Source organism: Euprymna scolopes, chromosome 7, assembly GCF_053919585.1.
Source record: "Euprymna scolopes isolate OS-2025 chromosome 7, ASM5391958v1, whole genome shotgun sequence".
NCBI classification, from domain to species: domain Eukaryota; kingdom Metazoa; phylum Mollusca; class Cephalopoda; order Sepiida; family Sepiolidae; genus Euprymna; species Euprymna scolopes.
In genome coordinates this window covers 24,112,977-24,257,155 of record NC_136488.1, presented here as the reverse complement: position 1 = coordinate 24,257,155, position 144,179 = coordinate 24,112,977, and the positions used below count along the sequence as shown (strand labels likewise).

Sequence of the window (144,179 nt, the reverse complement as noted above, 5' to 3'; positions counted from 1 at the left end):
TCAAACTGAAACATAATTATCAAAGTATACTTACGCAGATAGATATGAAAAGTTTTTATTAAAGTTTGTGTCTATTTCCATTCTATGGAGGCAAAGTATACTTAAGCAGATTAATATGAAAAGTCTTCATTACATTTTGTGGCTATTTCCACTCTATGGAGGCCAGGCGCGAACGCACACCCCACACTTTTATTATACCATCCCTATTTAAGTTAAAACATACTTATCAAAGTATCCTTATGTACATCTATATAATAACACTTGTAAACGTTTTTTGTTTTGTTTTTTAATTTTTAAATTTTTTATTTCCATACTTTGTGGACCAGGCGCGAACGCAGACCGCACAATTTTAATGAACCCCCCGTTCTGCCAGATCAAACCACCCATTCCTGTGTTTCGATACATCTTCTATCATTATATGTAATCAGTTTTTTAAAATAGTCAACCATATAGGAGCCTATTCGTGACCAGACACACACATACACACAGAGACATTCAGCTTTATATTATATATATATATATATATATATATATATATATATACTTTTCGCCAAAATATTTGAGTCCTTAGTTAATCAAGCCCTAGTCCAACACCTAACAGCTGCTAAACTCCTGACCGACAAAGAATATGCATTCAGGCAAGCCCGTTCAACAGCAGATATCTTAAACGTAGTCTCTGAACGTATATACCGTTCACTGGACAAAACAGGTGAGGGTAGCCCTTGATATATCTAAGGCTTTTGAAATGGTATGGCATGATGGTCTTCTAAGGAAAATTAGATCATATGGTATCACTGGAAGAATGCACAATGTACGTTTGTACATCTAAATAATATTATATAAATGCAGGAGTACCTCAGGGGTCTATCCTTGGACCTTTATTATTCCTGATATTCATAAATGACCTCCCTGATAAAATTGTTTCGGAGATGGGTATATTTTCCATTGATACCACCCTCTATAACAGGCATGAGGGGAAAACAAATTAACACATGCCTAAGGAAATGGCAGAATCACTAGAGAATGACATCCAATCTGTGTGGAATGGGGACAAAAATGGATGGTCACATTCAATGTTGCAAAGACTAAACTTGTTTCCTTCAATAATTACAAGAAACCTTTTCTGCCATCAATAGCAATGGCTAAGATTACACTGCCTGAAAGTACTTCTTTTAAACTCCTCGGCCTAACGTTTACAGGGAACATGAACTGGAATATATACATTGAGAGCATTGCCAAGGCTGCTGCAAAGAAGGTGGCCTCTCTCTACTGTGCCAGAAAATTACTTACGCCTGAAAGTATCCTGTAACTCTATAAGGCCACCATTCGCCCATGTATGGAGTACTTTTGTCACATTTGGGCTGGTGCATCTGCTGCTTGTCTCTCACTCCTGGACAGGGTTCAAAAGAGAGTCTTCAACTTGATAGGTCCTGAACTGTCATCTAAGCTTCAGCCTCTGTCCCATCGACGAAATGTTGCATCCCTCTGTCTGTTCTACAAATACTTTAATGGTGGCTACTCTGACGAACTGCAAACACCTGTACCTCCTCGACGTGACTAACCCCGAAAACCCCAACAAGCAACTAAGTTCCACCCCTTTATAGTAGAGATCCCTAGGTGCAATAAGGCCTTTTACTCCAATAGTTTCTTCCCCCAGAACTGCAAGTATTTGGAACTCCCTTCCGGGATATTGCTTTCTCAGATGTACTGATATGCAGAAGTTCAAGTGTAATGTGAATAAGCATCTTGCTACTCATCTCCCTTCATAGTTGCCCCCACAAATTGTCCCCGATAGTAGCTCCCTACTTCAAAGTGGCACTTGTTTGGGGTGAAGATTGAAATATATATATATATATATATATATATATATATATATATATATATATATATGTGTGTGTGTGTGTGTGTGTGTGTGTGTGTGTGTGTGTTTATTTTTTATTACCGTATTTTTCTGTTTAGTTATATTATTGTTTCAGCTACACGACTGTTTTTTGGCCGTCAGCTAGCTTCCTCAGACCTATATATATATATATATATATATATATATATATATATATATATATATATATATATATATATACTAGAAATGAGACTCGACGTTGCACGAGCTTGAATGAGGATCAATGAATATCTCACACTTCCAATACTTTTATCGTCATCAAAATTAGTGAAATCGATCATTCGTCAATAAAATCAGTCGATTGCTTGTTCAATTCAAAAACTCATCATGATACATCGAAAGGAAGCTCACATGCCTTCAAGCAGTGATTTAGTCCACAATACATTGTTATTTACGTTGCACTGTTGGTTTTATATAATTATTCTTATATAATGACTTGAATTAAAATTTTAAATGCAAATGTAAAATAGTTCGAGATATATATATATATATATATATATATATATATATATATATATATTTACGCATAAATCTATACTTTCGTATATTAGATTTATGTGAGTAAATGAAGTAGTTATATATATATATATATATATATATATATATATATATATATATATACTAGAATTTCAATCGGACTTTGCTTGAACCCTATGTACTTTTCATAACTTTATGTGCATATGTATATATTAAAAAGCGTGCATATGTACGGTAATGCTTTTCTATATAATAGACTTCCTTAATTACTATAGAGAAAGGCTGGTAGAGACCGCAGAGATCAAGTAAACATTTATTGTTTTGGGCTCAAATCATATTAAAAAGTTTGACTCATGTCTAATTAACCTACATCTTAAATTGCAAGTATTCAGGCCCAAAATTGGCGGAGGAGTTTGGTAAAGCTTTCAAAGGTCAACTCTTTTATCTTTGACCTTTTAGCAGTCAAATTTTCGCCCCTAAACTGGTTTAAAAGCTTGCTGCAAGTCTGAATACCCTTTATGTCAATTTTCAAATGTTTAGATAAAAAAATTGGTTGAATAGTTTGCTAAAATCCGCAAAGGTTAAATATTTGGAACTTTTACCCTTTGGCAGCAAAACCGATTAAAAAGCTTGCCCTATGTCTGAATACACTTTATTAAAATGTCAAATGTTTAGACCAAAAATGGGTTGAGTAATTTGATAGAGACCGCAAAGGTCATTTTTTTTTTAACTTTGACCCCAATTTTGACCCCTTAACATTCATTGTTTTGGACTCAAATCAAATTAAAAAGGTTGACTATGTCCAAGTAACATACATTTAAAATTTCAAGTGTTTAGACCCAATATTGCGAAGGAGTTTGGCAGAGTTTTCAAAGGTCAAATCGTTGAACTTTGACCCCTTAACAGCCAAATTTATGACCAAAAACCGATTAAAAAGATTTTACCAAATCTCAATACCCCTTATATCAAGTCTTGAGTATGTAGACAGAAAATTGACAGAGTAGCTTGGTAGGGAAATGTATGCACACACATACACACAGACAATTTCACTTTTATAGATATATAGATATAGATTATTATTTCTTTTAATATTGCGACTTTCTTGAATCTACTTTATATCTTTTTGTATTTACATCTATTGTATAAGCAGCTTTTTACACAATAATTTAACATTACTCTTCTTTGTACTATTGTCGGAATTATAATTTATGATTTTATTATATTTTATTTAATTTAAATATTCTGAATAGTTAATTTTAATCTTATTTTAAATTTTACCTCTGCGTCTATTTCTACTTTTAATTCCTTTTCAATAGTGTAGATATACCTATGAATGACCGATTTATCGAGGATCTATATATATATATATATATATATATATATATATATATATATATATACATATATATACGTGTGTATGTATGTATGTATGTATGTATTTACATAGATGCTTATATGGGCATATACTTATTCTTTTATTTGTGCATATGTTCTTCGTGTGTGCTGTACGCGTGTATATGTGTACGTTTTCTGGCTTAAGAGCATGTGAATTCTCTTTTATTTGTAAGATAAGGTTTTCTTCTTTCGCTCTCCTTCCCACGTACCAGTCTAGCTTTTAATTTTTTTTTTTTTTCAGTATGATTTTCTTTTCCATGTCTGGATCACATTGACCTCCATTGCTTAGTGACAGTTTTTAATATTTCCTAACAATAGTACATTTGCTAACCTGTATAATATAACTTCTTTTGTGTTTTAACCTTAATCATTTTTTGTCATCAGATGAAAACTTACGGATATCTCGTTGTTGCCAATATTAATTAATTTCATTTTTTTTTTTATTTTATTTTTAGTAAATCATCTCTTACGATAATATATGAAACTTTAATTTCAAACTGTATTTTGCATTACATTAATTTGGATTTCAATCTTTTTTTAATTCTAACATATGCTTCTACGTATTTGGCCATCAAACTTTTTCTCTGGATTATTCATCGAGTTTGGATCCTCTTTTGGAATATCGAGATATATGATTATTCATCACGCCTGGACTCTTTTTTGGAATATCCAGATATATGATTATTCATTGAGCCTGGACCCTATTTTGGAATATCCAGATATATGATTATTCATTGAGCCTGGACCCTATTTTGGAATATCCGGATATATGATTTCTCTCAAAATCTTAGGATTCAATTTATGTGCCACCTATCAGAAATTATAAACTTCATATGAATATCATTTTGTTAAATGCGTTTCCTCTGAGGATATGAATCATTCATTGAAACTCCATGGAATAAGGAAAAATCTTCAATTTCTCCTTAAATAAACTTTTGTAAACTTCAATTTACAAAATTTAAATCCAATTGTTTTTATACTATTGTTCTCTCTTGAATATTGAGTCTTTTATCTGGTTGAGATTTAATATAAATATTAATACTAATATTTATATTTGGTTTAATTTACAAATTCATTCAATTTGTAAATTGAAATTATATTTTTCTTTTGAATATATATATATATATATATATAAAATATATATATATATATATATATATATATATATATATATATATATATATAGCTTTGTGCCATCAGCTAAGAATCGAAACCAAACTTTTAGCACTTCAGCCACGTTCCCTAACGCTTGAGCTACCGATAGATAAGAAATGTTTAAAATTAAATCACTTCAAGCTATGAATGAATTTACGCATGCACAAAAGTAACAGAAATATGTGAGCAAGTTAAAATGAACATTTTACATTTCAACTTGCCGATTTATTTCTGTACGCGTTTTTCATCCAAATAAAGATTTTAATTGTTATAAAGCTTTATTGGTGTATAACTATTTCCTAATAATTTCAGTGTTATGGGATCAGTAGTTAAAGAAATAATTGTTATAAATTGGTTAAATATTTTTACACAGACGTGTACATACATTTAGTGTAATTGTATATAGAATAGTTAGCAGTGTAAAAGAGAGAGATAAAAGTTGTCGGTATTATTTTTCTCTCATATGACTTATAAATTGTGTATGAAATAAATGTATTATATTGCGATTATATGCATTATATAGACTGGTCGCTAAAATAGAGAGAAATTCAAGGTTTTAAATTTTATATTATTTAAATTTTATATTGTTTAAATTTTATACTGTTTAAATTTTATATTGTTTAAAATTTATATTGTTTAAATTTTATACTGTTTAAATTTTATATTGTTTAATTTTTATATTCTTTAAATTTTATTGCGTTTGGTTTATTCATTTCTTCGATTTGTATTTACGTTATCTGTGAATGGATTATAATATTAGTCTTTGGAACATTTTAGTAAAGTTAATCTTGTAAAAAAAAATTACAATTACTGAAAAATTTCCCGTTTTTTTAACTGTGGTCTAATGTTAAGGGCATCGCGGCGGGGGTGGGGGCTTCCCACATTTGGAAGCCTTATACCCGACTTTCTACGTACTCGAATGGAGACATGTATAGTTTAATATGTGCTATTAGAAACATACCTCGATTCAGATTAACAGATGTTTATAAAGTTCCAGCTCTGCCAAAGCAATCAAAGTAGAAGTCGCAAAAGGCCAAACCTGCTTGATTAACACCATGTTTTCAGTCTTTTTCTTTTCTTTTTACTTATAAGAAGTGAACTGGTTAGAAAAAAAAATGACACGCGCATGCGCATGTCCCAGTTTATGTTTTTTCACGTCATTTTTTTTTTTTTTTTTTAAGAATATACCGTTATATTTAATGCCGAGCAAATCTGGGTACATTTTCTATAAAAGGAAGAATGTGTGTGTAAGAGGACACTTGTCAACCTTTATACTCAGCGAATATTTGATCTGCAGACTTGAAATTTTGTATATAGGATATTCATACACGTTGAAAACTTTTAAATTGGTTTTCATCCGCAAAAAAGGGCTTCTAAGCGGTTAAAATTGGAAAATTGGTACTAGGTGGCCATCAGATTTTTATCAATTTGTCAACTATTTCACGAGGTTTGAAAACACTTTTTTTTAGATCGTATCAAGCTGGTCTAATAGTTATCGTAGTTGACTCACTGTCTTTAGGTTTTGGTTTCGATCCCAGCTTAAGTATTTTCTTTACTTACAAAAAGTGAACTGTTAAAAAAACCCATAATACTCGCATGCACATGTCTCAGTTCCTTTCCAGATTTTTTTTTTTTTTTTAATAAATTTAACGTTACGTTTAATACCGGGCAACCCTGCGTACATCTTCTAGCAAATAAATATAACGTTGTTTCGTGAATTTTAAAGAGTACAATGCATTTATTTTGACTGTGAATTATCTTTGAAGACTCTATTAATATAAAAACATGCAAACTGAAGCAATGGCGATTATGATTTTTAAAGTTGTAATATCAACCTATTTGTTTTATAGAAAATATTGTTTGATATAATGTTTTCAATACCGTGATTATGAATTTAGGAAGCGTAAAACAATAAGTAAATAAATAAACAAATTCAAAACGAACAATAGATAAATATAAAAACAAACGTTTATTTTGAAGCGGTTAACTCCCCAAATTGCTGGCAAATTTTGTCCACTAGCTTTTTTTCTTATTTACCAAGCGATCACAGAATAAATTAATCCACTGTATAAATTTGCTCTCTGACTTTACGTATCTTTTTTTTCTCTTTAAGATTAATTTGTTTTCTAGTTTTACAGACTAAATCGTATTTTTAAAGACGATTTTTTTCGGCAGTATTCTGTATTGGATATGTCATTATTATAATGCGTAATTTGAAATGGTAAACATTGTTTTATTTTATTATTTGTTTCTTACAAAAGCATACACCCTTTTACCATTCCAATCACCTTAAATCAGAGTGGCAACCGTTTTAATAGAGTTTCATTTTATGATTTGTTAATCATTATTTACCAAATAAAAATTAAAGCAAAATTTAAATCTACGGAAGAAAAATTAATTAAAACAATTGATAAATTTGCCCTGTTATTGCTTGATAAATCAGGTAAAAGTAGTCCATACAATTTGGCAGCTATTTGGAGAGCTAACGTTATCAATATACCAGTTGAAATGAAAATAAACGATAAATAATAATAATAATAATTGTATAAATAAAAGTAAATAAGATTTTAAGAATAAAAATAGCAATTAGTTAAATAAAAATAATTAATTTATTAAAAATAATTAGTTAATTAAAAATAAAGGCAAAAGATAAATAAAGTAATTTTATTTATTGTGAACTCTTATCCTCATATTTTCTTAGTTGTTTCACGACGTTTCGGTCAACCATTCCTCCGGCTTTCGTCAGGTGGTAACCGTGACGGGATAAGAACTTTGAATCTCCTGACTGGACGCACTACAATTACTTCCTTCCGTAGTTGATGTTGTCTCACAACGTTTTGGCCAAGAAAGCCTCTGGCCGGCTTTGGGTAGGACTGAAACCGCTATCTTCAGACAATTTTCACCTGGAACCGTAGCGATTCAACGCCTCTATCAACTGCGCCACGGACCACGAAGGGCGGTCAAGGTTGATTTTTTTTGGGGGGGGGTCTTATAAATTCATGTTTTTTTTGTTGTTGTTTATTATTATTATTATTATTATTATTATTATTATTATTATTATTATCATCATCATCATCATCATGATCTGATCTGATCTGATCTGATCTTCCATGGTTGGGAAGATAGCAGTTTCAATCCTGCCCAAAGCCGGCTAGAGGCTTACTTGGCCAAAATGTGGTAAAACTACAACAACTACGGAAGGCAGTAAAATAGCAGTCGGTTCCTCCAAAAGCAACAATCAAATTTATAAATAATAATATAATCAGAAACGTCGCTTATGGAATGTGAAGACTAGTGGACAAAATAGGAGGAACGACGATTATTAGGCTGCAGAAAATAAAACCATGGTCAATTTTCTAATCTTCTAACTCTATGAAGAGAGGTGCCCATCGTAAAGTGGATATCAACACGGGTTGCATAACATCATTTTCGCTATGGATGCTTACAATCTTCACGTTCTCCCTCAACTAATACCAGATTCTGGAAAGAACTTGAGAAACTTACGCAAATCCCCCGACGGTTACTGACGTCCCAATTCCGAATTTGTGTTCGTGTGTCGTTATTGATTAACTGTTTCATTTCTCACCGATAGAAATGATTGCACATTAAAAACAATTCATGTTTTTTTAATCAAGTTTCTCCAAACAAAGTCCTATGAATCTGTTTGAATAAACATATTTTTACTATAAAAATCAAATAAAGACTATATATTTTTTATTATTTTTCTTTAATTTCAATAAATTGTTTCTTAGTCTGATAGGTCCGCAGCAACTAACAGGGAACTTTGCTTGAAGAAAGCTTGATTTTTTTTTTGTTTTAATATAATTATTTTTAGTGTGCAATCATTTATATCGGCGAGAAACAGTCCGCTGAAGCAAGCAATCAAAATACACCATTTTTCTCGATATTTTTTATTTCGGCCGATCGTTGTGGAGTCGCGTGAACTTCCTTAACCGCTTTTGTCTATTAATAACGCACAGAATCATTGTGAATTGATTTGCCTTAACGAGGGCCTCTCGATCGCCACTGTTTGAGAAAAGACCTGTTCTCGGCCTGTCTAATTAGCAGGATATCCGTTGAAACTTCCTGATATTATTTGCATATTGGTTTAGGAAAAGGATATTTGAGTTTAACTATTAGTTACTATTTATTGAATAAACTCATTTGTTCACTTTCTTAATAATAACCACGAAAGATATTTCTTTTAAATCAACAACAATATTTACGCGTTAGAAAACAACGATGTTCACGGAAAAAGTAACATTCACATTCAGTAGAACTAGCAATTGTACGAGGAAGAGAAGTATAAAATGTATTTTAAAACTGAAAAATATTTGTACTTGGACATGTAGCAGCGTCAGCTGAGCAATCAAAATATGCCGGTCTCTTAGACCAGTGGAGACGAGTGGAGCAAGAGGCCCTACCAAGCACGACTTCTTCCAAGCACTCAGTCTGTTATTAACGCGCAACATCAGGAATTATTGTAACCTGATTTGGCTTTACTGGCACATTTCATTACTACTATACGTGAAAACGCCTTAAGCTTGATCTCAGTCTGCTAATCTAGCAGGATATCTATTGGAACTTCCTGATATTTGCATATTGGTTTTGGAAAAGGACATTTTATTAATTAGTTATTATTTGTTGTTATATAACTTTTAATCATATTTACAAATAATAAACAATCGCTCAAATGAACCATATTATGAATCAAACAATCGCTCAAATGAACAAACAATGAACCATATTATGAATCGATTAAATCGATCAGTAAAAAAAAAAGAAGAATGTCTTACCTTCGTTTTGTGCGAAGTTGGATCCGAAACCGCCACCACATCGTTCACTTTTTTCTTCTTCTTCGAAAAATCGTTTTAGACCCATGTTTTCGGTGGCTTCCCTTTTTATCGTTCTTCAGCGGGTTTTCGTTTTGTTTATAAATGAATGATTTCTTATTTGTTCTTTCGCTAGGCTTCACGAAGTTTCTGTCAAAAAGTTCAAAGTCGATAAACATAGATTGATCAAGCTGTTCATTGAGGAATTTCTTTTTCTAGTTTTCGCTCGGTTCTGCGTCTCGACTGACGTTCTTCTCATCAAGGATATTGGAATTAAAAGCTTCAAAGATATCTTTGCAGACAGAAGGATAATATCTAATAAGTATTAACGAATGAGTTTAAACTTATAGAAAGAAAAAGAGGTGGAAATGTTTGTGTTTTCGTTAAAATAGCAACAAATATGGTACTCTTGTGTTTAAATCTGTATTCTTGTTAGAATAACAGAAAAGAACGATACCGAATTTCGAAGAGGGGTTTTCGAGTCAGTATTCTCGTTAGAATAACAGAGAAAAAACTGTATTCAAATTTCAAACGATCAAAATTAAACTCGTTTGTTTATTTCTAAGGTGATATTCTGTGTGGTGTTGTGTTGTTTTTAAGTACTATTTTTGCTTTGAGATTAGAAGAAAAGCGTTCAAATTATTAAATCAATAATGTAAGGCAACCCTCAAGTTGTGATCTGCCCGAGGTTGATTCCGTAGCGGAAATGATATGTGCAGTGTTCGGATACGTGTATTTATAAACGGTCGGTGACAGTCACACGCACACAGAAACAAGTGATTTGGACATGCAGCCGAATGAAGTCCTTAAGACATGCATAAAAATAGAATCTTAATAAAGAAGCACGGTGTAATGACTGCAGGGGAAAGTGAAGAGTCTCATTACCTCTTGACATATGATGACAAATAATTCTTTCCTTATCCTTATCTCTCTCTTCTTTCTCTTCCTCTTTCTCACACACAAACTCTCTCTCTCTCTCTCTTTCTTTCCCCCCCCTCTCTCTCTCTCTCTCTCTCTCTCTCTCTCTCTCTCTCTCTTGAAATAATTATATATATATATATATATATATATATATATATATATATATATATATAGTCTTGGAAGTTTTTTTACCTTTAAAACTATATAAAATAAAACTTATTTAATTTTTATATTTTTTATCATTCGTTGGAAAACTATTTAGTCATTTAATGTACTTATACATATATATATATATATATATATATATATATATATATATATAGTCATCCACATACAGTACTGTTTCACTGTAATACAGTTCATCAGTGCGGCTAGACAGGAAACTACCTCAAGCCAGGATCGAACCCCAATCGCCCGTACGACAGTCAAGGCTTCGAACCATTACGCTATTCAGTAGATGCTTTGCGGGTAGGAAATTAACGATGTTTTGACATCGTCCGAATACCTAAGCTCTATTTGTTTACACAAAGAGCACCGCTTAATACGTGTATCACTTCCCAATATGCTCAACTCAACATAAGGAGCATTATAGTCATCCACATACAGTACTATTTCGCTATGTCACAGCTCATCAGGGCGGCTAGACAGGCTACTACCTCAAGCCAGGATCGAAACCCAACTGTCCGTAAGACAGTCAAGGCTTCGAACCATTACGCTATTCAGGAGCGATATATATATATATATATATATATATATATATATATATATATATATATATATATATATGTCATTTAATCACTAAATATATATATATATGTCATTTAATCACTAAATATATATATATATATATATATATATATATAACATACACACACATATTGATTAATATTTTTATTTTATAAACATATAAAATACTAACAGGGAGACCCGATGTTGTCCGGAATTAAATGAGGATCAACAATAATTCCTCCCATACTTATTGAAATTGGGGAAATGGCTCATTTTTTTAATCAAGTTAATTGATTGCCTGCTCTGATTGAGTCCCTCTACCCTGCGATGTACTGAGAGTAAGCTTCACATTCCTCCTCACTGTGATTAAGTTCACAATACATTGTAGTTCACATTGCACTGTAGAGAACCTTCTGTTGATTTTTATAAAATTATTTTTACATATAATGGCTCGAATTAAAGTTTAAAATGCAAAAGCTAAGTATCATGGTTCAGTTGTGCCTTAAACAGAAACATTCATTTCGAATGCACTTATCAAAGCGCCAACTGTTGATTTTATTAAATTATTTTTACATAATCACTTGAATTAAAGTTAAACATACAAAAGTCAAGTATTATTGTTCAACTGTGCTCTAAAAAGAAACATTAATTTTGAAGGTGCCCTTGTTTAAAAGAATCTACAGTTGATTTTATAGGTTGCGCCTTTTTTTTTGCTTGTGCGGTGATAAAACTTCTCAAATGCACTTGTGATGTTGGGGTTATAAAAGTGTTAATTTTGGTCAAAATAGGACTTTCTTTCTTTAATCGGATTGTTTCGATTATCGATTTTAGACAATTATCGGAAGCATTCTGATACAAAATCTACGCAATGAACACTCCCAGATTCATGAAGTGCATCTGCTTGAAATTTCAAAAATTGTCTAATATCAAATTATATATTCATCATCATATCGTAGATTCTATTGTTGGCATTGGTTTTCTGATATTTTTCTCGTTAGAATTATTTCTAGAAAAGCATAGGGCACTTATGGGAGGGACCACGCGTAGGTTGTCAAAATCCTAAGTGACAGTGATATTTGTGAAATTAACTGCACTGGAATTTGGAGGACCCAAGTCGTCAGTCCGCGTCGTTAACCACTTATATATATTTATAAATATATATATCATATATTATGTGTTAGACTGGTGAGTTCAATGAATTTAGCGTACAGATCAAATGGGATATTTGCTCAGAAACCTCTAACACACACACACACATACATATATATATATATATATATATATATATATATATATATATATATATATATATATATATATATATACACTCGTGAGCAAAAAAAAATGAGCCAAACAAATTTTATACATTTTATCGCACTAAATGCTCTATTGAACAAAGAACAATTGAACAAGGAAACTTAAACGAGATTAATAACACGGAAGACGGCATTTACTTTAATAAATGCTTAGTATGGAATAGCATTCCCTTTTTGATTTCTTTAAAAGATCAATCCTTTTAGACATGCTCTCAACCAAAGTGGAACACTGTGAAGAGGAGATTCTATTCCATTCGCTTTGCACAGCTTCCCACAGTTTTTCATTGGTTGGAAAAGTTCTTCCATCCAATGCACGAGATATTATGGTCCAAATATTCTCGATTGGGTTTAAATCGGGGGTTTGACCTCGCCAAAATATCACATTAAATGAATTATCAGAAAAACATTTTTGTGAATTTAGCAGTGTGTGCAGGGAAATTACCATGTTGAAAAATAATGTTCTGAGATATTCCCAGCTTCTGGATACTTGGTAACAGTCCTGTTTCTAATATTCGAATGCATTCCTTTGCATTGATTGACTTCTCACATCTAATAAGTTCCCCAACTCCTGTTGCAGTAAAAGTTCCCCATATCATTATCCCTCCATTCCCGTGTTTAAATGTCGTTTTTATGCAACTTGGCGAAAATCTTTCTCCAGTTCTTCGATTGCACTGTTCGGGAGCATCGGGAGCATCAACAACAAGACAAAATCTTGATTAATCTACACAGAAAACATTCCTGAACCAGTCTGTATCTTTCTTGCCATAACATGAGAAAAATCTATTTCTATCATTGATGTTCTTAGATAAAAATGGCTTATTGGCACACCTTTTAGAAGAAAATCCCATTTTCTTCATTCGTCTAGATATTGTATATCTAGAAAGAGAAGTTCTAGACCCTGTTTTGAATTCTTTGCTATGGTCAACATAAGTTTTCTTTCAATCCTTCAAAACAGTTGATTTAATCCTGTTGTCGTCTTTCAAAGTGAATGCTCTAGGGCGACCAGATCCAGATTTCCCTTTTACCAAGCATTCGACTTCGAACCTTTGTACCAATTCGCTTCACTACAGAAAGAGATGTTTTCACTTTTTCTTTTCTTAAAATATCAAAAATCTGCTTGTAACTCATTTTGGACTGCCTTAATCCTGCAATTCGTTTTTTATATCCTCACTAAGATGCGGTCTTACCATTTTAAGGATTAATTTTTCCACTTATTATTATATGCTATAATAATAATGATCTGCAAAATAGAAATTTTCAGTTAAAATAAACAAAAATTAATGGAAAAATATTGAAAAATCGATTTCTTCCTTCTTTTACTCTTGACCCATTTTTTTTTTTTTTTTTTTTGCTCATGAATGTATACAGAGTGATTTGCTGCATCACATCTGATCAGTTATGTTAGACTAACACTAATCCTAACCAGAGATTGGACCTATAACTATCTAGTTGATTGTCGGTAGTTCTAACCTTCGGCCCATTAGAGCGGTTCCCGTAAACGACCTCATCAAATACTCATTTATATAAACACTTGCCAACCTCATCAAATACTAATTTATATAAACACTTGCCAACCTCTTTTACCGTGCTCGACCTGTTTATTTATTTACAAAAAAAAAACACACAGACACAGACAGCTTCGCATAACACTAATTGGGCAGCGAGTGAAATCATTTTACGACAGTGCTCTACCCAAGAGGTCCCCTAAAATATATACGTGCATATGTATGTATGTATGTATGTATGTATGTATCTGTATATACAGGAAACTGACATTTATGAACTTGTATATTAGTTGGTATTCCTCTGCCCTATGAGTGGAAAGATCAGTTTGATGTTCATCGCGTTCTTATGACTTGCACTGTAAGATTACCAAAATTCTTACTAATAATGGTTTTCCCGAGGGCATAATTTACCAAAAACTTACGAAATTTAATACCAACACATTCTTTGGTTTATACATTTGATAATACAAATATCAACCTATATAAAGATGATGAAAAGATTAGGCCGAAACATAGTCGTGCGCATAACATAAAAATAATTATAGATGCCACTCTAAACATAAATGAAAATACTTACAAGACATATTGTGGTTTTAAATACAGTAATTTGCATATGAATTAGCTACGTTAAAAAGAACCGAGAAAAGAGGAGAAGAGGAAGTGTTTGGTACCGATGAGAACACGTCGGAATTTAAGAAGTCGTACGAATGCTATTAATCCTTTTTTCTTCTTATTTGATCTACTAGATGTTATGAAAAGTTTTAAATACGCATTCGAGAGTAGGACTTTGTGAAAATTATCGTCGTGCTATAGAGAATTTTAAGTAAATATTCGAGAGTCGGATTTTAAAGAAATTGTTATCGCGAAATAGAGATTAAATTACGATTCAAGTCAGACTTTTAAAAATTGGTATTGTTGTGTAAGAAATTCTAGTGATGTAAAGTGACTTTTGGGCACGGGTTCGTATGTGAGATTATATTTAAGAATCAAAGGTCGTGTGGTTCAAAGAGTATTAATTTGTATATGAATGAATTGGCTACGTTAAAAAAACGAACTCGGGAGAAGAGATCGTCGAGTGTTTGGTAACGAAAAGAACACGTCGTAATTGAAGAAGTCATGCGAAAACTATCAATCTTTTTATTATTAGATTACGATTAGATAACCTAAAATCCAATCATCAATCATCAATCATAAATAAATCCCTAATTTAATAGAACGTCAACTTAGCAATAACTCTATCGGCTAAAATGTGCTGAAGAAATCAAACATCAGTTATATTGTAGCTCTGAAAATAGTCGGGATCATAATATCCGAAATTAAATATAAAGGACAGGACACCAATAGTTATAATAAGATTAAAAATAGAAGCCAAAGAAATATAATTTGGTATACACCGCCCTATAATCAGATGCTAAAAACTAAAATTTCTTCATCACTTCCCGTAATCAACTCTTTGCACAAAATTTTCTATAGAAATAATCTAAAACTGTTCTACAGTCGTTGTGAAAACTTAGAAATGATAATTAAAGCACATAATAGCAAACTAGTGAATGGGAGCAGTGGAGAAAAATAACAAAATACGTAATAAAGTTGTCAATATAGCAATAATAAAAATAACAGTAAGAATGACAAAAAATGTAACCATTAAACATAGTAATAATCTAAACCCTAATAATAGCAATCACCCTAATCTGAAATAAGGGGAAACTTTATTCCAAATATTTTTCATATGTTATATCTCCCCTTTTTGGTTTTTATACATAAAGTAAATTACACAGTGTATAAGGATTATTTGATACTGGAGATATTTATAATCATACTCTATTTCCAAAAGAGAGGAGATATAACTTATGAGAAATATTTGAAATCAAATATTCCCTTGTTGTTATTTCAGATCATTTGAAACCATAGCAGCAAGTTTTAGTCTTCCTCCATCGAAGTCAGAAGTTTGGGGGGAATATCAGATATTTCGTAATTCATATGCAAAACTAGGATAACAAATGACTATGCTTGGAACATTCGTAAAGATGCAGTATCTTCCTCCCTCAGATTAAAAATCAACACTATTAAAGATTTTTTAGGGTACTAAAAGCGAAAATAACGTTTCAAATGACAGGAAACGAGTAGTTTCCAATATATATATATATATATATATATATATATATATATATATATACTAGCGGCCAAAAATCTGGGTCAGTTTAGTTTTTTTTATTATTTCTCCAGAACATTCGAGGGGATTACAACTAAACTTACACACATTTAACATATCTGTTATGTTGATACACTGTATTGATTACACTTCATTATAAAGAATAGAAAAACGTTATGAGCATTTCAATTTTTTTTTTAAATTAAAGTGGCCAAAACCGAGGGACAAAGAAAATAAATTAAAAAACAATAACATTGAAACATCAAAATACTACAATTGGTGGATATACAGTTAATATCGAGTGGACAAGCCTTTATTTTCTATAACTGCAGCATATCTTCTACTGCAAGATTGAATGAGATGGCGATATTCATCACGTGAAACTTTTGCCCATTCTTCTTTAAGATTTAGCCACAAATCTTCACTATTAATAATGTTTCTTGCACTGACACGGTTCCCAAAAGTAAACCATAAGTTTTCAATGGGGTTTAGGTCCGGGCTTTGAGGAGGCCAATCCCAAACATTCACATTTTGTTCGTTCAAAATTCCATTACATACTTAGCCTTGTGGCAGGGATGGGGGCGTTATCCTGCATGAAAATTGGTTTTTCACATTCAGAATTTCGAAGTATTGGGATGACATGATCTCTCAAAAAAGTTCCTGTATATTGTTCCATTAACTCTGGTGTTTAAACGAACCAGGTCAGTCGTTCCTTCCCAAGAAATCATTCCAAACGCCGTTACGCTACCTCCATCAAACTTAACCGTTTTCTTCGATCATTTTTTATTAAATCTTTCGCCAGCAACCCTCCTTATAAATTTCTTCCAGTCAGATCCATGTACATGAAACTTACTTTCATCAGAAAAAAGTACATTTCGCCACTGATCATCTGTCCACAACGCATGCTCTTGAGCAAAGCTTAATCTGAGTTTCTTGTTTTTCTTGTTGATCAACGGTTTCTTAGCTGGTGATCTCGCAAACAGACCAATTTCATTCAGCCGTCTTGATACTGTTTTACGAGACACTTTGATGTCATGATAGGCTTATAGTTTACGAGAAATGCTGGCAGCTGTCTGAAACCTATCGTTCAGTGCCATCTTCTTAATCAAGCGATCTTGTCTAGGAGACGTTATTCGAGGTCTGCCATTTTTCTTCGGTGGTAGAATTTTCCTAGTATTCTTGAAATCTTTTATAACTCTCCCAACGGTACTTTTCGACAGCTTCAAATCATCAGCTATCTTCCGTATTGAATGGTTTTCCCCATGAAGTTTAATAATTGATTTTTTGACGAAAGCATCAATTTTATGTGTCATAATAATGGTGGAACTGGATGCAATGACTACAAAGTGACGTAATCGACTTATTCGTCATTTTCGTACTTAGAAAAGTGGAAAAATTGACTACACAGTCCACAATAAATCATTTTCTTTGCTTTGTCCCACGGTTTTGGCCACTTTAATTTTTAAAAAATTTGAAGTGCTCATAACTTTTTTCTATCCTTTATAATGAAGTGTAATTAATACAGTGTATCAACATAAGAGATATGTTAAATGTGTGTAAGTTTAGTTGTAAGCCCCCCCCCCTACCCCGAATACTGAACTTTTAATTATTTATTGAAAAATAAAATTAAAATTCTTTTTTCCATGATAGGTATTGCACTTGAAATTATTTATTCACAAACACATTTTATTTAAAAATATTTTTTAATGATTTCTTGAAAATTTCAAAGGCAAAGAAATGGAATTTCTTTACGTTTCGAGGATATTTTTATAGTTTGATTGATCGAATTAAAATTTATTTTTTAAGTAAAAATAATTAAGAAATACAAAAAATAATTTTTTGGTTATAGTCCTTTCATCACATCTCGCTTGACTCAAAATCGTTTTTAATAGATGTGTGTGCATTTTTGTTTTTTTTTATTATAAATATCTTTTATAGAACCACTCACGTTAGAATTATGTTTTTATGATAAACACCCCCATTTAACGTTAAAGCAGCCATCGAGAAAAGTTCATCAACTGCATTTCGAGTAGTTATTAATGCAGATAAAAACATCCAATGAGCATGTTAGGCGATTCAATTTACCAACAGGAAACGAAGTGGCACCTTTTATGGCTGATGAAAGTTTTGGTAATAGAGCTATGTTAGAGAATGGATAGAGAGAGAGAGAGAGAGAGAGAGAGAGGGGGGAGATGTGTTAGTTGTATTAAGACACGTTGACCGGAAGTCAAGATCAGCTGATTGGATTGCGTGTGAGTCATGTGATCAGGTTATCTGAATCGAGGAGATTTGCTTGGAACTTGGAAGTTATCTCCTCCCCTTCGCTGGGGGGGGGGCGAACGCTGACATGGTAGAAATAAGACCTGGAAGAAGAAAACACAGGCCAAATTCACTTTCCAATCTTCTGTGAACAAACGGGAAGGTGAATAAAAAAAAACTATAGAACCAATTTCTTGTCTTGGAGTGAAATAAATCTTCGTCCCCAAAAACAAGTATCAAGTCTCCCTCCCAGACGAGAATTTCCAGATGGACCGACAAAATGACAGAAGATATGTCTAAAAATACATGACATGTCACACACATATTCACACTTTACAGCATATGAACATATGTAATAGAAAGACCACCAGACGATCACACACACAACGACATTAACTCTGATAAGATAATCAACCACACAAGCATTTATAAATAGACACGTTTTAATATATCATCTCCATTCCAATTTCAACCAATATACAACAAACGCTCATTTTATGATACGACAACGTAACAGCCATAACTCTTCATTCAAGAGATAAAACGTGTATGTGAAACTATCAAATCTTATGACAACTTTCAATATCCCCTACTATTTGTATATGGAGAAAAAGGATATCATTTCGGGGTTCCACAGTTTGGAAATACCACAAAACGTTTAATTTATGGATTTTTTTTTGCGTACCATTTTATGATCAGAGATATTTCCTTCAATCATCTTCACAGAAGTCAAAATCTCTTCCATCAGTTTGCAGTTGATATGTTTACAAAAGTTGAAGCAGAAAGACTTTTATATATCAAAATTCAGAAAAACAAGCTAAGAGTAGATCCCTACATCCATCTCAAAGATCATATAAATAATGATGGGCAAGAAAGAGATATAGGGCAGATATGCATTTTACCCTCTAGCTTTACATGTAGTCCACAATATATGCATGACATGACAGAAATTATACAAAACCAGACCTTTTTATTGCATTCACTTCAAAGCCAAAGTGGAAGAAAATTCAAACGAACTTCTTCCTAGATAAGCATATACCAATCAACAACATCTATTGCAAGTTCTGAAATTGCTGCAATTTTACTCCCTGGAGATCGAACAGTTCACACATCATTCAAACTTCCTTTAGACCTGAGTACAACTGATTGTATATGTTTGTAATATAAGTAAAAATTCTGGTATTGCTGAACTTCTCCTACGATGATCTTTGATAATGTGAGACGAAGTTACAATGTTTCATAAAAAACACTAGAAGCTTTTAATAGAACATTGCAAGATTTGCGTAATTCAACCTGTTTGATAGGAAGTGTGAATGTAGTGCTTCCAAGTGATTTTAGGCAAACTTTTTCAGTTATTCTCTCTCTTCCCTGCAACCTCTTTCCCACAGAAGAGACGTAGCGAGCCTGTCTTTGTTCTATCGTTATTTCCATGGCAAGTGCTCGTCTGAGCTTCATTCTCTGGTCCCCCCCTCGCCAATCTTTTTCAAAAAACACCCGACTAGCTGAAACCACTATCAATAATTTTCCCCACTCCTTATCTGTGCCTAAATCAAAACGTAGATTCCACGAACAAAGCTTCTTTCTTAGAACGCTTGCCTGTTTCCCTCCCGACTTCAACCTGGATGTCTTCAAGTCCAACACAAACAAATTCCTGATGAACCGCCCCCCTAAGTAATGACACCTTATCAATTCTCCAATACTATTGCTACACTATCCCATTGAGTACTGTACACACAATAACCCTTATCCCCGAGTGGCCATTGGGCCTTGATAAGTGGTGAACTCCATGTAAAAAAAATATATTCCCATGGGAACTAAGGTAGATGTTTTGAAAACATGTTTGAAATCCTCTATACTGTGGAAACATGTCAAGCGTTTAAAACTTTCTACTAATATGAGGACACATTTACATGGAGATTTTCTGTCGGGGAAATTACCTGATATTCTTTTGAAACTTTTAGAGAGAACACTGAAATATCCAACTTGAGTAACTCAGTTGAAGAACTAATCGAAAAGGTTTTTTCATCATTCATTTCAAATTTTACAAATCATGATTTATGTCAAACCGAAACATGTTGCAGTGAATAGTTTGAGCGATAAACTTGTGAAAATGTTGCCAGGAACTGAGCATAATTATAAATCCATAGACTCTATCACAGAAGATTCTGAAATAGTCAATTATCCAGTTAAATTTTTTAATTCCCTATCAGAAATGTTTTAGAGGCAACACTAATTTCTGGCTATGGAAAAAGTGAAGATATTTGTATCCCTCAAATTCCTTTAATACTTTCCAACATGCCTTTTGAATTCAAACGTTCAGTTTCCCATACTTTTTTCTTTTGCAATGTCTATCCATAAGTCACCAGGTTAGACACTACAATGTTTGCATTTAGAAGAGGGTAGTTTTTCACACGGACAGCCATTATACATCGGTGCTTCTAGAGTAGGGAGTAAGAAAAATCTTTTCATATTCACTCATAATGGTAGAACTAGAAATATTATCTTTAAGGAAGTTTTTTTCTGGGAAATTAATAAACTAATTAGTGAACATCGTTTACAAGTCGTTTATAAACCAGCTCTTGAATCAAGGAAAACGATTTTAGAAATTGGATACTCAAAAGTGTAACAGAATTTCGAGACGAAATAAAAGCCAAGTACGTCCAAGGATGGAATACTGTTGCCATATCTGGGCAGGAGCTGCAAAAAAAAAGCCTATCTTGCCTTGACAGAGTACAAAATAGACTTCATGGCTTAGTGGGGGATGCCCTTTTCTCTACCATGCAACCTCTCTCCCACAGAAGAGACGTTGCGAGCCTATCCTTGTTTTATCGTTATTTCCATGGCAGGTGCTCGTCTGAACTCCAATCTCTGGTCCCACCTCGTCAATCTTTCACGAAAAACACCCGTTTAGCCGAATCCACTGTGAAAAATTTCCCCCACTCTATATCTGTGCCTAAATCAAAACGTGGATTCCATGAACAAAGCTTCTTTCTTAGAACTGCACGCCTGTGGAACTCTGTTCCGTCTGCGTGCTTCCCACCGGACTACAACTTGGATGTCTTCAAGTCCAATGTTAACAAATTCCTAATGAACCGCCCTCTTAAGTAAACACTTCATCAAATCTCCACACTAACGTAATGTACTTGCAATAACCCTTATCCCTGAGTGGCTTCCGGGCCTTGATAAGTGGTGATCACTGTGTAAAGAAATAAAAAGAGACTATCTTCTGTATGTTTGTAGAAAACTTTTCAAATTGATTTAATGAGCGACGGTAAATGCTTTTTTATATTTTTTGAACAATACAAAGGCTGGGTATAATTTTTTGAACAATACAAAGGCTGGGTATAATTTTTTGAACAATACAAAGGCTGGGTATAATTTTTTGAACAATACAAAGGCTGAGTATAATTTTTTGAACAATGCAAAGGCTGGGTATAATTTTTTGAACAATACAAAAGCTGTGTACAATTTTTTGAACAATACAAAATGTGGGTATAATTTTTCTCGTCGTAATAAAATAAATATATATGTGAGTCCTATATATGCCAGTCATTATTTATATTTTTGGTGAATTTTATTTATTCTTTTGTTTTGGTGATTGCGTGACAATCTTCTATGCCATTCTATAGTTCTATATTTTACAGCTTGATAACCTCTAATTTAAAGCATTTACTTTTGACTTCTTAATTTTGGTTATTGATACGTATTGCTTAAATTGAGATTGTGCTTAGAATTCTCCATACGTGGGAGCAATTTCCCAAAGTGAAAGGAACTCTCGTTTCACATAATTTTAATACCTTCGTTCATTTTACATTTCCTTTGCAATTGAGAAATCGAAATGGATCAATGGGTGCGAATAATCGAATCTCCGTTTTTCCTGGTTTTCTAAAAACATGATTTATATATATATATTCCGCAAGATTTTACTTTTCTTGTAATCATATTTTGCTTAGCTTTCAATGTCTCAAAATTTGAAACCCTCTTTAAACCCCCATTTACATAACCTTTTATATTATTATAAATCAGAGTCCATTTTAAGGCTCTTTTTAATATATATATATATATATATATATATATATATATATATATATATATATATATATACTAGCAAAAGTACCCGTCGTTGACTGGGTTCAAGAACAGCCTACAGAAAATGGACTCTGATTTATGAAAGTATGATAGGTTATGAAAAGGAAGGGTTGTAATGAGATAGCTTCGAATTTGGGGGTATCAAAACCAAAGCAAAATATGATGAAAGTAAAAATAAAATAGATAAACCGCATAATTCATTATACCATACCTGTTCACACTGAAACACTTATCACAATATTCTGTGGATCTATATTAAGAAACCTTGTTAAACTTTGTGACATATTTCCATTCTATGGAGGTCAGGCGCGAACGAACACCCCATAATTTTATTATACCATATTTCTTAAAACTGAAACATAATTATCAAAATACTTACGCAGATAGATATGAAAAGTCTTTATCAAAGTTTGTGCCTATTTCCATTCTATGGAGGCCAGGCGCGAACGTAGACCCCACAATTTTATTATACCATCCCTATTTAAGTTAAAACATACTTATCAAAGAATTATTATGTACATCTATATCAAAAACACCTGTAAACGTTTTTTTTTTTTGAATTTTTAAATATTTTATTTCCATACTTTGTGGACGAGGCGCGTATGCAAACCCCACAATTTTAATGAATCATCATTATGCCAGATCAAGCATACCCATTTCTGTGTCTCGATACATTTTCTATCATTATATGTGATCAGTTTTCTATGATAGTCAACCATATAGGAGCCTATTCGTGACCAGACACACACACAGACGTTCAGCTTTATATTATAGATATATACCTCCCCCCCCCCCAAAAAAAAATAAAAAATTGATAAACACCGGATAAGGATTTATCCAAACATGGCGTGGCGAGTCCCACTGATTTGTACTTTTAATAACAGGATGAAAATCTGTTCATATATATATATATATATATATATATATATATATATATATATATATATGTTAGCAGGGAGACTCGACGTTGCCCGGGATTCTCTCTCTTTTTCAATCTCTCTCACTCACTCTCTCTCTCTCTCTCTCTCTCTCTCTCTCTCTCTATATATATATATATATATATATATATATATATATATATATATATATATATTGAATTGATACGTCGTGCACGAGTTGTTGCGTGTCTGTACACGTGCTGGCAAGAGAACGACGGGAAGGGCACATGTTGTGTACGTTCCCAAAGAAACGACTCTCTCTCTCTCTCTCTCTCTCTCTCTCTCTCTCTCTCTCTCTCTCTCTCTCTCTCTCTCTCGTATCCGTTTCAGATTACGGCCAAAACGTAACTGAAGATATCTTCAATTTTCGATTTGTTATTGGAACATTGGTCGAGCTTCACAATTAAAGTTAAAATAAGACGCCGAAGAGAACCTGCGTCTCTTTTCAAAATCTAAAAAGAGAAATTGAATTGATATGGGGAAACCAAACGGTCTTAAATGTCACCATGTTTGACTCTAATAACTTAAGATATAAAAACAAAATCACACGAGAAAATCGTTTGCCTTAAATTAGTTATAATCAACAGAATTTAACGCAATACTCAATTCTGTACGTTTACTGTATGTCTGTCTGTGTATCCGACGATTTTAGTTGAAAACAAACCTCGGGATGAAGCATGAATTCTTTCGAGTGCTTTTTAAATGGATCTAATGATTCTATGAATTTTGTATTAAAATATTTTACAATAATATCGTGCGGTTTCTGTTCGCGCCAGGCATCCATAAAATTCAAAGAAAACATTATATTTTATTTATAATTTTAAAGTCGAAATTTATATAAACTAGAGGGACTCGTAGACTCACCGGTGTTCTCTACAATAATAATTTACCGTCCTCATTGCTATATTAAACCAATGTTCTGCCATGTCGATCCAACGTGGGTGGAAAGCAAATTATAATTACAGTATAATTTGCATAAGGTATGAGTCACTCGCAGAGGATGCCAAATATAAAAATGTACATGTTAACTATCCTTCTAGAGTTCTATAAATTGAAATGTCTACTCAAAATGTGCTATGTTTTATTATGACCGATGTGTGAACAACTATTTCACATCCTACGAGGGGCGTTCAATAAGTAATGCCCCTGACCTATTCAAGTTATCTGATCTATCTAAAATTTTGCATGTACTATGATTTTTATCTTTATGGATTGTGTGGCAAATGACGGCTCTGAACTAATTGTGATTTCTTATTTACAGGTGTTTGAATCGAGTCATGTGTGAAATTGAGCCTGTTTAGTGTCGTGCAGTGATCCGGTTTTTGTATTTGAAAGGCCGCACGTCACAGACTTTTATTAAAGGGAATAAACTTATGGCAATGATGTCTCATAATTTGATCATGAAAAACGCTGGCGCCGTGAATTCAAACATGACCGAAAACCGTTAGACACAGCTCTTAGACCGGGTCGCCCCTACCCCTTCTACTATTGATGAGGCATATATGTCGAGTTGAGACTGTCATTTTGTAAGATCGACGCCCGACTATTTGCTAAAAACTCTAAAAAGTCCAGATCAATCCAGGATGTGTGAAAACTATCGAGTAAAATATATCTGAAGAAGAAAAAAAGGAAAATCGAAAGTTTTTTTTATGTTCATGGACATTTTGTCTTTATTCAAAGACTTCCTCAAGATGGCTTGGAATAAAGATGAAACGTTGTTGAAGCTATAAACAACTTTCGGTTTGATTATTTATTGCATAAGTATCGTTTGAGTAAGAATAATGTGTTTATCAGATGGATTTCCAGATTGCTGACATCTTTCCAGAAGTGAGAACACATCGAGTGCTAAAAGATGAATTCGGAGACATACGAAAGATGTGTCAAAACTTTTCAAAAGACTAAGTACACAGGATGAAGACAAGTCAATGCGGTAGAAACACTTATACTTATCACCTCCAAAGAAAGCAAGGGTGCAACCCTCCGCTGACAAGATTATGTTCACAGTTTTATTTGTACAGGACGGAATAGCGGTGAAAGATTTGCTAGCAAAATCTACCACAATTTCATGAGCCAATGATGTTTCACTTTTGTACAAATATTTATATGTCGGCATTTAGCAACGAATCTTTGTTTGTTTTTGCTTTTGTTTTTTTTTTGTTTTGTTTTTGTTTTTGTTTTTTTTTGTTTTTTGTTTTTTTGTTCAACAATTTGGATTTGGAAGTTTATAATTTAATAGTTTCCTTCTCAACATAATCTACACTTTTTATCATGACATAGGAAGGTGTTAATTTTAAAATTTCCCAATTTATATTGCGATTCCTTCTTTAATTATTGTTCCTACTTAAGTCGAACTTCTCAGAAATTAAGGGGGTCCATACATGGGGTTAACACTCTATGATATACATATATAACCAATATTCCATTAAAGTTCTCTCTTCGCAAACACTGAGTTAGTAAAGAAGTTGAAACCATAATTTTCCTCTCCTCAATTGACCATTTAAAGTATATCTTTCTTGGAGTCTTTTCGTCTTACCAGATTCCAAGACAAAAATTAATTTAGTCTGATGGAGTATTCAGTTTTGTTCTGTTACTTGAAGTATCATCACCGTTCCTCATAAAGCCTGCGTGGGATAGCTATACGGAGGAAGTAAGTACTATGTTATTTTGAATATTTGGTCAGGGATTACTTTCGGGAAAAGTATCCTCATGTCAGGTTAACTGATAAAACCATGTACAGAGAAACCTTAAACACTCGGAGATAATGTCTAGTACGCATTTAATTTCTCTCCAGTCAGCATTTAATTCGTTCTCCAGTAGGTATTTAATTTCTCTCCAGTGGGTATTTAATTTCTCTCCAGTAGACATTCAATTTCTCTCCAGTAGGTATTTTATTTCTCTTCAGTAGACATTCAATTTGTTCTTTAGTAGGAATTTATATTCTCTCCAGTGGGCAGTTAACTCTATATGCTTTCGCTTAAATGTGTTTACTGTAGCGACTATGTATACTTTTTTCTCGTTATTAATCGTTTTTTTATTTATAGTTGCTTTGTCTATTACATTTGAGGTTGTATAGTACATGAAAGTTTTCTACAATAACAGAAATTTATAATAGTATCATTGTGGAAATAGATCCTTCCTCACTCGTTCCAATGTACTGAGTAACCGTCTTGTAACGTCACCTGTTTACTGCCTGTACAGCGAAACTCCTCCACTTTTTCTGGTTTCTCTTTTTCCTGTCCAACATGCATGACAGGCAGACACGTGGGCGCTTCAAAGGTAATTCGTTTGTATTTTCGTTTCTATTATCCCCCCCGATCTCATGATCACAGATATGGCAAGGAGGTGGCGCTCTCTTCAGTCGGGTGCTTCTTCGAAGGGGGACTGTGCAGGCCTCTTGTTCACTTGCACTCTCATCCACAGTCTGGGGTCTAAGAACACTGTCTCCCCTGAGAGGCTACTAATATCGGATTTACTGTTTGACTTCTTTGTTGGGGTAGTTTCCCTTTTCTCGGACTCGATATTTGTACATTGCGTTTGCAGATGCTGTTCCTTCGGCGTGATGTTGTGTCAATATATGGCTTCTGAGATGGTGCACTGCTTCCTGGCCGCAATTCTTTTGACGATGCGATGGCTCCTCTCAGAAATACCGTTGCCAGATTGCACATAAGAACATTGCAGTTGCAGCCACACTCCCCACTCCTTCAGGTACTGTCTGACCTGCCGGCTCCAGAAGGCTGGGTCATTGTCCGTTAGCATCTCTTCGGGCCTCTTTCAAAGAACACAGATGACAGCTGGCGAATATAGTAGGAGTCCTGGCGCACAAGTGGTCTCCACGAAGCATGTAGGTCCACTATCGATGAGGGTGAGGAAGTGATTGCCACCGTACTGTGTGATATCCATGCGCACCCTCTGCCATGTGCTTCTCGCTCCCTATTGCCCTTTTTCCAATGTATCAGAGCCGGTTCGATTGATTGATATGCTTCGCAACTTTCCACTGCTCTCTTGACATCTGCCTTTCTTACTTCTGGGTCAACCATCTTGGCAAAATATAGTGTCCTTTTAACCCCTAGGTATCCACACTGCCGATGAATCTCACTTATACGATCCGCATCCATATTACACGCGACAGCTGCACATGGCCGTTGCAGCATCTCAGAACTTTTCCAGGAATCAGCCAGCAGCCATCGTTGTAGTACTCGTGTCAGCGTATCGGCTCTGTTGCTTTCAGACTTGTTCAACGTTATGTCTACAGTCAGGTTGTACTCTTTGATCGTATCGACCAGAGTGGTGAGTTGCCTTCGTATCAACATCTCACTCGCTGCCCGTGTGGTTAACCATGCTCTTCCAGTCAATGCATCGGTTATCCACCGATGAGTGCATGCAGTCCATGATAATATGTAGTACCCTGGCTTACCACTGAAGCGCCAGAGTAACTACCTTCAATGTGGCATCAAGTTCGGCCAGGTTTATGTGCCTAGAATCATTCTCTGGGCGAAGCCAACAGGCCTCTTCGATAATGTCATCATCAACCGCAAGGACAACTCCAAGGGCTAATGAACTAGCGTCCATCGAGACCTTGAACTCGTTCCCATTAACACACCAATTCCCTCACACAGGATCGCCACGAGTCACCCTGGCCACAGTTTCCGCCAGCATGCTCAGGAGCGTGGCATCATGTACTGTTGCCGGATCGTGTGTATAATTGCCGTCATTATGCCTGTTGCCACATTGAGACTGAACCCTAGCCTGGTCAGACAATAGCGAGTTCCTTTAATTTCCACAGTCTAAAATGGCCACAGTGCTTTTTCAATGCGTATCTGCAGGTAGGCCCTGCGCAGGTTCAGAATTGCCACGTCCAACCCTTGCTGCCGCCACTCCCTTAATTTGAGCGCACAAACATCCGCCGCTGCCATGTACGGGTCGAAATGTTCATAAAGCTCACGTTAGTCCATGAGGGGTCGGACCTTCTGTTTGCTATCTTGTAAGACGGCCATCAGAGGAATTAGTCCTCGGAGGTGGGGGGGCGAGCTCATCCTCCGAGGTGTTATTTGTGTGCCATAAACTCTTTCCATGCAGCAACCGGATCTAGTGCAAACGCTGTGTAGAGGGCGTTTTTGATGCAGGTGAAATCTGCCTTCTTTTCGTCCGTTAGTTGCTGGTATATAGCGTACGCGTCCCCAGCAAGGCGCATTGGGGCCACGCATTCCAGACGCTTCACACCATTGAGCTGGCATATCAATTCTTCCTGTTCCACCCATTCCTGTACTAACTGCTCAGCGCTGTTGCCATCAAACAGTGGAATTAGCTTGTGATCAAATCCTGACGTCATGCTGAAAATAGCTTGTTTTTCATTTTCTATTGTTCGCTTCTAGATAACCTTATTTTAAACCATTTTTCATAACAGAATTGAATCATCAAATTCCTTTTTCACAATAACATTTCTACACTATCGAATTCCTTTTCAAACAAACATATCTGCTATTTATTTTAAAACTAACAATTGGAATCCTCCTGAATCCTAATTCCAAACCTAGCTTTCCAGGTTCGAATTCTCGGTCTATCCTATTTCATTTTTACTTACAAGAACAGAAGACTTGTTCTTGTAACAATGGAACTTTCCTCGCTCGTTCCAATGTACTGAGTAACCGTCTTGTAACGTCACCTGTTTAGCGTCCGTACAGTGAAACTCCTCCCCTCCTCCAAGCGACATGTTTTATATTACATTCAGCCACGTGATTCTCATGTGACCTCACGAGATCACATGAGACCGTTTCCGTTAAATATCGCAGATGCTTGTCTTGGTTTCTCTTTTTCCTGTCGAACGCGCATGACAGGCAGATACGTGGGCGCTTCACAGGTAGGTCGTTTGTATTTTCGTTTCTATTTTCCCCACAATCATCGATTTCTACAATAACAAAAATTTATATTAGTTTCAATATTACTATTGCTACTACTGTTACTATAACTCCTAGAAACCACTGAAAGTAGATCGAAATGTCAAAACAAAAGAAAAACAAACAACACGAGTGTTTTTTGTTTTTTTTTTGATTACCTTACGGAATCACTTATGTAAGATTGTAAATATTTTTTTTAATTATCAATACTTCATACATGATGTGGTTGGGAACCTATCCTCTATCTATTTTAACTGTAGAAAAAAGCACTTCATTTATGTAGATACTTAATACTTATATTTTATATCTATATTTATATCTATATTCAGTAGATACTTAATATCTATAGTTTATATCTTTATTTTATATTACATATGTATTGAGTAGACACTTATTATCTATATCTTATATCTATATTTTAAAATTATGTACATATTAAGTTGATACTTTTTATTTATATTTCTTTGGTGGTGGAGTAGAAATACCTGGTTTAGAATCTGGTGCGATGACCCGCAGACATAGTCAAGTCATTTATCTAGGAGAAGTAAAACTTTGATAACCTGTCATTCTGACCACACTAGTCATTGTACCAAACTACTGGGTGTTGGAGATTTCCTTAGTCCTGGTCGGCAATATTCTTAGAGTTGATGACTCCAACTTATTCATTGATTTGCAAACTTTAATTTTATTATTCACATGCAAAGGTACAATCCAGGTTCTCATCAGACACTTAGTGTTTGGATTTGATTCTTGATTAGGACAACGAATACAGTCACACAACCCATTCTTCCTCTGATTGCTTTTCTTTCTCATCTCACTTAAACCAACAACTCTGTGACGCTTGCTTGCCACTCATAACCATACAACTAAATGTTTTTTGTTTTTCTTTTCTTTATTCCGCAAATATTTGTTTAATTTATACTGTATTTTATTGATATCATGTTCAAAGCTAATTTGTTTCTCTCATCCATGTAGGCTAAAGTATGCTAAAATATTCTAAAAACTCGAGTTTATTGATAAAATAAACTAAAAATGAACAAATTAATTCTTATAGTAAAAGAAGAAAAAAGTATAGCCTTCCCGCCTGAATACAAATTGTAGTTCGTTTTCAATTTTGGAAATAAATTTGATAATACTCGAAAACACTAGTTAAGCAAGGTACCGAAGAAATTGTCATAGCTAAGTGTTGTTTTCTTTTTTCCTTTTTAACTTAACAAATATTTGTTTATTTTCTACTGTATTTTATTGATATTCTATTCAAACCCAATGTGTTTTTAGGGTAAATAATTGTTTTACCTTCCTAATAAATTATAGCAAAGAACAAGACACAAAAGAAACACAAACTTTCTTTTAAACAATAACAATGAAGAGTATTTTATTTGTAGCAGGAACTGACAGGTCAGGCTGTTAAAAAGGAAGAATCAAAAGAAAGTTCTTTTAATGTCATCAAAGGTCAATCAGTACCGTGTCGTTCCTGGCTGGATAGCAGTTGTCTCAAATCGAGACCGTCAATGCTATAGCGAGATGTCCGGTGGACACGAGACGAAAGAGGATAGATGTTGCTAAGCTGGTGGTCGGATCTGACTGTCTGACGTTCCTTTCAGATTTTAGGGAGCAGGTGAATTAATGCGCTCTGTTAGCTTATTGGTCAGCCTGTTGCTGGAGAACTCAGAGGGGAGGGGCATTAATTCACCAGAGAAAATAGTTCTCTGTGACTGCTACAGTTTCTTTTCCCTATTTGAGCTAAATTATGCAGTGACGTTGTCTGTTTCTATATGAAAACTAAGATTTTAACTTCTAACGTCATTCTGAATCATACTTTAACTCTTTACTTTCTTATTCTTATTTTACTAATTTATTTATTAACAATCTTTTAACCATATTTTATTCCTCTTTTAAATCGAATTAATAGATACTAACTTGATGTTTATATCCCATGCTTTATACTTTCTTCCATCTTTTCCACTTTTGTTGCGTTGTTATATCAAATAAGGTTACCAAAATTGTATTTTTGTATCATCTATCATAAAGGGGATTGTGTGTGATCGTCTAGTCAGAGTTAATGTCATGTGATCGTCTAGTGGGTCTGTCTATTTGTTCATATGCCGTTGTGTGTGTGTGTGGTACATGTATTTTCAACATACCTTCTGCGTCTTGGATGTTGGTCCATCTGGAAATCGCTCGTCTTGGAGGGGAGACTTGGTACCTGTTTTGAATGAAGGTTCATTCACTCCAACACGATGAATTTGTTTTATAGTTTTTATTTCACTTTCCAGATGTCTCGCAGAAGATGGAAAGTGAATCTCTGGCTTGCGTGGTACTCTTGGTCTCGTTTCTACACACGTCAGCGCCCCCCCCCCCGCAGTGAAGGGGAGGAGACGTCTGTGATAGCCGTCCGTCGCCTTCTACGCCCAAACCAAATCTCTCCGATACAGCTAACCTGCTCACGTGACTCACACGCAATTGGATCAGCTGATCCTGACTTCCGGTTAACGTGCCTCATATAATTTACACACCTCCCTCTCTCTCTCTCTCTCTCTCTCTCTCTCTCTCTCCTCTCTCTCTCTCTCTCTCTCTCTCTGGATCTATTCTCTAACACTTTTAACGAAAGGAGAACGTATTTTCAATTTTAATTTAATTTTTTGGAAGAAGTGTAACTTTATAAGTAGCTATTCACAATCGTAAGTAATCAATTAATCCTAATTACCCATGTGGTGGCGCCGAAAAACCTGGTTTGGAACCCAGGTGCGGGGCTACACCTGATAGACCGTAGATTTCGTCAAGTTATCCATCTAGTAGAAGGAAAATTCTCATGTTTAGCCTGTGCTATTGACTTCACACGCCATGGCGCCGAATAAAAGGGGGAAGGAGGCCTCATTTATCCTGATCGTCAAGCTTCCTAGAGCTAGTGACTCAGACAAATTACCGGTTTGAAAACCTAAAATGCTTAAAGAGAATATAGGCTCTGCTTATCGCCCAGCTTTCATACTGCTTCTTTGCCTATTAACTAGATGCAACGGAGCGATAACGGGGATTCAGCAGAGACACCCAGTACTTGACCTTGTTTCCTGACTTGGGCAATAAACGCCATTCCCCACTCCGTCTCACTATTTTCCCCTAAAGTTGTGTATCTTGTGGGTCCTTGATTACCATATATGTCCACGCAATCAGACTGGACCATTCTTGTCTGACAGGTTTGATGGTGCCAGTCTGGCAGTTTGTCTGGCTGCTGTATTCCGATTGACAGTACAAGGGCACTAACACTTTTGGTAGATTTAGTGCAGCTGCTCTATCATCAGTTGTATAATATTAGGATGGTTGTAGTGCTATGTCGCCCATAGAAAGGGACCCACACCTATCGCTGTTGAACTTTCCTGGGGCCACATTCCTGTGGATGAAGAGTCGAATGATGTTCTAGTTGTGTGTTTCTAGTTGTGTTTTTATAGTTGGTTTCATGCACACCTACTTTGTCCAACCTAAAACTGAAACTATAAAATAAAATGACACAGAAGAATATGATATAAATGCGGGTGTACCTGATATTCATAAATTATCTTCCTGAAAAAATTGTCTCAAAGATGCGTATATTTGCTGACGACACCACGCTTAATAACAGACACGAGGGGAAAATGAATGGACACATATCTAAAACAATGGCTGAAACTTTAGAGAAAGACATCCAGTCTGGATACATTTAAAAGGGTCCGAGACTAGATGGTATTGCATTTGTGATCCCACAGTTACGGATTGCATTTAACTCGTAAGTCTCGGTGACTGTGAGAGCGGTTGACATTTATCCACTGAACCATCTCAAAATCTATCAATTTCGTACTATTGTATCTTATCTATCCGTTTGTTTGGACATTTGCATTATATTATTTACGTTTATTCTTTACCATATTTATTTCCTGCCATGACTTTAATAGTCACGCGGCTAAGATGCAGGGTGAAAACACGTGGGTGCTTTGATACCGATCCCTTGTCTCCAATAATAAGCATTTATTTTGACCTTATTCAAGGGAATGATATATGACCTTTCTAAGCATCCTTCTCCGTATTAACTGCACAGGCGATCATAGGTTTTCGTTTATAGCTGTGCCCAAGTATTCATTCACATTCATATATATATATATATATATATATATATATATATATATATATAAAATATATATGGCGATTAAGCTACACTGAATATTCGGCGTTTCATCCACTATAGGATTCGTCAGGCTTATGAATCCTATAGTGGATGAAACGCCAAATATTCAGTGTAGCTTAATCGCCATGTATATTTTATAAATTACTAACTAGCTCTACCTACGTATTGAGCACTTTTGAAGTAAATACTTAAAGTTTACGCATAAATCTATACTTTCGTATATTAATTTTATGTGAGTAAATGAAGTAGTTATATATATATATATATATATATATATATATATATATATATATATATATATATATATTAGAGAGTGAGAGACGCAGCTCACAAAAGCCATAACTATTATTTGTTTCTATGATTTTTGTGGGCTGTGACGTTGCTTGGCTGTATACATATATATATATATATATATATATATATATATATATATATATATATATATATATATATATATATATATATATATAAATGTTATTTATTTTTTTTGTTCGCGATAATTTTTGAATTAATTCAATTATTTATACGCCAGTGCATTTGTGGTGTCGTATTTCTGATATTTTTATTAAATATAAACTAAAAATAAAAATGTATCTATATATAAATGATAATAAACTTTAAAGAATAAAAATATATTAAAAAATAAAATAATTTCTGATTGGTCTAAAACTTTTGGTTATTGTAAGCCGCCATAAAAAAACAAGAAATAAAAAAACTGCCATCCTGTTAGCATAGCTGGAAAGCAATCGTTCGTTTTGGAAATTAGAAGAGCATCGTTACCTCCCCACCCCACCCTCGGGCAGCTATACTCTGGTAAGTTGGCCCGTTATATCCTACATTTGTTTTTTGGATTTAATTTTTCAAGTTGGATCCAATTTTTGCGGTTCGTTAGTTTATTAACGATGAAGATACAGAACAGTGAATAATGGATTTTTACATAACACCGTTTTTCCAGCGACCTAAATGCGAGTTGGAAATAATTTTTCCTTTTAACAATTTCGTATCCCCAAACGGGAAGCGGCATATGTATTGTTTTTAAAATTTTAAATCCACTGACATGCGTTTCGTCGTCCACAACTTAAAAGAGTGGCAGCAGATTTGATGTACGTGTTCCATTTTAGATCATGAGTCTTGCATCAATTAAAATGAATGGCTCTCGTCTTCAGGATGCCTCAAGTTTTGACAGGCTTCTTGGCTTGACCTTTACTCCTGATCTTAAATGGAATACGTACATCAAATCTAATAATACTAAATGGCAATACTGCAGCCCCAGTACTTTGCACCTGCTGATAGGACAGCCTCCTTAATTGTTAATCCAAGGTTCGAGTCCCTAACTATCAGGCGGTTTACCTCAAGCACCCTTATTAGTGACATGGCTACAAGGATAGACATAGAAACAGAAAATTTCCGACATCTCTGGCAACTTTTCGTGCAAAATACTGCCAACCTAGGATTCACCTTTTTCTTCTTTTTGTCAGAAAAATCACTCATTACAAATGAGGATTGAGAGACATTAAAAAAGTACTATTTGCGCCTATAAGGAAAAGTATGGTGATAGATTTCCCTTTCACTAACTGAAAATAAATACAATTGCCTAATCTACTTATGCAATCAACTTAGTAGATATAATAAACAACGTTTATGGACGAGAAAAGCTATTATTAAATTAAACAATCAAAAAATAAAAATATAAATTAAATACTGAAATAAAATGTAGTTATTAACATTTGAATCTAAAAAGATAAAAATCAAAATTAATATAGCAACGGCTTATCTTGAAAAGAGTTCCATCTCCAAAATGCAAATTGTTGAAGGGAAATTAGCTTTAAAAACATCAGCGTTCCAAAGACATTTTTTTTATTAACCGTTAAAAAAACGTGATCGTATTCTGAACTTCGGCTAGTGACGTTTTAAGGAATTGCGAGATAAAAAGAAAGTGGGGGGTCTGTAAAGAGAATATAATTGTTGAGTCTATGCTATCTTTTTAAGATCAACTTGGTAGATATAATAAACAACATTTATGTACGAGAAAAGCTATTATTAAATAAAAACAATCAAAAAATAAAAATATAAATTAAGTACTGAAATAAAATGTAGTTATTAATATTTGAATCTAAAAAGATAAAAATTAAAATTAATATAGCAACGACTTATCTCGAAAGATTTCCATCTCCAAAATGCAAACTGTTGAAGAAGATAATAAATAACTAATGTTATGGATTAAATATATGTATCCATCTATGAATTCTGACGATGCTAGCTGGATATTTCCTCTCTTTGAGGATCTTCCTCTAGTTGAAACAATACATAAGCTCATTCTGGACTCACAGTAATAAATTTCTTATATACTGCTCTGGCTACACATTGAGCACTCTAGTCCGGTTTTTTCACCACTGGTAAATATATATATATATGTATATATATATATATATATATATATATATATATATATATATATATATAAGAAGAAATAATAAGAACAAAACATTATGACACATCTGCCAACAATGACTACGTCCGACCCAGATCTGAGTGAAGCCATAGCGCTTTTCAAACAAAAAAAATCATTCTTTCCATTACACAGTACTCTGGACAGGCTTTTCAGAGCTTCATCAATTCCTGAGTTATCAGGCATGTCACCAGCTAATCTCACAGCACCAGAAGCAATGACTTTATAGAGAAATATGTGAGATATATTAAATCAACAATGAAAAAATGCAAAAAAAAAAGAAAAAAGAATTAACATCCAGCTTGCTCTGTTACAGATAAGAGCAACACCAACAGACAGAAAACTATCATCACTAGCTTTTTGGAAGATATACCAACCACCTTACCAAGTGATCAGAACCAGGACAGGAGAACATCATGAACAATTACATGAGGGATTAGCAAGCATGAAAACACATCATGATCATTATAGTGGAACAAGAAAATTACCACCATTATTATTCCCAGGTCAGTGTGAACAGGTACTAAATACACTCGACAACACATGGCACCATGGAACCATTGTCAAGCATAACGAAGGAGGTAAAAGCTACATAGTAGAGACGCCCAATGGAACTAGACTGTCACAATCGCGCCCATGTGTGCGCCATACCAATTCCAGTGACAACAAAAGGTCCACTTTGATATCTCTAATCTTGACATCATACAGGACACGACAAAACCAAAAGAGATTGATGTTGGAGACAAAATCACAAAACCCAACATCATTAGAACTACACTAGACAAAAACAAAATTGGCACACTTTAAACTAAATCGGACAGAACTAAAAAAAAAAAAAAAACATCCTCTTAGTACAAAGACTGGTCTAATTCCATAAATCACAACACCATCACACACTATAAATCAAAGACAAAGCAGACAAAAAATATACATGTACAATTAAGCATGGAATGTTATAGTATAGCAGACACTATTTACCCTGGATTACCTGTGACCGGATGTAACCCTTATCGGCCTAGCGTGCTCTCCTGAATAAAGTTACTATCATGCTTGCTCTATGTCATGAGAGGACAATTTTCCTCTTTAAAATGTGAGGAAATTACCATTTCTTACATAAATAATAATATAAATATAATATTAATATAAATATATATATAATATAAATAATGATATAAATTAATATTATAATATATCATAATATAAAATATATCAACAATTCCCCCACTACAATCAACAATTCCCCCTCTATCCAACAGCCATGAAGTTGTTTGCTCAGCAACCGAGAAGGCTAACATGCTTGTCAGTCGGTTTGTCTCCAACTCCACACTAGACCCTGCTAACCACCCTCTCCCAGACTTTCCTTTGCGGACAGACGCCACACTTGACGATCTGAAAATGACCCCTTCTCAGGTGCATGCCATTATAAAAAATCTTGACACTGCAAAAGCATGTGGACCTGATCTGTTCGGGCTGTGCTATTAAAAAAGTGCTCAGCCGAAGTAGCTCCAATCCTCTCCAAACTTTACAACAAACGCCTTAATGAATCTTGCTTTCCCACCTGCTGAAAAACTGCTTCCTGGTACCAGTTTTCAAGCATTCTGGCGAAAGAACTGACCCAGCAAATTACCGCCCCATTAGCCTCCTCCAACTTTTTGCCAAAATATTTGAGTCCATAATTAACCAAGCTCTAGTCCATCACCTTACAGATGCTAAACTTCTTACCGACCAACAATATGAATTTAGGCAAGGCCGTTCCACAGCAGACATTCTAACTGTAATCTCCGAGCGTATATACCATTCACTTGACAAAGCAGGGGAGGGTAGAGCGGTAGCTCTAGATATATCTAAGGCTTTTGAAAGGGTATGGGACGAAGGTCTTCTCAGGAAAATCAGATCATACGGTATCGCTGGAAGAATACTTAACATAATTAAATCCTTCTTAGATAAGAGAAAAATCCAGGTTGTCCTCGATGGCCGTACATCTAAACAATATGATATAAATGAGGGAGTGCCTCAAGGGTCTATCCTTGGACCTCTATTATTCTAAATATTCATAAATGACTTCCCTGATAAAATTGTCTCTGAGATGGGTATATATGCTGATGACACCACGCTCTATAACAGACACGACAGGAAAACAAATGAACACATATCTAAAGAAATGGCAAAACACTAGAGGATGACCTCCAATCTGTAGTGGAATGGGGACAAAAATGGATGGTCACATTCAATGCTGCCAAGACTAAACTTGCTTCCTTCAATAACTACAAGAAACCTTCTCTACCACCAATAGCAATGGTCAATGACTCTTTATCTGAAAGCACATCTTTTAAACTCCTCGGCCTAACGTTTACAGGAAACATGAGTTGGAACAATTACATTGAGAGCATTGCCAGGACCACTGCGAAAAAGGTAGGTTCTCTCTACCGTGCTAGAAAGCTACTGACCCCTGAAAGTATCCTGTACCTCTATAAGGCCACCATTCGCCCATGCATGGAGTATTGTTGTCATATTTGGGCCGATGCATCTGCTACTAGTCTCCCACTTCTTGACAAGGTTCAAAATAGGGTCGCCAACCTAATAGGTCCTGAATTATCATCCAAGCTTCAGCCTCTGTCCCATCGACGCAATGTAGCATCCCTCTGCCTGTTCTACAAGTACTTTAACGGTGCATGTTCCGACCAGCCGCAAGCTCTTGTACCCCTCTCCGTAAATACCCCCGACAAACCCGACAAGCACTACAATCCCACCCCTTCACATTAGAGATCCCTAAATGTAAGAGAACCTTCTACTCCAGTAGTTTCTTCCCCAGAACCGCTAGACTTTGGAACTCCCTGCCAGGTTTCTGCTTCCCCAACTGTACTGACATGCAGAAGTTCAAGTGTTACGTGAACCAACATCTTGCTGCCCAACTCCCCACCTAGTACCCCTGTAGCCTGTGTCACTAATATTAGCCCCCTAAATCAAAGTGGTAATGTGCCTTGTTTGGGGTGAAAATGTAATAAAAAAAACTATATATATAAAATTAAATATATTATTGTTGTAGACCCGTGCTAGATGTTACAAATGAAAGAAACCACAAGTAGTGTAAAGTGTATAAAATATATATCATAAAGAATACAGGAGCCACTAAAGTCGTATGAGAGGAACGTGTTCGTAGCATGCGGTTAAACATGGTATGAATGTCTCCATTTAGTCTCTGAAACCAGTGGTATTGATAGGACTGGTTGATTCCACTTAGTTCTCAAATAGCGGTAATTTGTACCCCACAACAATTATATAATATATAATAATAATATAAAACTTTAACTGTTAAAATACATTACATTACAATTAGAAAATAAAAATATTCTTTTTAAACATTTCTGAAGAGATTTAACAAAAAAACAGAAAAGTGTTCTTTTTCGATGGCTCTAGAAGAGGTGTTCCATTTTTAGAAAATCTAGAAGCTTCGAATTAACATGAATATAAATAGACGCTGATATCGTCATAATCAGGTTTGAGAAGGAACGCTAAGTTGGGGCGACTTTTCAACTATTTATGATTCCGGCAAATTTCCTGAGATAAAATCCGATCCTAGGAAATTTCTTTAAATAGCCCTATTGCAAACTCCCTCACAAATAAGCCGGCACTGGGTAAATATTGATTTTTTGATCTTATATTCTGAACAAAGTAAAATATATTTTCTCAAACTCTGTTATTACTCCGTGACAAAAGCTAGTAATAAAAAACCTAAGTTATCTCCCTTACAACCTTTTTTGTAACTATTTTTCCAGTCGTACTAACAATTTAATTAATTTATGAATCTTCTCCCAAAACTTTCTATCTAATAATAATAATAATAATAATAATAATAATAATAATAATAATAATAATAATAATAATAATAATAATAAAAAATCAATTTATAAATTCTAAGTTATGTATACTTTTGAAAATAATATCAACAAAATATAAATTATAAATTAATATACATGTCCGTATATACGAACCTAAACTAAGCTACAAAAAAAGGAAAATCAACTATTCGTACTAACAATCTCAATCAACCTATGAATCTACTACCAAAATGCTCTATTTAATAATTTGTAAATTTATTTATTCTAAGTTATGCATACATACTTATGAAAATAATATCAACAAAATTATAAACTATCATGCATGTTTATATATACTAAACTAAACTAAGCTTCAAAAAAATGATTGATCATTTTAATCAGTTCTCATAACTAAACAATTTATCCGAAATGAAAACTATACATAATTCAAATCTATTAGCTATTACCATCATACACATTAATACATACAATTATAATTTTTAATATCATACAATTCAAAAACTATACTTACGTTTTGTTAAGTTTAGAATAATCTGAAAATTCTTTTATATCGTAAATTGTCCATAATTGAATTAACTTAATACAGTGCAGGCAGAGTTATCTCCCTTGGAACAAATCTTCTGAAATAAACATTACTTATCTGTATTAATTTTTCACAACGCATAGACATCCATATTCAACTAATAATTAATGTTTTATTTTAATATAGTTTTAATCTCTTTCATTCAATATTATTTTTTTAATTAAATCGACTTATATTTTAAATTAATTTACTAATTTTTCCAATACAAAATGTGAGTATTACAGATTATTTCAATCGATAATCATAAGTTCTTAAGTTATACTTCACGTACACTAATGTTGAATTGTAAATTAATTAGTTACTTCCATTTACTTTCATTTTTTATTAATTTATTTATATATTTATTCATATTATTATCTATATCAGCACCATCAATTATTTATATTTAAAGTAATGTTTTTAACTTTTACATTTCACAAACTTAACTCAATTCTACATACGACAATCTATTTTTTATAAAATTTTACGAACTTGTTCCTTATTTAAGCACAATTTTTGTTATATTCGTATATATCCTTATTCTCTAATAAGTATGATTCAGAGTTTCTTTTAGAGATGAGTATTGGCTGAAGAGAGCTTGATATGGATATCTAAAACGGTTCTAATTATCGGGCTTGAAACCGACGGTACCAATGACTTATCTCATCTAACAACTTTCTGTACACAAAATACAAAATATAAATACGCTCTTATTTTTTTGGAATTTTCCTTTTAATTGAGCACTCTGCTGGATTTCTTTTTCCAAAAAAAAACTAATTATATATATATATATATATATATATATATATATATATATATATATATATATATATATATATATATATATATATATATATATATATATATATGAATACAATTGAAGACTGTAAATTATAATTTACAAGAATTTATTTCTGACAGGATACGCAAAAAGAAATATTAAGATTTCCTTAATCCGCAGAGTTTCAATGAATGCGTTCTTTTCATCAGCGGAAAGATTTTAGCAAATAATTATTATAGCGAAGCTATGAATTTGCTGGTATCGGTATAAATTGAAACTGCATTATATTAAAATTAATCATTAAAAAAATGAAAAATCCAACTGGAAAGATATGCAGTTGTTAGGTTGCTCCAAAAGGCGAATTGGTCATAAGATTCAATGTTCTCATAAGAAGTAGTCCGAGTTGTAATCGGCAATACTAATAAAGCGATCTAAATTAAAAATCCAAAATAAATGTAATCCAATTATTCTATAGGAAAAAAAAACAGTTTTCGCTGGCCATGGATTTTTTTTATACCAGTTACTCCGTCTCTAATTGAAAATAACTTTAACGCTTTTTTCTTCCTCGATCGCTTACAAATTGTTTTTTTTTTTCTACACAGCCAAATCGCAGTATGTTAAATACTGATTATATATATATATATATATATATATATATATATATATATATATATATAATGTGAACAGACGTCTTGCTGCTTAACTCCCTACATTGTATCCCAGTAGATTTGATCCCAAATAGTAGCCTTTTACGTCTAAGTAACACTGTGCCTCCAATCTAATCTTCACAGTCTTCAGGCCAGGATCACAGTGTAGTATCTATTGTGATGCTACAATTCACCTTTTCTGTTCTCGGTTAGTGAAGAATTTCTCCTTCATGACTGAGACAAGTTTTATTTTTGTTCCTCTCCAGAATGCCCCTTCGTAGGTATCTGGATTTTTCGTTAAAAACTGACCTAGTGTCTAACTCTGCTCTCGTAGGGAGGCAAGTAGATGCGTTGTTTGGGATGAAATAACAGGAAAAAAAAACATAGAAATGTAATTTCTATCTTATTCAAATACATTTACATATGTTTTATGATTTTACTTCATTGAATTCTCAGAAATGAATGGGTCCCTTTTCTGGGGCTAACACTTGATTTCTGTATGAGATTTGTTCGAACATGTTTTTCCTCACATATACATACCCACGTGTACGCACGCACATACGCACACACATCCTCATACACACACACACACACACACATGTACGCACAAGTACGCACACATGCGAAATGTCACTTCCCCTGAAAGGAATTCTAGACATGCGCAGTCAGAACACTCACCCCGATATAAAAGTCCACAACACAATTCAACTTCCTCTTTCTTCCCTTTTTCCTGGTTTCATCAACCAGGCAAGTTCGACGTCCATAGCTCTTCGTTTGAAGACTTTTCCACGTGGACGACTGCTATTATGAATGCACGGTTTTGCTGAGGCAAGCACTCCCTTTCTATTTTCCTTTCTACATGCGGGACGGCCATTTCTCGTCCTCGACTTCAGCCCTTTCTTTTCCACGCATGTAGTTGTCAACGCCTGAATGAACACGTGTTACACCTAAACCATTTTATTTTTGACAGAAAATAAACGACATGTTAATTTTATTCAGCAATTGAGTTTTGTTTCCTTCATTCCATTCGTTTCATTATTTTCTTTTGTAGCGAGTTAGGGTATTTATATCCTAGCCCGCAACAGATTCGTTTTCAATCAGGATGCTCCTCTTCCTCTCAAACGTTAAGATAGTAAAGAAGATTATTATTCCTCTCCTCAATGTACCAGTTAAGTATCTTATAGTAAAACTATTTTGTCTCTTGGTCTTACCCGATTCACAGACAAGAATTCACCTTGTTTAGTGGTGGATTCAGCAAAGTGATGTTACTTGAAGTAATATCGCGTGACTAACGTTATATGAGTCAGTGTATAGCTGTGTCAATGCGATCTTACTTGGGTTTCGAATCATATGTTATTTTGGTTATTTGATCAAGGTTTACTTATATAGTGGCGAATCTCATGCCAGGTTGTCCTGACAAACCTTTGTACAGAGAAACCGAAGCCACTCGAGGATAGAGTGTCTGAAATAGCGAGTCAATGTCTGTCATCCAGTAGGATGCTCCATCTCCAGAATAAAGATGACAAGCAAAGATTTTGAATTACCTACTAAACCAATAAGTAACATTTACTCGCTATTTCAGACACTTTACCTCTTTTTAGATTCTAACCTCTCCTTTAAGTGAAATTGTTTGGTGACATTGTATAAGAAATCAAACTACTAGCAGCGAGCTGACGATCAACCTCTAAGACACTCCGAAAAGCGAAAATACTGTTTTAATATCTCTAAAACCCCGTTGAAGTGTAAATTGTGTTGGCACAAGGACTTAGGGTCTGCACGTTTTTGTGCAGGTCGGAACTAAATCTGATGATATACGTATGGTTCCAGCATCCAATGAATGCCTGAATACATTTAAAGGGTCCAAAACTAGATGATGTTACATTTGTGATCCCGCAGTTGGGGATTGTACGAGGGGTGTACAATAAGTAATGCCCCTGACCCACTTCCAGTTGTCTGATCTAGCTGAAATTTTTCATGTTCAATGATTTATATCTCTACGGGTTATGTGGCAAATTACAGCTCTGAACTAATTGTGGTTTCTGTTTTACAGGTGTTTGAACTGAATAAGGTGTGAAATGGCGTCTGTTGAATGTCGAGCAGTGATCCGGTTTTTGTATTTGAAAGAACGCACACCACAGGAGACTTTTTTGATGAAATGAAAGAAACTTATGGTGATAATGCCCCATCATATGATCTTATAAAACGCTTGCATCGTGAATTCAAACATGGCCGGAAGTCTGTGGAAACAACTCCCAGACCTGGTTGCCCCCTTCTGCCATTGATGAGGCATCTGTCCGTCAAGTTGACGCTGCCATTTTGGAAGATCGGCGCATTACTATTCGCAAAATAGCTCAAGATGTCAAGATTAGTACAGGGTCTGTGGAAATTATTATTCATAATGATTTGCATATGCATAAGGTGTCTGCCAGATGGATTCCCAGGTTACTCACACCATTCCAGAAGCGAGAACGCGTCGAGTGCTCGAGGATGAATTTGAAGATGTGCCATGATGATGAGTCAAAGCTTTTCAAAAGACTGATTACACAGTATAAAACCTAGGTCCATCACTATGATTCAGAGATCAAATCCCAGTCAATGCAGTGGAAGTACTTGAACTCACCACCTCCAAAGAAGGCAAGGGTGCAGCCCTCCGCTGGCAAGGTCATGTTCACAGTCTTCTGGGACCAGGACGGAAACCATGACAGATTTCCTGGCAAAGGGTACCACAATTACAGGAGCCTATTATGCTTCACTTTTGAGGAAATTAAGGGAAGCTATCAAAATTAAGAGGCGGGGCAAGATCAGCAAAGGGACCGTCCTCCTGTAGGACAACGCTCCGGTCCACAACTCGCATGTCGCCAGAAACACGGATGTGTGGTAATGAAATTCTTCCCCATGATCCCTACTCTCCTGACCTTGCACCCTCTGACTTTCACCTCTTCCCAGCCATGAAGTTGTTTTTGAAAAGAAAGCGTTTCCCAGATGATGCCGCCTTGATTTCTGAAGTCACGTCGTGGTTGGGGGACTAACCTGGGTGTTCTACAAAAACGGTCTCCAGAGCTGCATCAAACGATGGGAGAAATTCATGGTGGTTCCTATGTAGAGAAAGACTAATAACTGTGCCAAGTTTGGTTGCTTTGCTGCTATGGGAAGTGGATCAAGGGCATTACTTATTGCACGCCCCTCGTATTTAAGTTGTAATCTACGACTGTGGACAATAGTCTGTGAGGGCGGTATCGGCTTACATTTATCCACTGAGCCATTTCAAAATCTATTTATTTTCGTACTGTTCTATCTATCTATCTATCTATCTATCTATCTGTTTGTTTAGGCATTCGTATTTATTATATTATTTACGTTATTCTTTGCCATATTTATTTCCTGCCATGACTTTAATGATCACGTGTGTAAGATACAGGATGAAAACACGTGGATTGCTTTGTTACCGATCCTTCGTCTCCGATAATAAGCATTTATATTGACCTCTATTCAAGGGGATGATATATGACCTTTCTAGGCATCTTTCTGCGTATTAACTGCACAATTGACTGTAAGTTTTCATCTAAAGTTGTGCCTACGTATATTTATTCATATCTATATATCTACATCTCTCTCTCTCTCTCTCTCTATATATATATATATATACATATATATATATATATATATATATATATATATATATGTGTGTGTGTGTGTGTGTGTGTGTGTGTATGTATAAAAAATAAAAATAAAAATACCAGCGGTGGTTTACGTTATGTTTTGAGAAAAAATAGAAAAACCGAATGAAATTATTAAAATAATAAACGTTTCCTCCTTATTTCAGAGGACATCTTCAGGATATTGCATTTTTACTTCAATATCCTGAAGATGTCCTCTGAAATAAGGACGAAACGTTGATTATTTTAATAATTTCATTCGGTTTTTCTATTTTTTTCTCAAAACATATATATATATATATATATATATATATATATATGCGCTTCTGTTCAGTCTCGAAAGACAATAGCTAAAACATGTAAGGGTAGTTGCGCGTGTAAGTGTGAGGCCAGGATTGCACCATTCCTAATCACAACTTTCCTAAATCGGCACTGTTTATGTCCAGTAGCAAGTCTTAACGTTGCTTAACTTTGGTGATCTGACGGTAATTTTTAAATGTTAGACCCACGCCTAACGAAAACACTACGACGTCGTAAAGTTTGATAGTTAAACAAACAAATGTTTTTTTTTTTCTTTTTAAAAAAATCTGCCTTGAATTGGTTTACTAAACTTAAATTTTGAATTGACAATTTAACAACGCTTTTATCATGGAGAAAAAAAAAACTTCATATTAAATTCCACGCGCGACCTCGCGTATCTCTTGACTAGGACATTAAAAAATCACCGTTGAATAACACCACACCTATTTTTTTTATTAGTGGCTTCATGCCACGTGGGAAGAAAGAAGAAAAAGACTGTCTACATTCACGAAGACGCTATGATGTCGAAAACTTTGATTTATAAACAAATAGTTGTTTAGATTTTTGTTCCTTAGAAGCGCTGGTTGAGTTCAAATAAAATAATATACGTATTAAATAGGTTTGGAGCCAAAACAACGCGTTATTATAAAATAAACAGACATTTATTTTGTTTTAAATTTATATTGAAATTCATAAATATATTTCGAAGGAAACCTTCATCTTTAGTATGTCTTTTTTTGCCATGTTGTTGCTGGGGTAGAGAATCAACAAGTATAAGTCCGTTTGTTGTTTTGACGTTAGTTTTTTAAATCTCGGAACGGTGCGTTTGGTTACCCGGGATTCACGTTAAGATTTTTGTTCCTTAGAAGCGCTGGTTGAGTTTGAATAAAATAAAATACGTATTATATACGTGTGAAGCCAAAACAAGGCATTATTACAAAAATGTTTTTGATGAATAGTGAGGGTATGACTAGAAGAACTGGGACGATTTTATTTATAACTACGCGTAAGGACAATCAACCAATGAGACGCCTATGACCTCATTATAAAAATATCGAATTTTGGATTCAAGTCAGTTTGCTATCAGTCTCCGTTTTGACACGACTAAACAAACCATTGCTAATTTGAACTACATTGATTGTTAGCCGATCTAATGTCGTCATCTTTGTTCTAGAGAATTATTCAACATTCGAGATCGTGATTACATTGATTATTCGCCGATTTGATTTACTGCCGCCATCTTTGTTCAACATAATGGCTTAACATTTTTCAACCTTTCAAACTATATAAAAGATTTTCAGTCCTTTGTTGGAAAATTAGTTTGCTAGTAAGTTAATTAATCTCTTGCAATTACTGTATTAATTTGCTTTCACGAATTTACACTAGTGCTTGTTATAATACTGCAGATCTTTTTTTTCTCTCGAATTGCCTAAAATAAGATGTAATTTTTACCAGTCTATTTTATAAATTATTTTAGCAATAAAATTGTTAACATTTTATAATATAAAAAAATTCTTCAAGTCATTTATTAGAACATAACATCTAATGCTACAGCTGCAGGAATTTTAGATTGAATTCCAGCTATGAAACAATTGCATACTTCTGGTGTAACCCTTCTCAATCTTTCCTCAGTTAATGAAGTCAAAGCTCTTGCCCTTTGTTCAGTAATTGACAAGACATCTCTTCTCTCCATTGCAAGAATACTCACAATTTTAGCAGCCAATTCTTGCTTGATATAAGCTTTGATTAAATACCATACTTGTTCAATTGGATTAAACATTGGACTGTATGATCCTAACCTAAACACTTCACATCCTAGAAATTCTTATCCACTAAAAACTTCTTCAATGTTTGGTTAACATGGAGTATTGTCAACAACCATCACAACTGGACCCCTATAGTGTCTCTTTGTAGCTCTCAAAAATTCTCGCATCCAAGACTGTGCGCTTTCTTTGCGAAAAGATCCTCTTTGAATTTCATGGTACACGAGGCCATAGGGACCAATGCATCCAATAACGTGAATATTAGCACCCTGAGTACCGGCTGAAACTACATTACATCGCCTACCCTTTAGAAAACGCACATCTCTCGTGTAAATATGAACATTAAAGTTCGTTACATCCATGAATAAAATGGGTTTTCCAGTTGATTGGTAATTCAATAATTTTTAACAAAATAAACTGCGTTTATTTTTATTCTCAATTGAAGTTGCCCTCTCGGGCACAAATCTTACAGCTTTAAGCGTATAAGTCATCATATCTAGATGCTTCGCTACTGTAGATTTGGACAATTTAACAAAAAACTGGGCTTCAATCCTTTCACAGACCACATTTAATGTGATCCTAGGATTTTCGTCCACCAGTGCTTGAATAAAATCCAAATGAACCTCTTTGATTTTAAAATTTCTAGACCCTCCTCTTGTATCAGTGATAGAGAGTCGTTTTCGGAACAGAAAGATTTTCCGCTAGGGCTTTCCAATTTCCATCCATCTCATATACCTCCAAGATACGTGCTTTGCGCTTTTCATGTTATCGCGGTTTTCAGTTGACCTAACCATTAGGCTGAAAAAAATTAACAACGCAATACGTTGTTGTGGCACCAAAGATATTTATAAATTAAAAATTTTTATTTTAAATTTCTTATTTTGAACTGAACTATTCCCATTTTGAACTGGAAAAGGTATAGACCTAATGTTATTTCAAGAACTCATCAGTTGTTTATCATGAAACATTGTTTCATAGATTCAAAAACAGTATATTAAATCATGGCTCCCCAGAAGTATTGATCAAACATGACCTCCCTTAAAATACAAGAATGAAAACAATATATATATATATATATATATATATATATATATATATACATAATTATTTTTTACTATAATAATTAAATACCTACAGACACTAGTGTTTCATCCTTTCGGGATTCTTCAGTGCAGGGTGTCACGATTAACACCAGCCGAACGATTCGAACCCCGCAACATCTCTAGCTCGATTAGCGGCGACCGTATCCATTCGGCTACCATTAACCGCGTGAAATAACGTTGAATTTAAACATTTTTAATTTTAAATGTTCATTACGTCAGTCAGAGAGTGATCTAATCGTTATACGATGATCTATGCATAAGAGCTAAATTGACCGACTTTAATTCAACTGAAAGTGCTCAACGATAAAAAATGAATTTCTTAAAGGGGCTGTCATAATTATTTTTTTACTATAATAATTAAATATAAATATATAACCCAGCAATTGAAAAAATTAATAATACCTTTAAAAATATTAAAGATAATCCGAACTTGATGATTCCAGCAGACAAAACCATGATTATATACAACATGGATTTTGAAACCTACAACAAACTAATTATGAAGGAACTCAATAAAAAACTATAGAGTAGCAATTAATGAAGAACTCAATAGTATAATCGTAATCACCTAACATCATTTAAAAATGAAACTGAGAAAGAAAATAACACCACAAATAACGAAAACAACAACAATGTAGATAAAAATGAAAACAATAGTAACAATTACAATTACTATAACAAAAATAGAAACAGAACCAATAGAAACAACGAAAACAACCGGAAAAAAACAAGAAAAACTCAACCACTAACAGTATGAATTAAGGTATTAAAGAAAAATAAAACTGAATATAAATTAAGATAGTCAATAATTGATAAAGGAGAAAAATATAAACCGAGCAAATCGAAAAGATGCAACACGTATATTAGAAGCATACCATATACTGATATCAAAAGAAAAATTATTAAACAAACGACTAGATGTAATACACGGATGTTTGCACAGAAATAAATACTTTATTTCACGCACTAGAGTAGATTAGGATAAAAAAAGTAGCAAAAACTAAACGTATAATATAAAGAAAGATAAAAGGTGCAAGGGACGTAATCCTTGGTATAAAATCTGATACCATGAGAGTGACCTCCCCTTTAAACAGAGGCACCAGAAGCAAAAAAAAAAAGGAATATTAAAATAAAAACACGTAAATGTATAAATAAAATTATAAGATAATTGGAAAAAAAACAAATAGGGAAGAAAAAAAGGGGAGTTAAAAACAAAAATAAATAATAAGTGAATAAAAAAATAAATAAAAAATAGAAATACGAAACTACGGATTAAAACGGAAAACTATCTTCACATAACACAAAAGGATGGCGGAAGTGAGGAAGCATATCTTTGGAAGTCTTTTTACCCGAATATGATGTTCAGCATGTTAAAAATATATCTTTTGTTGAAAAACTCTAATGGAAAAACATCTGAAGAAGTTGTTGGGGACAGGATATTTTTATGGACACATAAATCGTAAAATTGACTGTAATGGAAAAAAATCTAGGAAATAAACGAAGGTTATAAAAAAAGAAAACGTGAGTCTTTGAATTTTCAACAAAATTTTGCACTTTATATATATATATATATATATATATATATATATATATATATATATATATATATATATATATATATATATATATACAGAGAAAGAGGGAGGGACAGAAAAGAGAATTTCAAATAATAAAGTTACATAGGAACTTTATTATATTAAGAAGTCAATAAGGGTTACAGAGAGAGAAATGAGGAAGGAGTATTTTTGGCCATGGGATTTCGAAGCTGAATGCTTCTCGTCAGAAGGAAAAAAATCCGTCATTATTTAAATGAAAAAGTGTAAAGACAACACCAACTTTGAAAACATTCAGATTAGAAATGAAACATGTTTGGAGATTAGGATTAGAAAAGCTTTTTAAAGGGGTGGAAGTTATATGATGCGGATAACTGTTAGAAGAGACAGCAAAAAATAAAAGCCAATATATATAAACAATTTTTTATTTATTTCAAAAACTGTTTTAAATTTTTCAAAAGTTCAAAAAGATTAAAAATAAAGTTCTGTTAAAAAAAGTTAAAAATATAAAATATAAATAAAGCGGGACAAATTAAGTATGCAAGACGTAAGAGAAGGATAAGAAAAAGGAATAAGAAAAAATAAGAAAGTTAAAATGTAAAGAAACTTCAATTCTTAAAGTCATTATTCACTGATGATTTTATAAAATCAACAGCAGATTATCTACAGTGCAATGTAGACTGCAATGTATCGTGGACTAAGTCACTGCGACGAGGTATGTTTTGGGTTTTTTTTACATAGGCATCACCACTATAAAGTCCAAGAGGCCACTCGAGGATAAGGGTTAAAGAGTGTACAGTAGAAATTGGACAATATAGTAATCGTTAGTAATGGAAATTCGGTAAATTTGTTACCTTATATGGAACGGCTCATCAAAAACTTGTTTACGTTAGACTTGAAGATAACCATATTGTAGTCAGCTGGAAAGCAGGAAAACGGAAGACAATTCCATATGCATGCAGTTCTAATAAAGAAGCTTTGCTCATAGAATCTACGTTTAGGTTTAGGCACAGATAAAGAGTGGGGGAAATTGTTGATAGTGTTTTCTGCTAGACGGGCGTTTCTTGTGAAAGTTTGGCGAGGAGGACCATAGATTGCCATGAAAATAACGATAAAGTAGAGACAAACTCGCAACATCTCTTCTGTGAGAATGAGGTTGCAGGGAAGAGAAAAGGACATCCCCTACGAGGATACGAAGTCTATTTTGAACTCTATCAAGACAGCCCCTGCTCAAATGTGGCAACAGTACTCCATCCTTGGACGTACCTGGCTGTTATATAGATAGAGAATTACATCAGCATTGAGATATCTACTGGATCGATAGAAGGATCCCACCACTTTTCCAGCGAATTTAATGAATGTGTTCCATTTAAGATCAGGAGTAAAGGTCAAGCCTAGAAGCTTGTCAAAACATGAGGCCTCCCCAATACGAGAGCCATTCATTTCAATTGATGCCAGATGGGGATCAGAGCGTTGATGATATAAAGATAAAAGCTTGGTTTTAGATGCATTAAAAGTAACAAGCCACCTTTTCCCCATTGTACCAGCTGCTCAACATCAGAGGAGAGAGAATCAGAGAGAACTTAGTCGTTTACCGTTATAGATGTGCTACCATAGATAGTAGTGCCATAAGAATAAATGTCTACGAATGATGTAAGGATGTGATTTGGAAGATCATTAATGTAGATCAAGAAGAGAGTTGGTCCCAGGATGGACCCCTGAGGAACTCCAGCATTAATATTGAGAGCCTCTGATTTCTGCCCATCAACCACTACTCTTATGAACCTATCAGAGAGAAATTATTTAATAATTGAGAAGACATTTCCAGCTATACGGTAGCTGGAGATCGTGTTAAGTAAACCTTAATGCCATGTGAAATTAACTTAAAGTCTTGTAAGATAATCCATCAGTAATTACGTATACTCGAGGATAAAATGAAACGAAAGTTTACATCCAGTACACTCGCATACAGAATAATCTAGACGAAATATATCAATGTCTGTAATGAGTCTGAAAACTCACTGATGAAGCAAATCGAAGAAGTAATCCAAATCCGGGTTCTTGAATAAGGAAATTCTAACGGAATTCTAACGCTCCTTGTACATAAAATGTATTTTTATGCATGCCAAAGGGATTTAAAAGTATTTCAATGCGGTGCAGCATTACTCCAAAAAAAAGTTTCATGTACAATAGAGATATAAGAGTATCAAGTTCAATACAAAGGAGCAGTAAAAGCCAAGTGAAACCCGTTATATAATTTCAAATATTTTTTGTATAAATTAATGTATGTATACTCCATATTAATTCTTATATCTTCATAATTCTCATAATTTTTATGTATTTATTTTATATTAATAGATATCTTAGCTATCTTTTGAGGCTATTATTTATTTTATCCTTGCATTTTTTATTTAAATATTGACAATTAGTAATATGTGACACTATAAATTTTACAATTTTGCAACCACTGTAATAATAGGATGTATATAAACATAAGTTCTCTACCTTTAATTCCATTAATAAATAACGTGTATACATTGTATAATTTTTAATAAATTACGATTTAAAAAATAAATTAAAAATCGATTAGATTTTACGTGATATTAGCTAGATAAATTTCATTCATTTTTATTTTATTTTTGTTCTTTTATATATTTTATGTTTTGAAATAAAATTCTCCTCGACTCACGATGTGAAAAGAAATAACTAGTCAAATATCGTCCTACATTTGGTTTATAATGCTTCATCATTAATTTGATCATTTCCGCCTTTGGGAGCTAAATTAACCGCGAATCGCTTTTCAGGATCTTAAGTCTTAATTGTTACTGTGAAGCAAGAGATTTTTTAAATTTCAAGTGATCGAAAACTTTGTTTTTAACGTAGTCGTTACATTGTAACACGTTGTGGATGAAAGTTTACAAAGAAACAAAGGAAAGAAATTTGACAGGTTTTTTTTACAGTTGAAAGACTTTTATTATTAGTCGTTTCCACACACAGCCGTCTTACACGTATTTTCTAAGCCAGTGGCAATATAGTTAATTATTTGCTTTGTCTGCAGGTATAACTACTGTGACCCAACTAGTCACGATGGTAAGAGATTATCTCAGAGGGGGTGGTTACGAAGAGCTAAGTTAGAGCTATGGTTTAAAATTTCTCCAAAAGGGGCCCAATGAGAGATGAATTAGAGCCTTTTTTATTTAAACAACAATTCTCGTAAGATAGCAGATAACCCTGCCAGTTAGAAAGAGAGATGGCGTGGTCGCTGATGTGAAATACATTTTCTTTATAACGGCAAAAAAACAAAGTCGAAAATATGAAACAATATTGCTGTAAAGGTGATTATTTGGAGATATCTAGCCGATTGTTTGAGCTAAAGGGTTGTCTTGAGGTCAACCGAAGCCGCCAGTGACATGAGAAAATTGTTGATGCGAACCTTGTTCTGTAGAAAGTTACCTGATTGAAATGTATGAGGGAGATGGCTGATTATCAAATCAGGCCGAACCACAGTGTGATGCAACGAGCGATGGTTGGTTAGATGGAAACTTCATGTCGCTCACCAACGACGCACAACAATCCTTCATATATTAGGGGGTGCAAAGCAGAGAAAATCAGTTTTGAGCTCACGTTTCAGAGTGTGTGGGAGACTCTTCACCATCTCACACTTCCCCACGAAAGCACCCGTCCGATAAGCGAGGAATCAGTTATAAAAATAGAAAAAAGGAGTCCGTTTGGATACTATCGAACTACCAGAAAAATGAATTATAATCGATGTCTTTATTTTTTTAATTTTGTTTCTCCTGTGAAAAACTGGGCATGTTTTGTAGTACAGTGTAACCCGGATATAAAAAAACCTCTCCCGTCCCTACATCCGGGTCATGCTTATATACGGGATTCTTATATCCGGGTTACACACTTGTAACTTGAAAACACAGGTTCTAATTTAGGATAAGAGAAAATTTCTCTTATATCAGTTTTTATTATAGTCGAGTATCTTATATCCGAGTTACACTGTATATTGTATTAGTCATCACCGTTGAGTCTAAATTTGTTATAATTAAATATATTTTTTTAAACTTTAGCATTTTTTGATAACATTTTTTCCAAGAACATATTTACTTGAAAATAAATAACGTCATAAATGATTGTAATTTTCGACAACATTTGGACAAATAATCTCGTTTTGTGACGTCATCCATTTTATGTAAATGTGTATTAATCATACGATTTCTCACCGGCTTTTTCTTTCAACATATTCGTTTTGCCGGAATATGCGTCCGTAGTTGGACAGAAACTTTCGACTGGAGCTCTCCAGATTCTGTCGGATTTTTTACTAGGCGTTGACGTATTTACATTTTATATTTTCATATTCCTTTTATTATTATTATTTTTTTTATTTTTGCCTTCTTTGCTGATATGTCCAGTGAACAACCTTATCATAATACACATTATAGTCAATCAGATATATTTTCGCTTTTGCATCCATGTAAGCTTACGTTGTTATATCGATTAAAATAGATAGATAGATAGATAGATAGATAGATTGCTATCGTAACTAATTTTCATCATTATCTTATCGTATGAATTTAAAGATTCTATTGTTGACATTGGTTTCCTCGATAACTTTTTAATCAGAATTCTTTTTTTTAAATACATCTGATATTTAAGGTAAGTATCACGAGAAAGTCGCAAACATCCTGAGAGTGATTTTTGTAGAATGAACTGAGTGTTTCTATCATAGTCATTTGTTTTTCTAGTTTTGCATATGAATTACAAAATATCTGATATTTTCCCAATGCCTCTGGCCTTGATGGAGGAGAGACTAAAACTTGCTGCTATGATTTCAAATGATCTGAAATAACAGTAAGGGGGAAACTTAATTTCAAATATTTCTCATATGTTATATCTCCCTTCTTTTGGAAATAAGGTACGATTATGAATATCTCCAGTATCAAATAGTCCTAATACGCCGTGAAATTTACTTTATATACGATAACCAAAAGGTTATATTTAATTCTTTTTCATTACAAACTTTATAAAACACATGGAATACGAATATCTATACAATATCTTCTTATAATAGCAATGAATCATTTGTTTGTTGCATTAACTTAATATGTAGTTTACCGTTTTTCATGCATCCACATAAAATGTTCTAAGGAGATAATCCCATTACTAGCCGTCTAACATCCGTAATTACCCAAATATGACTAAAAATAAATCACATTCCAGAAAGCAATATAGATTACTGAAAGCTTTATATATATATATATATATATATATATATATATATATATATATATATATATATATATATATTATTTTATGGATCTACATAAACTTTTTTGTAAATATTTTCAGTATTTACTTCGACAGTACTCGATACGTATATATATATATATATATATATATATATATATATATATATATATATATATATATATATATATATATTAGCAAAAGTATCCGTCGTTGACTGAGTTCAAAAACAGCCTACAGAAAATGGACTCTGATTTATGAAAGTATGATAGGTTATGAAAAGGAAGGGTTGTAAAGAGATAGCTTAAAATTTGGGGATATCAAAGCCAAAGCAAAATATGATGAAAGTAAAAATAATATAGATAAATTCCATAATTTATTATATCATACCTGTTCACACTGAAACATTTATCACAATATTCTGTGGATCTATATTAAAAAAAATTGTTCAACTTTTTGACATATTTACATTCTATGGAGGTCAGGCGCGAACGAACACCCCATAATTTTATTATACCATATTTCTTCAAACTGAAACATAATTATCAAAATACTTACGCAGATAGATATGAAAAGTCTTTATTGAAGTTTGTGTCTATTTTCATTCTATGGAGGCCAGGCGCGAACGCAGACCCGACAATTTTATTATACCATCCCTATTTAAGTTAAAACATACTTATCAAAGTATTATTATGTACATCTATATAAAAAACACTTGTAAACGTTTTATTTTTTTATTTTTAAATTATTTATTTCCATACTTTGTGGACCAGGCGCGTACGATGACCCCACAATTTTAATAAATCATCATTATGCCAGATCAAACATACCCATTCCTGTGTCACGATACATCTTCTATCATTATATGTAATCAGTTTTCTATAATAGTCAACCATATAGGAGCCTATTCGTGACCAGACACACACACAGACGTTCAGCTTTAGCAGTATCAGAATTTTGGGGGAATTTTTGACACCCCCAACAGAAAACTGCGAATAAAATATAGAAAACTCGTAATTTCTCTTTCTAAAGTGGGTTATTTATTTTCTTTATAGAATATGCTTCCAAAATAAACTATTTAAGTTGTTTAAAAAATAATAGAAATATTATTTTTCATTGTTTAAAAAACATTGTTTACAAAGTGCGTGCGTGCGCTCTGGGGAGCCATTTTGTTACGTAGTGAAATCAATTGATTTTTATGAGATGAATATTTTTCAATTTTTAAACTTTAAAAATCTATCAAAATTTTCCTATTCGTTCAATTGTTACGTTTTTTTTTTCAGGGTGAATGTAAAATTTTATGCTCTTTCCGATAAACTGAATATAATATTTTAGACAAACGTTGTTTTATAAATTCACCCCCCCCCCATTTTGAAATGTCTATGAGAATTTTAATAATTAATTTTGGTCGGCACGTTTTATATATCACAAATTGAAGATAAAACATGAATAAATAAAATACTCAAATTTAAAACAACAAAAAAATATCACTTATCTGTAAATTTACGGGTAAAGTCCAAAATGTAAATCCTTCTTTTTTCGATAACCACGTGTTTTTTTTTTGTTTTTTTTTTTACGTGGAAGCTTAACTTTTGTTTAGATTTTTCCAGTCATTAATGGTCGGTCAGTGTATATTTTTATATTTAATTCCTGGTTTCCTTTTTTTCGATATAAAAAAAAGACGAAACCCGATAATGCAGATTTATAGTATAATAAATAAAAAAATTCAGGTATTTCTTTAAGATATTAAAAAAAAATAACATTGCATATCTTCGTCATTTCGTAATCCGTGTAAATACAAAAATGAAAAATCCCAGTTTTCATGTACGATAGCGTAAAGGCGCAAAAATAAAAAAAGGACAAGTTATTAAGGTTTCTGAATTAGTGTTTTTTTTTTACACTTATAGGCTTCCGTACATAAGTAACTGATAATTTTCACTTCCGGTGTCTTTAAAACTTTCTTGAAAGACACGCGTTGTCGCTATGTGTGTTGGAAAAATCCTTCCATTTAAAAAATACATGGATTATAATACATAAATATGAATAAATTCTCATACAGGAAGATTAAAAGAAAGCATATCTTACTCATTAACCAGGTAAGTTCTTTATTTTGCAGTTAAAATAATTATCGTAAGATTCAAGTAATATGTTAATCGACAATCCGTGTAATGTTAAGTGAAGAAATCGAAGGAAAAATAAATAAAATTGTTTATTTCTCTATTAAAGCTTTTATGATATTAAAATTTGGTCTTTGCTCGTTTTATTGAAATAAAATTTACGGGTTTAAATTACGTTTTCATATTATTAAAATCTGATAGAAATATAGGTGTATATTCAAAATGGCGACTCGGCTGAAAATTCCCCCAAAATTCTGATACTGCTAGTTCAGCTTTATATATATATATATATATATATATATATATATATATATATATATATATATATATATATATATATATACATATATATATATATATATATATATATATATATATATATATATATATATATATATAATGAAAATATATTCTCTGTATCGGTTTTCAGTATTTATTTTAACAGTATTTGACAAATCAGTACATCCAGTTAGTAATTTATGAACACATATACAGCAATTAAGCTATACAATTTTCCGGGTTACATCACCGTAAGAACTTGCCAGGCTAAATGCATGGAATTTTTTATCAAATGTTTCATATACACCCATTATCCCATCCACAGGTTAATGTTTTTATTAGTCAATGTCATGGGTTCTTTCAATTCTGCAGGTTTTTATTTCCATCTCACTTGTTCTATTTTGAAGACAGATGATCGAGTTTGGAATACTTTTTATTTCTATTTTAGGTGTTAGATTAGTTTAGTTTTTATTTGTTTTAGGGCGATTAAGATTAAAGAAATCAATATAAACTCTGTAAATTAGAAATTACGATTTATTATTCGACAACAATACAAAACCTTAATACTTCATATTTTTTTCAATTTATATATATATATATATATATATATATATATATATATATATATATATACACGCATCGAGTACTGTCGAAGTAAATGCTAAAAATATTTACAAAACATTTTATGTAGATCCATAAAATAATATACACATATATATAAAAAGCTTTCAGTAATTTATATTGCTTTCTGAAATATGATTTATTTTTATTATGGATAATTACGGATGTTAGACGGCTAGTAACTGGGTTATTATGGTTATTTTTTCTTTTTACATTATACCCTGAAATTTTTAAGGCGTTATTGAAGAAGGCTGCATTGTAGTTGAATGATTTTTTTGTCTGCGGAGAGTGATGTAATTCTTCTACAGACAGAAGTTATTATGGATTTTATAATAGAATTAGAGTTATTGGAAAAATTGTGAACATAGAAAAGATTTAAATTGGGCATATGGTAGAGACTGTAGGATATTGTATTGAGGTGTAGCATGGTGTCAAAAAATTAGAAGTTTTTTGTCAGGTTCAATTGATATAGATAGCTCAAAATTGTTGAAAAACTATAGATTCTTATTCGTTTTATTGTATTCTCTTGATCTAGCCCTTTTGGCGAATAAGGAATCATCTCTGTAAAGGCCCCTTTGGATGTTTTTAAAATGATATTTAAGTTCTTTCAAAAGGTAAACTAAATCCGACACAGAATCTGAATCCGATTAGGATATCAAAGTTATTGGGGTGTCTATTTTAGTCCAAAATTTATTGTTGAAATGTATAAGAGACTTTCTAGCTAAAAGGATTAATTTAATTTCCAAATCTGTTAAATCAGAGTTTTTCTTAGCGAAAATAAGGGTCTTGTTTAAGAAGATAGGAGAAATAGATTGGTAATAATTGGTGATTTCAAAGGTTATAAAATTGAGGATACTTTCATGTTTTAGGGTAAGAAACCAGTTAATTACAGAGACTGAGAGGGAGGCTAACTTTTTCTTTAATAGAGGAGATAATTCTATCTAAGATGTTCTTACTCACTGGACCTAAATATGAACTAGATGGGCAAATCAATCTAATAGATGGGTTATTATAAAAGTTAGGTTTCTGGTCCTTAAGTGTAAATCTAGGTGATCCTGGTGACAAAATTTCAGTGGCATTATGGATATTCATAGAGGGTCAATGATGTTTTAGCCCCAAATTTTATACGATCCAGAGTGTTTTGTGGCACTATTTTATAAGATTTATGAAGTTTTTTATAAATGAGTTTTATATGTAAGGTAGTCGAGTTTATAATAATTTTTGTCGAGGAAGAATAAATATTTATTTTTTCTTTACTTTTGCAGCAAAGTGATTACTTTTCATAGTAAATGGGTTTGAATGGTATTTTTTTTATTAGATTTTCTTAACTAAATTTAGCATGGAATTTTCAAATTCATCTAGATGGGGTACTGATTAAAGCGGGCAATGGTTTTAAGACCGTAAAAGTTAGTTGCTATTCTATTAATTTTATTTTGTTCCCAGTCAGAATTAATAGGAAGATTATTATTTAAAGATTCCAGATTGAGAAACAGAAGAATTAGATGATTTATAATTGTTGGTGGAATTTAAGTCATAATGTAAAGCATTCCATCTTACATTTTTTTTAGGAATGTATTAAGTGCCTGGACAAATTTAAAAATGTATTCCCGTTTGAAAAGAATAGGAATATTTTTTGCAGAGAGTGGTATGTATTCCTTGTCAAACATATCTGGAGAAGATGATAAAGTTCAACTCAAGAAGAGCTTAAATTGAACAGGAGGGTTTTGGTTCACAGAAAGAAAAATGTAAACTCAAAAATGAATATAAATATTGTATAAATATTTATATAATAATCGAAAACAGATGTAAAAGCTCGATAAATTCAACAAAGAGATAGAGCTTAAATATAATATAAAATAAAAGTCTTTATATTGGAAATTTATTCAAATTTTCCAAGAACTTATAAACCTATAATGAAGGTATACAAAATTTTATTTATTCAACAAGGAGTACAAATGAAACAAGAAGGGCTATTGAGATTTGGGAAAATCTTTTTAATCCGTTTTCAGACAGAATTTTGGCTGTCAAAGAGTCAAAGTTCAATGATCTGACCTTTAAAAACTTTACCAAACTACTTCGCTAATTTTGGGTCTAAACACTTAATATTTTAGGTGTAAGTTACTTTGACATGGATCAAACTTTTTACTTTGATTTAAGCCCAAACCAATAAATGCTAAGGGGTCAAAATTGGGGTCCAAGCTTTTTAAAAAAGATGACCTCTGCGGTCTTTACCAAATTACTCAGTCAATTTTTGGTCTCAACATTTGAAATTTAACATAAAGTATATTCAGACATAGGGCTAGATTTTTAATCAGTTTTTGGCCGAAATTTTTGCCGGCAAGGAGGCAAAGTTCAAAAGATTTTACCTTTGCGGTCTCTAGCAAACTATTAAGCCAATTTTGGGTCTAAACATTTGAAATTTTACATAAAGGGTATTTAGACATGCAACAAGTATTTTAATCAGTTTATGGGCAAAAATTTGGCTGCCAAGAGGTCAGAGTTGAAAGAGTGGATTTTTTTCAGACTCTATCAAACTCCTCCGCGAATTTTGAGTCTAAAAACTTCAGATTTTAGATGTAGGTTACCTGACAAACTTTTTAATATATATATATATATATATATATATATATATATATATATATATATATATTAAGTAATGTGATTTATAATTTAAAATTTAAAAATCAAATTTTAATTAAATTAAAAACCCGTTTCATAAGAAGGAACAACAACAAAATCAATTATCTGTACGATCGTTTCGGAAAACAATGCTTTTTATTGTGGTATACATCAAGTTATGTAGAATAATTATATATAGTTTTTTGGTAAGCAAGGTCTCCTCATCAGCAAATTTAAGAGGGTTTTTATTGAATTTAAAAGACACCATAAATAAACCTAGCATTAAAAGTAATGCAGATGAATCTTTTAATTTTTCTTTTTTTGAAATCAGGAACTGTGGTTAAAGTAGTCATTTAGATGTTTGCTATAGCTTTTTATCTTATTGAATGATGAATTTTAAAAAGGGGACGCTCGTGCAATAAATTGTTTCCGTTAGCGTATTTTTGATTTAAAGACGCTACGGTTTATATATGTAGAGAATATTTTTATTACAAGTTTTAAGGGGAGATAATTGTCATGTTTACTTGACTTTATTTATTATTTATTTGACGGGTGTAAGGGAGGTAATTAGTCTAACTTAATTTATTAAAAAAAAAATAATTGTAATCTATTTTTACTAATAAGTAATTTTTAATGATTTAAGGTGGTTTATATTTATTAAATTTAAACCAACGTTTATGACTACATGTCAGAAGCTCCTGTCTTGAATTTAATAGTTTGGTTGTACATTTTATATCTTCATATTTTAAAATTTTTAGGGTCTCTTTTGTACATAGTGCACAAAATTTATCTCCTGGTTTATATGATTTGCAAGTCTCAATTATTTGCCATTTTAAGTTGAAAGAAATATTGCTGTTTTTTAGTTGCCAAATATAGTTGGATAGAGTAGCTTGGTTTCACAGAGAGTTATTTTTAAAAGAATGTTTGTGCGTGTAAATTCTATGTCTTATTAGGCCAGATGTGGAACCAATGTATATTACCTCTTGCTTGTTGTGATTATTTTCCGTTAGGTCTATTGTTGGATTATTATGTGGTGGGTTGATTAGTAATTGATCGGTAGATTGGTTTAAGTTGGTGTTATTATTTAATCTGGTAGTTGAGTTATGGCTGTTAATAGGTTCATGTAGATTTGGAGTTTTTGATACTGTGCAGCTATAGATAACATTTTTAATTTTACATGAGCCTTGTAGGGGACATTTATGTTTTCTTCTACAGTTACAGTCCGATGTATTTTGTAGAGGTGTATTTTGTAGTTTATTAATTTTCTTATTATTAGAGCTAATTATTTTCTGATGAAGGTTAGGCATAGTAAAGTAAGAGACTTTAATTGTATTCTTATTGAAAATTTTATTATATCTATGGGGGGCTTTAAAGTTCTTATCTAATATTTTAAAAAATTCTCTGGCTATGTTTGTTTCTAGGTTTTTGGAATATGGGGGGTTGGCGCTTTAAGAATTTCTAGACTGTCTTCTACTAAATCCATATTTACCAAAAATGAAAAATACTATAATGAAGCCCTTAAAAACTCTGGATATAATTCACAAATTAAATTCATAAATGAAAATGATAGAAACATAAACTGCATTGAAAATAAACCTATTAAGAGCGTAATAACATATAATATGGCAATGTCTTCCCGTATACCAGTTAAGAAAAATAACCAAGAGACAAAAAAAAGATAAAACTAAACCACAAATATTAGATAATAATACAAATAAACAGCAAACCAAAACCCGTAAACATAAGAATAGACATAAGGAGATCCTATGGTTCAACCCCCCATATTCCAAAAACCTAGAAACAAACATAGCCAGAGAATTTTTAAAATTCATCATTCAATAAGATAAAAAGCTATAGCAAACATCTAAATGACTACTTTAACCACAGTTCCTGATTTCAAAAAAGGAAAAATTAAAAGATTCATCTGCATTACTTTTAATGCTAGGTTTATTTATGGTGTCTTTTAAATTCAATAAAAACCCTCCTAAATTTGCTGATGAGACCTTGCTTACCAAAAAACTATATATAATTATTCTACATAACTTGATGTATACCACAATAAAAAGCATTGTTTTCCGAAACGATCGTACAGATAATTGATTTTGTTGTTGTTCCTTCTTATGAAACGGATTTTTAATTTAATTAAAATTTGATTTTTAAATTTTAAATTATAAATCACATTACTTAATATTGAATTAGCTCTAGGACATTTAACTATCGAGCTTATTATATATCTAAATTACAACGAGCACTTTCTATTTCCTGTATTTTAATTAAACTAGTAATTTCACTGTTACATTAAAATACACTCCGCTCTTTAGACTATTGTTCTAATCTCCTTTAAATATATATATATATATATATATATATATATATATATATATATATATAAATATATATATAAAGTTATGAATATAACTTTATGAACAGTGCATCGGGCCCGAGCAAAGCCGGGCTGAACTGCTAGTATATCTATAAATGTGAAATTCTCTGTCTGTGTGTGTGTGTTCATTTCCATATCAAAGTCCTCTGTCAATTTTCAGTGTACAGACTTGAGATTTGACATAAGAGGTATTGAGATTTGGGAAATTTTTTCCACCGGTTTTCGGACAGAAATGTCGATGTCAAGGGGTCAAAGTTCAACAATTTGACTTGTGAAAACTCTACGAAACTCCTCCGCCAATTTTGGGTCTAAACACTTGAAATTTTAGATGTAGGTTTCTTTGACATGGATCAAACTTTTTAATTTGATTTGCGCTCAAAACAGTAAATGTTAAGGGGTCAAAAGTGGAGTTAAAGTTTAAAAAATATTGATCTCTGCGGTCTCTATTAAATTACTCAGCCAATTCTTGGTCTAAACATTTGAAATTTTAGATAAAGTGTATTTAGACAAAAGGCAAGCGTTTTAACTTGTTTAAGGCCGAAAATTTGGCTGGCATGGATCAAACTTCAAAAGATTTGACCTTTGCTTTCTCTAGCAAACTATTCAACCAAGTTTGGGTATAAATATTTGAAATTTTTCATGTAAGGTATTCAGACATGCAGCAAGCTTTTTAAACAGTTTTGGGCTGAGATTAGGCTGCCAAGAGGTAAACGTTGAAAGAGTTTACCTTTGCAGACACTACCAAATTCCTCTGCGAATTTTGGGTCTAAACACTTGAAATTTTAGATGTAGGTTAACTGGACATGAGTCAGACATTTTAATATATATATCCATATGCACATTAAGGTCTGAACAGTACATAGGGCTCGAGTAAAGCCGGTCCGAACTGCTAGTATATATATATATATATATATATATATATATATATATATATATATATATATATATATAAATTTTGATAACGAAAAATCGATAAAAAAAAAAAGATTCATTTGATGTCGTTATGAGCTCATTCTCATTTTTACTGTGATGTATTATTTTGTATGACTCTTTATTTCATATAAAATTGAATCGGTATGATTAATTTGAAGCATATACGACTATATAGCGATAATGGACTGGATATAGGTAGATATGCAACTAACTCCAAAGCAGAAAAAAATATAGAAAAGACTATGAAATATTATAAACTGAAATCACAGGTGGAATTTAGATTATCAATTTTCTAGATGTTACATTCAACTTTATCCATTGCACATATAGACCACATGTAAAAGAATATTATTATTATTATTATTATTATTATTATTATTATTATTATTATTATTATTATTATTCAATATACGTTAATCCCATATAAAATCATTCAAATTCTATTATTAAACATATCTCAACAACAATTAGCCATAGAACTGGCATAATTCCAATAGTGAAGACGTTTTAATAAAAATTATTATAAATATAACAGCGTTCTTCAATAGAGTTGTTACCTAAACACTACGATTGGGTATTATAACATAAAAAAACAGAACATTATTTAGTATGGACTTCTGGTTTTATTTGTCAGTTGAGTCTAAAAATAATGTTTAAGCTGGCATTTTCCTGCAAACAACACTCTACATAAAATATTTAATAAATTTACTGTTAAACTTAGCTATAGTTGTACGAATAACTTTTTTTTAAATAATTAAGAGTCGTAATAGATGGATTTAAATGATGATGATGATGATGATGATGATGATGATGATGATGATGATGATGATGATGACGACGACGACGACGACGACGACGACGACGACGACGATGAAAATAATAATAATAATAATAATAATAATAATAATTATTATTATTATTATTAATGTAACTGTAGGAATAAAAGTGAATGCCCGCTTCGAGAAAAATGTTTAACTTAAAGAATTCTTTATTTAGGAAATGTGTTCCAATAAACTATTTCTCGTCAGGAAAATTTTACTTAGGAGTTAAAAATACTGATTTTAAGGTTAGATACAGAAACATTTTTTTAAACCTAGATAAGAAAAGTAACAGGGCATCGTTGAAATACATATGATTCCTAAGGGATAATAATAATAATAATAATAATAATAATAATAATAATAATAATAATAATAATAATAATAATAATAAAAATAAAGTATCTGTATTGAAGTTGAGCCTCTTCAACCCGTACATTAGACAACGTTACTTCTTTTTTCGTGTGTGTGTGTGTGTGTGTGTATGTGTGTGTGTGTGTAAATGACAAAGTGACAAGTATTACGTTCCCTAATAAAGATTAATTGCTGAATCAAAGGGATGAAATATATATTAGCTGTAGACACTTAAAACAGTTCACCCTGAATAAATATTGTTACAACCTAGTGAATTCTCCATAGGATTCCATAAGAAAAATTGATGGCATAACAACTGAAATATTCCGGGTTACGTATATAACAAATGTTACTTTATATGCTTTAATAATTGTAATTAAATTAAATGAACTGATTAATTGTTGATTTAAACTTATAAATCGCAGTGAAAGGACAGGAAGACTGTAAAATTTAGTAAGTCAATCTAACTGGACTATAGTTATTAATTAATAATTAAATTTCTATTTATGAATAGTATATTTAATAATATCACTTCCACTGTTTAACTACTAAGGATAAATTAATACGTTTTAGAACCCCAATACCGTTTTATGTCATTGTTTGATGTTAGCGTTAATTTTCATACTTGTCGTCCAAACGTGATATGATTTGTGGATATATTATGTGATGTACGTAACTAATATATATATATATATATATATATATATATGTAAATTTATATATATATGCATATATATATATGTATATATATATATATATATATATATATATATACTTTTACAGAATTTTGTTTGGTGAGATTATGATTCTATATTTTCTTGTAATAGTTTTAAAAAATATTTATTTATTTATCGTGTTCAGTGCGAAATCATTATGTTTAGTAAACACAATTAAATGGTGTAATTAACAGATTTGAGTATAAACATATATCAAATTCCAGTTTAATATAATAAAATTCCAATTGTTTTAAGTGACTGCGTGATTCGAGATAAATTTTTCCTTAAACCTATATATAATTTTATCTTTTCAGAGACATATTTGCATGTGCGCTGAGTAAATATGCGTGTACTATCGTAAATTTTATGCCTTTTCAATGTATAAGGGGTTCGGGAAGTAATTGATTTCTGCTGGTAATAATGAGAGATTTTGAATAGTTTTATCTCGACGATCCAATAGCTATCACTTTGTAAAAGTTAATGTTAATTGACGATTTTTTAATGTTCTATTTTGCCTGATTTCTTTTGGAACAATTTAATATTTAGTTTGCAATACTAACATCGAAACGCTATGTTCTATTATGTTCTAATGCTTGTTTGTATTACGAACTTTTGAAATAAAATATTGGTTTTTAGTTCATTTTATCAATATAGTTTAACTTAATTTATGTGTTTGTGTGTGTGTTTCCTTTTATAAACAATCCTTAATTATTTAGAAGCATTTCTTAATGAATCAACTATGTCAGTTTTCTATTTATTTTATTTTGACCTTTAGTCCTCACATTCCATTAGTAATGTTTCCGACTAAGGAGGAAGAATTGCTGTCTTCTGAGTCAAATTTATCAATCTAAAACTTTAGTTTGTTTATTTTTGTTTGTTTTTACTGTTATTTCACCCCAACAAAGCACATTATCACTTGACGGAAGGGGAGTAATTCGACAGGAATACTATGTAGGGAGTTGAGCAGCGAGTTGTCTATTCACACTACATTTGAACTTCTGCATATCAATACAGATATGGAAGCAGAGGCCCAGAAGAGAATTCCAAAGTCTAGCAGTTCAGGGGAAAAGCTATTAGACTAGAAGGCTGTCCGGTATCTAAGAATCTCTACAGTGTAGGCGTGAATTTTGCAGCTTATTGAGGCAGTCAAGTGTGTTTGCGTTGAGACGGTACAAATGTCCTGAGTTCGGCAGAGAACATTTCATTAAAGTACTTGTAAAACAGGGACGCAACATTTCGGCGATGGAATAAGAGTTGGAGTTTAGCTGATAGTGTTGATTGGACACCCTTTTCTGGACCTTGTTTAAGAGCCACAGACTTGTAGCACCAGTCCAGATATATCAGCAGTACTCTATGTATCGTAGAATTATGGTGTTGTAGATATACAGGATACTCTCAGGTGTGAGTAAATTTCTAGCACGATAGAGCAACCCACCTTCTTTGTAGCAACCCTGGCAACGTCCTCAATGTATTTGATTTAATTCATGTTGCATGTGAATGTTAAGCTTAGGAGTTTAAACGAAGAGTTTTTTTAAATAGTTTTTTTTAAGTCCCTTACATGAAATGGCTTCATGTTTTGTCTGGGGGCGATTTTCATAAAAAACAGCACAATAGATGTATTCAGTAATATTGTCAGAAAAGGTGCGAACTGGCAGTTTATATTCAACTGTGGAAACAATAACACGTGTAAAATTAATTGCATACAATGAATCGTTTGTAATATGTATTGCTCTTCGTAATTGATGGTTGTTACTTCTTGACAGTAGCTTGCCATTTCTTCAAATTGATGTATACTTTCGCAAAATCGTTCGCAGAGGTGACAGGGGAACTTGCCAGTATTTGGTGTTGTTTATGATGAGACTTCACTGTGCACCTTTGAGAGTCTTGTCAAAACGCTTGCTGAATTAGAGACGAAACCAGAGATATTACAGCAATACTTGTGCGGTCTGGAAAGCAGCACAGCCTTATACAATTGTTGGTAATGCCTGACATTGTGTGACCTTATATGCTTTACTAAGCCGGTTTTAGACAGAAGAAATATGCCACAGTTTGTGTGTTTCAGTTCCTGTTGCTATTCGGCAGTAATTGCGAGTTCACCCGGCTTTCTAAGTGCATGCTCTAATACTACATGCTTAAAACGCTTTTCCTCAAATTTTCTGCATCCTTCTGTGATTATTTTTCTCTATTTATTTCGAACCCACTGTAACCCATTGAGATTTATATGTCATGAACCAGGCACAGCCAACACAAAGCAAAGGAAGGTAAGTAATTGAGTTCAGTCAAACCATCAAACTCCCATTGTTTCCTTAATTTATATATGACGTCAAGATAAAAAAAAAAAAATTCTTTTTATGTAGAAACGTGATCTACAATTTCATTTACATCTTTTCCCCATATCTGTTGAATTTTCTTTTTGTATACCTTATGCAGTCGCTAAGCAGATATGGCGGATCAGGCAGACAAGGAACAGAAAGCACCAAAGAATGAAAAACGGGCACCGGAAACTGGACCAGGAAGTCGGATTAACGCACTTCCGTTCCCAATCCAGAGACAGATCAAACGGCGAGATGAATTTGATGTTGATCTGCAATTTTCGACCCAGGGAATGCGAGTCATCCTCGGTGACCTTTTCCTGAATGAAGAAATATGCAAGAAATGCATCGGAGTGAGTCATATTATATCAATAGTTTCTTTTTACGTGCATTTAGATCAGTTGACTGGTTAGTCTATCATGCTTACGTTTGGAATAGAATTTCTACCATCTGCCAGACTTTAGCTTGAAATAGCCTTTTAATCCTTAACCGAGTATAATTAACTTAAACAAATGAAGAAAGAAGTGAAACTAAGTAGTTTTTTATATGTGCGTCCGCGCATTTCTTTATGAGGCTCTGTCCGTCGTAAGTCGGTTAGACTTAAGTTTGAAATACTATTTTGATCAGTAAACGTGTTTTGTGTTAGATGCTTCTATGATTTCTATAAGAGTTTCTGTCTCTTCATCGGTCGGTCACGCTGTCCAATAATCTGTTCCACATAAGTTTGCATTAGATTTGAATTGCTATTTTATTGTTCCTATTTACTTGCCATCCCACGATGGCATGTTAGACACGATGTCGGTTTTTAATGTGGAGAAAATCCAGCTCCTCAAAAAGGGGCATTATAAATAGAATAAAAATAAAAATTATCAAAGTCATGAAGGATTTCTCTTCCACTGACCGAGGAGAGAAAAGGTGAAGTGTGGCATCAGAACAGATACTACACTGTGGTCATTGCTATTTTATTGTTAGACACAAAGTCAAGTAGGGATTTGAAAAGCCAGAAAACTAGACAAAGTGCACTCTGATCTGCAAAAATACCTGAACAATCCCATCGCCATTCCCTGGTAGGAGCGCCTCGGGTGATTGCCAATAAACTAACCTCTTCTCAAAGAGACAAGACAAAGATTTAAAAAGTGGACCTCTTAGGACTATACAGAATCATTCTTAATTAGTACTAGCTTGGGTACCCGGCGTCGCCCGAGTGTTTGGGAGGAGGTGAGCAAAAAAAAGTGGTAGTAGGCAGGCAGGGTCGAACCCGTACCGCGAAAGAGGAAAAGAATGTGAAAAAAGTGACGCCTTTGCTGTTGCGTCTATTACCAAACCGGAAGTGGCGAAGGTTTAAATTAAGGCTAGGCATCGAAAAGAGAGGATGACTTGCGAAAATGTCGGCGAAAAAAGCGACCTCTCATGGTAGGAAAGTGTTCAGTAGAGGGTGAAGGAATTAATGTTTTTAGCCAATTTTTCAATATTTATGGTCCGAAGTGTCGTGCTTCAAAACGATATCAATCGCATGAAAATCCGTTGCCTTTATCAAAAGTTTTAGGCATACATTTATACATGCATACATTTAAACAGACAAGTTAGATTTATATTATAAATGATTACCTTTTTAACATACCTTGAATCTAACATATAAAGTTATCTTGTCGGATTTTTGTTCAAAAATATGTTTTAGAGATGGACGATGTCTACTTATGATTAATTTGTTTGTTAGTTTTACAAAATATCAATGTGACAGGATTATAAGCTGAGTGTGTAAAAAATAAGCTTAGAAATGGAAAATTCTACATAAGTTTAGTTAAGAAAGAAAATGGGAAATTTTCGTTAGAGATTACGTTAGAAATTGAACAGATGTGTACCGGTAGTAATGTGGGATGTACGAGACAGTAAGATAGAAATTTCCTGCCTCTTAGGACTGATAGTTGCAGTGATATGATGCGGTTTTCGAGACTTCCCCCGTCCGATGAATGTATTTCATTTTTATTTACAAAATTTACCGTAAGAATTAAATTAATTCAATTCCAGAGCAATTAATGAGCTTATTTTCTGGGGGGGGTGTAATTTCTTAATATTAAATTAACAGGGTGTATGGTCTTTGGTTTATGATGGAAATAATCAAGAAATGCAAAAGTAATATATTTTCCAATTAACTAAGTGCGGAGATTATCTGGATAGCGGTTCCCCACGCGGGCAATTTAAATTTTGTAGTGGAGATGACACGTAGCAGTAATTTGTTGTCTCTTTTCTTCTCTTTTTCTATTATTACTCTCGTGATCTGTGTTATCTGGTGGCAGCAATTATAAATAAGAATAGCACAAAATCATTTGAGATTGAAAATAAGAAAAGGAAATCTACAAAATTATTAAATAAAGCGAGAAATGGTGATTTAATTGTTTTCGGGAATGGAGATATTCGAATAATAGTGTGACCTGTGAGCCTGCCAAAAGTTTTTTCGGATGGAGTTGTAGATGTCGGTGGACAATACCATAGACTAGACTACTGAAATATATTTTCTAAAATCTGGGAACACAAGCATCTCTCAGATCTGAGAAGGAGACGAAAGATAAATAAAGGTTATTAATTTAGAATTTCTGTATACGATAGGAGTGAGCCGCAGAAACTTTCGATATAAGTAAGGGTAAAATGCAATTTAATGCTTTGCTTTTGCTCGCCTCAGGAATCCACGTGGGTCAATCTGACTTTAATTGCGTCAGCGTCATCTTGTTCCCGCTCATTCAGCTTCAAATATAGGTCTAATACATCCCCCTCCAGGAATAACAGTTTGCCTCTAGGTCCACTTTATTTAGCCAAACTACCACAACGTCTTCGCCATTGAATGGCTTTATCATATTGTTCAGGCCGGTGGCCAAGGCCGGAAATAGCTTGTTTTGCTTTGTTTTTTTTGTTTCGTTTTTTTTTTGTTGTTTTTTGTTTTGTTTTGTTTTTTTGTTGTTTTTTTTTGTTTTTGTTTTTTTTTATTAACTCGTAATAAGTCGTGACAGTGATTCCCCAAACGTGGGGCTAGAAATCCAACAATCGTCAACGGTCACAATCCTACTTCTCAATTCGGGCTGCTTTTACACAGCCTATCTCCCCCATTTGCATGTGTGCGGCGAGATTTCGCATAACCACAGCTTATAAAACAATAGGCGCCATCTTTAATCTCTCTCTTTATCGCCCTACCTCGCCCGACACACATATGTGGTAAGACTTCTGTTTTTTTAACTTAAGACACATTAATCTAAGAAAAAAAAACATGTTGAAAGGCGGATAACTGCGGATTTTTTTTTTTTTTTTTTTTTTACACAGTGATCACCACTTATCAAGGCCCGGAAGCCACTCAGGGATAAGGGTTATTGCAAGTATATTACGTTAGTGTGGAGATTTGATGAAGTGTTTACTTAAGGGGGCGGTTCATTAGGAATTTGTTAACATTAGACTTGAAGACATCCAAGTTGTAGTCCGGAGGGAAGCAGGCAGACGGAACAGAGTTCCACAGGCGTGCAGTTCTAAGAAAGAAGCTTTGTTCATGGAATCCGCGTTTTGATTTAGGCACAGATATAGAGTGGGGGAAATTTTTCACAGTGGATTCAGCTAGACGGGTGTTTTTCGTGAAAGATTGGCGAGGGGGGACCAGGGATTGGAGTTCAGACGAGCACCTGCCATGAAAATAACGATAAAACAAGGATAGGCTCGCAACGTCTCTTCTGTGGGAGAGGAGTTGCAGAATAGAGAAAAGGGCATCCCCCACTAAACCACGAAGTCTATTTTGTACTCTGTCAAGGCATGATAGGCTGTTTTTGGCAGCTCCTGCCCAGATATGGCAACAGTATTCCATCCTTGGACGTACTTGGCTTTTATATAGATAGAGAATTGCATCAGTAGTGAGATATCTTCTGGAGCGGTAGAAGGATCCCACCATCTTTCCAACGACCTTGGCAACAGACTTGATGTACGTGTTCCATTTCAGATCAGGAGTAAAGGTCAAACCCAGAAGCTTGTCAAAATACGGGGCCTCACCCAGACGAGAGCCATCCATCACAATTGATGCCAGATGGGGATCAGAGCGTTTATGATGTAAGGATAGGAGTTTGGTTTTGGATGCATTAAAGGTAACTAGCCACATCTTCCTCCACTGAACCACGCGCTCGAGATCAGAGGAGAGAGAATCAGAGAGAACTTCGTCATTTTTTGTTTTTTTGTTTTTTTTACACAGTGATCACCACTTATCAAGGCCCGGAAGCCACTCAGGGATAATGGTTATTGCAAGTACATTACGTTAGTGTGGAGATTTGATGGAGTGTTTACTTAAGGGGGCGGTTCATTAGGAATTTGTTAACATTAGACTTGAAGACATCCAAGTTGTAGTCCGGAGGGAAGCAGGCAGACGGAACAGAGTTCCACAGGCGTGCAGTTCTAAGAAAGAAGCTTTGTTCATGGAATCCGCGTTTTGATTTAGGCACAGATATAGAGTGGGGGAAATTTTTCACAGTGGATTCAGCTAGACGGGTGTTTTCCGTGAAAGATTGGCGAGGTGGATCAGGGATTGGAGTTCAGACGAGCACCTGCCATGAAAATAACGATAAAACAAGGATAGGCTCGCAACGTCTCTTCTGTGAGAGAGGGGTTGCAGGGTAGAGAAAAGGGCATCCCCCACTAAGCCACAAAGTCTATTTTGTACTCTGTCAAGGCATGATAGGCTGTTTTTGGCAGCTCCTGCCCAGATATGGCAACAGTATTCCATCCTTGGACGTACTTGGCTTTTATATAGATAGCCTTTGATGTGTTGCCGTAGATGGTCGTGTCATCAGCATAGATGTCAACGAATGATTTAAGTATGTGTTTAGGGAGGTCATTGATGTAGATCAGGAAGAGAGTTGGGCCCAGGATTGACCCCTGAAGGACTCCAGCATTTATAACTTTATTGTTTTAAAAAAATCTCAAGTCATGAGTTTTTCTAATATCATATTTTGGATTTATTATTTATTAATCATCTTTCTTTAATTTTGCGAGACATATATAAAACATCACTAGTCTAACCATCACGATGTCTATTTAATTTGAATTTTCCATTTATTTTCAATATTATATATTACTCAAAATTAATTTTAAAATCTTTTCCCAGCTATTTCTGGCATTTGGTTACTCCTTATGTTTTTTGTAGTTGAATTTATCAGGGTTTAATCCTATTTTCCGTAACTATTATTAATATTAAAGTTATTTCTATTTCTCCCTATTCAGTTATAATCATTTGATTCCCGGTATGTTAAGTTGGACACCTACTCAATTATTTAAATATTTCGCCATTTTAAATTTAATGCTAAATTTATGTGTTCTTCCTATATTTTACTATTAGTATATATCGTGGATTCCCTTTATAAATTTATTTCAGCCAGGTTTTAGGCGCGAGAGCAGGAATTTATTTCTTTGAAGATAACTTTGTATAGCATCTAATTTTTTGTTTAAAATTTCTTCTTTAGAATTCTCTATGTAATGAACTTCAAGTAAGCATAAATTACATCTTTTTGATTTGCTAGATTAGTATTTCCTACCCTTATCCACTATTGACCATTTTATGTCGAATGCTTTATTATATTTACGTAGTTCCCTAATCCAATCCCCTAATGCAGTTGTGTTCTTCTTTTTTGTTTTTATTAATTATTTTTGTTTTATTCTCATTTACATTATTATTCCTATCCTATTAGGTTCTTTCTCGGGTCCGGTTTTAAATAATGCAACGTGGCTTCTGAATCTGTCCTTAAACGGACAACTCGTACCCCCAGGTACACTCTCCTACTTTTATCCGCCTTAACTTCACATTTGTATACAATTTCTGGAATTAAGCAATTCCCTCCCAGTGGAAATTCGTTCTGTATTCTACAGTCAGATTTTCTCCCCAAATTTAATTCGCCTGATTTAGTTCTATTATTATTCAACATTTTGTAGATTTTACCATTGTTGGAGCCTATTATAGTGTTTACAAGATTAGCACCGGTCGAGAAAGAGAGTTTAACTGTGTTATTATTAATGATTTTACATAATTTATTTTCTGATGGAAAGTTTTTATCAATTATTTTGTAAAATTCCTTGGGGATATTATTTTGAATGTGCTCACTGAAAGGTGGGTTAAACCAAAATTGTTTTTGTGTCTATTTCTTCTATTTTTACTCTTATGTGCTTCCTCATTGTTCCTGGCTTCGTTCTTTTTATTCTTCTTATTTTTAAATCTGTTTTCATTCTTCGTGTTTCCTCTTCTTTTCATTGCACATTGTATGAAATCGTGTGTTATTTTTATCATTAACTTCCTCTATGTATTTCATTTTCCCATGGTATACAGATCTAATTAAGGTTTCATTGTACTAATCCTTATTTTTGTTGAATAAATTTTCATTTTGAGATAGCCCAGATATTCTTTTAGATATACTGGAGATAATGGCTTTCTTCGTGTATTTGGGATGATTGGAATTATAATCTTTATAGAATAATGTTTGGTTTGTGATATGGTTCGTAAGTGTTGTCGTTAAGAGTTAGAGTTACGTCTAAAAATTTCACCTTCTTACAATTGCTGTACATCATTATTTCTAAATTATGTGTAGTACTTACCAACAAAACAAACGCCCACGTGTTTGTGCCTTGTATGCATGCGCGACAACAAACTTGGGTTATTATAAGCGGAAGTCTCGAGGTTGTCAGGAATCTACAGGCGCATGCGCAAGATAAGGGATTGAGAGTGGTATAAAAGGCAGGTCGAGTGAGAAGGTTGTTGTTGTTGTTGTTGTCATTGGACGTTACAGTGACGCGTGCGTTAGCAGTTGATTAAGAGGCTGTTTTTTTGTGTGTGTGTGTGTGTGTGTGTGTGTGTGTGTCAAGCGAGCACTTCGGTGTTATGAGTAAAAATACGCACAATAATAATGCACAGCTGGTGAACTGATCGGGGCAGAAATGGCAAGCTGTAAATTTGCAGATTGTGCGCACACACGCACACAGCCGAGAGGAGGCATGAAGCAGAATTGTCCTCCTCTCGTGTTCCAAGTCGTACGTACGACGAACTTTTTTTTAATTCCGACTTTACAAGAACGACTTTTCTTTCTACCCACGTGCACGCTGGCAGAATTTCGTTGTTAGCTTGCTAAGCTTTAATAGCATCATTGCTCAACGCATGCACTATCACGCCTTAAAAAAAAAGCCGGTTATTTAAATTCTAGGATCGACAACATGAACGTAGTCGTTTTTACATCGCATACGTGTCACGATTGTTGTGCTTTGTTGCTTTTTAGCAAAAAGAAAAAAAAAGCACGTTATCTCGGATTAAAAAATAAAAAAATTTTGGTGCTTGTTCAAAGAGGCGACAGATCGATTTTTTTTAATATGAGCTTTTAAGCACGTCGAAAAAATATACAAAAATTACCAAAATTCGTGTAAAAAAGTTACTCAATTTTTTGGTGAAAATTGCAAAAGCAGGGGACATAATTCAATGCATATTTTAGATTACATCGTAATGGCGCCCAATATGTGTAGCCGATATGGAAAGACTTTAATAAATGTGTACGTGGACCAAGTGCCTTGTTCAGCTCTTCTCGACTCCGAGTGCTCACACACCATCATGAGTGCCAAGTTGTGTCGAAACTGAACAAAGCAGAACATCAAAGTAACCACAATAGGTGGCAATACGCAAGCTTGCTGTGGAGCCGGAACTGTCAAAGTCCACACAGACTCTGGTGTGGCCGTAGACATTAATGTGCTGGTGATGCGAGGGGATTTGCTGGGATTCGATGTACTGTTGGGATATGATGCTATTAAGGCACTGGAGGGAGTGGTTATCGGCAGAGATGGGACTGTGCGATTTTTGGAAACCCCAGTGTGTGCTGCAGTTCACATTGATCGGCCTGATTTTAAGGTGGACTACGACCCTCACCAAAAAGCATGGACTGCATCGTGGAAGTGGACAGAAGGAAGGGCGCCAACCGAACTCAAGAATAGCATTGCAGAGTACTCGATACCCGACAAGGCCCGTAATGAATACGAGAAGGAACTTGAGGCATGGATCCAGGATGGATGGCTGATCCCCTACCCCAACAAGCTGGGACCACCCAAGGGTCTGATTCCCTTAATGGCGGTAGTCCAGCATAACAAATCAAAAGTTCGTCCGGTGCTGGACTATCGTGAACTCAATAGATACATTGAGACGTACACTGCCGATGCTGACGTGTGCGCCAGCAAGCTGAGATAATGGCGCCAGAAGGGCTCCAATGTGTCTATAGTAGACTTGCGGAAGGCTTATTTGCAGGTGCGAGTGGATGAGACATTGTGGCCGTTCCAGATATGGGGTCAGAGATACTGCCTTACTCAACTTGGCTTTGGGCTGAATGTGGCACTGTAAATCATGAAGACCATCGTAAATGCAGTGTTGTCCCAGGAAAAGACCACTGAGGACGCAACATCGGCCTATATTGACGATGTGTACGTCAATGAAGACGTACAATCTGCGTCGCACGTCAGAGAAAAGTTAGCTCAATTCGGGTTGGAGTGCAAGGATCCCGAACGTCTGAGGGATGGAGCACGGGTATTAGGATTGGACGTTTGCGGGAAAGACGGTACCTTACGATGGAGGTGTGGCAGTGAGATTCCAAACATCCCTGATGTTATTACGCGGTGGACTATTTTTTCTTGTGTGGGAAACTTATTGGTCACTTACCAGCGTGTGGTTGGCTCCGAGCAGCTGTGGGTGTCATCAAACGCAGGGCAAGTTTAGTAACTACAGGTTGGGATGATGTATCTGATGATGCTCTTCTAACTCTGATAACGACAGAACCCCTAGAGAGAGTTAACAAGGAGGACCCTGCCCGTGGAGAATGGTGTGTCGATGGGGACACTGTGAATGTGTGGGTTGACGCTAGTTCTTTGCCATTGGGAGTGTTATTGGAGCAACGTGGAAATGTAATTGAAGACGCGTGCTGGCTGTGACCCGTGAATGATGCTCAACACATCAACCTGGCGGAACTGGATGCTGTTGTGAAGGGTTTAAATCTGGCACTGCAATGGCAGTCAAAGAAGTTACACTTGTACACGGATTCTCTCTGCATCTACCACTGGGTGTCCGACACTCTTTCGGGACGAACGAGAGTCCGCACTAAGGCAGCCAGTGAAATGTTAATCCGGCGGAGGCTAAACACCCTGAAGAGTCTGGTATCAGAGTATGACCTGTCGGTGAGTGTAACGCTCGTGGCATCACACTGTAATCGTGCAGACTAACTAACCCATGTGCCTCACAAATGGTATGAAGCTGTGAAGACAGGCGTGGAGTTTGCTGCTCGATCTTGTGCAGTTGGCGCGATTAGCTCATGCTAAATACAAATGTGCAGAGTGGATATCCAGGTATCAAAAGAACTTTGTATTTTGCGAGGCGTGTGGACCCGGCAGTGACAAGGGCGGGTGTCAGGCAGATCATCAAGCACTGTGAGGCATGCCAGTCTATCGATCCTGCACCTGAGCAATGGCAGAAGGGGCGATTGGAAGTTGATCATGTGTGGCAACGATTAGCGATGGATATTACCCATTACAGTGGTAAGCCCTTTCTAACCCTTATCGACTGTGGACCCACTCATTTTGCAGTGTGGCGGCAAATGATCAGGCAGGACTCAGCGAATGTTGTCCGCCAACTGTCATCTATCTTTTCTGAGCGAGGTGCGCCGGAAGAGATATTGACGGACAACGATGCTGCTTTTTGTAGCCACCAAGTTCGGCAGTTGTTGAATGAGTGGGGTGTCCGACTACGATTGCGATGTGCTCATGTGCCATCAGGGAATGGCATTGCTGAGAGGAGCCATCGCAGCATCAAGAGAATTGCTGCCAGAAAGCAATGCACCATTACGGAGGCCACGTATTGGTATAACATCACACCAAAGGATGGGAAGACACTACCAACAGCACCGGCCAATGCCATACACAAATACCGTGTTAGGATAAAGTGCATTGACACTGTCCAACCAATCGACGAGGAGAGTCATGACAAATACAAGGTAGGGGATCCAGTTTGGGTTAGACCCCCTGGAAACCGGTGCACCACCAAGTTCAAGCGAGGACGAATATCTGGAGTGGTCAGCCAGCAGTCAGTCCTTGTTGATGGAACCCCACGCCACGTGCGCGATCTTCGCCCAGCTAGTGAAGTACATCCCACAACTACAGAGAGCGATGAATCATCAGATGATGAGCTGCTGATGAGTGAGGTCACCGAGCAAGAGAGTGGTAGTTGTAGTTCGTCTGATCAGGCAGGATCAGAACCAGAACCAGAATCACACTCAGAACCAGAACCAGAAGCTGAATCCGAGATTGTAAATACCACCCTTCGCAGAAGCCAACGAACTAAGAGGCCACCCCCGGAGTGCACTCTATGTGATCATCAGATCAGGGGGGAGTGTAGTACTTACCAACAAAACAAACGCCCACGTGTTTGTGCCTTGTATAGGCATGCGCGACAACAAAACTTGGGTTTTTATAAGCGGAAGTCTCGAGGTTGTCAGGAATCTACGAGCGCATGCGCAAGAGGAGGAATTGAGATAGTGGTATAAAAGGCAGGTCGAGTGAGAAGTTTGTTGTTGTTGTTGTCATTGGACGTTACAGTGACGCGTGCGTTAGCAGTTGATTAAGAGGCTGTTTTTTTTTTGTGTGTGTCAAGTCGCGCACCTCGGTGAAGGTGAAGGTCATATTATGTTCATTAAAGAATAATTTAATATTCTTCCTAGTTTTTCTATAATCTGATCACTTGAGTTAACTAGAATTAATGCATCATCCCTATATAGACCCTCATTTAACCCGGTACCTTTTTATTTATCTTCTTTAGTATATATACACCTACCGGGTCAGTTAACTCCGGAGAGTCCGGTTTCCGTCGTTACATCAAAGCGGTTCTCTCTATCATTTTTTGTACATAATTCATCCTTATATCTAAATAGGGTTTTCCTGGCTAGTTTAATAATCTCTATTTCTAGTTTTGATATGTTCGTTTCATTTTCTGCTAATTTTAGTGATTTCTCAAATAAGAGTAATAAGAGTCAATTTCAAACATAATGAATTTACTGTCTTTGTTTTGTTTTGTTTTCTGGAACCAATTTATTACCTCCCCAAAAAGAAATCCGAAGTTTATGTTTAATTCTAAGTTTAAGAGATGGAATAATTATGTCGAATATTTTCTTACTTATATTACCTAAATAAGAAACGTATCGTGCGATTAATCTCATACAAGGTTTATTGTTGAAGTCAGGTTTTGATCTTTTAGCAAAACTCTAGGGTTGAAAGGGGTATATACTGCCATTTTATTCAGAATATTAATTTTTTACATAGTTTCAATGCTTGTAAATTTATGCTATAGAGATCCTCGTTATTTGCCTTTTTATATTTTATTAAGTTCGCCTTGAATAAGATTATCATATGTTCTGAAGTTCATAGCATAAATGTTCATGGTTTTATCTGTTAGAACTATAATGTTGGATTATTTTTAATGTTCTGTTTTTGATTTTCATTTTAGCGTTCAATTACCTGTGCTTTTTAAATCCTTCACCAAGTTTAGCATGTCTAATTCAAATTTTCTCAGTGCTTGTATCTGTGGTGGGCAAATCCTACTTTTAATATATAATTATATTATCATTCAAACACTGCCGTGTTTGAATATATGGTTAAGTGGAAGTTTTAGTCATTTAGAACTACTTTAAAGCTTCTACGGCTCACTCATTTTTCGACCAAATTTCCAACAATTATTACAGTTTATATATCACCTTCTCAACTATATTGTGAAAAAAAATATTTTCATTTTTTGTTCAGTAAAACAAAAGTTATGGTTAATTTTCTGGTGTTCAAAATCCTAAAAAATATAAGGAGGTGGGCGACGGTTTTATGACTGGTTTCCATAGCAACTACGTCGCTTAAACAACTACTGTTACTACTAATTCACTAATGAAAGCATGAAAGCGAGATAATTGGGGGAATTTTATTGAAAGCAGACACGAGTGTCGTACATTGTTATTACATATATGCTTATGGGGGGAAATAAGACTGCACTCAAACAAAGAACAAGTGAATTTATTGGAAGCCTGGAAAAATCATGGATTACAATAGAAAAATACGAGCAAGAAAAGTAATATGGTTAAGATTAAACATGGAAAAGTAAAGGACTAGTTGTTAAAACTGGAAAAAAAGGACAAGATATTCTACTAAAAAATATAATAAATTTATAACTTAAAATATTGCAGCATAAAGATTTTTCTATTCAATTTATAACATTATATAATCAATTCTTTATGCTGCAATATTTTAAGTTATAAATTTATTATATTTTTACTAAAATATCTTGTCCTTTTCTTTTCCAGTTTTTACAACTACTCCTTTACTTTTCCATGTTTAAGCTTAGCCATATTACTTTTCATGCTCGTGCTCGCATTTTTCTATTGTAATATAATATTATATATATTACTAATATAATTAGGTCAGAAACACGTCTGAGTCTAAGGCAGTATAAAGATTAACAATTTAATGAAATTTAAATCCTAAAATAGAAATACAAAAATAGGGTGTCACAAAAAATTTCACAGGCATCAGAAAATAATTTAAATAAAAACATGGTGAGGCGGATTCTATTGCTTGGTACCGTTAATAACAGGATGAAAATTTATGCAGGTACGTATTGGCCTTTGTATCTTTTTTCAAATTGTCTGATGAAATACCAATCTGGAATATTTTTGAACAACTTAAAGTTTAAAATTGCTGAATTATATTGAAACAATAGTAACACTATTGAAAAAAGTATTATGCAAATTCTGTTTTCCTTGTTATCGTGGTTTTGAATATATATATATATATATATATATATATATATATATATATATATATATATATATATATATATATATATATATCGATTACAGAACTGATAATCATGAGGTTTAATATTTGAGTCAATTTACTTGAATTAATTTTTATTAGTATATGTACATTGCTATTGGTTGATATATTTTAATATATTAAACTTTTGGTTAAAATTTATTAATAAGATTTATATATATATATATATATATATATATATATATATATATATATATATATATATATATATATATATGAGCAAACAGTTGATAAAATAGGTTAAAAAACACTTTGAAAAAGAGTTAAAAACATATTTAATCTGAAAAGGAAACACTTGATAAGTGGATAGTCCTTAATCCGCGGAGTTTCGAAGAAATACTTTCCTTCTCATCAGAGGATAGGAATTATTTTATTTTATTTTATTTTATATATATATATATATATATATATATATATATATATATATTCTTGTACATCATAGCCCTGGAATTTTCCATACTCGCCACGCTTGACCTGTGGGTTGGCGAAGGTATTTATCCCATACCTGGAGGAGTTTGCTAGATGGCCGTCGGCACTTGGTGCTCATCCGCCCTTAAATAGCTCTGGATAGAAATAGATGGCTAAAGTCCAGGGAGGGGTTCCTCATATATATATATATATATATATATATATATATATATATATATATATATATATATATATATATATATAATATCGCTTCAACGGGAACAGGCACACATTTTTATGCTCATTTTAAAAAATATTAGAAAGCAAAATAAACAAGCCAATGACAAACACGCACGTGCGCACACACTCGCGCGGCATACACAATAATCAATAGGACTCGTGACCTGAAATCAAGCAGACAAAATATTTGATAAAATTTTTATTTATAATTTTATTACAAAATCATAACATTTAGGTAGTGATTTTCAATTTTCAATTTGTTTAATGCGCTTTATATTTTATATTAAGATGCTGCCCTTTTGCTAAAGCATGACGATTTGTGGAAAATGATGAACATATGCAGTAACATACTTCTTTTACTGTTGAGCATTTGCACAAACAACAATTGTTTTATGTTTCTTACATCTGGGTTTACGTCTTTTTATCCATGTGCCATGCTACACAATGTACACAAATATAATTTCTATTCTTTGATTTATGTTTTTGGTTAGCTGTATGCCTATAACAACCGCATAAAGAAGATGAGCCCTGATGTGGGCAACCTGAAGAGACTCGAAACCCTTAACATCAAAAACAATATTTTCACCGGCATACCGTCAACGATCAGTACCCTCACTAATCTGATAATAATTGATATTACCAATAATTTGATAGGGTCTTTGCCGGCCAATCTGCATAAATGCTCTGTTTTACGCAAGTTATATGCCTCACGGAACCGCATTGGGAAACTGCCACCCAACCTACATCTGATTGAAACCCTCGAAACTGTGGAAGCTTCTAACAATCTCATCAAGACCTTGAAGAAAACGATCTATATGAGCCCGGCCGATTTCGACCTCAGCAACAACCGTCTACAGCAACTTCCGGAAGTGGCTTGCAAGAAGAATAAGACGACTCTGATGACCATTTTGAACGTGTCTCATAATTTGATCACTAAAGTACCCAATTCCATAAACAAGGCGCCATCGTTAACCTATTTAGATTTATCATATAATCAGCTTCAGGTAAGGTTTAATCTCACTTCTTTTTTCTTTTGTCTTTTTTCTTTTCATATAAAAACTTTAAAAAACTTTTCCAAATAGTAGAACCAAATTTAAAATGGCCTCTATTACAAATCTTTACAAATAAAAAGTTACTATATTTTCCATAAATCCCCATAATCAGACTCATCATTATATTATGCTTTATTCAAGTTAGAGTTAAACACCGAAACAAAATTGACATTTTTTCGATAATATTAGGTGAAACTAAATTTAAAGTCTCGATCCCTGTTAAATGAATAATAAATTTCATCTAGAAAATAATATTTTAATATTTTATATTTAAAAGAAAAATGCAATATTTTTCTAAAATAAAGGAAGTAATTCTGTACCCAAGAATTATTACTCTTGTTTTACAAGCAAAGTTATCTTCCCCTATATTGGAAAGACAATGAATGGGAAATATTCAATGGAGGTTCGTTTAGCAACAGACAAATAATTCTTCATTTCAAATCAGTTCCCTTTTAAATTACAATTTATATAATAAATTATTATTATTATTATTATTATTATTATTATTGTTGTTGTTGTTGTTGTTGTTGTTGTTGATGATGATGATGATTTATATCGCATCGTTAATTATTTTTTATATTTGTGTCTTACCATTGATAAAATCAAGTTTTTAACAATTTCGATTACGTCATTCGCGACCTACATCTTGTACGTAGGGTTTTTTTTTTTTAATTACATTTTTCACCCCAAACAAGGCAAATTGCCACTTTGGTGTAGGGGGCTACTATCCGAGGCAACAACTACTGTGGTACTATGTAGGGATTTAGGCAGCAAGATGTCGGTTCACGTTACACTTGAACTTCTGCACGTCAGTACTGTTGGGGAAGCAGGGACCTGGAATGGAATTCCAGAGTCTAACGGTTCTGGAGAAGAAACTATTGGAGTAAAAAGATCTTTTACATCTAGGGATCTCTACAGTGTGGGGTGGGATTTAGCAGCCTGTCAGGTTTGTCGAGGGTGCTCACGTAGTGGGGGCACAAGTGATTGCAGTTCGTCAGAGCATTCACCACTAAAATACTTGTAGAAAAGGCAGACGGATGCAACATTTCGTCGATAGGACAGAGGCTGAAGCTTAGATGCCAGTTCAGGGCCTATCAGGTTTGCGACTCTCTTTTGAACCTTATCAAGGAGCGAGAGACTAGTAGCAGATGCACCAGCCCAGATGTGGCAGCAATACTCCATACATGGGCGAATGGTGGCCTTATAGAGGTACAGGATACTTTCGGGTGTTAGTAGTTTTCTAGCACGGTAGAGAGAGCCCACCTTTCTTGCAGCGGCCCTAGCAATGCCTTCAATGTAATTGTTCCAACTCATGTTTCCTGTGAACGTTAGGCCAAGGAGTTTGAAAGGCGTACTTTCAGATAAAGAGTCGTTGGCCATTGCTATGGGTGGTAGAGAGGGTTTCTTGTAATTATTGAATGAAACTAGTTTAGTCTTGGCAGCATTGAACGCGACCAACCACTTTTGTCCCCATTCCACTACAGATTGGAGGTCTTCCTCTAGTGTTTCTGCCATTTCTTTAGAAATGTGTTCATTCGTCTTCCTGTCGTGCCTGCCATAGAGTGTAGTGTCATCAGCATATATACCCATCTTAGAGGCAATTTTGTCGGGGAGGTCATTTATGAATATCAGGAACAATAGAGGTCCAAGGATAGAACCTTGGGGCACCCCCGCATTTATATCATACTGTTTAGATGTACGACCGTCGAGGACAAACTGGATTTTTCTCTTGTCCAAGAAGGATTTAATTATGTTAAGTATTCTACCGGTGATACCGTATGATCTGATTTTCCTGAGGAGACCCTCATGCTATATCCTGTCAAAAGCCTTAGATATATCTAGAGCTACCGCTCTGCCCTCCCCCGCTTTGTCCAGTGAATGGTGTATACGTTCAGAGATCACAGTTAGGATGTCTGCTGTGGAACGGGCTTGTCTAAATCCATATTGCTTGTCAGTCAGTAGTTTAGCATCTGTAAGATGATGGACTAGAGCATGGTTAATTATGGTCTCAAATATTTTGGCAAAAAATGGGAGGGGGCTAATGGGGCGATAATTTGATGGGTCTGTCCTTTCCCCAGAATTCTTGAATACTGGTACAACAGAAGCAGTTTCCCAACAACCCGGAAAGCAAGCTTCATTAAGGCATTTGTTGTAGAGTTTCGAGAGAACTGGAGCTACTTCGGCTGAGCACTTTTTTAATAGCACAGCTGGGATAAGATCGGGTCCACATGCTTTTGAAGTGTCAAGGTTTTTTATGATAGCATGCACCTGAGCAAGGGTGGTTTTCAGATCGTCTAGCGTGGCGTCTGTCCGCATAGGAAAGTCAGGTAGTGGGTGGTTGGAAGGGTCCAGTGTGGAGTTGGAGGCAAACCGACTAGCAAGCATGTTAGCCTTGTCGGTTGCTGAGGAGACAACTTCGTGATTGTTGGTTAGTGGATGAATTGTGGATTGCCCATTATTTACTACACTGTTGTAGATTTTCCAGAAGTCTCGAGTTCCTAGTTTTTGTGCTTCGATGCGCTTTTTAGTGGTTTCCGTAAATTCTCTCTTAGCTGTCGCTATTTCTTTCTTAACGTTATTTCTAGCTTCTATATACTTCAGTCTGTTTGAACTGGACTTATGTCAGTTAAACCTACGGTATGCATGCTGCTTTTGAGCAATGGCAGTTGCACAAGTCGACGTAAACCATTGGGGAGAGTGGGGCTTACTATAGAATTCCCGCATGGGAACATGCGCTTCGATTGCAGTTTTGAACCAATCAGTGGTCTCGTTTGCGCATTGTTCAGCAGGGAGAGAGAAAATATTTCTCCATGGGGCATCTCTAATTAGTTCCCTGATGGCTTCCCAGTCAGCCTTTTTATAATATCTCGTTGTTTTGAGCACTGGCTCTTCAGTTTTGGCTCTAGAGTTAAGGGCGATTTCAACTATTATCACTGCATGATCAGCGTTCCCGAGTGGGCTGTGGGCCTTCGTTATGCAATCATCGGGAACTGTGGTCAAAAACAGATCTAGAAGTGATGCGTGTTATTCTTATTGTTAAGGTAATAAAAGTTATATTTTTCTTATGTTGTACATAAGTAAACACAAACATTTTTGATAAAAAGAATGATATACATTTTGTAAAAGTAGAATTTCATAAAAAGATAAACGCCGTACATTTCTCAACTTGTGTTCAACTTTCGACATCAAATAAGCAATTACTTTTGAATAAGATATTAACTCATATATTTCTGATAATAAATCGCATACCATGTTATCAAGTTAAATTCTTCCACGTTTAGGTAAATTCTGTTATCCAAGCAAAGAAAAGAAATTGTTTTAAAAAGAAAAGCAAAAGACAAGCAGAAATTATAAATCTGATTAAAAGTAGGAAGTATTTCGAAAATTAAAAAAAAAAAACAAATAAAAAAACAAAGATGGAACTAAACAGATAAATTAACTTGAAAATAATCATTTTATTGTGAGTTAAATGTTTGTGGTAGTAAATATATTGTTTTGTGTAATGTTTACTAGTAACGGAATGATATCAATGACACCTGATTTGTGACGTAGAATGTTGTTGCGTATAGAATGTGTAACGGTCATGAAACTAGATCTAAATCTGATACAATTATGTATATTTACATTTTGATATGAACTGGTATCATTTAATAGAATTTATTAGCATTTTTCTGGTATTTTGCTGAATGGGGTGGAGGTTAGAAGACGCCATGTTTTATTTTTCAAATTCATTTTTTAATCGTTGACCAATTAAATTTCATTATTATTGAATAGGCTTATGATAAATCAATCAAAGTATTATTTTAAAAAAGACCAGAAGCTGACGGGATCGATCTGTATTTACTTAGGGGGGTCATAGTGGGTGACAGATAATATAACGGAATGAAGAAATGTAACAATCAAGGTATGTGCTTAAAATGTATCCAATGAGAATTTCCCGATAATTGATGGCTTTAGGTTTTTGTGAGCGAGTTACTCCTACCTCCAATAAGTGTAACTTGTGGGGAGAGGCGAATTGGGAGGGATTAATGTTTATAATCCTATGGTGATTAAATTGACAAAAAAAAAATCACCTCATATATATATATATATATATATATATATATATATATATATATATATCACCTCATATATATATATATATATGAAATTTATTTATATGAAATTTATTTATACAGTTTTCGACGATAATTCTTGGCCTGAAGATGTAGTCCCCCAACGCAAGTGATTACAGAAACATGTATGCACATATGCAGCCATCAATGTTTGTATAAATAAATTTCATATACCTGCTCTGTTTACTCATTGAGCACTCTTTGGTAGACACATGTTGTTTCATTGGATGTACTTCTAGGAAACTAAACTTCTGTTTTGTAATACCTTTTTTTGTTTTTTTCAATTTTTCTTCTTATTTTTTTTTGTATATACATCGAAGGTACGGATGTATGGTCCTAGCATTTTTTTTCGGTAACTTTTAACTTTTCGTGTACTCATTTATACATCTTCAGGAATTTGTGTGAGAGGCTCGCTACGAATTATGGGTAGGTTTATTTAAATAGTAGTTGGGTTCGAACGAAGGTGCAAGTGAGAGCCAGTGGATCTGCTGTCGACGGTAGGAGGGTTAGTATCATGGGTAACAGCCAGTTCTAGAGTTAGTGCCAGGAATGGGTTGGGTGTTAGGAGCGGGAGAGTTATGCAAGCCATTTAAGGGTGTTGGTACTATTTCGGAATGCGATCTGATTTAAGGTAGATTTTTGCGTTTTTATATAAATAGCTTCAAGGATTTTTAGCTCCTTAACATTTGTTTCGTGGTGTAGTATTTTTGTGTTGTTGATTAAAATTTGTGAAAAAACAACAAACATAATCAATTGTCAAAAAGATGATGTTAAAAATATGGTGTTTGAAAGGATATTTTCTGCTAAAGATTACACAGGTGTAATTAAATTTACATAAATTAAGTGAAACGGCGATGACCGAATAAAATGCTCTTCTAGTGTGGCTACAGTGTCAATTCCGTTCCAAGTGGGCGTTACAGGAAGTTATAAATGGTTATAGAATAACAACCGAAAAAAAATATTATTGGTTGATGATTTGGGATCGAGAAGAATCAATTCAAATTCTCGTGCATGCATCTCCCTCCTAGCAACCAACCATCTGTAACTTTCACCGACAATATGTTATATATTCACATCAACCGGCCATTCAAATGTGCTTTTCAATCTATATAGTTTCTAAATCGATTTTTATCACTGGTCTATGATATATACACACTGATAGCGAATAAAAGACATCTGATCTATAAAAGTTATTTTGGTAATTTTCGCTGACAACAGTTTTCGATTTAGTTATGACGAGTGATGACATCAGTCCAGGTGCGTGGGTGGTGTGGATGTTTTGGCAATGAAGAATATGTATCAGCTTATCCTCGCTGTGTCGGACTGTTCGCTTTCTGTTGTGCCGATTTATATAAATATTCTTTCAACCTGAATGTTTACTATTTCCCATTGTCTATTGTTCTAATCCTTTGACCGATATTTCTGGGGTGATTATGTATTCCAATAGACAAAGCCTCGTATTCGTCAAATGGAATTAATTTGCGTGTGTGCAATCCATCGAATGCCTCTCTTCCTAGGGTCACCTGCCAAATATCCAACAAATAAAGATATATTGTTATATATTCGTATGCCAGTGTGTCGGCATTCTTTTAAACACGACAGAAATACAACAACAGAGCTTAAACGACGTTGACCCTGGACAGTAGTAAATGCATAACCATTTGGGGATATCAAGCACTCTGTTTGGGAGGACGGCGTATTCTTTCTGTAAATAAAAGTCAGATTTATAAGCACGTTCTTTGATACAACGAAATAATTATTTCAAAATTCTGGTCTCAGAAAAGGCTCTCTAGAGAGTGTATGCATTTTTTTTCCATTTTAAATCTCTCGCTACTTCTTTTTTCCTCTTATTCACCCAAAAGAAGGTACCGTGCCACTTGGATGTAAGGGGTTTCTATTTCGGCTCATATCTACAGGGACTATATGTGAGGAGTTGAGCAGCGAGATGTTTATTTACATTACATTAAAACAGCGAGATATCTGTTTACATTACATTTAAACATCTGCGTTTTAGTAGTCAGGGAAGCAGGAAATCTAGTGTAGCAGTTCGGGGGGAAGAAACTTTTAGAGTAGAAGCCTTTCTGGCATCTATGGATCCCTACAGTGAAGGGATGGGATTTTTCTGCTTCTTGGGTTTTTCGGGAGTATTTACCACATATTTATTATTACTAGTGTTGGGACGATTAATCGAAATCGGAATCGGGAATCTTTTGAGCATTTTTGGATATCAGAATCAGTATCGGAATCTTTTGAGCTTTTTTGGATATCAGAATCAGTATCGGAATCTTTTGAGCTTTTTTGGATATCAGAATCAGTATCGGAATCGGAAAATAATTATGTCTATTGTCTGATGCCAAAACGATTCCTTTAATTATCATTTTGAATAAAATCTTACTCTGCTGGTGGTAGTAATAATAAAATAATTAATGTTTATTGACTGAAACTTTCAGTAAAACTAAAATCTATGGATCACCCCATATACAAATGTGTTTTTACGTTTTAGAAATTATATGTACATTTAAGATGTGTGTTTTACGGTAATCGAGAAAAAATAACCATTTTATGGTTAAATATTTAGCGATTTACAAAGAATCGGAAGCGGAATCAGTAATTATATCGGAATCGGGAATTTAGTACGGAATCGGTAATAGAATGTGAAAAATGTTGGAATCGACTCATCATTGATTATTACTCGTGTCAAATAGTCAGATCGAGTATCCATCTTGCAATATTTCGGAAATTACTTCTTTTCGTCAGGCGTATATTTGCCTTTCATACGTGCATGTTGGGTCAATTGTAAACTGGACAAATTCTGCAGAAATTGGAAATTAATTTTAGATATTTAGCTTATTTTAGTAATATAGGCTAGTGTTTGGTACTCAACATTAGTCATACATTTTTATAATATTCAACCTTATTTTTTATCTTTGTATTCATAACTAATCCTCGTTTGCTTATTGTTTTAGATTTTCTGCGGTCTTGTTAAAACGGTTTGATACGATTTTTTCTTATTTTAGGAGCTGCCCAACCAACTGGGATTACTGATAAAACTAAAACACTTGGACGTTTCTTATAACAAGTTGGTCACTTTGCCCGCCTCTGTCATCGGTTGGGAATATGGCATGCGATATCTGTCATTCAAGTCGAATAAACTCGAGAAACTTCCTGCTGACTTCGGTACAATGAAACGTGTCCAGACAGTTGACCTGTCGCAAAATAATATTACCGAGCTTCCAGACAGCTTCCTCAATATGGTAGACTTAAAAGTGCTAGACCTTTCGGAAAACGCACTCGAATCTATGGAATTCATCTCTCCCCTTCGGAGTCTTGAACACCTCTCATTGGCAAGAAATCGTCTGAACGGCGTTCCAAAAGACATATGTTTACTTCCATGTATAAATTCCTTAGACGTCTCTGGTAATGACATTGAATTTCTCCCATTTGAACTCGGCAAGATCCGAACGCTGAAGACGCTGAAGATGAGTGAGAACGGTTTGAATGTCGTCCCGAGAACCCTAGGCGAAAGTCAACTGCTTCGTTGTCTAGTCATGTCGAAGAACAATTTATCGGAATTCATGGATACGACGCGCTTTTATGCACTCGAAGAGCTTGACCTCTCGGATAACACTATCACACAACTGCCGAAAAATATAGAATCCCTGAATTTTTTGCGGAAGCTTAATCTGGCCCGATGCAACATCGGAAGCATAACGCTACCAAACACTGTCACTCACCTTGACCTGTCAGAGAATTCGATTACTCTTTCAAGTGTGGGATTTAAGCCAATTATAAATGTACACGGGGATAAAAAATGTATCGATAGTTTAACTCATCTCAATATCAGTGGAATCGAACTAGAAGAAGTTCCAGAGGTCTTTCGACGTTATAAATGGCTCGAGAGTCTTATAATGGATAACAACTGTTTGAAATCCATCCCAGAATTCCTATGTAAAATGCGTAATCTAACTGAACTCAGTGTTAGCAGTAACGAATTGACGGCGTTTCCGTCGTCTATTGGAAACATGCGTGACCTGAAGATCCTGAAAGCATCTCAAAACCAAATATCTGAATTCGCTGAGGGCATTGTCAAGCTGGATTATCTAACACGCCTGGATCTTTCCCATAACAGTATTTCAGAAGTACCAGCCGGGCTTGGAAATATGAGAAAACTCTTATACATGGATTTATCTCACAACAAAATCGCCCAGTTTCCAGGTGAGGGCGAAGAAGATGTTATGGCGTCGATGAGGGAGCTTATGCTCTCAAACAACCAACTCGCAGAATTCCCTCCGAGCTTTACCTGTATTTACCGTATGCGGAAATTGGATTTATCTAGCAATGACATCCAGGTTATCCCGCATGATATCTCCGATATGCTCAGCCTTGAAGAGTTAATACTACGTGATAATCTCATCACTTCTGTTCCGAAAACCATTTGCCACTTGTCGGCCATGAAAGAGTTAGACTTGTCGGACAACAAAATAACTACTTTCCCTCCCGGGCTGGATACGCTTCGAAAGAAAGGGGTCTCCATCAAGAACAATAACCAAGACGTCCACAAGAAAAGAGAGATGGAACAATAGACAACTCGACCACACAGACTGTTAGCATTATATAGATAAATATCAGCCAGAAGTTATGACTGCTGCTTTCATACAAACTACAAACGCCACGGGATTTTAGAGGACCCGTGAACTGTTTGCGCAGTATTTATGTTTATGTATCTATAATATTGCTAAACACATTTCTAATTTATGACCTCATCCATTTTATGTAATTATGCATATTTATTTTTTCGTAATTTTCATTGGTTTTCTATGCTCTTTCTCTCTCTCTCTCTCTCTCTCTCTCTCTCTCTCTCTCTCTATATATATATATATATATATATATATATATATATATATATATATATATATATATATATATATATATATATATATACAGGAAGTCCCAAAAGACGCTGACGGATTTGAAATTTAAATTCAACTGAAAGTACCACTACGATAAATATCGACTCCTTGATGATGCAATGACTCATGACGACTTTAGTAGAGTAAATCTAGATGCTCTGACATCTTTTTTTGCTAGTTTGATGCTTTTATTGTTCAATCTTATATTTGATTATATATATATATATATATATATATATATATATATATATATATATATATATATATATATATATATATATATATATCGCAATCATGGAGGGAAGACTTAAATTCATGATTAAAACTTTGAAAATAAAGTCAACGGGGTGAAGAGAAGAAAAAATGGGGGAGTCAGCTGACCGGTTTCGCCCTCGATTTATCAAAGCTGTATCGAGTGATTTGTTTTGGAGGAAAAAAACGAATGGGAATCGAAAATCTGTACAAATAAAATCACGTTGCGTTTCGTTGTTTGGAGAAAAAAAATGGAGGAAAGCGTTTAAATACAGCAACGTTGTATTACTAGAAGATTCTAGAGACTAATCACGCTCAAACCCAAGAGGCATTCCTTGTTTATAGAGGGAAGGCCTTCTCAACCGAACGTGAACAGTCTCCAAGATCTTTAAATGAAAAAAATGAGTGAAGAGAACATGATTAAAAAAGAGTTTGTGCGAAAGTTCGCTGCACAAGTTCTTTTAAGATGGTCAGTAATTGAATTATGTATGCATTGGCAATTACGTCTGTTGTTAGGTATGTCCCATTTCTGCTTTTGGTAGGTGCGTGTTGTTGGACTCTTCCATCCAATCTTAATGTTGTTCAACCCATATAGTTGACACTGCAACTACATTCAAAATTGTAAATTACATTATTATTATTATTATTATTATTATTATTATTATTATTATTATTATTATTATTATTATTATTGGGGAAGTAGAACATCTTTTCGATAGGATGACATTAACGTTCTCGTAGAGGACACAACACACACATTTGAAGCAAAATAAGAATTTTGCACAGTTGAGCTGATTGGCTTTACGAATTTCTCACTTACTGTCCCCAGCCAAAGTAAACGCAGATATACCGGACATTTATTAGCCGTTTGAATTTTAGTTACAGAAGACTTCGCTATTTTCCTTTGCATAACTGACCTAATAACATCCAAAGGATACCCATTTTTAGATAGGGTATCACTAATTATTTAAAATTCCTTATCCAATTTTGATTTGGAGCAGATCATAATGGCACGATGTGTTAGGGTCAAAATTAAGTTTATCTTACGTTTTCGGGGGGGGGGGGGAATCTTAGGGTGTATAGAGTCCCGTGAATGTAGATTTGCGGTATATTGATGTCAGGTAACTGGATAGTGTTTTCGTTATCAATACATCGAGGGAAGCTATGGACGAGTTAGACTCCCCTTCGTAAGTATAATGTAACGCGGGATGCATCTTATTAAGTAAGGAGAAAAAAAATTATTTGCCTCTTTTTTGGTTATTGAAGAGGCAAAATGTGTCGTCCACATAGCGAAAATAGATCAAGGGTTTGATGGGTCCAGAGAGCAATTGCTCTTCATGAAAACCTACGAAAATATTCGCCATAATCGGGCCCAAAACTGAGCCCATCGACACACCTTCTATTTGCCGATACATTACATCGTTGAAACTGAATTCAACAGATGTAGTGGAAAATTTTATCAGCTCAACGAATATACTTTCAGAAATGGGAGGAAGCGATATCTGCCTACGATATAAAAAAAATCTGTACAGATATCTATAGTCTCTGAAATCACAACCCAAGTAAACAGGTTGCTGTCATAAGAACACATAAATTTATTTAACTTAGACCTTTGAATATATATATATATATATATATATATATATATATATATATATATATATATATATATATATATACTTTATTTATCTATATATATATATATTAAAATTCAACTGAAATATATATATATAGCAGTTCAGCCCGGCTTTGCTCGGACCCTAAGTGCTGTTTATATATATATATATATATATATATATATATATATATATATATATATATATATTAAAAAGTTTCCAGGTAACCTACATCTAAAATTTCAAGTGTTTAGACCCATAATTACCGGAAATGTTTGGTAGAGTCTGCAAAGGTCAACTCTTTCAACTTTGACCTCTTGGCAGCGAAATTTTCGCCCAAAACCTAATTAAAAAGCTTGCTGCATGTCTGAATACCCTTTATGTAAAATTTCAAATGTTTACACCCAAAATTCCCTGAATATTTTGCTAGAGATCGCAACGGCCAAACCTTTTGAACTTTGATCCCTTAGTAGCCCAAATTTCCGCCTAAAAACGATTAAAAAGTTATCTCTATGTCTGAATACACTATATATAAAATTTCAAATGTTTAGACCAAGAATTGACTGAATATTTTGGTAGAGACCGCAGAGGTTAAATCATTTTAACTTTGACCCCAATTTTGATCCCATAACATTTATTGTTTTGGCTTAAATCAAATTAAAATTTTGATCCATAACCAAGTAACCTACATGTAAAATTTCAATTGTTTAGACACAAAATTGGCGAAGGAGTTTGGTAAAGTTTTCAAAGGTCAAATCATTGAACTTTGACCTCTTGATAGCAAAATTTCTGACCAAAAACCGATTAAAAAGATTTTTCCAAATCTCAATACCCCTTATGTCAAATCTTGAGTCTGTAGACTGAAAATTTACAGAGCAGTTTGGTAGGGAAGTGTACACACACAGACACAAACAAAGAATTTCACTTTTATAGATATACTAGCATGGGTGCCCGGTGTTGCCAGGGTGTTTGGAGGTGTATGTTGAGCAAAAAAAAATGGTAGTAGGAAGGCAGGCTCGAACCCGTACCGCAAAGGAGGAAAAGAACGAGGAAAAAACCTGACGCCTTTGCTGTTCGAAAATATCGGCGAAAAAAGCGACCCCCTGTAGAAAAGTGTCCAGTTGAATGTGAAGATAGTAATTTTTTTAGCCAATTTTTCGATATTTGTCGTCTGAAAGGTCGAACTTCAAAACGATACTGATCTTGTAAAAATCCGTCACTTCTGTCGAAGGCAGACATGCAAACATACATACATACATTTATATATTGGTAACTCAAATTTTCGACCCAAACAGATTAAAAAGCTTGCCCTGTCTCTGAATACCCTTTATGTAAAATTTCAAATGTTTAGACCGGAAATTGTCTGAGTAATTTGGTAGAGACTGCAGCGGTCAAATTTTTTTTTAACTCTGACCCCTACTATGACCCCTCAACATTTATTGTCATGGGCTCAAATCAAGTTATTAAGCTAGATCCATGTCCAAGGAATCTATATCTAAAATTTCAAGTTTAGACCCAAAATTGTCGGAGGAGTTTGGTAAAGTTCTCAAAGGTCAAATCGTTGACCCCTTAACAGCCAAATTTTTCAAATCTCAATACCCTGTATATCAAATTTCGAGTCTTTAGACTTAAAATTGACAGAGTTATTGTGTAAGGAAATGTACACAGACAGACAGACACAGACAGACAGACACTTTTACTTATATATATATATATATATATCGTTTCCAGATTTAACAACTAGTCCTTTTACTTTTCTAAGCTTAATCTTAACTATTTTACTTTTCATGCACGCATTTTTCTATGTAATTCATGATTTTTCCAGACTTTACTTTAAAAAAAATCTTTTTTACTCACCTTTGTGTTCAATATCATACGCATTGTAACCAATCCATAAAAAATTATTACCAACTTCCTTAATTAACTGAATAAAAAAATCAAATAAAGACGTAATTAAGTAAATAAGCAAAAAGAAAGGACAAAAAAGAGAGAAACAGAATTAATGGACGACGTCGTAAGCGAACTATTATTAGTCCTAACACGATAAAGAGCATCACTTTAGTAAACTTTCTATATATAACCCAAATAAGATGGCAGGCGAGCGACATTTCAGCTATGATTTATGAAGATGTCGATGGCAAAAAAGTTGCTATCGTAACCAACAGCCAATCAGAAGAAATCGTCTCTAAAACGTCAATGTTGAAAAGGTTGCTATGGTAACCAACAGCCAATCAAAAGAAACCGTATATTACATTCCTTACTAATTCTGAGGACTTTTGAAGACCAGCAATTTTATAATAACTTTTTGTTTTAATGAACGAAAATTGAAAATTTTTAATTGAAAATATAGCTGAGAAGGTGAACTATGAACTATAAAAATTGTTTGAAATTTGGTCGCAAAATGAGTGAACGGTGAAACTTTAAAGCAGTTCTAAATGAATAAAATTAACACTTATATTGGACCCAATATCAGTGAAACACTACCGTGTTTGAATATTGGGTCCAATATAATATAATAATAAATACGAAATCTGCATTAATCAAACTAGCATATTTAAGCGTCTTTTACGACCGGGCAATGCCAGGCGAACTGCCGGTAAAGAAAATAATTCTGAAGTATGTAATCAACTTTCCAAACAGTATTTGTTACTATGGAAACTACTAACATCTTAGCTTCTTCATCTCTCTCTCTCTCTCTCTCTCTCTCTCTCTCTCTCTCTCTCTCTCTCTCTCTCTCTCTCTCTTTCTCTATGTCTCTGTATTCTCTCTTTCACACACACACACACACATGCATACATACATACATACACACATACATGCATACACACACATACATACATACATACATACACACGCACGCACACACGCACACACACACACACACACACACAGGTAAACACGTACCCCTTTTTCTTTAACAACTCAAAATAATATTTAAATACTATTACTTTAATTCAATTCTGAAGCATTTTCACTTCGTATGCAGCTAACTTATATCCATACTGACCGGACGAAAAAAAAAGTAGTTTTAAAAATCCCCATACTCTTGAAAATCTTCTTTTGTGCAACTGTTTACAACACTAATTCTAATTGATGATGACTGATGGCTTTTGGAAAGAAAGTTTCAAGTTTAATAAATTATACAAGCTGCTCCATTTAAAAGTAACCTGGATTCTCAGCTACGATATTGTTTGCGTCTCTGATCCCAGTATTTTGTTGTTGTTGTTGTTGTTGTTGTTTTTGTTTTGTTTTTTTCGTTGTTGTTTATCTCATCTCACGTGCATGCAGATAATCTCAAACAAGTGCAATCCTACTTCCACTGCTTTATTCTCGCTTACATTTTCCAGCTGGGTTCCTTTTAAGTGGGCTACTTTATATTTGCTCATTCGGAAAATACTGTTGATTTCATTTATAATTTTAATTAATTAATGTTAAATGCTCCATTAATTGATGTGTTCTCCGAAAAAAATTACGAAAAAGTATTTAAGAATACAATTTTAAAGCATAGACATCCTTAATAACAGTGGCGTGCAGAGAACTATTTTAGGGCAGGTGCTCAAGTGAAAAAAAAAACGGCGTTTCGGTGGGGCACAGGCCTATAACACATTCCTCTGAAAAGGGCACTTTTAAAACAGGAGTAAAAGAAGGCAGGTGCTTGGGCACCCCTAGCAACCCCCTCTGCAGGTCCCTGTTTAATAACGAAGATGAAAAAAGAAGAAATGTATATTTAAACGGTATTGGATTATTCTAAAACAATTTTTTTAAAGAAGAAGAAGAAGAAGAAGAAGAAGAAGAAGAAGAAGAAGAAGAAGAAGAACCTCCATACACACATGAGCTCAATGAATGTTTGCTTCTGAGATCGATCATTGTTTTTCGAACAAACTATAATCGATTAAATTTATGCGATTGCGGACGTGTCTATATGCCCAGAAGTGTCTCTCTATTTACTTTCATGCCCACGAGGGCAAAGTTATACACAAATTCGGTTTAAATTTAAGAAAATTTAGCTACCTAAAAATAGTCACTATGAATTAGGACAAAAAAATTAATAACGCCAGTCTATAATGTTGTTATTTCTTCCGACCGAAGATAGAACGGATACAGCACTTTGATCCTGCACCAAAAACTAGTATAACTCTGTGTGTCAAATAATTCTATCAATGTTACTGACACTCTAATCCACATGTTGCAATTTGTGTCATTAATGACTAAACTTGTTTTCCCATCAGAGCTTAATCGTGAATAGGGTGGCTAGTCACCCGGCAGAATAAAAATTGTTGACAAAAATCGAATGAACCTGCTTGTAGTTTCAACGACCATTTAAAATAATTGTTTTAGCGACGTACAATCGGCAGCCCTTTGATGAACTCAAGTTCCGGAATGCTTCTGTCGCCGTGGAAAGGGCACTGGTTGTCTTGGGTTTCTCCTTTTGCCGCTAGATTCGACGCTCTTTTCACTTTTGTCATGGGAATCCTTTTACGCAGCTCTCTGCCTTAACCCTGTTGTGAAATCTATCGGTGTCCTCATCTGTTGTGTTTGTGGCAGATTTTGTGAAACAAACGTTGAACTCTACAACCATATGTGAATTCATTGTAAGTGAAGTAACAGGCGACCGAGAAGAAGGTATGTTTCTCAATACTTATCTGTTTTTATCTTTTTTTAATCAAGGGTTTCACAAATTTTTTCGGCAAACGCCCCCTCCCCCTAGAACATTTGGATACCTACTACCGTCTCCTCCCTACTTGCATCCTTACATAATAATGTTAGTAGTAGTGGTAGTACATATTTAAAGTGAAAATAAATAATTGAATATTCATATAGTTTTGTCAACATTACAGGGAGTGATTCTCGAATTAATTTTTCCAATTAAAACAAGTGTGATGCAGCCAATTTCCACATAAATTGTGAATCCCAAAGAAAATGGGTTGAGAAAGACCTAGTAATGTTACTAGAAGCTCTCAGTCTTTCACCGACCCCCCCACCCCCCGTAAAAGATCTCAGGGACCACTTATATGATAAATTTGGTCACTGCCCATCTGAAGTCTCGTAACACCCCCTTCGTGGGCGGTACGGACCCCGTTGGGAAACCCTGTTTTAATTTGTTAATTATGCACGAAACTTTCTCTCTCTCTCTCTCTCTTTCTCTCTATTTCTCTCTATCTCTCCCACACACACACTCACTCTTTCTCTATCTTTCTTTCTTCCATGTAATGAGCTGGATATACTTGCAAACGGAGATTTATAACAATAATAAATAATTAAATATAAACAAAAATAAATAATTAAATATAAACAACAATGAATAATTAAATATAAACAACAATCTATATATTAATATGCTTGTCCGTACGGTGTCACATCATCATCGTCGCAAACATTAATTAATGAAACGCGTCATCATCATCGCAAACATTAATTAATGTGAATTATCTCCCTTTATTGTTCAATCTTTATAATTAAAAATCATTTAACCCTTTTATTTCACAAAACTTCCCTAACAATATATATATATATATATATATATATATATATATATATATATATATATATATATATATATATATATATATATATATGAACTGTCTATTTATGGTTCCGGATTATTTTAAAGACAATTATGCATAGAAGGTATCGTTCCATAGTTTAAATAGTATAGTATTTTACTTACATGTTTAACGATGTCTTCTGTTTATTATTGTAGTGAATACGGAACGCTTATTTTATTTTATTCAGTAATAAATATATTTTTTACATTTAACGCTACGAGTTCGTTTTTTTTGTTTTTTTTTTTTGTTTTGTTTTTTTTACTGTGCCACTTTATCTTTTCTTATATTTTTATTTACTTTTGAGTGAGCCTTACATAACAAAAAATATGTTTAGAAATGCATCTTACAAAAGTCAAGGATGACTTTATTGAATAAATCACCAAAGTCACCATTCGCAAATACACTGAGTAACTCAGAGTCAAAACATATTTTACGTCTTGTTCTGTTTTGTTTTTGTTTTACGGCATATCAATCCTTTTTCGTGTTATTTAATGCCGAATCGAGTAATTTTGTAACATTTATACAGCTTCACATTGTTTGCATAGTTATTATTTATGTTTTGTTTGTTTTATTTTGCTTCTTTTACAGGCAGTCATCATCTTCTAATGCCCACCGACAGGGCATACATATTTAAATACTATAAAAAATGGACACAACAATTTTTTTTTATATTTGTTTCATTACTTACGATTTAATTTATTTAAAGAAATATTTATTTCCTATTTAAAGATTTTTAGTATATTTTATTTAATTAAAGAATTTTTCCATTATTTTTATTACATTGTTAGGTGAAGTTTCAGAATAGTTAAAATCATATTAAACCATATTAAGAATGGCTTTCAGCATGATTCTTACAATAGCGGTATCAAAGATATTTTTTCCCTTATTTTAAAACAAATTATTAAAAAAAGATACAAGACCATTAAATTTTTTTTCATTAAATCGCTATTTAGGTGAAGGTTCAAAATAGTTAACCCTTCTCCCCATAACCGTTTTTTTATGCAGTGAAATACTTTGTTTCAATAATTATGGTTTAAATAAATATTTATTCCTTATTAAAAGATGTACAGAATATTTTATTTAACTGAAGAAATAGTTATTGTTCATACATATATTTTCCCTTATTTTTTTACATTGTTAAATGTAGTTTCAAAATAGTTAACCCCCTCCCCATATTAAGAATGGTTTTCAGCATGATTCTTGCAATAGTGCTATCAAAGTTCATTGAGAGCTGCTCAATATTCTGGCTTAATGGATCATTTAGCAAGGAATGAAGATGGTTATTCTAGTGTACCAGTTATTCTACCATCTACATTTACAGGAAGTCCTAGGAATCTACAACAGCTTTATCAAGATGCAATGGCAGTTTTCTGTGACCTATTCATTACTCACACGTGTAATCATAAACGTCCTGAAATATTAAACAACTTGGGGTCATCAGAACTTTCACAAAATCGATGTCAACAATGTCAACGTTTTTTTTTTAATTCACAGTCTGACTCCCAAGAACCTGCTTACTGACCACTATTCTCACTCCAAGCAGCTGATCGACGTCCCCGTCACCGCCTCAATCATCACCAGCACTTCCTGATAATATCAACAGCATCAGTTACGGTCGCATTGACCTTCAATAAAAGTTTAAACTAAAGTTCTTTGTTCTACTTGCTTCCATACGTTCATTTTTATAATATAACAATAAGGAATTTCTTACTGATGTGTTTTAAAAGATTTTAACTACTGTGGAATTTCCACGGGTCCTGCTAGTAAATGATAAATATAAACCTCTTTTGATTGTTACCTCGGCTTCATTTGTTTGTTAGCTGAGGAACAAATGATGTCCTATGCAGTTCTAAGAGATTCAGTCTCACAGACCGTTGCTTCCCGTCGGGTAGAGTAAGTTTATTGCTTATTATCTAAGGTGTCCCTACCGTGACTGTCCAGACAATTATTTAAGAGATGAGTTCGTCGATTTCAAAGTGTGAAAGACATGTAAGTAATAAAGCGTGATCTAAACTTTTGCAACAAAAGGGGCTGGCAAAAGTACATTAAAAATCGTGGTGACTATGTAGAAAAATAAATTCTGTGGCACAAAAGGTCGCTCGTTTTAACGGTATCACTTTCGTCTTCGTAGCTCTTCAATGTTTTAGATATTTTAGTTTTAAAATAAGAGACCTTACTTTTGGAACGGCTCTCGTATTTTGTTTCAATCTGGCTATGGTTGGTATATACTCTATATTTTTATACGAAATAAGATACGTTCTCTCTTTATATAAATTTTCTTTGTGAGGCCCATTATTTCTGATTTCTAATAATAAAAAATAGACGTACTTTTTGGCTTCTTTGCCCACACACGATTAAACCTAAACCTAAACAAGTGTGATTACTTAGACCAAAAAATAATTCTTTTACAATTAATCTTTATGAAATTAAATCTTTATTGTTATTTTATATATTAAATTGGAACATTATCCCATCATCTATAATTCGAATATTTTACTTTCAACTAAATTTAAAATTGTCAATAATATAATAAAAGCTTTTATACATGTGAGTGGGTATTTATACGTGGGTCTTTTATCGTCTAACGCTGTCGTTTCTCTTCGCCATGTTTCATGAGTGTCTGTCGATCGACGCGTCTGTTTAACAGACGAATAAAACTATTTTCATGCAGGAAAGACACAAAGAGAAGTTCGGTGAGTTTTCTTCAAGGTTTTATTTGGAAATAGAGGATAGGAGGGAGCAACTAATGTTATCTTAGCTAATTGTTTACTTTTTAACTTTACTTTCTAACCTACTGAAATGAGTGATGCAGACAGAAAGACATTGAAGTAATATTCGCCTTAGATTACATTTTCCTAAATTATTGGCGGTGTCTCGTTCGCACGGATTCCCGGAAAGACTGATCTGAAAATCATTTTTTTTCTGCAGTGTTTGGCCTCTGCCTTTTATCTCAACTTTCATTCAACCCTAGGAACAATTCTGTTTTACAGATCTCTGTTATCATGTACTCAGTTTGGCCTTGTCAAAATTCAAACTAGCTAATTTAATCGCTGCTGACGCAGAGTCACTGATACGTGACATAAATCACTTTGTTTTTTCATAAAACAGAATATTTTCGTTAGTGTCCGGAAATAACATTCGCTTTTACTTTTTGTAGTGTGTAAAATTTAACTTCAGTTCAATGTTTTAAACAGGGGTTTCCCAGTGGGATTTGTACGACTCTTGGGAGGGGCGGTACGAGACTTCAGGTAGGCGATGGCCAAATTTATCGTATATGGTATCTCTTAAATCCTTAAGGGCCGATGAAAGGCCGAATTTCTATTAACATTACTAGGTGTTTCTCAACTTATTGCTAATCATCAATGAAAATCTGCACATTTATTGGTGATTCCTGTGATTATTATTTTGATTATTATTGATTATTGTATTAGCAATGATTTATTAATTGACCCACTTGATTTATAATTTTTACTGTCCCCATTCGATCGACATAGTAGAATTTTGTTGAATAAACTATTATGAATATTTAATTATTTTCACTTTAAGTATGTACTACCACTACAACTAACAGTATTATGTAAGGATGCAAGTAGGGAAGTGGGTGGTAGTAGGTATCCGAATGTTCTGAGGCGAAAAAGGTTGGGAAACCCTGTTTTAAAATCTGGCGGCCACGTGACCTAGGCATACCAACTCAAAACAAAAACTCGCACACAAACAACGGTCAGTCCATAAACGCAAGCAAACAGTGGTGAACCCGTAAGTCATTTAAATGATCTTTTTAAGTTCGCATTCATGGCACAGCTGCTTTTGCTTTTGGCGGTTAACCGCAAGGCTTAGGGTTCGAGTCCGTCTTACATGTTCACTTAACGCTATGTGTATAAAACGTTATACGCCCATGTCGCTGAAAAGCAAGGTTCTATTCGTGTTCTGATAAACCTACTCGAGCGGCGATGTTTATAAAAAAAAGTTTATTTAAAAAGAGAGATAGTCACATAAAACATCCAAGTGACAGAACATCTATGTGCGCTTGAAAGTGAAAGGGGGCAGGTAGATAGATAGATTGTGACATTGTGCATTCTAAGTGAAGCCGAATAACCTAGCTGGTATGAGGTGCCTTCAATAAGTTTCCAGACTTTTTCGGATTGATAGTATACACATGAAAGTCTAGTCCCCTTCGAAGTAATCTCCTCCGGCTACAATACATGTGTTGTACCGTTCCAACAACCTCTGGAAGACCCCATAGAAATCCTTTTGTGTGAGCGTGTCAATAATTCTCGTCACAGCCTCTTTCATCTCTTCAATTGTCTCATAACGACAGCCTCTAAGGTTTTCCTTCAGTTTAGGGAATAACCAAAAGTCACAGGGAGCAAGGTTTGGACTATAAAGAGAGTGAAGGACTTTTGATTCCCATCTTGGTTAAATAGTCTGTTACAAGGATGGAGTTGTGGACTAGGGCATTATCCTGGTGGAAGTGCCTTTTCCGACAGAATCTTCCTGAACTTCTTTAAAAGCTCGACATAGTATTCCTTGTTGACTGTCCAGTGCGAACCCAGTGCATGTACGTCATGTTCGTGCTGTCAAAAAAAGGATCATCAAAAGTTGCTGGGTATATTTGATCTGTCTTTTGGTCTGGGGGAGCCAGCATGCTTCCACTGGGAACTCTGTCTCTTGAACTCTGGGTCATAGCAGTAGACCCAGTTTTATCGCAGATAACCAAATCATCAATAACTGCAGGATCTGAAATAATCAGCTTGACCATTTCCCTGCTGTCATGACAACGTCTTTCTTTCTGATTTTATCTAATCACCCTTGGAATAAACTTCACGCAAATCTTCCGCATCGTCAGTTCCTCACGAATAAGTGTGTTTACAGTTTCTACACTGACATCAAACTGTGCACTTATTGTTTTTATAGACACACGACTGTCCTTATCCATGAAATTCTTTATTTGACCAATCAAAACCAGTCTGAAGCATTCCATCCGTGTCTGTGGCATTTTTTCCAAGTTTTAAACAGAATTTTACTGCAGATCGTTCTTCTAACGTGTAATCACGTCCAAATTGCATTTTTGAAATTCACCAGTTTTGACAATCAGGCTTTACTATGGTGTAATCCAATTCCTGCTGTAATTGTTTATTTGAACCTAAAATCGCAAAAATTGGTTTGTCATCTCATAGATGTATAGCAATAACATACTGAATTTTAAAGAGTCTACGACAATTTTAAATTCTTTTCCAAAATGTCTGGAAACTTATTGAAGGCACATCGTACATTGTTGGTAAATCTCTCACGAATCATTATGACTAATAGAAAAAAATAACGGTAGAATTTTAATTCTTAAAAAAAAAAGTTGAAGAAATATTAGCTAGCAAAATAGAATGGTCACGAAAATCAAATAAGTTGATTTTTACAAACCACTGACAGATATTCTGACAATATTCTGGGAAAGTATTTTGATAAAGAAAAAGACAAAATAAAAAAAGAAAAGGGAAATGTGAATTGAGGATGAAAAAATAAACAAAATAAGGTTATACACTCTCTGATTGGAGAAAAGAGAAGAGAAAGAAAACGGTTATTGGAGTAGATAAAGACACATTGAGGGAGGGGATAAAATGAGATACAATAAAAAGTGAAGTTTTTCAGACAATTGAGAGACTCCCGAGCGAATATTGAGGACGCCATGTTAGTGTGGACGGCAAGTTTACCGAGATTTGCAAAACAAACAAATTCGCAAAACGAATTATTTCGCAGACATTACCAAACCAGACCAATGACGAGGGCTTCCAGGCGAATGGTGACTTTTGGTGAAAAAAGAGACCACCAGTACGGCCAGCGACCAGATGACCAAACTCAGCGACGTTCCGGGGAATAGAAGATCTGTTTTAGCACCTCCGAAAACCCGTTGAAGTGGTAATTGTGTTACCACACTGACTTTAAGTTTGCACGTATTTGTACATCCAAGCTAAATTCGTCGATATATGTGCGGTTCCAGCGTCCATTGAATTACCTGCATACAGTTAAAGGTTCCGAGACTAGACGATGATATAATTGGGAATTTCACTGTTGAGATCGCGGTGAATATTTCACAACAGAGTACGCACTAACCTAACCTCGATTGAACCTATTTTCTGTTATCTGCATCTAATAAAAGATCCGGCAACTACGGTGGGCAATAGCCTGTGGAGCCCGTGGAACCCGTGGTTATATTTGAGGCGCCGTAACCAAGGCTATGATGTATTTTGTGGTGACGCAACCAAGTATAGGGTTACACTTGTGATACCGCGACCAGGATATCATACATCTGTGGTGTCGTAACAAATATGAGGTTACAATGAAATATGCTGTAACAAATATGAGGTTACAATGATATATGCCGTAACAAATATGGGGTTACAATGAAATACAGACGTTAAAAATTTCGAATTTCCTGAACAGAAAAAAAACGATAGCCATTGTCTGTCTCCAACATTTGAAAAGATTAAACATTCTTTTTAAATCGACCGGCGCCACACCAACAAGTTGTGAAGGATCAGGGACGATGGAAAGTCCGAGGTGGGAGGGTACTAACAAGACCTCCACTGGAAGTGTGCAGTTAAAATCTGGTACCTTGGGGAGTCATTTTGTCATCCAAACCTAGGCAACACCAATGGCCGATGCCAACGAGAAATCAATGGCAAACGGCTGTTGCAATAACGTGTAATCATCTGCACGAGTGGTCAAGAGGTGGAGAACATTGGAAATCTGGGGAGACTTGTTGTCATGCGGTCTCCAGCGAATACCACAGGTTACTGCCAGTGAGCGATCACTGATGATGGCCTGTGAGACAACACGTAGTGAGTGAAACAATATTAATAATGTCCCCTCCGAAATTCACCGCCACCCTGATTGCTTACTATATTTTTTTAGTTTTTAACCAATGTTCACATTATGGTATGATGTCCTTTTAGTAGCTATGTGAACTTCATTTCCGTATTCATGTATTCTGCACTGATATGAAGATGAAGACTACAGTGGAGTATATGATTTCTAACCATGTAAAAGATGAAAATACGCGACACATTTTGATGAAAAACATGGGGAAAAATGAACATAGAATAGAAAACCAAAACTTTAAATGTAATTTCTGTATTAAAAGTAATAGTTATTTAAATATTTCAACATATAATCTTCTGGGGAAAATCCAGCTCCCAATAAGGGGCACTCTGGATAGAAACAAAAATAAAAATTCTCTCAGTAATGAAGGATTTCTGCTTCATCGGCCGAAGACAGAAAAGGTGAATTGTAGCATCAGAACAGATGCTACTACTCTGATCAAGAATTGTTTATGTTTTTTTAGTTGTTTGTTCCCTAAATTCATAATTCAGTTTTATCAGTATTAATTTGTATATTGCTTTAAAATTACGTAATTTTACATAGATAATATTTATATTGAATAAAGTTCAGTCTCATTAATCGAATTGGGTTCCTTTTTTTTCTTTTTTAACATTCTTTAATGCTCTGTTTAAAAATGCCGTCATATGCAGGGTATTCCTGAAGAAGCTGACGGATTTTATATTTGATTAACTGCTTCAATATTTAAGTTATACTTACTAATTTTCATATGTAGGAGATGAGCCTCTCCATGATTTTTTGAGATATAGTAAGATATCATAGTCTACTTATTCTAATTTTATTTACACAACTTAATCTAGGGTATGTTTTTCACAAGTTCTAATTACAGTTATAAAAAATTATGTTACTCAAATGTCCACGAATTCCGATTACTTCATCCACCGTTACTCCACACTATACTGTACATTTATTAGGGTATAATTGCCGTTGTGTTGTTGCATGGAGATTTTCTGATCCCTAAATCCTGCAATATTTCTTATTTATGAACCCATTTAGATGAAAATGGGCCTCATCGGATATAATGAGGTTTTTGAGAAAGTTTGGATCCCCATTGGCCATATCTTGGAATTGCATGGCGTATTCTAGCCTTTTTTCCGGATCGTTTGGCTGAAGCTCTTGCACCAATTGAATTTTATATGGAAATTTGCCCTCTTCATGAAGCATTCTGTAAAAAGATGGTCGAGAAACCCCAATTTGACTTGATCTCCTTCTTACTGACGTGGAGGGATCCTTGGCCACACTCTCTGCTAATCTCTGACGAATCTCATCACTTCTTGCCGTACGGAATCTACCAAATTTGGGAAGGTCACATACAGACCCTTGCTCATGAAATCGAGCAATCATAGCTTTTGGGAGTAGGGGAATTTCTTGTGTTGAAGTTTCGTCGAAATTCTCGTTGAGTTTCTGATATTGACTCATTCAACCGAAAATACGACTCTACGATAAATATCCGTTCTTCGGTAATGTAACGACTTATGATGACCTTGGAAGGATTACTCGAGATGATCTGAAAAAATAAAAGAAAAATATACAAAATTAAGAAAGTTATGAATTTTTTAACCATCAGCTTCTTTTAGGACACTCTGTAGTATCGACAGTAACAATTCGACAAATCTTACCTACATTGCCTGTAGGCATTTTTCAGTTAACAGGCCTTCTATATCTCAAAGTTCTAATATAGCGTGATTTCTACCCTATTTTCAGATCTAAGGTGATTCGTAGCAAAGGAGGATAGAAAAACCAATCTTCCATTGGCATCTTAATGCTCTACATGTAAACTAGCTCTAAAATTTCACAGAGCTTCAAATTATAGTGGAGCCTTCCATTCAAATCGATATAATGGAAGAATTTGTTCCCTTTGCTAACGGACCGAACTGAGTGGGAACCTTTTCTTCTGCACTTCCATACTGACACATTCGCATTTATGACAAGAATTTGCCTCAACCAAGAGATCATGTTGAAGGAGATATTGTGCACTACGCCAGAATAAAACTCTTGTAACAACATCTCAGGAGGATATGCGTGTTTAGTTATGTTTCTCCACGTTTTAAAGGTTAATTTTTAATAATGAAAATGCTTGAATCAACTTGGAAGAGTAATATTATATTGTTTGGGTTTTTTTTGGGGGTGGGGGTCTTGTTTAGTTGGGGTTTTTCTCGTTTAGTTGGTTTGTTTTTTGGGAGAGGAGGGTCGAATCACCTATATTGAACTAGGAACATAAATGAGGTCTGAAGCTATAGTAGTCTTTGTATGTTTTATGCCTTTTTTTATTTCATAATTGTCTCTGTGGTTATTTTTTGTTTTGTTTTGTTTTTTGGGAAACAAAAGTAACTCTTATTTCTTCAATAAACTCGGACCTAATTGACTTCTAGTTTTTATTTGCTCTTTTTTATCGCTCCTTTGTTTTCCCTCTTTTTACTTTCATTTATTGTTGCCAAAAAGCGGATTTTTATTTTTTAAAATTCAAATTTCTGTTACCGTCTCTGAGTACAATTCAGTTTGCAGGTTAAGGTTGTCATGACATGCACTAAGAGTGGCCCTTGTCAACATTCACACTAACTAACGGAATATTGAGGAATACTGATAGTAATAAAATTATGAAGTAAAGTAATGACGTAAATAAAGAAGAAATGAAAAGTTAGAGCTAGTGGTAGCAGCGTTAGAGAAATAAAGTAAGAGGTATTATAAAGAAATTTCGTAAAGAAGAAAATGAATTTTTATTAACAATTTTAAGCCATTTTCTACCAAGCGGTTGGCTTCGAGATTTCTAATCAACTGGCTAATGTTCTTTCACCTCCCTCTTTTAGCCATATGACATCACGCTCACTTCTAATATACAGGAGGTCGAGCTGACAACCGAGTACGCACTAAACTGACCTCGACTGAACCTATTTCCTGTTATCTGCATCTAATAAAAGATCCGGAAACCGCGTAAAAATGTGTTGCTGAGAATGTTTGTGTGATTTAAAATTGAAAAATAAAAAACAAAGAAAACGTTAATTTAACGTGACTTTGATGTATTCGTACGAATACACTCACGATCATCTAACCTGGCCACAAATGATGCAGTGTTATATGTTCTATGTTTATGTTAATTTCCTCTCTCTTTTTAATGTGCGATTCTCACTTCCGGATTTATTTTTCGGTTAATTATTTGAAATAGTTTTGTGAATGCGGAAGTAAAAATAAAAGCAAACCAGAAGAACTCCCAACTCTAAGTTCGCAGTAAACGGTGTTAGGTTAAATTTGATTCCTGATATTAAAGACACCCTGTTTTGGTTGGAAATTATATAGGGTAATGTCACTAAGTAAGCTTTGTGGGTGATATGAGAAAAATAAGTGTGTGTAGGCATTGAAAATGTTTCTTATCTTAAACATTATTGCATGAGGAGTTATTTTGAGTAAAAAGTTCATCTATTTTACGCATATAAACTCGAGAAGTGTGTAAACATGGACTGAGTAAAAATCAAGATGGCTGTCAACCGCAATTTCGTAGATGTCAAAGAAAGTGAGGGTTTTTTTTTACTAATTTTTACTCTTCCAGAATTGTTTTGTTTCTTTTTTTTATTTTTGCTGATTTGTATCTTAAATAATAAATTTTTTAAATTCAAAAATAAAATTTACCCACATAAGTCGTTTATTATACTTTTCATATTTTCAGAAAATATAATGAACTGTTTTTGTTTTGTTTTTTTGTTTTTTTGTTTTTTTGTTTTTTTTTTGTTTTTTTGTTGTTGTTGTTGTTGTTGTTGTTGTTGTTGTTGTTGTTGTTGTTAAGGAGGATACTAAAATAGGTGGTTTCATTTTCTTTCAGAAATATAATAAAATGTTTTTGTTTCTGTACTATACTACGCATAGTTTATTACTAAAAGTTTAATATAGTTTTGATCATTTGCTAATAGTTAAGTATAGGGAAAATTAAACTGCAGGATGCAGGAAATCCGAAAATCTCACCAGAAGTTATATTACGGTTGCAGTTTAATATCAGTGATCAATTTTGAATTGGAAGCCAAACTGAGAACGCACAACTATGTTGTTTATAATTATTAGACGATCGTGACTGTGTGTGCGCTCATTGGAATTACGTTTCTTTTGTCCGAGCATTGAAAAATCCTCGCTCTTTGTAGCATTTTGATTGAACAAAGCGCGTACGAATTATGTTCATTTACGTTGCACTGTTTGCTCTTCCTCCGTCTGTTGTATTATTGAATGTATATATAATTTTTAGCTTGCACTTTTCAAGTGTTTGCTAAAATTTTATAGCAAGCCCCACTCTCCCCAATGGTTTACTTCTACTTGTGCAGCTGCCATAGCTTCATGCGTGCTTCTGCGTAGTTAATTTCTTTAATTCTTACCTTCTTACCATTCCACGTATGATTTGAAATGGTAAGCAGCTACTATCTTTCCAAGTTCCATTCATTGTTTGAACCACCAGAAAAAGAATGTTCTTTTATTTTAGGGCGGAAAATCTTAGCTTACCTAGTCGATTTCTTCATCATTTCAAACCATCTCTACAAATGTGCGAGACGCAAAAATTATTAAAGAATTGTATCGAATAAGACAACGATTGTAAAAAGAATTTCGAAGAATTGGGTGCCTGAAAATAGTTTTTCTGTCACTCGTATCTTTCGCATTCGGAATTTTTTTTTTTTTTTTCCTATGCATGGACAAATAATTTTTCGGCCCTGTGTCATACTTGATGCTTTGATGGTCATCGCCTCTTTCTCGCGTTCACAAATAAATCTTTATGATTGATTAAAAAATATGGATGATGACATTTGATCAATTAATGATTGCAAGAATCCATAAAAAGAGCGCTTTATTAATTTTATCATCTTCATTTTTGTTTTTGTTGTTGTTGTTGTTGTTGTTGTTGTGTGTGCGTGCACGCGCGTGTGTGTGCGCGCGTGTGTGTGTGCGCGCGTGTGTGCGCGCGTGTGTGTGCGTGCGTGTGTGTGCGCGCGCGTGTGTGTTTACTTGTGTGTCTGTCTGTCTGTGTATAAGATGACAATCGAAAACGGAAGCAAATAGTGTCAAACTGTGAAGGCCTTTTTTTCATAATGCTTTTGTCTTAGCACTCAACAGCAAATCAAAATTATCTCGCATTTCACGTCATACCGTTAAATAGAAAACGAGTTTGTTTTTTTTATTTTAGTGTCGTTTTTTTTTTTCACAGTAAGAGACGTTCAACCCAATCCTTATTTACGTCCTCCCCACAGAAAACTGAATGTGAAGATCTAGCAGCCCTTAAAGGGTATTTCTAGATTGAAGCGCAAATAAAAATTACCTCAGTTGAGAAGAATTTCTTCTTATCTGAACGAATACTACACTTTCATCTCAATTCGAAGCATGCTTTCCCTATTTATTTGCCTCCCGCGAGGGCAGAGTTAAACACAAGATGGGTTTTTAGAGTGATGAAAAAATAGGCACTTGATTAAGACAAAAACTCTTTAAATGCCTGTGTATAGACGAATCTCTTTTTCACGGAGAGAAAATTCTGCCTCTTCATTCCAGCTTAAACCACGTCTCTCCAAGCAATTATATGACTATAATATGTGTAGATTCTTATAAGAACAGTGATAGAACTACTTAAACTGATCTTATTTCGGAGTCTTTCATCTTCTGAACTTGTCTTGCCACGACGTGTGAGTCTATTCTGGCCAACTATTTAATCCATAGCTGGAGAGAGAGAGAGAGAGAGAAAGAGAGAGAGAGAGAGAGAGAGAGAGAGAGAGCACAGATGGATGTACAACTTTTCTCAAGTATATTAATGAAAGTGATGCAATAGCTCCTAAAAAACTCGTATCCGGTGCGCTGGTAACAACAGCACTACTTACCGCCACTTAGAAGACTGACTTCCAATACAGGGGTAAGCCATATCAAAGCACACAGACTTTTTATTAGTGTTGTTGTTAGTATTGTTGTTGCTGTTATTATTATTATTATTGTTGTTGTTGTTGTTGTTGTTGTTGTTGTTGTTGCTACTGCTGTTGTTGCTAGTAATATTGTTGTTGTTGTCATTGTTGTCGTTGTCATTGTTGTCGTTGTTGTTATTATTATTATTATTATTATTATTACAAGAATTTTTCGATGAACAGCTTACAGTTTTGTTTTGTTTTGTCATTAATTTTTAATCATTCCTATTTGAAGCGTTTCATTTATTTTTTAATAATTTGAATCTTGATATTTTTTCAAGTAATTTTTTTTCTGACTGTTTTCCTCATCTACATTGATTCTTATATTACGTTTCAGTCAATGTGCCTTCAGGCTTTTTCATATATATATATATATATATATATATATATATATATATATATATATATATATATATTACATTTTCATCCCGAACAAGGCATATTGCCACTTTGATGTAGGGGGCTCCTATCAAGTATCTAAGTTTTAGGGGTACTATGTGGGAAGTTTAGCAGCAAGATGTCTGTTCACATTACACTTGAACTTCTGCATGTCAGTACAGTTGGGGAAGCAGAAAACCGGAAGAGAATTCCAAAGTCTTGTAGTTCTGGGGAAGAATCTATTAGAGTAAAAGGCTTTCTTACATCTAAGGATCTCAACTGTATAGGGGTGGGATTTAGCTGCTTGTCGGGGGTATTTTCGTCGAGGGGGTACAAGTGCTTGTAGTTCGTCAGAGTATCCACCATTAAAATACTTGTAAAACAGGCAGAGGGATGCAACATTTCGTCGGTGGGACAGGGGCTGAAGTATAGATGACAGTTCAGGACCTATTAGGTTGGCGACTCTCTTTGGACCCTGTTCAGGAGTGAGAGACTAGTAGCAGATGCATCAGCCCAAATGTGACAGCAGTACTCCATACATGGGCGAATGGTGGCTTTCAGGCGTAACTTTCTAGCACGATAGAGAGAGCCCACCTTCTTTGCAGCAGTCTTAGCAATGATCTCAATGTATCTATTCCGATTAATATTTCCTGTGAAAGTTAAGCCAGGAAGGTTGAACGAAGTGCTCTCAGGTAAAATATCTCTAGCCATAGCTATTGGTGGTTGGTAAGGTTTCATGTAATTATTAAAGGAAACGAGCTTTGTCTTGGCAGCGTTGAACGTTACCATCCATTTATAATCCCATTCCACTACAGACTGAAGATCTTCCTCTAGGCTTTCAGCCATTACCTTAAATATGTGCTCATTAATTTTCCCTACGTGCCTGCTATATAGCGCGGTGTCGTCGGCAAATATACCCCTCTCAGAGACAATTTTATCAGGTGTCATTTATGAATATCAGAAATAATAAGGGTCCAAGGATCGATCCCTGAGGTACACCCGCATTTATATATATATATATATATATATATATATATATATATATATATATTTTTTTTTTTTTTTTTTTATTACATTTTCACCCCAAACAAGGCAAATTGCCACTTTGGTGTAGGGGGCTACTATCAGGGGCAACAACTACTGGGGTACTATGTAGGGATTTGGGCAGCAAGGTGTCGGTTCACGTTACACTTGAACTTCTGCACGTCAGTACTGTTGGGGAAGCAGGGACCTGGAATGGAATTCCAGAGTCTTGCGGTTCTGGGGAAGAAACTATTGGAGTAAAAAGATCTTTTACATCTAGGGACCTCTACAGTGTGGGGGTGGGATCTAGTAGCCTGTCGGGTTTGTCGAGGGTGCTCGCGTCGTGGGGGCACAAGTGATTGCAGTTCATCAGAGCATTCACCACTAAAATACTTGTAGAACAGGCAGAGGGATGCAACATTTCGTCGATGGGACAGAGGCTGAAGCTTAGATGCCAGTTCAGGGCCTATCAGATTTGCGACTCTCTTTTGAACCTTGTCAAGGAGCGAGAGACTAGTAGCAGATGCACCAGCCCAGATGTGGCAGCAATACTCCATACATGGGCGAATGGTGGCCTTATAGAGGTACAGGATACTTTCGGGTGTTAGTAGTTTTCTAGCACGGTAGAGAGAGCCCACCTTTCTTGCAGCGGCCCTGGCAATGCCTTCAATGTAATTGTTCCAACTCATGTTTCCTGTGAACGTTAGGCCAAGGAGTTTGAAAGATGGACTCTCAGATAAAGAGTCGTTGGCCATTGCTATTGGTGGTAGAGAGGGTTTCTTGTAATTATTGAATGAAACTAGTTTAGTCTTGGCAGCATTGAACGCGACCAACCACTTTTGTCCCCATTCCACTACAGATTGGAGGTCTTCCTCTAGTGTTTCTGCCATTTCTTTAGAAATGTGTTCATTCGTCTTCCTGTCGTGTCTGCCATAGAGTGTAGTGTCATCAGCATATATACCCATCTCAGAGGCAATGTTGTCGGGGAGGTCATTTATGAATATCAGGAACAATAGAGGTCCAAGGATAGAACCCTGGGGCACTCCCGCATTTATATCATATTGTTTAGATGTGCGACCGTCGAGGACTACCTGGATTTTTCTCTTATCTAAGAAGGATTTAATTATGTTAAGTATTCTACCAGTGATACCGTATGATCTGATTTTACTGAGGAGACCCTCATGCCATACCCTGTCAAAAGCCTTAGATATATCTAGAGCTACCGCTCTGCCTTCCCCCGCTTTGTCCAGTGATTGGTATATACGTTCAGAGATCACGGTGAGGATGTCTGCTGTGGAACGGGCTTGTCTAAATCCATATTGTTTGTCAGTCAGTAGTTTAGCATCTGTAAGATGATGGATTAGAGCGTGGTTAATTATGGTCTCAAATATTTTGGCAAAAAGTGGAAGGAGGCTAATGGGGCGATAATTTGATGGGTCTGTCCTTTCACCAGAATTCTTGAATACTGGTACAACAGAAGCAGTTTTCCAACAGCCCGGAAAGCAAGCTTCATTAAGACATTTGTTGTAGAGTTTGGAGAGAACTGGAGCTACTTCGGCTGAGCACTTTTTTAATAGCACAGCTGGGATAAGATCGGGTCCACATGCTTTTGAGGTGTCAAGGTTTTTTATGATAGCATGCACCTGAGCAGGGGTGGTTTTCAGATCGTCTAGTGTGGCGTCTGTCCGCATAGGAAAGTCAGGTAGGGGGTGGTTGGAAGGGTCCAGTGTGGAGTTTGAGGCAAACCGACTGGCAAGCATGTTAGCCTTGTCGGTTGCTGAGGAGACAACCTCGTGATTGTTGGTTAGTGGGGGAATTGTCGATTGCCCATTATTTACTACACTGTTGTAGATTTTCCAGAAGTCTCGAGTTCCTAGTTTTTGTGCTTCGATGCGCTTTTTAGTGGTTTCCGTAAATTCTCTCTTAGCTGTCGCTATTTCTTTCTTAACGTTATTTCTAGCTTCTATATACTTCAGTCTGTTTGAACTGGACTTATGTCGGTTAAACCTACGGTATGCATGCTGCTTTTGAGTAATGGCAGTTGCACAAGTCGACGTAAACCATTGGGGAGAGTGGGGCTTACTATAAAATTTCCGCATGGGAACATGCGCTTCGATTGCAGTTTTGAACCAGTCAGTGGTCTCGTTTGCACACTGTTCAGCAGGGAGAGAGAAAATATTTTTCCATGGAGCATCTCTAATTAGTTCCCTGATGGCTTCCCAGTCAGCCTTATTATAATATCTCGTTGTTTTGAGCACTGGCTCTTCAGTTTTGGGTCTAGAGTTTAGGGCGATTTCAACCATTATCACTGCATGATCAGCGTTCCCGAGTGGGCTGTGGGCCTTCGCTATGCAGTCATCGGGAACTGTGGTCAAAAACAGATCTAGAAGTGATGCGTGTTGTTCTTCCTGGTCAGGGAAACGGGTTGGAAACGTAACAATTTGTGATAGGGAGTGAGATATAGCGAAGCTATGGGTTGTGCTGCCCGCTGCATCTGTGTGAGCAGAGAATCCAAGCCAGTTTTTGTGGTGGACATTAAAGTCACCAAACACATGTATTTGTGCGCTAGTGTCGAGGGACAGTGCCGTGTCTATGCTGTCAGATACTTTGTTTATTATGGAGCAGTCCTGAGTCGAGGGAGAGCGGTAGAGAAAATAATAGTAGCTAATACTGTGTTGCACGTTTAGTCTAAAGCACATAAAGGCTTGATCATCTGTTTCTAGGTTTGTTTCTCTAGTCAAGGGAAGGGTATTACGAATGTAAACTCCAAGTCCGTGCATATGTCTGTCAGAGTCCTTACGGCAGAGTGGGAGATATCCAGGCATGTTAAAGTGGTTAGAGGGAATGGAGGAGTGTAGGTTAGTCTCACTTAGTGCTAAGATATCCGGGGTATTTGTTAAGAGAAATGCTTCAACATCAGCTAAGTTAGTTCTAAGCCCACGGATATTTGTGAATGAGAGCCTCAAGGGAGGAGGCAAGTTGAATTTGTTTGTCCCTAATCCTGGTTTAAGCTTATTTTTAGATTGTACTGTCGTCATATTTTTTTTTAAGAGTTTCGGTAAGGGGGAGCTAAGCAAGAGGTTATGCGGAGCTTCAGACATGCATCACAAGTAGACCATCAGCTGACCTTTCTCCAATTAGGATTGTGGCCTCAGGAAAGCCCACCGGGGATGAGTGCAGGGTCCCTTTCCATGCGCGTCATGGCACTGCAAACAACCCGATATTATTCAACTGTTGATGGAGCAGCCGCTCTAAGCGCTACCAAAGAGTTAGGGCTCCTGTACTACCAGTCGGGAACAGCAGCCAGGAACTGTCAATCCGGTACCCTCAACCCTTTAGGAGAAGGTCAACCCAATCTAACTGCTCAGGCATATCTTATACTCAAGCACTCCCAAATGTTCAGTTTTAGGGGTGGGGCATGCTGGGAATGGGGAAGAACGGCGTTCATTGCCCTAGCCAGGAAACAAGATCTACCGCTGGGTGTTTCTGTCGAATCACTGAGATAGTGTCTCTGCGCTTGTCTAATAGGCAAAGAAGGAGTATGGAAGCCGGGCGATAGACAGAGCCTATCTACTCCTTAAGCAATTTAGGTTTGCAAACCGGTGAATTTGTTTGAGTCACCAGCTCTAGGAAGGTTGTCATCCAAGACTGAAGAGGCCTCTCTCCCCTTTGGTTTAGTTTCAGAGTTTTCCTTCTCCTAGACGGATGATCTGGGAAGATCTACTGGGTCCGTCAGCCCTGAGAGGGTTTTCTCCGCGCCTAGGTTCTAATCCAGGTATTTCTGCGACCCCGCGTTGTTAGTGTTACTGGGTTAGTTTGTTGGGGATTATATCTACTGATTAGTTACACTCCTCAAAGTGATTTAGGGACATGCTATTTACTTGTTAATGGATAAAGGGGGTGGGTGAAGTTCATGCAGTGTAAGCGTCTATGTTTGTAAGAGGGCTTGTTAGGGAGGAGATAATGTGATTTTAGTCGTACCCTTTTTTTTTATTTTATTAATGTTAGCTTAGGTCTAGTATAGTGTTACAGTATGAGTAGGTATTAAGAATTGAGCTACGAGTTGTGCCCGAGCTATTTTAGATGATAGGAGGGTTAAGATGTAAGTGCAATATAGCATGGATAAGACAGCAAGTATTGAGTCATGCGTAATTAGGTGAATAGATATATATGGGCAGGTTTTCAGTAGGTGCGAATAGAGTTGGAGTTGTAGGTATTTTTTAGTAAGAGTCATGGGGCGTTTTGCATAACAAGGAGTGTCGTTTCAATATCGTAATTAATCGTTGCAAAACTCGAGACAGTTGTGTAGTGCATATCGCTTTGTTTCTGGGTACTTTGGCTGTTAAGTACCTGCCTTTGTGTGCATAGGCTGTTAAGTCCCTTACTGGATAGGAATGAGCTGTAATGCATGCCTTAGAGGTAGAAATGTATAGATGTTTAGTGATGGTTATTAAAACAGTTTGCATGTGAGGGATTAGGGGCTGGAAGTTAGCGATTCAACTACAGATGCGGAGCACCGGAGCAATGTGGGAGTTTAGTGGCGGATAGGTTGGAAGGAGTAGATTGTTAGCGTTCAAGAGCAGAGGGGTTATTTATTTATATATATATATACTTGTGCAAATGGAAATTCAATTAACTTTTTTGAAGTTATATTTTTGGATTTTACCGTCATTGGATTATTTATCTTTCACCAGACTATCCATTCACGTGTAATCACCTTTTTCTTCACAATATTCCCTCTGCTTCACTTTTTTGTTATCAAGTAAGATCTTTGACTTACTTGTTGTTTCATCAAATACTTTTGTATGCCAAATCCGATCCCGCATTTTGCTAATTCCTACCCTCTGATGAGAAGGAAAATATTTATTCGAAACTCCGCGGATTAAGGACTATCCACTTATCAAGTGTTTCCTTTTCAGATTAAATATGTTTTTAACTCTTTTTCAAAGTGTTTTTAACATGTTTTATTAACTGTTTGCTCGTATATATATAAATATGCATACATATATATATATATATATATATATATATATATATATATATATATAATGTTATACGTACGCTAACATTTTGTCTATGTGTCTGATCGGATTTGAACTCGGCATAACAGATCTTATAACATTCCATGTATTTCCTCACTCGAAAAAAATTTCCAACTCCTACAGTTTTTTCCGTGGTTTTCGCTTTTAGTTTCCATTCTCCTTCTGGTCGTGTCGTCGTCTTTCACATTGGCGATTACTGAGGCGGCAATCATTGGTTCACAAGTATAAAAATAAAAAATGTAAGAGAAATAGAAGATTCCAACAAAGAGCACACAAATTTTCACACATTCCGTAATTATCAGTTTGGCTCTGGGTGCGTATGTGACATCATAGATCCTCTAAACAATTATATCCGTATGTTAGTCATCTGTCGATGCCTCTTTCTCGTCGGTTGACATCAGTTTATTTAGGACTGCTAAGCTTTGGTCTGATTTAAGCAGTAATCTATCGTCGACTGCCTCAAACTGGGAAGTGTTTTTAAATGGTTGCAAACTCTAGACTGTTCGTAAAATATAAACTGCCGTTTACTGTAATAAAACTTACTCTCATTCCTAAAATTGTCTGTAAACTCTAAATATATTGATCTCTATGTTCTTTGCTTAAGTCACTGCCACACCTTGATTAACCATCCTGTTTTTAACACCTTTTTTATGCCTTGGTGAAGAACTTTCTTCCTATTGCCTTTCTACTAACCTCACTTTCTTATTTCCCCCCCTCTTTTTTAACTTCCTTACACTTTAAGGGGAAGTCCATAGTATCACACAGTAACTATTACGGCTAATTATGTAACTCTCCTGAAGTTTGGGAAGTCGATTCTATGCAAACCAGTAGATGACATAGATTATGTTCGTAAGATGTTATACCAGCCGAGGGTCGTTTTTTGTCAATCTAGTGACTGACTTGGATCACATATCATGTTTTTCGGTATGAGATATAGTTCAGCTCAGAGATAGAAGATGCACTCCTTCAGGCATTACCTCCACCGTCAGAAGTTATTGTCAATCGCCTAAGGTGTCTATATCGGAGAATGCCTATCGATCCTTTCTATACTATCTTTAAACAACCAAAATGCCGCCGCATTAATAAGAAGCAAGTAAATACCAACATAAACTGTATAAAATTATGATTTAGTTTATATATAAATACTTGCTAGACGCCCGCTGTTGCTCGGTCGTACAATACGCTTAAACATGATATTTTAATTTATGTAGATTGCGTATGTATTATTATCGAATCAATTTTCTAGTGAATATTTTATATTACTAGGAATAATTTGCCTGGTGGATTAATTAGAAAAAAAATAATAATGATGATAATGTCGCTCATCAAATTCCGTCTATGTTTGTTTACAATATCACGTCAGCTGATATATGGGCTTAACGATCTTAAAAATAGTTTTTCTTCTCTTATAGATAAGAAAGAAGAATTTTTACAGGGGGGGGAATATTTTACAGTATATCGGTCAAGGTTACATCAGTGTAACGTAAAACATTCCCTGTAAAAGTTCTTTTTTATCTATAAGAGAAGAAAAACTATTTTTAAGATCGGATTTATATTTATCGTGTGTGTGTGTGTGTGTGTGTGTGTGTGTGTGTGTGTGTGTGTGTGTGTGTGTGTGTGTGTGAAAATGCAACTTTCTCTTTAGTATTAGCGTTTCTTTATCATTATAATAGTTCCGTTTACATCCGATTCTTGTCAGAAATCATTATATTACAGCATGGCAACTGCCAGTCTCAAGAAAGCAAGCCAACACATGGTCGCTACTCAGACGTTTAAATTTGAGTACCAGATATTCTTAATGTATACAACAAACATCATAGACACTCTTGGGACGTTCGTTGTTATTTGCGCCGATTAGTCTTTAAAAAGACTAAGGTTGAAGTTATGAGGAAAACTATCTGGCCAAGAATGACAGATCAAATTCAGAATTCATGGAATCGGACGATGGCGTCGATATACGATGGAAAATTATAAGTACAAGGAATACTAAAGTTGTTAATAACTGATACTCTTTTTTTACTTATAAGTCACCACTTATCAAGGCTTAAAGGCCATTCAACGATAATGGCTAAATGAGTGTCAAGTGGACGGTGAGACATCGTGATGATCAGTAACAGTGAAACTTGGATAGGGCTTAATTATTAATTAATATATTATTATAGTTAGCTGGGAAGTAGCCTGGCAGTATTGTGTTCAACAGATCGATAGTTCTGAGAAAGAAACTTTGCTTATAGAATTTTCGTTTAATTTTAGGCAAAGATAGAGAGTAGGGGAAATTGTTGACAACTGTTGTAGTTAGACGAGTATTTGTTGCGAATGTTTTACGGGAGGGTATGCTTAGAAGTTCAGTCGAGCACATGCCATGAAAATAACGATAGAGCAGAGATAGACCCGCAACCTCTCTTCTTCGAAAGAAAAGGAAGTATGGAGGCGAAAAGCCCACTATATTTCGAATTTGATTTTGTATCCTGTCAAGGAAGGAAAGGATACTCTTGGCAGCTCCTCCTTGGATATGACGGTAGTACTCCTTCTTATGACTATTTGACTTTTGTACAGGTAGAGCAGTGTGTCAGGGGTGAAATACTTTCTGGGATGGTAAGAATGATACAATCATTTTTTTTCAGCTACTTTGGTTTTAGGTTAGGATTGAAGCTCAGTTTCAGAAGCTTGCCAAAGCAGGATGCTTCAAGACGATAGCCGTTCATTTCATTTAGGGCCAAACGGGGATCAGGGCGCAGGTGGTGAAAACATACAGGTATATATATGTGTATATATGTATATATGTACATATGTATATATATGTATATATATGTATATATGTACATATGTATATATATATATATATGTATATATATATAATGCATATATGTAAATATATATGTATATATATATATATGTATATATATGTATATATATATATATGTATATATATATATATATATATATATATATATATATATATATATATATATATATATATTCACATTTTGAAATTTAAGCCATTGGAACTATAATTCTTGATATATTGTTTCTTAAAAGGAGTTCTCTTTCGCCTTGCGGATCACCAATGAGGGATTCAATACCCAGGCTAAAATGTTATTCCCGGTTTGTCTGTTTTTTATCCCCCGATTTATCGGAGAGGAACCTATGTTTTCAGTGGCGTCCATGTTTTTGTGCATCTGTACTATTGCCAGATTACCGTCCATTAGTTCTTCCTGAAAATTTGCCACAAATTGTATTTTATTAAATAGATGTGCACAGTAAAAAGAAATATTTTTACAAAACTTCCCGTTGCGCCCTCAAGGGCTCGAAAGTGGTAAAATAAATGCCCCATAACTTTTGGTTAGATTTTTTTTTAAACTTGGCCAAAATGTGGAGCCTATTGTTAAATCCAGTATAGGTGACCCTCGCAAAATTCTGGTTCCCGTCTCCGGGGACTTTTATTGCTAAAAACGCCTCTTTTTTGTGGCTCTTTTTTCATATTTCTCAACAAAAACTTTATATGTCTGATTATATAGTGGTTTTTCACGGTGATAAACTCAAATATACATGTCTTAAGGCCTGAAACGGCACCGTTATCCATTCACACTGGGATTTGGCGTCCCTAGGGACTCAAAACAGGTCAACATGCCCCAAAATGGCCAAAAATGACACATTTTGCCCCATAGCGTTTGATCCATCTATTAGATTTTCCTGAAACTTGGCCAAAATGTGGGGTCCATTGTTCTTAATATAACTTTAGTATGGGTGAACCTGCCAAAATTTTTGTTCGCATCCCTCTGGGACTTTTAGGGTTTAAAAAACATGCCTTTTCGGGGCTCTTTTTCAATTGTTTCATGTATATATTTTTTTTTAATGTTTTTCTTGTAGTTTATGACTAAATATCATAAATTGTTGTTTCATCTAATGCATCAACAAGCAAATTTTAGCTTTGCTACAATCATAATTTGCTCATTTCTTAGTTTCCTCTAATGAGAAGAATAGCAAGAGTGCCATTCTTTGAAAATCTGTGGAATAAGGACTTTGAAAATTGCTTTTGGAGTATTCTGTAGAATAATAAAGTTTAATTGTAAATTTTAATTTACAGTTTTAAATTCTTTTATTTTTCGCTGTAATAAGCTCTACTTTCTATTGTGTCTGTATTGAGCTTTTATATATATATATATATATATATATATATATATATATATATATATATATAGAGAGAGAGAGAGAGAGAGAGAGAGAGAGAGAGGGGGGGAGATGGGGGGGATATTAAATTGAAGTTTATCTCGCATTATATCAGGTAAACATTTCTTTCCCGCTGTATTGATAATATATATATATATATATATATATATATATATATATATATATATATATATATATATATGAAAAATAAATTACACTGTTGTGAAGTTCATTCTTCATTTAATAATTGGCGAAAATTTCGTATTAAATAGATAATTACCTGAGGGACTCCGTCAAATAACTCTTAAACAACCCTTCCATTTTGTCAATCGCTAAAGTACAGAATAGTTACAAAACCTTCACTTCCTCGTGTTAAGAATGGGTTTCTAAATAATAACATTACTATTTTAGTACAGTGACTTCTTTGTATAAGTTCTGAAAATAAAATTAGAACAAATGTAGATTTTTTTAATAAACGTGAAAAAAGTTTGATTTTTAAAAATAATTGGGGGGGGCATTTTTATGAATTAAAAAAAAATGCAAAGAGTAGGATGGTTGGTAAATTCTCATCTGCATTTGTAGGCAGAATTTTATTTTCCTCATGCTTTCATGTCCGGCAACTTTTAATGCACGTACACACTCGCCTTTATCGCGGTAACATAAATACTAGGTACGGGCAAAATGAATGCCGATGCTCAAAATGTGTAAACTCCCTTTACTTAAAAATTCACCAAAAATCAGGAAATTAACCAATTTTAATGAAATCTTCAGTATTTATCAATTAATGATCGTGGAATATAATAGATGAATTAATTTTATTTAAATCTGAGCGGAAATGTATTATTTTGTTTAAACAAAAAGTACCTTTACTAAATAATTAATTATAATTTTCAGCAATAAATATAAAATGCAAGAATTTATTTTTGCTTTTTTATATAAATAATGCATTGTAATTTGTAATGATAAAAAAAAATAATAATTTTTACAGGAACATTACGAAAAAAGCCCCTAAATTCCGTATTAATGAATTCGATATACCTCGAAGAAGAATGAATTTCTCGAACTACCGATATTACCATTGAATCAAGCATTGTTTATTTAATATTTTCACACAAAAAAATTATAATAGCGAAAATATTTCTACATTTTTTTTTAATTACAGATTTCGCATAATTTTTTTATGCAAGATTTTAATAATTTCCTTGCTCGCAAGAATGTGAAACTTTCAGCGTAACATAATTTTTATATAATCTCGAACAATAAATAAAAAAAAAATAATTTAAAAACAGGAACAGAAAAATAATTAAATTAAAAAATGATAAAAATTGATACAAACGTTCAGAATAGAAATGTATGGATGCACGTCTGGGAAAAAAAAAGAAATCTGACACCTACGCCTCCTTTTACTATCATGACTTCATTTTGAAACAGCGTTTTGATTGGCTGAAATTTTGGGTCTACTTATAATCGTGTTTACATTTTTTTAGTTTGTTGCGTTTTGGGCGAACGGTAAATTACTTGCTTTTTGAGGGCTAATTAAGTTTTTTTGCACAAACAAGGTGTTGTTGTTTTTTAATTTGATTCAATATCTTAGAACTTTACTTTACTAATTATCTTTTAAATAGACCCAGAAAACTAATATTTATCTTTTAAAGGATTTTTTACAATGAATTTATTTAACTTCAAAATTTAGCTGAATTGAGTAGCTCGCCGTGAAAACATTTTTCATAACCTTTTTTTTTTTTTTTTTTTCACGTGTACAAATATTTTTTCCTTTTGGAAATTAACTTTAGTCTTTAATCTTTCAAATACAATCAACAAGTAGTCGGAAACCTACAAAAAAATTATGATAAATCGGCTTTCAAAACTAGGTCCCCCTATCGTTGTCCACCCTTTTTTGCCCGTACCTAATAAATACCATTATGTTTCGCACGACCCTATAGGTAAGTTATTGAAATCGATTTGCTTTTCACGGATCAGATGGTGACGGAGGAAACAACTTTCCCATTCTAATCGGAAACAAAAATAATCCAGAATGGACTTGTCGCAATGTCGCACTACCAAACTAACGCTTCGTCTATTAAATGAACGATTATTTTTTTTCAATAAAGATAAATATTACCAATACTATAATGAATGAATGACAAAAGTCTGTATTCCAAAGTTCATGATGTTGACCATCTTACAATTTATTCTTTTAATTCAGTTGATATTTACAATTCTTAACAGTATCTGCTCCGTAGCACAAAATCAATCACTTAATTATTATATCAATCAGTTAATCTATTTTGTCCTTAACTCATCAGAAGAAATAGCAACAATCAATCCGTCAAAAGGAAACAAAGTGCGTTTTGACATGATTAAAAATCCGAAAATTGGAAGAGAAGCTGTAAATACCTTATAATATATTTACATTACGCCATTTTAAATTTCAATTTTGTATTATCAATACTATCAATCGGGATTAATTTAATACTTTTATTATTTTATTAATCAAATCTTTCATTCAGCTTTATATCTGGATGTATTTTTATTCGTTTTATCACTTGCTAATAATACTATTACTAGTTATTATTGTTTGTTCTACGTATCAATGGATTTCTGCGCCTCAGATTTGTCCATTGGCAAATTTCAGCATCTGCTATGACTGTGCAAGCCTATCCTGGATCAATCAGTTCTGTTACAGATGCCACAGATGTAGGTGGTGTCTGGTTGCGACAACTTTATTGCATTTGTCTACCGTATATGCTTTCAACCACAGCTACTGGTTTCCAGTTGTGGGGACCAGCAGTAGTACTTGTTGTCAGATTTAATTTTATCTATATTATATTTCTCTTCGTCTGTATTTTTCGCAGCAATCACTGAACCGATCTGACTAAAATTTTGTATACCTTTGATATTATAAGACGCAGTGAGCTAAGTATTATGATATGCGTTCGATGCACAGTTAAGGACTAATAGGGATTAATAGAGATTAGTACTTAATGAAAAAATGAGCATTAATTTAATCTTATTCAACCATTAATTTTGCATAAAGACCTCATTCTAAGTTAGCGGCTATAACTTTATTTCTTTTTAATGGGCAAAACATCTGGTATATATTTTTAAGGGGGGACGGCTTATTGTGCCTATAAACATCGTTTTTTTTTTTCTTTTCTTTTTCAGTTTGATGTTGAGTAGACAAAATGCAGAATATGCGTCAGTCAGCTGCTGATCAATCGGACCAGATGGCCAACAGGATGTGTGAAATTATATGCCACCGTAATGATGAAGAATTTATAAAGGTTTTGGGGAGCTTACCTCATTCGGGCGAGGTGTGCACGACCATCGACATGGAAGGTGAAACCCCGATCCATTTGGCTATCCGGAGGAACCGCTTGACCATTCTGACCAAGATCATGGAGTTGGACGTGAATCTTAACTGCAGGAACAACAAAGGCTTCAGTCCTCTCTGCTATGCTTTGATATACGGACATCTTGAATTGGCCGAAATGTTCATAAGCAGAGGTGCGCAGATTAACGAAGTGGTATCCCGGAAGACCGGGAAAACATTGATGCATAAGATGACCTTGTGTAAGAAGTACGACGCTGTACAGTTGTTGTTAAGAAAGGGTTCCCCGCCCGACCAGTGCGACGAAAATGGTATGAGCTGCCTTCACTACTCTGTGATAATCGGAAATGTGGCTATCGTCAACCTGCTTCTGGATTATGGGGCTTCTATTAACATGCTGAATAGGTCATTGCAGTCGCCACTACATTTGACCATTACAGCAAACCAGCCTGAAATCTCAAAGACTTTGATAAAATACGGTGCTAACGTCAACATGCGAAATGAAGCTGGTAAAACTTTACTCCAGTATGCCGTTCTAGCCGGCAACGTAGAGATCACAAAACAGATTCTTAACCGCAGCATCCTGACTATCGACACCAAAGAGAAGCTGATGGGCCGAACGCCTCTTCATGCCGCCTGCTCTGTAAATTGTTATCCGATTGCAAAACTGCTAATAAGTTACGGTGCAAATGTTAATTTTTCAACCATGTGCCACAAGACTCCGCTGCACATCGCCTCAGAGGTCGGCGAAGCGAAGATTGTAAAACTGCTTATTGACAACGCGGTGCTTGTCGACAAGACAACGAGCACCGGTAAAACACCTCTAATGATTGCCATTGAACATGGTCACCGGAAAGTGGTTGACGTTTTGCTCGCAGCCAAGGCAAATGTCAATGCCAGAGACCTCCAGGGTTTGTCCCCGGTGCATTATGCTGTAGAGAAAGACGAAATCTACTTCCTGGATCTCCTTGTTGAATACGGTGCGGATGTTAATGCTGCCGATAACAAACGCAAGACAGCCCTTCATCATGCTAACATCGCCAAACTCGACACTATTGCTGACTACCTCATTGAACTCGGCGCTGATGTGAATGCAGTTGACAATATCCAAATGACGCCCATGGATTACAAAAAACTCAGGGTTTTACGTTTCAAGGTAGCTTTTCTCTTCTTTTTTTTTAAATGCTGTTTCATCTTTAAGTTTTCTGAAGTCACACGGACAATAATGCATAAATATACCTTAATTAATTTTCTACAATTTATATCATATTACTCATTGTCTGTTTGTCTGTCTGTCCGTTAAACTTTTTCTCAGAAACAACTCGGCCAATCGGTTGAAATTTTGCATTGACCTTTGTTATGATATTGTGCATCGAACTAAGTATTATAGTATCAGTTTGATGCACATTTAGATATTAATATTGATTAGTATTTAAATTCCACTTTTTCTCGGAAATTACTGCGCCGATCATGCTGAAATATTGTATTGACCTTTATTGTGATATGGTGCAACGAACTAAATATTGTGGTATCTATTCAGTATACAGTTAGGGATTAAAATGATCTGTATTTAATGTAAAAAGTGCATTAAACTATATACAAAGGCCCCCTTAAGTAAGACACTTTATCAAATCTCCAATACTAATGATTACTACAATACTATCTCATTGATTACTGTACACGCAATAACCGTTATCCCTGAGTGGCTTCCGGGCCTTGGTAAGTGGTGACCTCCATGTAAAAAAAAAACATCAATTTGCCCTAAAGCAGTCAAGCAGTCACTCTAAGTCAACGATCTATAACTTTTGTTCTTTTTTAATGGACTAAAAATTTAATATATATATATGTGTGTGTGTGTGTGTGTGTGTGTGTGTGTGTATGTGTTCGTATATATATATATATATATATATATATATATATATATATATATATATATATACTAGCATGGGTGCTCGGCGTTGCCCGAGTGTTTGGATGTGTATGTTGAGCAAAAAAAAAAAAGTGGTAGTAGGAAGGCAGGCTCGAACCCGTACCGCAAAGGAGGAAAAGAACGGGGTAAAACCTAACGTTTATGCTGTTACGACCACTGCTAAACCGGAAGCGACATTTTTTTAAATTAAGACTAGACAATCTAAAGGAGAGGATAACTTTAAAAAAATATCGGCGAAAAAAGTGACCCCCCCCCTGTAGAAAAGTGTCTAGTTGAAGGGGAAGATATTAATGTTTTTGGACAATTTTTCGATATTTGTCGTATGAAAGGTCGAACTTTAAAACGATACTGATCTTGGTAAAATCCGTCGCCTCTATTGAAAGTTTAAGGCAGACATGCAAACAGAAATACATACATACATTTCTGTATTGGTAACTAAAAATTTTCGACCCAAACTGATGAAAAAGTTTGCCCTATCTCTGAATACCCTTTATGTAAAATTTCAAATATTTAGACCAGAAATTGTCTGAGTAATTTGGAAGAGACCGCAGAGGTCAATTTTTTTTTAACTTTGATCCCTATTATGACCCCTTACACTTTATTGTTTTGGGCTCAAATCAATTTATTAATTTAGATCCATGTCCAAGAAACCTATATCTAAAATTTCAAGTGCGTAGACCCAAAATTGTCGGAGGAGTTTGGTAGAGTTTTCAAAGGTCAAATCGTTGAACTTTGACCTCTTGACGCCAAATTTCTGGCCAAAAACCAATCACATCGATTTTCCCAAATCTCAGTAATCTGTATATCAAATTTCGAGTCTGTAGACTAAAAATTGGCAGAGTTATTGCGTAGGGAAATTACACAGACACACAGACACACAGATACACAGATACACAGAGATATTTTCACTTTTATATATATATATATACCAAGTTTTAAAGTATTCGGGAGATAAAATTCATGAATTAAAACGAGGTTAAGAGTGCTCAATAAATAGAGCAAAGTATAATATTTTTATTTATACAGACAAATATTACATAGTCGCTACACTGAACATGCTAATGGTTCGGAACAATTGGCTTATTGAAAAAGCCAAAAGGCACCTCCTTAGGCGGCAAAAATAAAGCTTTTCTACTCTGCAAAATAGTTGGTTTTTAAATGAAGGGAGAGAAATATATTTTTTTATTATAAAATTAAAATATTTACTCGCTGTCCTTATAGATTTATGACATGAGTATTCGTATCTGGGTGGAAACCTAATCTATAAAATCCTTTTTACTAACCTGTCACTTTCCACACACCCATTTTAAGTCACTTTCTTCCTTTGACATGTCATGTTAAACGCTTTTTTGCTTGCCATATTCTTTTCACCCCTCCCCATCCATTATAGTAATGTAATGTAAATACACTGAGTCCATTTCCTCCCCCCTTTCCATTCTATTCTTTTCTTTTTCTTTTATTTTTTCTTCTCCTTTTTTTTTTTTTTTTTTTTTTTTTTTTTGCTATCACTTCTTTTTTCTTTCTTTTTAGCCGTCGTCCCTTTTACCTTCTTTGGGAGTTTATAATGTCACCCCTTCCACCTCAAGTTAGCGAGTATATATTTTAATTTTATAATTAAAAAAAATGTATTTCTCTCTCTCTTCATTTAAGAACCAGCTATTTTTAATAGTAGACAAGCTTTATTTCTGTCGCCTCAGGAGGTGCTTTTGGGAATTTTTGACACCCCTAACACAAAATGGCGAATAAAATATAAAAACTCGTAATTTCTTTTTTTAAAGTGGGTTGGTCTATTTCTTTATGAAATATATTTCCAAAATAAACTAATAAAGTTTTTTAAAACATAATAGAAATATGATTTTTTTATTTAAAAAAGTGTTTACAAAGTGCATGCGCGCGCTCATACAGCCATTTTTTCCACGTAATGAAATGAATTGAATTTTACGAGTTAATTTTTTTTTCAATTTTTTCACTTTAAAAATCTATCAAAATTATTCTATTGGTTCAATTTTTACGATATTTGCAGGTTTAATGTGAAATTTTATTCTCTTTCCAATAAACTGAATTCTAGACAAACGCTTTTTTTAATTCACTGCTCTCATTTTGAAATATCTATTAAAATGAAAATAATTTTCTCCCGTCATATTTATATATCAGAAATTGAAGATAAACGATCAATAAATAAAACAATCTAATTTAAAACAAAAACAAACGAATAGTTATGTGCAAATTTACCTGTAAAGTCAAAAAAAGAGAACACGTTGATATTTTTTAAGTAGAACCTTATATTTTGAAAATATTGTCCAGTAATATTGGATACCAACTATAATTTTTTTTCTATTTCATTCAATGTTGTTTTATTTTAGATATTAAAAAAAAATCATTCTATGAAGAAGAAATAAAATATTTTAAATCAAAAACTCATGTATTTCTTTAAGAGAATTTTAAAAAAATGGAAAGTTTGTCGAGGGGGTTGTTTATAAAAGTAAGCTTACTTATGAGTGAATGTGATCATTTCTCAAGTACGGTGACCCATCTGGACTAACTTTTGTTGACAGCAAACACATGTCAGAAAAAGAAAGGGGGATTAATTATGGCGCTTTTAGGCCACCGTTGTTCTCAACTGAAAGAAAGGGAGACAACCCCGCTCAGTGACTATCTGATATGACAACTTAAAATCGCGGTATTTTTTAATCTTTGCTTAAAAAAATATTTTATCTAAAAAGTACCTGGAATATAAAATATAAATATGGATAAATTTTTTACAATGAAGACTGGAATTGCCCATTGATTAGTATTTTTATAGGTAAGTGATTTTTTGGAATTTATATATATATTATATTCGAAGTAAGTTAAAATTCGTTGATTTTCTTGAAATCTTTTTTAAAGAAAAACGATTTAAAAAGAAACAAATATAGCATATTTTGCTATTAAACCTGTTATTATTTTAAAATTTGGTCTTTGCTCCTTCTCTTGAAAAAAATTAGGGTTTAAATTACATTTTTCAAGTAGTTATAAGCTTCGAAAGATAATGAGTCTAATTATTAAAGTTTTTGTCACGCATTTTTAATGGCGACTTCTGACACTGCTAGTGTAACGACTATGCAATATTTGTCTATGTAAATAAAAAATATTATATATATATATATATATATATATATATATATAAACAAATTTGTAGTATTCCGAATTATACTGGGTTAATGTTATGATGTTTTAGTTTGTTCGTGCGCAAATAGAAACATATTATTGATTGATCAAAAATGCAACAGGCAGATATCAATATCCACGTTCGAATTATGCGTAAGTCTAAAGGAATTTTCAACTGGATGCGTGTTTTGAAAATTCAAAAGTCATACAGCAATACAAACAAAATTTACATATTTTATTTTGAAACGAAGTGATCTTATATATATATATATATATATATATATATATATATATATATATATATATATATATATATATATATATAATCCGAAAAAATGTAAACATAAAGCTTATTCAGTATATGTTCGAAATGAATTATTTTTGTTTAAAAAGTTTCGAATGTTTTTACCAATAAAAGCAACACGTAAATGAATTTATCGTAGTTACTAGCTCTTTTACGTAATTACTAATATCGTATTATTGTCCACAGCAATTCACAAATATTTATCTCCATACGAGTTATAAAATAATATATAAGTTACATAAATATGAGCATTGACCTGCTCAGGTACTGTGTCAACATTGCTCGAGTAACAATTATAAATTAGTTCATTTTTTTTTTAAATGAAAATAGTTTCAGAAAATGCATGAAGCAGTTGACGAAAAGAGATAAAAATACTACTTCAATGTCTACAAGTAGTCAGCGATAAGGGTTGTCTGAATCAGAAATCAGCAATTTCCCCTTTTTGCTAAAAAATATCGCTTATGGAATGTGAGGACTAAAGGACAAAATAAAAGAAGCCGAAATGGCTACCAAAAGTAAAACCAAGATTCACTTTCTACTCTCCTTATACTGAGAAAGAAATGGCCTTTACTAAAGCTGAATGGAATATTTAACTTATATAATGGGGTTTTTAAAGCAGGTTTTTATTAAAAACAAAAGCCAACCTGTTGGGTAAACATTGGTAAATCGGATATTAGTTTATTCATTACACTGAAGTTTGTTGTAGACTTGTATGCCAGTTAATAATTAAGACAAACACAGAGGTATAGGTAACAAAAAGTCTATTAGCAAAAGTATGTTACGGAAATACGCATCATGATTCTGGGGCCATAACTGCCACAAATCGCTACATCGATATTGTCTCTGGGTAAGTCCATTGTTCCTGAACTGAGTAGATCAGCTTACCACATAACAAAATGAAACATATAATTATATATTTTTTCTACGTCACTAATCTATTTATGTTATCCTCTTACTCTCCTCTCGTGTTGCTACTACTACTATTCCCCCTCCTCACGCCACGTTTCTTTTTCTTAATTCTTTTCTCTCCCTACTTCTCGTCCTTCCTGCCATCATGTAAAACATTCAAGAAACCAAACAAGAGTATCAACATCTAATCGTAGAAAAATTCTCATAGGTTTCTAATTCTTTTGTATTATTTTAATGCGTATAAGAAACAGGTTTAAGCAAATATTTAATGAAAAATCTATTAATCAAAACTAAAAATAATTACATTCCACAGACAGACTGTTTCGCTGTATCATAGCTCTTCAGTTTTTTGTCAAATCATCATCAGATGAAAAACAAAAAAACAAAAAACACAAAAAAAAGCTAAAGACAAACGAGAATTTGAAAAGACAGCTGAGCAACGATCACTTGAGGTCATACGCCAAGAGAACGTTTTTACATTGACTTGGGTGCCAGCAGTTAGTATCAAAACCAAAACATTTTGCGCCCTAGATTTAGTCGTTATCATTTGAGCTATCGTCAGATGGATAGGAAATAGTACAAATGAACCAACTTTAACGTATTAATGTATATTTGCGCATGCATACAAGAGCACTTTAAGTCGTCTTCTACCTGCCAATTTCCAATTTTTTTTTTCAGTTTAGCAGCTAAAGACCAAGTCGAATTAACTCCACGGATCCAAATCTCCTATATATAAAGTTTCAAGCCTGTATACTAAAATATAATCGAGGAATATATATATATATATATATATATATATATATATATATATATATATATATATATATATATATATATATATATATATATATATATGTATGTATATATATATATATATATATATATATTAGAAAAACAGAGCTCAGATTAGATTGTTTAAGTCAGGAAAAATGGGCTTACAAGACCAGTTTAATATAAAAATAACAAGATAAAATAAAAAATTAGACTTTTTTCTCTTTATTTCTTTCTTTCTCTCTCCTCTTTCTCCCCCCCCCTCTCTCTCTCTCTCTCTCTCTCTCTCTCTCTCTCTCTCTCTCTCTCTCTCTCTCTCTCTCTCAAGCTACGGGTTAAATAGTATTCACTACTAGTGGTGATATTATTCCAATCTCGGCATTCTTTATTCTTCTGAATTATTAATAAACAGTGAGAGTGACGGAAGGGAAAGTGATAGATACCATATAAAACAAGAGCGGGTATAGTTAGGAACATACAGTGAGAGAGGGTGTGTGTGTTAGATGGTAATTAAATAAGAGATGAGTCACTTGGTAAGTTAATTACAAACTGAAGGTAATATGAACTTTTAAAATGGAAGTTTTTCAAACATAACTCAATCCCAAAACTGTGAAATAGTTTAGCATGTGTTTTGTGTGATTAAAATTTATAAGACAAAGGCCTTATAGGGGCAAACTTTGATTAACTCGATTTTAGTTTCATAAATATACGCGCTTTCATAAAGAGTTCAGCTGGTAAATATATGCACCCTTCATGTGCATATTGTTACTGGTACAGACAATTCCGAGATGCAAGCACGTTGTTCTGTATTTTCACTTACCGATTGTTGTACAAACCATTAAACATCTGTGTCATCATTGTAACCGTTTTTGATCGTCTATGGATACAAAACCATTCGAACACCGATGTTGATTTATAAAAAATATTTTTGCATTATATTAATAACTGATAGAGAGATTATTTTCGATACAATATTTTTTTATTCTCTCTCAAACACTTAAAAGGAAAAAAAGGATCTTCTACAAAGCAGCTAATGGAGAATGCAAAGTAAGTTTCAAGTAGATCAGCCGAATAATAAAACTACAAAACTTTTCTATATTTCTAAACAGTGAAAGAATGTGTTTATGATTATGTTTTCATTTGTGATTGTTGATGTGGATTCTGTTTATGGACATATTTGCAGCTGTGTCACTCAAACTTTTCCAATTACCGATGGATATACAAACTATTAAACATCAATATCATCGTCATGAACTCAGATTCTTGTTTGTGGATACAAAACTACTCGAACACCGATGTGGATTCTTTTAGTCCATTTTATAAAACTGAATTAAACTAAATATAGCCCATATTTGGACCTATTATTATAAGCAGCTGTGTTCCGAATTTCATAATAATCGGTTAAGTTGTTTAAGAGTGAATCGTGTGCATACCAATATATATACATACACACACACACACACACACATATATATATATATATATATATATTTATATATTTATATATATTTATACATATTTATACATATATTTATATATATTTATATATATAATTATATATATTTATATATATATTTATTTATACTTATATATATATTCACTTATTTATATATATATATTTATATATATATATTTATCTTTATTTATATATATATAGATCTTTATTCATATATATATATATTTGTTTATATATATATTTATTTATATATATATATTTATTTATTTATATATATATTTATTTACATATATATTTATTTATATATATATTTATTTATATATATATTTGTTATATATATATTTATTTATATTTATATGTACTTATATATATTTATATATATATAAATATATTTATATATATATATTTATATTATGAGGTAAAATTAAAAGCCAAGAACAATGCGAGATGTTTTTTTATAGAGTAAAATTAAATGAAAACAAAAGAAATAAATTTCTTTTTTTTGTTGTTTGTTTTTTCTTTTTCACACAAATTTTAACTCTAAACAACAGTAATTTTTTTTTCCTGATGTTTTCAATGGTGTTATAAATCTCAATATATTTCAGACCTATTAGTCCTTTTTCAAGAGAAGACAGCGGAAGAGCGTTCAAAATTGGAAAAGCAGCTATAGAGTTTGCCACGTGATACCGCGAAATATAGAACAAAAAATGACGTTAGGAGAGCGTTAAAATAAATCAGTTGGTGTTTAAAATACTTGTTGCGTTTGTGAATCAAGGGAGATGACTATTCAAGCAAGGGTTGAAGGGGGCAACTCTATGAGATTTTATTAATCTTTTAATTATTTTAAAACAATAATTTTTTTTTTTTATTTATTTATTTATTTTTATATTATTATTTTAATTATTGTTTTTCTTATGTTTTAAACTTATATTATAAAAGCGGAGCTCAATTCCAGTCTATTGTTTAGTGTGGGAGTATTTTTTGAAATAATTAAAGATTCGAGAATACCTACAGTTGACCTACGTTTCTTGAAGAAGCAAGAATATTGATGTGAAAATCCGGTTCTGAATTAATGCAAGTGCGAATATGTTTATAGAACGACGAAGCAGTAGTGTTTAAATGCTCTTTAATGCGGTGGTGAAGCAATCTGGTAGTACTTCCAATGTAAGATGCACTGCATTTAGCGCATTGTAGGTCGTAAACAACGTGGTTCTTAAAGCATAAACCTGTGTGTGATATTGGGCAATTAGAGAGTGAACAAGGGGAAGGTGTATGCGATGGATGTTTTCGGTTGAGCTGTTGTCTTAAAGTAGATCCAGTGTGGATGAGTTGAATGTTGTCCCTCGCTGCGGATGGCTTTTCGGATTGAAGATGAGATTTTGTCACTGAGGAAGGGTAGTTTTAGAAAACAATTGTTAGAGAAGGGTCGGGTGTTGCGTTTTTTCTTTTTAAGTGAGGATAGGATCGTATTAGGGTAGCCGTTTAGTGAGAGGGTCTGTAGGAAATTGTTAGTGTGTGTATGTTTGTCGGAGATGTTAGTGCATTTGTCTTGTATGCGTGAGATTTCGGCATGTGCGTAGTTTAGTTTGTCCTTGAGAGGTAGTGCAGATTTGAAATGTACGAAGAGGCGTTTGCTGGCGGGTTTTCTGTAGAATTCAGTGCATATGGCACCATTTTTTTTATTTGTATTTTAAAATCAAGTAGAGAAAGAGATTCAGAAGAGTCTGGGTGTTCTATAGTAAATTTTAAGTTTGGGTCGGCATTATTGAATTTGTGGAAAATGTTAATAGCTTCTTCGCGGGAGTATGTGATAATTAAAACGTCATCGATATATCTAGTAAAAAGGAGATAAGAGTAGCAGGTACTAAGGGTGTGTCTTTCGAGTTTGTCCATATAAGCAATGATACTATTTACTGTTGTTTAGAGTTAAAATTTGTGTGAAAAAGAAAAAACAAACAACAAAAAAAAGAAATTTATTAATTTTACTCTATATAAAAAAAATCTCGCATTGTTCTTGGCTTTTAATTTTACCTTATAATTTTCTTCAACAATGCTTCAAGCAAACTACAATCTACTTATATATTTATATATATATTTATATATACATTTATATATATATATTTACATATATATTTAAATATATATAATTATATATATATATATCTTTATATATAGAGAGATATAGATATATATATATGCATGAATATATATATATATATTTATATATATATATATTTATTTACATATATATATTAATATATACATTTATATATATATATATATATATATATATATATATATATATATTTCTGTAGAAATATATTTTTCTTATTATATATAAATCCTTATATAAGAATCTCAATGTGATTACAGGGCAATATATAGAATAAATGACAAAAATTTATAATCCAAAAATCATTATCTTGATAATCTTATAGTTTATTCCTTTAAATCAGTTGATTTATACAATCCCTGACAGTATCTGTTTAGTAGCGCAAAATCAATCACTTAATTATTATATCAATTTGTGAATCTATTATGGCCTTTACTTATTAGAAGAAATAGCAACAATCAATTCGTCAAAAGGAATTACAATGTGATTTGACATGGTGAAAATCCGAAAATTGGAATAGAAGCTGCAGCTACTTTTATATTTTCCATAACGCCATATTGAATTTAATCACAGTCATTAAACCCGACTGTTCGTACTAACTAGTTTATTAATTTATGAATCTTCTACCAAAACGTTCTATTTAATAATTAGTAAATTTATTAATTCTAAGTTATGTATATATACTTATGAAAATAATATCAGCAAAATATAAATTAATATACATGGCCGAATATACGAAACTAAACTAAGCTACAAATAAAGGAAAAATCAACTATTCGTACTAACAATCTCAATCAATAATTAAGTGATTGATTTTGCGCTACGAAACAGATACTGTCAAGAATTGTATAAATCAACTGATTTAAAGGAATAAACTATAAGATTGTCAACATCATGAAGTTTGGAATATAAATTTTTATCGTTTATTCTATATATTTATATATTTATATATATATATATATATATATATATATATATATATATATATATATATATATATATATATATATATATATATATATATATATATATATATATATACGACCGGTGGCATCGATGCGCTAAAGCATATAAGTTCGCTTGGAATTTTTCCACCTTTGTCAGTGATCATAACTTCCATTAGCTCTTGCAACATTTAAATAAAAAACGAAGCATGTAGGTTTCAGGTTTTAAATCATCAAACTCCTATACCAACAACCCAAGCATTTTTATGTTTATGGAATTTTAATTGAAAAGTTGATTTTCTTTTTCTAATTCTTTTCTCTTGTTGATTTTCTTTTTAGAACAAACCCAAGAACAAATTCCAAGAAATATTCTCGAAACTCAAAAAATCCAAGGACCAGAATCCAAACCATGACAACTGCTAGAAAGGAAACCTTTAAAAAATGTTATGAAACGAATAGCAGTTTAGTCGCAATTATTACAGATTTTCCATAGTCAAAATCATGTGGTATGTATACAGGCAATGAATGGCCACTACTTAGTCAGCCTCTTTTGTTTCTGTTAATAAATATTTGAAAACAAACCTGTTTTTATTTAGTCATTTTGTTTTGTCATTTTAAAAACATTTACGAGTTGCATTTTCTTCTGATCGTAACGTTTCCGCCCACACAAAACGTAACGAAGAATTGGCTCCTTTCTCTCCAAGCCTTAAATCTCGCTCTATCACGTGGTGGTTTATCACGTTCTTCGGGTCTTCTTGCATAAAACCAGGTACACTTATTGCGTTTTCTGTTTTTTCTTCTTCTTTACATATGCGAGTGGCAGAAAGAACACACCCATTTGTCTCTTTGCGGTAAGACTATTTGTGATATTACTACTATACATTTAATTGGGTGAATTTTTCTGAAAAAGAATTGTTTTCAGGGTTTAAAATCAGATTCTGACAGTTATGAAAGGACAAAGGAAAGCGGTCTATCATTTTTCTCCATCTCTCTTAGACACTAAACAAGTCTAATAATGCTCCTGCGTGTATTTATTTGTGGAAATCAGATATGGTTAAATATGTTTGATATGAAAAAAGAAAATAAAAATAATGTGTTAGAAAGCCAGCATAGGCAGGAATGAAGAGAAAACGGTTTGAAAAGAAATGATTGAAAAAAACTAGAATAGCATATAAACCCTAGATGTTGTCACTAATGATATAATGTTAGTATGCAGTGTAGAAAATGCATTGTGGGTGCGTTTTTGGAAGCTTTGTAACTCTCGCTTCTCCTATTTTGTTTCTTGGTTTTTGTTTGCAATGAGTGATGTTTCTGACAAAGGGGAAAGAAAAGGCTGTATACTAGACCGGTAGTCTTTTTGTTTTCTGGACAGTTGTTCGAGATGTCTTTATTTTATTTTTTATTTTTTTTAAGAGCTGTCCTTTAAAATAAATTAACTTATCAAATTTCTATTACGGTACCCATTAACCCTTATCCTTGAGTGGCCTCCAAGCCTTGATGAGTGGTGACCATATAATGTAAAAAAAATGTATTATTAGAATGTTAGCATTAATAATATGAACTCCTAGTATCATTCACTAACTATGTAGGTAAAAGATTTAGATTTTCTGACGCATTTTATTATATATCACACAAGTCTATAAATTGAAAAACACCGATGACATAAAATAAACAGATAGATTTCGAAGAGTCATGAAATAATTCATTTTTTTGTTTTTTTGTTTTTCAATTATTAACAAAAGACTAAAATGGTTGACTTGTTTAAGAAGAAATCGAAATGTATTTTCGTAATTAATTTATTGTTTTAAATAAGATATTTTAAATTGGGTGTAAATTTACGCTATTGCAATTTTGATTTCAATAAATGGTCGATCAATAGTAACCATAAAATAAAATTCAATGCGTAATTATCTAAGTTACTTTCTTGTGAGAAATACACCCATGCATGCGAAGTTGCCTTATAATTTTATTTGTATCGAAATTTGAGGCCTTCTGTAATTTAAAAAAAAAAGGACTGACAATTGAAAAAGAATATTTGTGAACACTGGTGAAATAAATAAATAACTATAATTTAAATAAATTCACTAAATTAAATGTTCTTTTCCAGTCGGTGTCTTCATGGTGCGATCCCTTCGCAGTCTGTAATGTCGAAATTTTTTTACCAATAATTATGTAACCCGTATGTATATTTTTTTCCTTATATTTTTATTTTGGTTCGAACATTATATTATATCTGTATTTTATAGTTTTGTGAATTTAGTTTCGTACCTTTTAATATTCATACGAAGCTTGCATTAATTTGAATAAAAATCATAACAACTCATTTCGACTGACGTCACAAATTCCAGCGCGAAAATCTTTCTTTTCAAATCTACTCAGTTTTGAGAAAGGACGCAGATTTCTTGCTTCTCGTAAGTGGATTCTCTGAGCAAATCTTTCTTGAAGAATTACCTTGTGAGACGTAACACGGGTATACGGCGAAGTAAATTAATTTTCACTGAAGGAACTCAACCTGACCGCAACCTAACCAAACAGTGGACTACGCTTAAGTGGGAAGAAAGGGCAATTTTAAAACACATTTCACTTCGCATGCAGGGCATAAGCTTTCAGAATGGTCTTGTAGTATCCGCTACAGACGGCTGGAACAAATCTTCAGCAGAGACATTTTCATAGCAATCACCGTTTCAACGCGCAGAACGTGCAAACACATAACGTCATAATTTTCCCATCCACACGCATGCGATAAAGGAACTATGTTACGTTTCACGCGCAGTGATACAATAGACAGACTGGAATGTTCTAGAACAAGCGTATATAAGATTTTGCCCGCGAAAATCAAGCCTGTTCAGAATGCAGTTTTACGAATAAGCGTCACCGCACACATGCGATGAAGGAACTATGTTACGTTTCACGCGCAGTGATACAACAGAAAGACTGTAATAGAACACGCGTATATAACATTTTGCCCGCGAAAATCAAACTAGTCCAGGATGCAGTTTTACGAGTAAACATCACTGCTGCCCGTCCACGGCGCTTACGCCAGACTCGGTTCTTGTGGGACGTTAAATCACTTAACATAACTTTCTGTGCGCCATGCATCTAAATTCTTAACATGGAAAGTTACCATATCGAACGAGAATTATTTATTCAACAAACAACTGTTTTCTTAACACACACGCATCATTTATTCAACAAACAACTGTTTTCTTAACACACACGCATCATGGTTACATAGCTTATGACTTTCTTTTTCCTCCAGAAAATAACCACGTGTGTCTTTCTGTTGATGAAAACTTTATGCACTTTCCACGAGATACTTATTAGCAAAGACTGTCTAATGAACGCTCGTCGCAAAAACCTAACGTTGGGATGATTTGAATGAATGTGTCTTAAATACGTAAATAAATGTTATTTTATCCCAATACAGCGACCTCGAATTTTTTTGTCGGGTGTCGTTATTCACGTCTTTTTATTTTATATAGATGTAGATGTGGTTCAGTGGAACCCATCCGTAAATCGGAGATTTGGTTAAATTTACCTTTAACGGTCCCGGTGATATTCTACTACTTTCGACCGCTAAAGATTCCTGCACCTGCAACATTGGTCTTAAAAATCTATAGATCCCGATTATGAATTAGTGAACACCGACTCACACCCCATATTCTATAGTCTCTTTAAACCTATCTTGTACCACATAGTATCTAACGAGAGCGTAAAACCCGCGCGAAACGCGTTATAAACATTCAAACTTATATCAATAATTGAAAATATGAAAATGAAAATATAAAATTAAATAATTAATTAATTAAATAATATAAATAATTTTTCATTTTTCCGGTGTTTTCCGGTAGCTAACAATATAACAAATAAATTCTGTTATTTCTCTGTAAAATAAAGTAAGTAGAATTCTTTCCTTGTCTTTATTTCCCTCCGACTGTCTGCATACAACGTGTGGGTCCCGAGGGTAAACATGTAACGACTACGTTACAGGATCAATAATAATTAAATAATTAAACAACAAATGTTGGTGGTTTCACTCTTAATTTAAACCTGTTTTTTTTTTTTGTTTGTTTTTTCTTGTTTTGTTTTGTTTTGGGTTTTTTTTTTGGGGGGGGGGGTTCTAGTGTCTCTTCGGGTTTTTTTTTTAAAGTGATTTGTGATTTTCATTTTTCTTTTTCACGTTTTCATTGTGTATCTTTAAACGTTTACGCTGGGTTTGTGATAACCCATAATGCTTTGAAACACATCGGTCACAAAAAAGGGGGTTGTCATATTATCGATGAATTCAAGCGAAGCCACCGCCTTAGGAGGCCGTTGCACTAAAATCACGTGGCCTGCTGATGTCACAGAAATAGGTCGAAAGACATGACCAGAAGGAGATAAATTACTATTTTCTTTTTAATTCACAAATATGTCTAGTAGCTGCGTTGTACCAAATCGCAGGGGGAATTACAAACATGGATCAAAAGTGACCTAAAAACAAGGAATTATTTTTCCATTTTAACGCGTACAATTAAAAGAGAGGATTACGGAGGAAATACAATAGAGTAAAAAAAAAATTTTTTTAATTTGATTTAATTATTAAAATTTGAAATTTAAGAAAAAACAAAACGATGCCTTTTTATTTAAACGAAATATTTATATTTAAAGGTAAATGGATATTTATTAATGTATAGTAAAGAAAGCACTCATCGTTTGACTTTCTTAAATTTGAAATTTTAATATTCATGCAATAACGATATTTGGAAAAGTGCCATCCTAGTTTTTAATCATTAATTTATCTGTATATTTTTAGTATCTAAAAGGCGCGTATATCTACCCAAGATAGCTGAAAAATTAAAATCTTTTTATTATTTTTAAACCCGTTAAACAAATGATATTTACATGAGAATTTTTCTACGCCTGTTGTCGTAATCATAAATATAATTTTTCATTTGATTATCACTCATATTTTTTAGTCAGTTTGTGATCATAATTATGATCAGTTTAAATCATAATTAATATTTCTTGTCTCATTACTTGTCCACAAAGAATTAGCGAGATGTTTCACTTGAAACTCATTGTCGTTCGTCTAACGTCATATTCGCCTACATAGAACCGACTTCCTTTACTCACGATTCTGGATTCTACAAACAAGATCAACCGATTGATATTTTTTTACCTGTCTGCAACAACCCCTGCCTAATATGTACTAGCTAATATATCTACAAGCCAACTCTAATATTTAACAGAGAGATTAATGAGATAAAGGAAATAGGAAAGAACGAATGGAAAATAAACAAAAGAAGACAGAATATAAAAAAAATGATTGGTATGACAGCAGTAGCAGCAGCTATATGCAAATAACCGAGTCATGTGTGAGGTGTCATAGCGAAGAAGAAGGAAAGAAAAATATTATTAAAAAAAAAGAAGATTATGGCCGAAAAGGACAAAGATAGACGTGATACACACGTGGCCCAAGGGCGACAGGAAAATACGGCTCATAAACATGGCTGGACAAAGACAGAGCACCATGTGTTTAATACAGTAGAGTCTTGTTAAGCACTTTGGCGTACGAGAAGACTTTTGAACAAGAGTCAAGCAAGGCCTTATTCTGAAAAATACTATATTATTTCAAAGACAAACATACATACATTTCTTATTAACGGCCAAAATACTTTCGTAGAACCACAAATGCCACGTTACTACATCATGAATATTTCCCTTGACGTCACTTCCGGCGTTATGAAGTCGATCCTGTCTCCTCGATCTCTTGATATCAACTTCCCTAAAACTTAAATTCTTATGACGTCACTCATGACGCTCACAAACATGAGAATATCGATTCACGTTGTTGCCAGCTGACTTAGTCCATAGATTTTCGAATTCCTTACAGAATTATTTTGTTAACTTCAACTCTAACTATAAACAATATTCATGACTTCGACGCCAATAACAATAACAACCAAGATTTCAACATATCAATTACCTAAAATATCATTTACAAAATACAATTTCTGAATTAATAATAATTGTCGATTATCATGAATTCATAAATTCA

The 144,179-nt window shown here is 34.0% G+C and overlaps 2 protein-coding genes across 5 annotated transcripts in view; one reads left to right on the top strand and one right to left on the bottom strand.

Moving 5' to 3' along the window:
• Positions 1-10,470, bottom strand: part of LOC145279652 (neo-calmodulin-like) — a 25,429-nt gene extending 14,959 nt beyond the window's left edge. Inside the window, exon 1 of the mRNA XM_080130885.1 lies at positions 9,724-10,470. Coding sequence (XP_079987011.1) covers positions 9,724-9,808 — 85 coding nt within the window. The 5' untranslated portion in view covers positions 9,809-10,470. The remainder of the gene's footprint in view (positions 1-9,723) is intronic.
• A 56,629-nt stretch (positions 10,471-67,099) lies between these two features.
• LOC145279651 (uncharacterized) lies at positions 67,100-138,711 on the top strand. Of its 4 annotated transcripts, none has more exons than XM_080130880.1 (3): positions 67,100-69,132; positions 82,816-83,328; positions 90,509-92,254. In XM_080130880.1, the coding sequence occupies exons 1-3, from the start codon at positions 68,911-68,913 to the stop codon at positions 92,072-92,074; spliced, it is 2,301 nt and encodes a 766-aa protein (XP_079987006.1). In that variant the 5' UTR covers positions 67,100-68,910; the 3' UTR covers positions 92,075-92,254. The 4 variants fall into 4 exon arrangements, with proteins under 4 accessions (XP_079987006.1, XP_079987007.1, XP_079987008.1 ...); XM_080130881.1 differs by lacking the exons at positions 82,816-83,328; positions 90,509-92,254 and adding exons at positions 126,400-127,721; positions 138,479-138,711 and having other exon boundaries at positions 68,994-69,132; XM_080130882.1 differs by lacking the exons at positions 67,100-69,132; positions 90,509-92,254 and adding exons at positions 126,400-127,721; positions 138,479-138,711 and having other exon boundaries at positions 83,190-83,328.
• The last annotated feature ends 5,468 nt before the right edge of the window (positions 138,712-144,179 follow it).

Bases quoted from the DNA above. Each gene is read 5' to 3' on its own strand.
- LOC145279651 (XM_080130880.1), top strand. From the start codon at position 68,911: ATGGCGGATCAGGCAGACAAGGAACAGAAAGCACCAAAGAATGAAAAA. The intron at 69,133-82,815 runs GTGAGTCATATT...GTTTTTGGTTAG, and splicing joins TATGCAAGAAATGCATCGGA to CTGTATGCCTATAACAACCG. The intron at 83,329-90,508 runs GTAAGGTTTAAT...TTCTTATTTTAG, and splicing joins TATCATATAATCAGCTTCAG to GAGCTGCCCAACCAACTGGG.